Below are 144,179 nucleotides of genomic sequence, written 5' to 3' on the forward strand. Positions count from 1 at the left end.
CATCCTGCTACACACGGCTTATGACAAGTATACCTGTCAAATCATATATTTGTTATTTAGTTTTCATAAATGCTCATGATTCCATGTTTCTCAAGGCTTATATAAAAACAATGTTACAAAAGCATCATGCCAGCCACTTAAGCTATTTTCCAAAGCCAGTTTTATACCCACTTTCTTAAAGCTCTTTCTCAAATGTGTCATGATATATAAAAAAAAGGCCTTGGCTGTAACTCTTAGATTCGGCACATTCTATTGTTTTAACTTATAAAGATGTTAAATTGCATTGACCCCAAAAAAATAAACAAATTCACAGGCTCAACCTAGGACCGTAATGGCCAATTTGGGGGAGTGAAGACCGGCACATACCCTGCAAAGTGCTTACCCCCCACAGTCCTCAGACCACCAGTGGAGAGGCACAGGCATGGTGTCAGAGGAACCCACTACAGGTGCAGCAAGAGCAGGTGGACAATAACATATAAAGGGCCCACCACGGGGGGCACAGAAGCTGACTGCATGACCCAAATACTTTGGAGGATGCAGAAAGCATCCTGCATGACCCGAGGCAGGTGCTAGCAAAGCATGTGGTAAAAATCCAGGTAAAGATGGTGTGTGTTAAATATCCTGTTTGAGGATAGTGTCTGTGTTATATGTCCTGTTTGAGGATAGTGTGTGTGATACAGTATATATCCTGTTTGAGGACAACGAGTGTGTATTATATAGCCTGTGTGAGGGCAGTGAGTTATATAGCCTGCGTGAGGACAGTGAGTGTGTGTTTTATAGCCTGTGTGAGGACAGTGAGTGTGTGTTATATAGCCTGAGTGAGAACAGTGAGTGTGTGTTATATAGCCTGCGTGAGGGCAGTGAGTGCGTGTTATATAGTCTGTGTGAGGACAGTGAGTGTGTGCTATATAGTCTGTGTGAGGACAGTGAGTGTGTGTTATATAGCTTGCGTGAGGGCAGTGAGTGTGTTATATAGCCTGTGTGAGGGCAGTGAGTGTGTTATATAGCCTGTGTGAGGGCAGTGAGTATGTTATATAGCCTGTGTGAGGGCAGTGAGTGTGTGTTATATAGCCTGCAAGAGGACAGTGAGTGTGTTATATAGCCTGTGTGAGGACAGCGAGTGTGTTTTATATAGCCTGTGTGAGGGCAGTGAGTGTGTTATATAGTCTGCGTGAGGTCATTGAGTGTGTTATATAGACTGCGTGAGGGCAGTGAGTGTGTGTTATATAGCCTGCGTGAGGACAGTGAGTGTGTGTTATATAGCCTGCGTGAGGACAGTGAGTGTGTGTTATATAGCCTGTGTGAGGACAGTGAGTGTGTGTTATATAGCCTGTGTGAGGGCAGTGAGTGTGTGTTATATAGTCTGCGTGAGGAGAGTGAGTGTGTGTGTGTTGTAAAGTGTCTGAGGACAGTCCAAAGCCTCTGAGAGATGTGAACTGACCTGCGGTTGCCCACTTTCACCGGCTCGCTGAAACACAGAGCTATATAAGGACATGACATGCTCCTTTGGGCTGACGCATGGCTCAGATACACCGTCACACCGTCAGACTGACACTCTATCTGCACTTCCACTCTGCTTTTCCATCTGTTTACATGGTCGCCATAGCAAGAACAGCGCTGACAAGTCTCTACAGCATTCCTGGCCCCGTCGCTCAATAACCCTCCATGGAGAACAAAAACACTCCAGTTTAACTGTTGGTGGCATGGGATTCAGAACGCCTCGTTTAAAACACAGCGACACACCCACGGTCTATTTAGCAAAAATAATAACTGCATTTTCATATTTGTAAGAAAGAGATAACGAAACAGAATTACAAACCTGACATCAGTGTGCTACCTGCAAATATTTAACTGTGAAATACAGCATATAGGGAAAGTCTCTTCCATTTGAACAGGAGCAATATTGGTGACCAGTATGTGACTTATCAGACACAGGACAGACAATATCAGACGACATACACATCAATATGTGTCATATGATACAACGATGTAAGTATGGACTGATTAGCGCATCAGACATGATGCCCTCATCCAGTTGGAGTGCTTCTAGGCACTACATGCCATGGTATGGCAACCACCAGTATGGCTGCAACACAATAACATCACGATCTGGAGTCACAGGAGGACAGATATCTGTGTGTGTGTGTGTGCGTGTGGGGAAGGGGAAGGGGTTAGATTCTAGAATGTTCTTCTAGTCTGTTAGAGCTGTTCTGTGCTGAGCACCCTGCTTTTTAAAACCTGTCCCATCACTTCCAGCACAACGCAGACCAGGGGTTCCCAACCCTGTTCCTGCAGATTTACCATCCTGTAGGTTTTCACTCCCTAACAAAAGTGCGCCTCATTCAGCAGTTAGAGATCTGGTTGAGCTGCTAATCAGTAGAATCAGGTGCGGGAAAAAAAAGGTGCGGTACGTCTGCAGGAACAGGGTTGGTTACCGTGCACCGCTGTAAACGATCACAGGCGCAGAGGCGCTCTGGCTCCCCGTGTGAGCGGCAGTGCAAGGTGCGGTCAGAGGGAGCGGGGCGGCACATGCACGCACGTGTGTGTGTGTGTGTGTGTGTGTGCGAGAAAGAGGAGACGGGAAGCCGCGAGACGGCGATTTCGGCCAAATCCTTGGGACGGTAACCGGAGAGACCGCGCGTCAAGCAGGACAAAGGGCCAGCTGCCGGCCAAAACGTCGTGGGCGAGGCGTCGGTAAAAGGAGCACAGCGCACATGACGAGCAGACACAGGTGCATGGCGCACAGCGCCAGCTACCAATCACACGCAGCGGTGCAGTAAAGCAACGCTTTTACCTGCAGTAATGACCGTCTGCACACAAGCGCCGAGAGGTTACGACCGGCGATACGTCCGAATTACGGTCTAGATGATCGAGGCACCTCAACCGACACCAACATGTAACACCCGCCTGGGTGATGCAAGGCCGGCAGTCTGTGCCATCACGCGCACCACACACCAACTGAACAGGAGAGGCAAGGGGCTATTTAGTTGCTTAAACTGAGCGACAGTTAGCCGGCCAGAACCTATCGAGCCACAGAGGGGAATTCGGCAAAGGGCATCAGGGGAAACGTGCAGCTCTGAGACGCGCCTCCGATTCAAGTTCTCATTAAAAGGACGACGTCTCCTGCAGAGCAGAGTCCACATCGCAGCATTGAGGGTTTTTTTTTTTGACTCCAACGGGCCCGCTACCACTTCTAGCAATTTGGTTTTTCCCAGGAGGCCTTTGATCCAATTACTAAGCAAACCCAGGCCCACGGCGCGCCCGCTATCAGACAGGAGGCAGTCACGGAGGGGAACGGAGGCTGGCAAAAGAGCCGCAGAGATGGAGACATGCAGCCTCTCGAGCCAACAACACCTCGCTCACTCAGAGGTGCTGGTGAACGGGCGTCTGTAGGAGGTTTTCAGCCTTAACTGAATTTCAGGCAGAAACGGTAGGCTGAAACTCTGCATGGTTGTAGAGATTGTAGAGATTGCTGCACGTCCAGCGCGGACTTATGACAGATTCCAATTCCAAATGCATCACACAAACACACATCAGTACTAAGAGATTTCCTTGTATTCATGGGGGTTTTTTTGGGGAGGAGGGGGAGTCCTCTGAGTGGATGGAATAAATCTGGTCACTCAATATCAGGCTGCAAAACATTTATTGTGTATTTTTGGGGGGTTGCGTTTGACCAGGAAATGTAGAAAACCTAACTGCAGATTTTTTAAACATACAGTGTTTGTGAAATACTTATAAAATACTCTATACTTATTTCAAATAAATTGAAATAAAATCCAACCAAACCTTTAAAAAATAATAAAATTCAAACGAAGACACAGTCTATCAGCAACATTTATAAAATACTTAAAAACAACAAAATACAATAACCAGGTTTTAAAAAAAATAACAATAAGGAAGAGCCTTCGGCTCGTGTGCATTAAAGGTGAAAGTAGTCCGTCTGCCTGGAGGAGGATCGGTCTCCGTGGGAACGTCCCTTCTTAATCCGCGCGCCTCCGCTCTCCGACGTGCAAATCACATGACCCTCCCCCAAAATTTCCACCGGGCTCTGGTCACGGTCCTCAGAAGCGCACCGCCTGGCAGCTGTTCTGCTCACGCAGGGCGTCCGGCTGGTGGGCGTACGGGTGCTGTGTGTTTTTTGGGGGTTGGGGGTTGGGGGTGAAGTGTGGGGGGAGGCATTGTGTGCAGCATATCATTTAACCTCCCCTCAGAAAGCCTCAACAAACAAAACAAAACAAAACAAAACAAAAGGAAAAGAGACGTTAGAGGCAGGGCACACTTTGTCCCAGTGCTTAAGACAGGCATCCGATAGCCCTTACATAATGAGACGCTGCCACGCAGCTGGACCAGGCAGGCCACCGGAATCACTGCCCTACTTCCTGTTGGATTAAAGGCGGGCGTGGCTTGCCAAGCCGTTCGATTAGGTCCAGTGCATCACACAGGGTTCAAGGCACCGCATTGGTCAGTAGCACCAATCAATCAGATTGATACTGAATCACATCTGAGAGGAAGTCAGGATGGGGAAATGTTGATTGGCAAGACAGTAGACGGACACAATCCCTCAGCCCAGGCGAAGCCTCGACACCGACGCTACGCGTTTCCATTTGCTGTCCAAAAAAAAACGCGGTTTCTGTTAACCCTTAGAAAACGAGACTCCCGGTCCTGAGTCGGCCTCTCTGCAGTGGAGCGCTGATGGGGAGACCCTCATAGAGAATGACTGGAAAAAGGTGTGAGGCTAGGCTGTGGACTGGATTGAGCAGAGCAGCATGGCTAACAGAGGCATGAGCAGAGCCGGAAGCAGGGCAGTGAACTGGCAAGGAATCTGAGCTGGTAACTGGGCCAGGAAGAGGCTTAGAACCAGGGCTCAAAAGACTGAAGCAGTCAGCCAGCACCCCCTCTCTCTCTCTCAGGCACAAACAAGAGTCAAATAAAACTGCTCCATTAAAACAAATTAGAAAAAGAATACTATTTGGGTTATTTCAAAGAGAGGCCTCCATTTTAAACAGGTAATAAATTAACTGTTCCTTCCGCTAGAGACGTTCCTGAGTTCAGTGCAACAAGTCAGCAACGAGTAGGTTTTAAATCAGAGTGGTGCTTTCCCTGGAGACGCGTCCCCTCCTAAATTCCCTTCTGGATTCTGTGCAGTCACAAGGTGGCAGAACAGTCCACCGGTCCCGGGGACCCTCTGGTCGCCATGGCGCCGGGTCAGTCCATCTCCAGGTCCATGAGTCCGTTGCGGGAGCGGGGCGTGTGCTTGGTGTTTCGGCAGCACCACTGAGCGCAGGCAAAGCCCAGGAGGATGGAGAGGCCTCCCGCCACCAGGGACGCACCCACCCCGTACAGGAGGGGCAGCTTCAGAGTGTCCCACACTGGAAATGCACACACACAAAAACACATAAATACACACATACAGATACATATAAATAAACACACACACACACAAAAACACATAAATACACACATACAGATACATATAAATAAACACACACACACACGCATACACACACACACACACACACAAAAACACATAAATACACACATACAGATACATATAAATAAACACACACACACACACACACACACACACAAAAACACACACACACACACACACCCATAAATACGCACACATATACACACACACACAAAAACACATAAATACACACATACAGATACATATAAATAAACACACACACACACAGACACACACACATACACACACAGACACCCATAAATACGCACACATATACACACACACACATATAAATACACGCATACACATACACATAAATACACACATACACACACGTGCACACACACATATAAATACACGCATACACATACACATAAATACACACATACACACACGTGCACACACACATATAAATACACGCATATACACAAATACACACATATACACACGCATACACATACAACCATTATCCTAACAATTCAAACACATTGCATTAGGCATTCTAAAAGATCACTGCGAAGCAAATGGAAGAGGCAGAATCACTGTACTACTGAAGAGACTACTCTAGCAGAGCACCCAGAGCTAAGGAGTGTTGAATAATTGATGCCAAGCATTCACTGCACATAGATTACAACCAATTAGGCCAATTAAAAACTATATGAAGCTAAAGCACACAATTATCTGCTACCTTTCACCAAATGGTTCACTTAGTTCTGAACTGCTCAATATTAAATGAAGTATGTATTATTCCAACTAAGAGCAACAATGTGCCAGCCCAAATTTGAACCAGCAACCTCTTGGTTATAAACCCAGTTTTTTAATTATCACCCCACTTACCTACAAAATGTATAGCCCTGAACAGCCCTCACAAGTTACACATAAGTTATATAATTTCACTTGAGCTAGAACCACAGTGTGTCCAACAAATATATTTACCACTAAAAGACACACTTGTTTCCTACACAACTCTACAGTTTCCTGTGATTAAAAAAGAATATGTATTAAATATAGCCCTTCAACTACACTTACATTGGCCCAGCATTAACTAGAGTGGCAATATTGTTTTACTTTCACGCTTCTAATTAACGAAGGCGTGGACAAACATTCATGCACATCTGGACTGGTGGAGGAGGTGTGTTTGTAACTTTGGACTTGCTGTGATAAAACATTAACTGCATAAATTCCTATGCTATTTCCGGCAGAACACTATAGTTCTCCTAACCAGACACGCACGCACGCACGCAGACAAAGAAAACAGTGCAGACACTCAGGAAGGAGGAGAGTGTATAGCGCGCGCGCGCGCGCACACACACACACACACATACACTCATCCCGCAGGCTTTGGGGACGGCGGCGCTGCTGCTTCTCGGGAGCGTTCGCAGCTGGGTACTCACGCGTGAAGGTGACGGAGAGGAAGACCCGGGCGGAGGTGAGCTCGCGGGCGCTGGTCCAGGTGCCGGCGGGCGCGCGCAGCCAGGGCGTGACGGCGCACTGGTACTCGCCGGCGTCGGCGTCGCGAGCGCCGTGGACGCGCAGGGCGAAGGTCCGCTCGTCCGTCTGCTCCAGGCTGCAGTCGCTGCTGCTGCCGTTGAGCGGGCCCCGCCGCACCACGCCCCAGCGGTCCACGCTCACCAGCGGGGCGGGCCGGTCCAAGCTCAGCACGCGGCTCTGGAGCCACCGCACCTCGTACGCCACGTCGCCTGGGAGGGCCGGGGAGAGGAAGAGCGAGACGCCGTACGTTAGGAAGCCGCAGAAACCAACACTAACCGTGGAGTCCCAACGAGGCGGCCCATAATCAGATCTGCGTCTGAGTCCACTGCCGTGAACACGCTCAACGGACAAGCTTTTCTCTTATGTTAAATATCAATGGCTGTTCTCATTTCTTACCCATTGCTTAATTGTATTTTATTCATTTATTTTTCGCTCATCATACTGTTGTGACATATTAGGCTGAAAGTACACCGGCAGTATTGCCAATTTTTTTCATATGGAAGTAGCTAATGAATTAACTAAATCAATCAATACAAATAAAAAATTTGCTGTTAAAACTGGAGACAAACAAAACTAAGTACTTCTCCCAGGGGTGTGGTGTGGCGTAGGGCTCATAGATCTCACCAATTGTTTTTAATATTTATATAAATGAATTGGCAACCATACTCGAAAGAACTGCAGCACCTGGCCTCACCCAGTAGGTTTAAATTTAAATGATGCAGATGACCTGGTTCTGCTCTCACCAACAGACGAGGGTCTACAGCAGTAGCTGGATCTGGCCAGGTAATCAGCCTTGACAACATACAGACTCAGTGAGCGCAGCCTGGCCATCGAAAAAAGGCACACAGGCAGACCTGGCTGCCCAGAGAGGGCAGTCTGTGCTCACAGTGCAGTCAGGGTGTGGTGGAGATGGAGCTACACTTCCTCACAACATGTAAAAATCACCACAACATAAGGGGCTACCTGCCACAGCCTAAGGGACAGCTGTGACCATTAAAGAAATTATAATGAACTGTAATTTGTTGTTTTATTAATGTTGTTCTTAAGTTCATGTTTTTGCATGTACTGTGTTATTTTATTTTCCTTAATTATAATTAATGACGTTACACTGTACATTAAGTACATTGTAATGTGTTTTGCAAAGCTTTGGTAACACTTACACCGAAGTATGTCATGCCAATAAAGCATTTTGAATTGAACTGAGAGCGAGAGAATGGGAGAGACACGTGCACACGCACCCACACCCAGCCCGTAAGACAGAGACATGCCCGAACATGCAACCCCAGTCACTATGTGAGGAATCTACAGAAAGGCCAAGAGGTTAGCTTGAGCCGATTTACCACTAAACGACGGCAAAAAAAAAACCTTATTACCACCACGCCTGCCACACACCTACAGTCAGCTTTTCATCGCCCACCACACACCTACAGAGTCAGCTTTTCATCGAGTTCATCATTCAGAAACATCCGACTCGTACACAAGAAAGTACACCGAGGACAATAAGCCATTCAGCCTGTTAGCTCATCACTCAGACACAATCTAATTCTGCTATTATCACGTCAAGCTCGGTCTTGAAGGATCCCCAAGCTAATGTACAGTACTACAAAATCCCCGAGATTCAGACCAGTGCCTATAAAACACCCTGAGATAAGAGGATAAGTTTTAACTTGTTTCCACGAGTACCTCCTGGTTTCCTTTAATGGTTTTATTTAATGAATGAGTCCAAGGCTATTATGTTTATCACTTTTTTTGCAAAAATTTTTTATATAGTTCAGGGATAAAGATACTCTGAGAAAATTCTTTTTTTAATTATTAAAGCTATATTAAAGATTAAATGAACATATCAGGTGCTTTGAGTACAAATCTCTTCAGATAGGGACAGTATACAACACAGTATCCTCTATGGTACTCTCACTCTATCCAAGCATAGCTAAATAAGTATCTATCCATTGGCTTACATTCTCCTGGACAGTTTCTGCATCTCTCTCCAGTTCATTACAATGCTGATGCAAAGCCCAGTGTTTTCGCCGGTGAAGACGATGATGATGATGATGATGAGGAACGACTGGACCACGGCATTTACAGAGCCCCTGGGGATCATTTATGGGGACAGGCCCTGCTCATTTCTGCAGATACGAACGCACACGCTCAGAAGCGAGGCGACGTGTCTCAACGCGCACTTGGGGCGATACGACAAAGCGCCGCTCAATTCAATCTCGCCCAATTGAATATCCCCATTTAAAGCGGTTAGTCAGAGAATCTTTTCAGCAAGGCTGAGCATAAAACTTGGGACTTTATTCTTTTACCATCTTAAGACAGAGTAAAATACACAGGAAGCAGACATGAGGAGAGAAAAGAAAAAAAAGAAGAGCCTTTATCCTGCAGTAATATTCTAGACAAGCTTTCGTGACAAGTTTTTTTTCTACCATTCAAATGAACCTGAATTTCTACAGTCTATTTGCTTAAACAGACAGTTTATTCCAAAGGTTATATTTGAGTACTGCATGAATTACAGAGAAGTATCTGAATTAAAGGGACTACAGCCACATGCTTCGTAGCATATATCAGCATAGCCATCATGTGTACAACCCATACCCATAACTCCTAACCTACTTTCCCTGTAAAATAAGAAGAGCCAGATTCAGAATAACACAATGGCTAATGTGTCTTTCCCTCCCCTCCCCAACACGACTCACACACACACACACACACACAGACAATCACAAACACACGCATGCGCACGCATGCACGCACACACGCACACACACAAAAGGCTGCCATTATGAGAGTCAAGCCAGCTGTTCAAGAGTTGTGACACATATTAGGGTCAACTATTAATTCATAGATAGCATACTAGCAAGGCTCCATCAGGACCAAGTCATGATAAATTATAATTTTGATATAAAGGAAACAAAAAAGTTCAATGAAAAGAAACGCACGCAAACATAAACACACACATACACACACACACACGCATGCAGACAGACAGACAGACAGACACACACACACACACATACACACACGCAGACAGACAGCCATACACACACGCACACAGACGCAGACACATACACCCACCCACACACACACACCCCCCTCCTCTCTCATTCCCTGAGTAATTTCCTCTGTTGCGACACCCCTGGCTCTTTCACCCTCGCAGTCACGGGGAGCTGAGTGGCGCTCCTGTTCAGGCCTGCCCCGACAGCACACGCCTCCCCGAGGATCCCAGCAGTGATGAGCGAGGAACATCGCCCCTGTTACTCAGACCCAGGCCAGCCGCACGCTCACACACACACACCCACACACACACACACCGCTCTATGATGCGCCGCTCGACAACGCCGCACCTTCCCCGCAAGGAAACGGGCGAATGCAAATCACATGTAACGACGGCACGCAGCTCGCAGTTTCAAAGTGAGATGAGCCGCACTGAGTTTCGCTGCTGAGAAAACCACTTCCCTCTGTCTGGAACAGCAACGCAGACGTCATCACGGCGGTCATATCCTTGTGACCAGCTACCTTACTGAAAGTGCTGTGCCCTAAATACCACAAGCTGGGCTGGGGGAAACGTGACCAAGAAAACAGAGGCCCTCTACAGAGCTCTGCCAACAGCCGTCACAATGGAGAGAACTGTGTGGATATGACACAATTTATAGGTCTATTTATATAACTTTACAGGCGATTGAATAGGTCTCATCTTCTCCACACAAGTGACAAGATGGAGAGTCAAACCAGTACACTTGATTGCCAGGTTCAAACAAACGGTATGATGTTTTATGAATGAAAAACAGAGTAGAATATGTGGAATTTTGCTTACAAAAGCAAACATCAGTTTTTTTAAAAACACCACGCTTCCCTTTGTTAAACAATAAAAAATACATAAAACTGCACGCTACAAATTAGACCTCTTTTCAAATTCACCATTGAAAGACTTGGTGTCAGGTGGAATGGGCGGTGGAGGTTTTAAATCTGAACATGAGTAACTTAACTGACGTTTAAGTTCAGATCAACACCTGAATTAAATTCACAGGTCTAAACCAGCCTCATGCTACGAATAAGAAATGTTTGATTTGGCACAGCAGGTTGTGTGTGTATTACATATTTCGTACTAAAAGGAATGCCCTGGGCCTGACTAGGGCTACACATTCCTAAGTGACGGACGGTGCACAGATTCAGCTAATTCTGCTTCATCAGTCCACTTCATTCACATGCCTCCCCCTCACCATCGCACAAAGCTGTGATCTCACCAGACTCAACACAGAGTGAGGGCAACAGCTGCCATCTGAGACAGCGTTCATGCTTTCTCTCATGTTTAATCTCAATCACTCTCACTTTCTGTCACCCGGACACACACACACACACGCGCACACATGCAGGAACACGCAAGCGCGCGCACACACACACACACCCGCATACACACCCAGGCACACAAACGCACATACATGCACACACCTGCACGCACGCACGTGCACACACACACGTACACTCGCACGCACGCACACCCGCACACACACGCATACACATGCACACACCCGCACGCACGCACACGCATACACACATGCACACACCTGCACGCATGCACGTGCACACACACACACGCGCACGCACGCACGCACACAACTGCATGCACATGCAAACGCGTGCATCCTGTGCATCCACGTAAGCACAAGTGCATCCATGGACAGTGACACATTAGAGCATGTCCATATGTGACAAGCCTAATCAGGCTCTGGCCTACTCCTGTCATTAAACATTATTGCATTCCGAATTGTTACCGCGAGGGTTTTCCTGAGGGTTCTGCACCTCATCAACACTCCTGCGAGTAAACCGCGACAGCGAGCTGTTAACATGCGCATAAACACGAACGAAGAACGGCTGGATAAACACATCTACATTACGGCGACGATAGCGCTTTCTTTGGCATGGAAAATCTAATCCTAGCGGGAGTGTGGTAATACAAAGCTCTGACCGGCCGAACAGCGGGAGAGCCAAGAACATAGCCAGCGAGGGGGAGGCAGCAGCAGCATTTAATATTATTAATACGAGCGAAGAGGAATTAGACCCAGGAAACAAGAAGCAATTAAAACCTGCAGTGGATGGGGCTCCACCAAACCACAGGAAATCACAACGCCCACAGAATTCATTAATAGCAGTTTCCCCAAAACAGCCGTAACACTATCATGTCCTCTAGCCCTCCGATCCCGAGCCCAGTTACCGCTAGGTATATTTAAACAGCGATACGACCTACTGTAGGTAACCATAATAAGACGCTGACACCAGTGACTGCAAGGCTTCACTAAATTAGGCCTGCAGGGTACACAGGGTGAGAAGAGAAACCCTTCAAGAAGCAGCGGAGAGAAATGACTAAACGAGAAGCCTCGCTCCTCAGCATACCACTGCAGTGAGATCTTCTCTCCCGCTCTGAAGCACAAGTGCAAAGGCATTTAACCCTTTCAGGAGCAGGTTTTTTGGAAAACCTTTCGAAATTCTCTGTCACTGTTCTAGAACTCCATTGCTTTCAGTCACCAGTAGTGATCGTTAAATCAGCATTAGAATGTTCAGTCAAAAACATTGTAATCGGTTATGTGTGCTCTTGCACCTTAAAGTTATTAAAGAATACCATCCACAGGCGGTAAATACTACTATTTTCTGGAATAGTTTTTCCCACTACAGAATTCCTTGTTATTTACAGACATGGATGAATGACCAACCATGAAATGTGGCACAGCCCAAATTTCACAACATGGATGTAGACCCCTGGGCTTAAATTCACAAAGCATTGCCAAGGAGTGCAAATCTAGGATCAGGTTCTCTGTATCCACAGAGTAACAGTATGCATCACATCCTAAAATGATAAGCTAGCTCTAGATCAGCCCTCCTTCTTTGAAAGCCCGTATACCGTATGTCTCAAATATTACATTGGTAATGTTTCCCCAGATTACACCACAATGCATTCAGGGTGGAAAGAGTGGGAAACCCGGTTTCTGAAAGATATCTGAGGGACAATTGCTGGGTTTAAAAAAATATTATGTCAGTTTAAGTGTATATGCTTTAGATTGGCCCACACACTTTTTTTTTTTTTTTTTGCAACAAAGGATATAATTAATACTTCACAAAGTTTCTGGCAACCCACTTTACAATGGTGACTATTGTGCATTCGGGCATCATGGGTTAAAGTGAGAAACACATCCCAAGTAACGCCAAAGAGCAGCAGCAGTGCAGCGATGTCATGTGTCCAGAGCTACTTCTTTCCTTCTCAGTTACAGAGCGACACAAGGTCTTCAATCCCAAGATGTACTGTAAGGGGATGTACTGTAGGAAGCCAAGCCACAATGGCCAGTCCAAGCCAAAGTCTGCAAGCATCACAGGAAAGAGTTCCAACCAAAAATACGACCAAATATTATTTTTTAAAAATAATGTACACACACAACCTCTGGAGACATAAACGTCACTGTAGAAGTGGCTTTGGACTCGTGTATTATGTTGATGTAGACAAACCCCAAATTCCCCCATACTGTTACTGTACAGCTGGCAGGTCGTTAGAAATGCCTGCAAAATATCATAACATGAAATGATATCAAAGAGCCACATCACTTAACTGTGACTGGGGTACCTGTGACTGAGGGGGCGTGTTTGGCGCATTTACCTGCTTTGGGTGACACCCCAAGGGCAGACACCACGCATTCGATCTTGGCGGTCTCGCCCGGAAGGACGCTGGTGACGGCGGGCTGAATCGACACATTGAAAGCCGGACCTGTGTAGAAAGAAACAAACATTCAATTCATTTCCATTTGATTTGACGCAATTCAATTTTATTTCTCTAGCACATTACATGAACTATCACAAAGACGCTTTACAGGAGAAAATGGGGAAATACCAGGCCTGAACCCCACCCCCCCTCCCTAAATAAAACGAGGTGAGGAGGAAAAAAAACCACAACAATCAAATAGTAGTGGGGAAAAAACCCTTTGGTGGGTGAAAATAAATCTCAGGAGGAACTCGACTATAGAAGGGGAAACAATTCTTTGCCGGCCGGCCCAGCATCAATAGTTAAAGACAGGCCAAATGGTCATTTGGAGGTACTAGGCAATTTATTGGTGCAATTAAATGTTGTAGATGGGTGGGTATTGTGGGTATTAATCTAGCTGGTAAAATAAACAGTCCAAGCAAAGCCATTTAAATTCACATGTGGTTCACAGGGGCAGGCTGAAGAATCTCATGGTGTGGGCTTGAACCAGGAGAGGGTCAGGACTAGAGCAGGGTGGGGTATGAATTCAGGGTGGGGTAAAAGGGGCAGGAACTCCAGGGAGGACACAGAGGTCGTATCTGAGGGCTGAACACTTTCTCTGCAATGCACCCTGGCACAAAGTCTTTCATGAACGGGACAGACTAGTGTTTCCCCTCGGTGGGGTGACAGGGATACTCTCAGTGCAGAAATTCCTCAGTCTGATCACAACAACCTCTCAGGCACAGCTGAGCCAAACACGTTCATCAGGGCTCTCCAGGGCAGAGATTTTTAATTGGTGGATCGGTCCGTCAGCACCCTGAATGGACGTTCAGATGAAGGCAAGGCCTATTCAGACAGTGTCAAAGAGTAAAAATGTGGGCGGGGCAGTCCCAAGGTCTCTTTTCGTGTTGGAGCTGGAGAACACTGCCCTCGGGCAGTATTCGCCGTATGAGAGGGAAGGAGAGAGCGAGCGCGTGAGAAAGAAAAAGTGACATAGCATTCCTGAGTTGCACTGCGGTAGGAGCCGGCTCGCTCAAAGAAACGGCAGAGGTCTATCAGGAGATGCTCAGCTGACCATGGTGTACGATTAGATAAGTACGCGAATGTGTGTGCCAGTGTGTGCGTGTGCCTACGCCCGCGTGCGTGTGTGCATGCATGCACACTGACAAGGGTGACATTTTAAGAATTTGGGTCCCTTAGTTTCGTGTAGGCTGAAATAAAGAGCTGGTCCAGTGATAATGTTGGTGCTGCCAAGCAGGCACCTGCTCCCCTCACCCCCTCCCCCACACACACACGGATCGCCGCTAACGCTAAAGCAGCTAATCCTACAGGATGGACACAAGGGCGCCTGAGGGAGTGGGGACTGCATCCAAAAACGTGTGCACAAACACAAAGCACATGCACTGCCGCACAGATGCACACACACACACACACGCACAAACGCGCACGGGTCACTGCGGACGCCAGCGAGGCTAGAGGTTTTAACGAGGACACGGCGTCGTACATCGAGGAGTTTTAGATGCGCGCGCGCGCAGACAACTGACAGACAAACACGTCCGCCAAACCCAGATGCAGCACGGTGCACACGGTGTACCGCACAGGCTACCGAGCTGGAGCTAACTGAAGCTAAACAGGGGAGGTGGAATGTGGGCTTTGTCTAGCGGGTATATATATACCTGTGTCAGCGAAGCTGATCTGAACCTTATTGGACACGGCGCTGACGGCTTTGGTCCAGGTGTTCCCGGCTCCGGGCGCCCAGGCGGTGACCTCACAGGAGTAGGAGCCGCGGTCGGACACCTGGGCGCCGTACAGCCGGAAGCGGAAGGCCGCCGGCCCGGTCTTCTCCAGCACCACGCTGTCCAGCCGGCCCAGCTCGTCCCACTCCTCCAGCTTCAGGACCGAGTCGCGGCTCAGCGACAGGATCTTCCGGGCCTTTCCGCCGGCCGCCTCCTCCACCCGGATCAGGACGGAGTAGCCCGGGTCCAGGAGGTTCTCCGCCGTCGCCTGGCAGCCCATCTCGAACGTCGAGCCGCCCGAGGACGCCTCTCTCAACGGCTGAGCCGACACGCTGAGCGACGGGTCTGGAGGGGGACAGACGGACGGACAGACAGACAGAGAGAGACAGAGAGAGAGGGGGTCAGACAAACAGACAGACAGACGGACAGATACGGTCAGTACTGAGGAAAGAAGCACTGGGCACAGAAACACTACATGGAAACACGGCTGAGACAAACCGCCAACGTTCAGCGAAAGTGACAATACTACCGACTCTGTTCTTTTTCTTACACAATTAAATTCCAGACTTTGCTCGTTCTGTTGAGGAAAACAGGAAACACTGCCGTTTTTCTGTCCTTAATGCCGACACTGAACCCCCTCACCCCAACGATGTAACACAAGTATGAATAATTTAATTAGCTGCAGAAGGAACACAGAATGTGTAGCTGAGCAGCAAGTATTTCTGGGTTTTTCAGTTTAACGCATCATTTCCCATGGCAACTTTCTCACAAAAGGGGCCTCTGTGAATCTCACGAGTCCAGTGTGGGGGATCTTCGACTGAATAAGGAAATTAATCTAAGCTGATTCTAAGAAATGGGCAAGCCAGAAGATTCGCGCTTCATCCTGCTTTGATATCGGCCCCTGAATGAGCAGCCGGCCCAGGGTTCAAAGCTCTGGTCAGCAGGGCTGGGGGCTCTATTCCCGCGGACCCCCAAACAAAGACCCACATGTTCTGGGCTCCCTGGCGACGGCAGTGGCCGGCCACAAAGCGACCCACACATCCCTAACCCAGACGCATGATGTCACAGCTGAAGCACACGGGGGAAAACCCATAGCCATCGGTTACAATAGCAAGCTGCACAAGGCATTGATCCTCATACCTATTTATATATGTATATATGCCAAACAAATCTACGCTCACAATCTCCAGCATAGCCCCAAACCCCTCCACCCCCTGAGGTAGGGTACATACCTTTGTGGATCCAGGAGATGCTGATGGGGTTGGACTGGACCTCCTTGCCCTTCGCCCAGCCCCCGTCCCGCTGGCGGGTCCAGACGGAGACCGCGCAGGAGTACTGGCCCACGTCGGAATCCTGCGTGTGGAGGAGGCGCAGTCTGAAGGTGTCGGGCTTGACGCGGGACAGGGCGAGGAGCCCTTTCTCCGCGCGCTGCCGGTACTCGTCCCCCGGCTGCAGGTTCCCCTGCTCGTCCACCGCGGCGATGGCGCGCGCGCTCGTGGGCTGGTCGGCGGGCGTGGTCTCGGTGTACCGCCAGGACACGCCCAGGCGCCCGTCCTGCAGCCGCAGGGCGTCCGTCACCCGACACTCCAGCTCCGTGGGGTCCCCGGAGGCCTGGGGGGTCACCACACTGCGGAGGGTCACCTTGAACTCTGGCTCTACAGGGAGAGGACAAAGACAAGAGGCCGTAAGCATTTAGCTCACAACCATGGTCACTTTACTACAGCTACGGTGTAATACGCTGAACCAATGGGTTAGAACTGGCATTTGTATAAATCGGCAAATAAGGTGTAGAAATTCTTTAATTATCTGTTGCGTTTACATAGCACTTATCTCACCAGCCGGAGACTCAAAGCGCTTTACAGTGATGAGGGAAACTCGGCTCAGCCACCACCAGTGTGTAGCACCCACCGGGGTGCGGCACGGAAGCCATTTTGCGCCAGAACGCTCACCACACATCAGATCGTTTAAAAAGGGAGGGAACAATTTCCTAGCCAATTAAATGTCTGCGTCCCAACATAACTGTTCAGAATGACAGTTCAGGCTTGGAGTATTGATGTCTGCTTGCCCTTGGACTTAAGAATCCGTTTGTTCCGTTGTGTGCCATTGGCCTATCGAGACAAACCGGGGTATTACTGCTGAGACCCTGGCTGTGTCTGGGGTGGAGGAGTAGATGGTTTATCTGGGCCAATTTACCAGACTGCACCAGTGGAGGTGGAGCCAGTCTTTCCCAGCTTGGCTTTTCATGCTCCACTGGCCAGTTCAGCAGAACCATGGATACATGGAACTTCATGTCCACAGACACAAGCACACACACACACACAAGCACACACATGCTTATCACAGTCGGCGTCGGAGCAGCCAGATAAAGATCAGTCAGGAAATGAGCCGACAAGAGATTGTACAGCAATATTACATTACAGGCATTTAGCAATATCTATAGCAACAAATGCAAAATAAATAAAAAATCCACCACAAAACCTCCAGCACCTGACCAGCTAATTTTCCCTTCTCAAAAAGCTGACAGATATTACTTCCTTAACATTCATTCTCGCCTTATGTCTAATCTTTTAAACTGTCAACAAATGGCTGCAGAATACACTTCTTGTTCACGTTCAAGATCTGAAGCAGCAGTCTTACAAAGCTCATCTTAAGCAGCAGATCCACATGCCTGACCTGCAGAAACAAGCGCGGGGGGGCGGGGGGGGGGGCTCTGGATTCAGTCCACATGTGAATCTACGCTTTATCATTGAGAACCTCACGCCAGTATGGCCGTACGCTCTCACCGACATGCATATAACTGCCCCCACCATCTGCTGCCCGCCAAGAGAGCCACACCCCATTTCCCCTGTTCCAGGAAAAGAGTGCCCGCTTCCCGCGTGTCCGTAGACTCACACAAACTGCGTTGCCAAGGAGCTGCCTTGGTTACCGCGAGTCACTCCAGTTAACCATTAACGCGGCACCACTTTCAGTCTCATTCGTCTGAACACACAAACGGTCGTTTGGCCATAAATCGCCCGCGACTCCGCAGAGTTCACGGGCAGAGTTCACGGGCAGGGCCCGCGTGGGTCCTGTGCTGGTGTGTGCGTGTACGAGCGCCAGCACTCCCTGCCCTCCACTTGAAATCGTCCGTTACGTTCGCATGCTTGATCTCGCGCCAGCGCGATCCGGAGCTCTGCCTGCTGAGCGTAGAGAAACGGGGGGGGGGGGGCCCAGCCGGCCAAACCCTCCCCCGGGTACTCTCGCCGGGGGAGACAAGACCAGAGTACTGCTGCAGCTCCCCCTTACGTCACACGTTTATACGTGAGCAGGCTGGCAAATTCTCTCAGCCTGAAATGCAGTGCTTATAGCTAGATGTTATACCTTTACACAGAGGCGCGTCTATATAGTGCACTGGCTCCCAAACCACAGGCTGTGAGAGGTACTGAGGTGGGAAACACACTATATCACATAAAACTGTTATGTGTGTACTCAGCTAGCTCCTGTGTACAAGAAGCAATTTTGGCATGTATTATAAGAATTGTGCAATTTTCGCTTACAAATGGTTCCAAAAAAATGTATTGAAGTGAGCCATGGACTGTGCTTCATTGGGAACCAATGGAGGAAAAAAAAAGAGGTAAAGCAGGTTGCCTTGACACCAACACATCTCCGGACCATAAAACAGTACTCCAGACATCAATGCACACCTCAAACACTAATGAAATACAGACATAATGGCACAGAGAACGGGTACGGAATCCCTGGGTAGAACATTCTGGAGCTGCATCGAGGCCATAAAACTCAGCGCACAGTAATCCGTGTGAATGTGGGTGGGTGGGTGGGGGGGGGTTTCTTATTAACCGGCACAGGAACAGTGGGTGATAAGTACACGGCTGCCGCTACAGAACGACTAATTGTCTGAAAAACAAAGCAGGAATGTGAAGGGCTGGGAGGAAAGGGCTTATCAGCGGCCGTTTACCTGGGCTATTGTGATCTGAGAAGGACTGCCCTGGGAACACGCTGGAGAGGGGAGCGCTAACTGTCATGCGTTTAGCTGAGCCCCAGAGCCCAGAAACACTACCCACCCACTCCGCCCCCCCCCCACACCTCCCTCCCTGCTTATCAGGGGAGAGAATGCTACGCCTGTCAGCAGCTGTTCAACACACAACCCCCCCCCCCCCACCCACCCACACCCCACACCCCCAACCCACCCCCAGAAAGTCAGCTGCTGTTGCTGATAGACGCAACGCACTGAGAGGGGACGGAGGTTTAGCTGCAGGAGATTACTGAGATCAATTAAGGCAATTTATCATTCTGTGAGAAAATGTGAAAAAAATAACAAATAAGAAAAAAAAATACAAGAGAGCCTCCATTATTTCATGACAAAAGCAAACCCATTTCAGAAAGATGTCGCTATGGGTCCAGTGAATGCTAATGACAGAAAATATCGCTAAGCCTTCAAAAAAACATTTTCACTGTGTGTGTGTGTGTGTGTGTGTGTAGGTGCGTGCGTGCGTGCGTGCGTGTAGGTGCGTGTACATTTTTCTCTCTCCTAAAGTCTTCTGAATGCCACTGTAAGTTTAGGGTTGTATGCCATTAAGCATGCACCAGAAGTTTCAGCAGAAACACGAATTTGGATAACGCAGTTCATGTGGAATTGTCACCATTTCATCAGAAACAGCATTTGAATATGGGTAATAATTTCTCTCATCAGCCAATAGACATGCAGCAGATGTTGCTTGTCTTCATGAATAATATTTCTGGTCATTCTGGAATTATGAGGAAAATTGTTACTCATATGCAAATGCCATTACAGTCGAAACTCTCAAAATTCTTATTTCTGCTGGAATGTCCATTATTCATAAATCAAGTGATAAACATCTCATCGAAATACCATGTGGAGAAGGTTTACAAAACAGTTCCCCAGTAACTTACTGTGGGCGGCTTACAATTGTCCCAGTCCCTGTACTTACAACCAAATCTGGGATCTACGGTGCGGAATTGCGCATTGGAAACCACAGACTAATGAAACCCAAACAGAGACGCGCACTCAGGCAGAAGAATAACCAATAAGGGAGGCGATGCTCACGCAGCAGGGGGTTGTGGGATAGAGGAGGCGCGAGAATAATAGCCCATTAGTGTGGGTCTATGACACTGTGTGGGGAACGCTGGCGGGAACTGACACTGTACAATTACTACAGTCTCATTCCAAACGTCTGGCTCTGATCTGAATAGCTAACCAGTGGGCCCAAACTCTCAGCAGCGTCTGTTATAGAAAGGAAATTACACTATCAGCCACGTATAATTATGTGAACAAAGATTCCATTCAATCCCATCAATAAGGCTGTTGCCTCTAGCATGCACTTAAAAGCCCAGCGTGGGAACAGTTGATCATTTGCTACAGTAGAGCTAATCAAGCTATTATACAGGCAGAGCTAACATGCCCCCGTGACACTGAAAGAGAGAGAGAGAGACGTCTGTGTTAATGACACTGACTGGATGTCAGGCATGATGCCTCAGGTAAGGCCGGTCAGGAACAGTGGAACTGATGAAGAAGACAAGAACATGACGGGCCACTTTAAACAGACAGTGCTTTGTCCTTGATGAATACAATTCACTAACCATCTCATCAACACTTAATTCTACTTAACGTTTTGGGCACAGCGTGTCTCAAACTCAGCCCATGGACTTGGTACAAACAAGATCTTAAACAGGTAACCAATAGCAAAACCCATCAGCCTTTGAGCTCACTGCATCATTGGTCAAAGTGTGTTTTATTTTGATTATTGGTTTCTCTGTGTTAATATTTCTAGGTATGGAGAACTTTATCTCCAGACTGTAATGCACTGCAATGGTGATTAACCATTATGTTCTACATCCCCTTTATTAGAGAAAAAAACATTACTGTGGCTTTTCTGGCAAAGTGTCTCGCCCAAATGTACAATAACTACACCAGTGGAAGTTTCCCACAGTGAGCAGGCCTAGAAATCTATGGCCTAAGCCAACGCTCCATGCTGCCACCCTGGATCCAGACAGGCTGTTGTAACAAGACACGAAGCGCGAAAAAGGCATAACTGAGCACTTAGACACACCACACAGAGTTAACCCCCACTTGAATATCAGCTTTCAGTAATGCAGGAATGTTCCCCCATCTTCACAACGCTCTATAGACAAACTTAACTGCACCGTTAATGCAGCAAACATTGTGATGAAGCGGATTAGTTTTTGGGTTCAGTCAGAAGTTGTCCAGGCTCAGGGCAGTAACTGAACTACCAAACTAAAATATAGCATCAGACTGCAGCACAGAGCTGCTTCTACTGACACCGTCACTCTGGGAGGTAATACAATGACTTAACTAACAGACTGACAAGGCCCAGATAAGCTACAGCAAGTGTGTTGTGGGTACTGAAGCTTGTAGTATACACCTATTAGAGTGACCAGGCACAGGTTAGCGTCACAGTACAACACGCCTCGTGCTGCTAGGCAATAAAGATGTTAATACTCACCTAGCATTGTAACGAGCACAGTGGCCGGGTTGGAGGTCTTCTCGGCTGCCTGGTACCATTCCCCGCCGCTCTGGCGGATCCAGGCGGAGACCCTGCAGGAGTACTGGCCCGAGTCGGACTTGCTCACGCCGCGGATGACCAGCGTGAAGACGCCCGCGCCCACCCGACGGACCCCAACCAGATCCGACGCGCCGGTCACCACCCCGTCCCGGCTCACGCGGGCCAGGACCCGCGAGTCCGTGGGACCGCCCCCGGGGGCGGAGCCGACCAGCCAGGTGACCTCCAGGCCGAGGGCAGCCAGCCCGTCGGCAGCAACGGAGCAGGTGAGGTTGAGCGTGTCGTCCACGCTGAGGGTGCGGTTAGCTCCCACGGCAACCGTGAGTGACTGAGCTGGAACCAGGAAGAAACCCGTTCTGGTTAAAAAAAGACCCGGAGACACTGAGATCCCCCAAATAATTACAGTCTTAATTTTAACACGTATATCTTTAGTCACAGGCTGGATACAGACAGTTAAGCAACTGGAATTTAAGGCTAACATATGAGACAGTGCATGGGAAAAGTATGGAAACGTACATTGTATATTGTATAAATGAAATGATAAAGAACAGTAACTATGGCTCCAAGAGAAGAGAGTTTCAGATGGGACTTGATTTAAAATGGGCAAAAACTGCAAATCATAATGCAAATCAAATGAAAAACTTTGACTTTGTGACTTAGTTACATGTAATAATCAACAAACCTTTTATTTTTCTGTTCACATAACCCACTCCTAGATATTAGAGCAATAAAGCTTATGGCTGTGAACTACATTCATGGTTATATTTGTCATATGGGAGAATAAGGGGAAAATATATTATAAGTTAACAAATGAGTAAAATGAAATTGAAAAATGTCATGATAATGAAAGATACATGGAACTTAATTATCTGACAAGCTTCAATTTTTACTCAGATGTAAACAGAATCCTCCGGTATCTGTGCAGCCAAGCGGACATATCTGAATGATTTCATGGAAAGACATCACTCCAGGAAACGTTAAAACAGAATCTAAGCTGATAATTTACTTATTTTACAGCTATTAACAGATTAAACAAAAAAAAAAAATAAATAAAAGCAGGTGGCAAAAAAATCCTAACTCTACCAAGTTCCATTTGTTCCAGTTAAAAGAAAATGCAGGGGTTTGGGCTCAAACTAAAAAGGTGCACAGAAACTGAACAATAATGGTATGTCAAATTAGAGTATAATCACCCAGAGGGTTACAAAGCTGTTTTTAAAATATTCAGTAAAAATGCAAGTTAGCTGATCAGATGGGAACAATACAGCTCACACCGAGGTTTTCCCAATATTTACAGGAGCGCCGAAGACGTTTGCTTAGCGTGCTCGCTAAGTGACTAAACTCAGGGAACACTGCTTTCACCTGCATTTTTCCTACCTTTGACCACATTTCAGGTGTGGTTTCCAGCATTCTTTACACATTCTTTGAGGGCGTGCAAAAATAGATGTGCTGGGTGTATACTGTCCAGCAGAGAGCAACTGAACCTTGTCCAGTTTCAAGCAGTTATTATTGTGGTATGCCAGCTAAGCTCTATAAATCATTAATTCAGTTACCCTTTCATACATTATTTATATACACACACATTTGCTTCTTTTCTGTAAAGTGTTTGATATCATGCTCTCTCCCATTTTTGACTTAGTACTTTTGGCTAAAACAACCAAACCTGTCCACTTTAGATTGCAGAGGGAACGTGCATTTCAGCAACATTTATGTAAATAAGGTAGGTTAAAAAAATTAATTTATTTGCTCACCTGTTTCATTATTATATTCCAAGTAATCAAACAGCATATTTCCTGATACTTGTGATACACTACATGGCCAAAAGTATGTGGACACCTGACATTCAACATCTCATCCAAAATTATGGGCATTAATATGGAGGTGGTCCACACTTTGCTGCTATAACAACTCTTCTGGGAAGGCTTTATACTAAATGTTGGAGCACTGCTGCAGGGATTTGCTTGCATTCAGGCAGAAGAGCATTAGTGAGGTCGGGTACTGATTGGGTGATTAGGCATGGCACACAGTTGGCATTCCAATTGATCCCAAAGGTGTTGGATGGGGTTGAGGTCAGGGCTCTGTGAGGGCCAGTTAAGTTCTTCCACACTGTCCTTGATATAATAATTTCTCCATAGACCTGGCTGTGTGTCTGGGGGCACTGTCATACTGAAACGGGCAAGGGACTTCTCCAAACTAGAATGTGATCGTATGCTGTAGCATTAAGATCTGCCTTCACCTGAACTAAGGGGCCTAGCCCAAAAAAACCCTTAGATACTTTTGGTCATAGAGTGTATTTAAAAAATCGAAACAAGCAGTGGCTTACTTTTGTTTAGAGTCTGTGAGAACAAAATATATTTTCACCAAAACCAAAAACAGACTACCCAGTTTCCTCCCCCCAGTAATATGAGCTGAGTGCTTTCATGCATCAGGAACATTATATTTGTCATTCTCTCTACCGTACTCATGCTCGACACCAAAAATTTAAATATATATAATTTGTTAGCTGTCGAAGTTGAGTGGTATCCCTCTTAAGAACAGAAGCAAAGTGTTTTTTTATCATTTACAAAGCTAAAATCAAAGCTAGTTCTCTCATTCCATTTCCACTGCAGTTGCTTTGCCTGTATTCAGCAGTTTCTAAATATGACAGACTTCTCATTAATTCACAGGATCCATGTCCCCTGAGGTCTGTGAATAATTCAGTGTTATTCACAAGACATTAGGCTCAGTTGAAAAACAGGGTTCAAAACAAAAATAAACGAATAACCAAATAAATAAAGCAGACTTTAAAAAATGAAGCAACCCAATCCCTTGGAATAATTTTTCTGCAATGGCAATTTTGGGACCAACAATGGATGTCATGGATATATAGTAGATCTCTGTATCCAATATCCACGTTTAACACAAGAGAGATCTAGCAGGACGATGAAACAGACCAGTCCTTTTGGGAGACAGTGACTTCTTCTTCTAATGGATTTTTTCACTGAAATTATTATTTGGACGAGTTGTATTCTAGAGTTGTTTGGACTCTATGTTGGTTAAGGAACACACACCAAGTACAGGCCGAGTCCTATGGCCTGGACACCAGCGGTTTGCATGAGGGCTATGTCACATGCTGACTATGACTTGGAGGCTGCAGGGGCAAGACTCGACCGACATCATCCTTATGAGGTAGGGTTGGCTTAAATTAGTCAGGGTTTACTGGGACTTTCATGGAGTTGGGCCCACTCCAAATGACTCAGTTTGTACACACTGTGACCTATGCTGTGAAATATGTCCACTCAGTTTGGAGTCCGCATACTCAATACTTCCGGCGTGAGTCTGCATACTCAATACGTCTACCGTCGAGTTGAGCAGGGTGTGACTATTTGCCAATTTCAAAGTCATAGTGGAAAATATGATGGTCAAACAATGTACAGTAGGCCATCCCTGGAGGGCAGGAGTTCCCAATCTCATTTCTCAGTGTACAGTTTAGAAAGGCCAGGGGCCTCTTACTGCTAAATCAGTGACAAATAAAGCTCCAAACAGCAGCAACAAGAGCCAAAATGAGTCCCAACACAGAAAAATAATTAAGCTAGAGATTATGCAAATATGGCAGCCATTTTAAATCAAATAAATATATACCCAAATATGCTTTTATAAAATGTCTTTTTGATACATAACGATGATAATATAGTACTCATGACCTTAGAAGAAATTGTTTGCCTATCTAGAATAAACAACTTCTTAACGATTCAGATCTTCCACAATGATTACTGTGGTGGGGTGGGCGTGGTTTGAGCGTTGGCTGCAGAGAGAGAGAGAGTGAGAGGAGCGGTTCTCGGATCCTTCGTCACAACTGTCAGGTGGAGGTAATCAGCGCCGCTCCTCTCACTCTCTCTCTCTCTCTCTCTCTCTCTGCAGCCGACGCTCAAACCACGCCCACCCCACCACAATTACATTTTTTAACGTAAGAGGTTTGCAGAACAATCTAAATTGCAGAAAATCCAACACGAGACCAGTCTTTAAAAAGACAACCAGCTGGGCGTACACCCGGCACACCTTGCTATGTCTGAGATTTAACAGAATCTACAGAAAAGGTGAACGATGGAAATAAATCAAGGCAAAATCCAGCTATCTCAGAAAATTCAAATGAAAGCGGTGGATTTTTATCAATATGGAAAGAAGCCTCAGAGGTCAACGTTAAAGCTGAAAACTTTCAGAATTATTGAGTTGTCCTTCATGCTGCTGCTAGACTGCTTTATCATCCAGAGGTGAGATTTAGTCAAAAGGTCCTAACCTCCTTTAACACAGTGTTAAAGGAGTTTTCCCCGTGGTGCTCCTTCCCTTCACTCCTCAAGTTTTCACTGTTGAGTTGAGTGATGGAAATAATTTCCGCAGGAGCTCGGTAGGTGTATCCTAAGCAACCGGAATTCGAACACAGCTATGCTTTGCTGCACGGGCCGACAGGAGGCCCAACCTTAAAGACGTGCTCAGCGCAGCTTCCTTAACCCTTCAAGGTGTGAGATCACAATTAAGTGCTCAGAATGTACTGTACTGAGCATTCTAATGCTGAGGTACAGTGCCATGAAAAAGTATTTGCCCCATTCCTGATTTCCTCTATTATTGTACATTAGACACACAGAGTGATTTCAGATCTTTAGACAAAATGTAATATTAAACAAAGGGAAGCTGAGTAGACACAAAGCACATTTTTAATACACACCAGACCTCCAGGGCCAGAATTGCCCACCCCTGACCTAGATAATCCCCAACAACCCGGGGGCACTGTTATGACTAACAGTGTTCATTGAATACTGTTTAAAAGCATTATGAATTTAAATTACATTAATGGCACAGAGTATACAAGTAAATCTCCACCAGGCACACACACGCACATGCATATATGTATATACACACGCGCGCACGCATGCACGCACACTTTTCATCTGGTCAAGACATGCTGTTGCGATAAACCAAGAGAGGGGGCATTCACGCTGTGCTGCAGTATAATTGTTTACGGCATAATTAAATGTTTTGGCTGCGCCACATTGACGAGTCAAATTCATTCAATGCTTCCTGAAGCAGTTTAATTCCCTGAGCCAGTTCAGTTCAATCTACATGAGAAACCGGAAAAGTCTACTGAGATCTCAGGATACTTCTAACAAAACGATGTGAAGGCCGACTCGTCTGAATGCTTTCATGCAACTAGAAACATCACTAGAAACATTGCTTCATACAGTTAAAAGTACTAGGCTACATCTAACCGCGATTCCTTGGCCCATATCCTGCACGACCGCCTATAAAATATTCCTTTTTAAGTAGGGGTGTACTAAAGTTCAACCTGTGCCCAGCATACATTTCAAAATACAACAGGCCTGTTGACTCATAGAAAACACGTTTTTCTGTTAAGCATTTGTTTCTGTGCCGTTGTTGATGTTACCTTGAATTAAAACGCCTTTCAGTGACACGTCAACATTAACAATTATAAAGGAGGGGAAGCCTGAACAATCTCCACCCACACAAAAGACAGTTTCCCACAAAGGTATGCGGTCCTGTGCTAAGCTGTATTTCATTATGTGAGCAGATGTGTAGGATATATTCACAGGATGTGATTTAAAAAAGGAACAGTTTTCTTTTTTGAGGCTTTAGAAAATAAAATAATTTGTTGACTGTTGAAAATACAGATAATTTATTTACATGTCTCCCGGACTGTACCACGTAGCTACATGTGTAAAAGTTAACTGCGGGGTAAGGTCAAATTCAATATCCAAAAAAAAGGTCCATTGGTAACCCATTTCATTGGTGCACAGAATATATTTGTGCATCTGACGTTTGACTTTACAATCCCCAGAAAGCCATCGCACTGACCTGGCCAGTGGAAGGCAGACGAAATGAAATGAAATGAAACTGTGTATGGTTTGCGAAAATCAATTCACAAATCATTAAACATTTAAGGAAGAAAGCAGAAAACCGATTTTAGAAAAGAGGAAGCTTAGCCACACGGAACTCACATGTGGGCGTGACTCGAACCTCTCCCATGTCAACGCTCCGCTGCAGAATCTCCTGCCAGACTCCGCCCTGCTCCGGGACCGACTGTTTGGCGGTGCACACGTACACGCCCTGGTCAGCCGGCAGAGCCTCAGTCAGCACCAGGTCGTAGGCTCCGCCCCCTGGAAGGCCCAGGCGCAGCCCGCCGTCGGCGTAGCGCTTGCGGTAGCCGGTGCCCGTGGTCACGGCCCGCTCGGGGCCGAAAGTCAGGATGGCCTCCAGGGACGTGCCCTTCCTGACGGACCAGGCGACGGACAGGGAGGTGTGTTCCGCAGAGTCCACAGTGGCGGTGCAGCGGAGACTGATGCGCCCCCCCTCGGGGACCACGGCCGGGGGTGCCACCGGTGAGACTTTCAGGCTGTCCGCGATCACTGCAGATGACAAAAAGGAGCACCGTCACACATCAAACGAGACCAAGCACGACCCAAATCCTCCACCTCCAAAGGAGTGGTTTTACCCAACGGGCATCTTTCACTTCAGAGATGAGTGCTACCAACATGGATAAATGTCAACGCATTGCAAATTGTACACAGGCACCCTTTTACACTATTACACGGTTTGTGCATTAGCATATTGCTTTTGTTTTTTTTGTTTCTTTCTTTTTTACTGTGTTTCAGTCAAATCACCTGACATATTGTATCGTTCATTATGGCAATGTGAGCACATCTGCTGTAATGCAGTTTTTTTTAACAACGTAACTGCCTGCAAAAAAAAAAAAGAAAAACGGAGCAAAAGTAAGTTGCACGGTTTACAGCTTCATATTTCATACACAAGGCACAGAGCTACAAACAAGCCAACATAGTGGAACACATGAACTAGCAAGACCTCAACTGAGCTGGAGGACCTGCCCTGTTAAACTTCAGAACAATACTGTGCATTTCCGTTTCCATCACTATTACCCCCATTAGCCAGATAAGCACTCATAAAAGGATGTTAACTACACTGTTGCCGCAATTAGAGCTCAAGGGCACGCTGGCCATTCCCAAAACAAAGTTAATGTTCTTCTTTGACTACACAGATGGTGGGAGGTCGAAAATAAAACCCATCGGAGCGAAAGGAGCATGTGTGCAAAAAAAACAAAAAAAAACACAACGCCACAAACAGAGGACTTCAACAGACTGGGTTGAACCATAATCTGCATGGCACACAAAGCATGTTCAAATGTTTCTGGCACCTTAAGTGTGCATACCGGTCCTCTGTCATGATTCAGAGCTCCAACACAAAACCTGTAGAGAGACCTGTAGAAACAGAGTGTACCTGAGCCTCGTGGTCAACCTTATTTCTCACTAGACTGACACTGAACGCAGGCAGCTCTGTCCAGTTGTCTGACAGCTACATTTTTCCACATCAAACTGACTGCATCCCCAAAAAGAAAGGAAATACAGACAAATAGGGCTTTATTTATCTGTATCTGGTCACCCAACAGTGACTTGTTAATGTCTGGTCTCTTCAGATTTCTTGGAAGTCATTATTATTGCGCCTGCTGTTATTAGTCTAGTTTAAACTTCACACCTCAAAGCCATTCCACATACTCTCAAAACTCAGTTGGTTACGTTCCAGCAAAAAACCTGCTTTGGAAAATACCTCCATGACACACACTAGATTTCTCAGTAAAGCCCCAGCGCCTGGCGAGGCTAACGTGACGCAGACGCTGTGCGTCAAGCAAGCAAGCACGCGCGCTTACGCACGAACGAACGAAAGAACGAACACGCAAACACACGCGCCCAAACGGGGAGAACACCTCGCGGCGCTTCCTCGGGAAAACACACGAGCTTCAGACGAGCAAAGCCAAGCTTCGTGGAGAGACAGCTGCACACATTCGCCTGGGAAGAGCGTCTTGTGAGGAAGTTGAATCGAGGGTTAAATGAATTACTGCATGGATTCCTGCGCCGCCTTCCACCAGAAACGGGGGGGGGAAGGGGAGGTGAATATGACTTGTGCAGCAGATTTCAAGTGCACATAATACAGAAATCTGCATCTAGATTATTTTTCAGGGAGATGCTGCCATCCCTGTTCTCCACTTAAGCTCGTAATGAGTGCTGTGGGCACAGTTAGGTGTAGTTACCAATATGAAGTCTGGCTGTAAGGAAATTACACTCGCTCTCTCCTCCTCTAGGTAGGAGTAACAGAGGGATAGTATCACATCTCCCAAAATCTGTTCATGTTTAAAATAGTGGTACCCCACTTCCCCTCTCTTTCAGAGAGGAACCCATTTAAATGTTCAGGAAAAAGCCGGTATTATGAAATTATAACAAGTGGAAAACACCTTCCTTCACAAGAATGAAAATTACAGTAAATACACTCACAATAATTTCTAACACATCCACAGCAGATACCCATTTGCTAATGGGGCATGGGCAAATGCAATAGGGTGCTCACACCTTTATACTAACGCCTACAGCATCTTGAGATATAAACAAATTGACAATCTTGAGCTCAGTTAGACAAAGAGCCATCTGTGGTCCTTTCCTTGGTTCTAAACCCTGGTCTTCTTCGAGGAAAATACTCCCTGCTTGAGCACAATAGTTGTAATTCTGTAATTCCCAATCTAAAAAAGAACCTGTGTCGTATTCTAGGTCATGTTCACCTTCATGAGCGTTCCGTTTTCTTTAACAACAATTCAAATAACTGATGACTGGCATGCTACAACCGTCAAATTATCCAGTGTTTGTTCCAAGTAATCCAAAATACTGGTTTTTCCACAAAGTTAACAAAGGCGTTAAGTAAAAAGCACTTACTAATGAGTTTCTTTGTTAGGCAACCTGAATGAATTACTGGTTCCACTCTTACATACAATATTCCAGTTAACAGAGGTCTCTACAAATAATGAAGTCGGCTCATTCTGGACTGTTCGGCAGCAGTGTATCATTGTGGTTATAAAATAAATACAAATCGGGGCTGTGAGGCAGCAGTGTGGAATGAAAATAAACACATTCTGGAATATTGAATATTGCTCACAGGAAAAGCCACGTAATGGGCTTACCCGTATTTAGTTCAGCATTAAAACTGTTGTGTGAAACTGGGTGTGTGCATGTGCGTCCGTGTAGCAAGACCTACCTTTTAGCTGCACCTCGTCTTCGTAGTTCCCGCGTATGACGGAGTCGGTGCTGGGGGTACTGCAGCGGTAGATGGCGCTGTCCGTAGCCTTCAGGTTCCGGATTCTGAGCTCCACGGTGTTGTCGTTGATCCTCTCCATGGAGATGTCGCCGCTGTCCACGCGGCCTTGCAGGCTGCGGTCCGAATAGGCGGGGTCAAAGGTCGAGATGACCTGCAGGGAGTCGGCGCCCCGCAGCACCGTCCAATCAAAGTCCTGCTCTCTCGGACCCTCGTAATCCGACACAGTGCACCGGATGGACACCCGCTGCCCCACCACACTGACCAGAGGACCATTAGGAACCCTGACCAGTCTCCCTTGGGCCCACCCTGGAAAACGCACACCAACACAAATCAGGCCGACTGAGAAATGCTGTCATTGGGAGAAATATCAATGAGCAGAAATGAGTCGTGACATTTCCATTCACAATCAAAGGAGTAGTCATAATGTAAAAAAAAAAAAAAAAGTGCTCTATAGAGTCGGGCTGCTTGAAAACCTTCGTGCATCCAGCTTAAAGACTTTCCCCAAGTTTCAATTATAAATGTATGAACATTTCTTCAGGAGTTCAAGAGTTCATTTAATGCTATTAAATCAGGTCTAAATGTACATGACCAATGTACTGCCAGTCCTCTCAGATAATTAGCGATAAGATGATCTGGCTAAAGTACGAACGTGTCCAAGAATATAAACCAAGATTTCAGAATAAGAATGGTTTCCCAGTGAACTGCCATTGTTTGCATAGCTCATTCAGCACGTGTCTGCAGCTGCTAACTCCACCCGTTACCTGCCCAGCAGGCTTCACTCTCTTAATCACAGAGCTCCTGGGCCCACCACTGCCTGTGTCCACAGTTAAACAAGTGTCACATAGCTCCAGCATACCACGATCCACTGATGTGTGTATTTACTTTAGATAGATAGCGATAACTACCCCTTAAAAATAGGGGGGGGGGGGGGGGGGAGTGCTTGTGGGCATGTTTAAACTTGGTCGAAATTCTTCAGTTACAGCGATTTGTCAATTGGATGTTTATAAAAGTAATAGCCTACTGTTTAGTGCATTAGAACAGGCCACAAACTGTGAAAGTGAAAATGTTGGGGATAGTGTGAATATGGATATTGTCCTGCTAGGTATGATAATTATCTCTCACGGGGGAACTGGGGGGGGGGAAAAAAGTCACTACCGTATTCATCTGCGTCTAGGCTTGTAAAACAGAGGAAGACATTGTAATGCTGGTCATGTTTTTTAAAGAATAAAACTAGGGTCAATGAAGGGCTATGAGAAAGCGAGCTTGAGGTCAGGAAATGGTTGTGGAGCCCAAAGGAATGTTCCGGTACCTCAGGCGGGCACATTACTATAATATTCCAAGAGTGTTTGTCCTGCATCCTGAACTCAGTGTGGTATAATTATTTGAAGTGGTGCTAGGAATACTGTCACAAACATAGCTGCGAAAGCGTAGGATTTCAACATCGCATGCTTTCGCAGACTAAGGATGAAAATGGTTAGGGCACTCCTTCCTGGGGGTGGGGAGTGTGGCTTGTCTGAACAGATATAGAGAGCAAAGCACACAGGGAGACAGGGAGTTTGAAAATCACAATACCCGACCAGCGTAGCAGTGAGAGGAATGTCTGTGAAGAGCAAGCCTACGCTGTCCAACTGTTTCAACACCACAGTATACTGATACTCTACACTCTATACTGAACACCCGACTGCACGCAAGGACTAGTGTTCCCACTCAGTAGAGCGTCTGTACCGTTCAGCCAATATAATCAAATACCTAATTTTCAGCGGTCACATTTCAGAACAGACAGAAAAATGAGAAAATCTGAAGACATGACCAGGCTAGAAATAAAATACATTTTATTTCTATTTTTATTTTATCTTAATACCTGTGGTACTGATTTCTATTGTTTCTCTTGTAAAGCACTTTGAGCTGCATTTATGATATGAAAGGTGCTATAAAAATAAAGTTTATTATTATTATTATTATTATTATGATTACACCCAGCTAGAACTGTCAACTGGCTAAAACCCCGTTACTCAAATTATGGCCCCCAAGGTCCAAGAACTGCTTGTTTTCTACCCTCCCTTTACCGGGGAGTCAGGGGTGAATACGATCTGGCCAATCAGTAGCACAATAGCACTAATTCAGCCTATTACTAATTTAGTAAATGGGGGGGGGGGGGGGGGAACCAGGGCCGGCTTTCAATTCGAGGTCCAGATTTGAGTATTCATGGTCTAAGATAATCCAGAACCAGGTCAAGTGGGGTCTGAAACCCACTCAGGCTCGGTAGTTCTAACACAAGCCCTGGTAGGCCATTTCATCAAGAACTCTCTGTGCTGTTTTTTTTATTTCCTACAGCCTGTTGTTTTGTTGACAAAACAGCTTCCATAGTTAACTTTGTTGTTCCCCTATAAAACACAACACATTAACATTATAAAACCTCCAAAAATCATAATCCAATCAGATACTTTCCCCGTTTTCAATTAACATGCATAAAAATGCATGTAAGAGTTTTATAAGGCTACGTGATCATATTTCTCTGGACGTATACCATCTGGGCATGTTTCCTTATTCATCTTAGGCATTTGTAAATATAGTTCATCATAGCCCGCTACCACAACATGCTTCTAAAAGGAGCCCCAGTACCCCAATAATTCTAAGCCTCCATCTCCTTGATCAGGATTAAAGCTATGTGGTAAAATCTCCCTCGAACATCTTGCATCTCTCTGCAGGCACAGGGTACCGGCAAAATTCCAGAGGACACCACCGTGCAGGTTCTGCTACTAATTCTTCTTGCCAGATCAACAAATTTGTCCTGCAGAACCAAAAAAAAAAAAAGCTAAAAGCTCACATAAATTTGCTGTTATTTCCAACCCAAACCACGGCCACTGGATCCGATCCTGGCCTGGCCTGGCCTGGCCTAAGCTCTCAATACACATGCTCCAGGGTATCCTCAACCTAAGCACCCAACAGGCAGCATCATGCAATGCCCCTTTCACGAGTACACACAATATCACCAAAACCCCTATTAATGGAGTCTCCCGCTGTGGCTGACTCCCTTCACCTGGAAGATGTGCCCCCCTGGGTGCTCCTCACATAGCGGGGGCATATTTTAACACCCTACCAGCCGCACCTCAGGCTGTCTGCAGTACTGCAGAGACAGAGATAAGGTCAAAATCTATCCTAGGTGGCTCCAATGACACAGGCTGAACAGGACAAGAATTAGACAGCCGTCAGTACACTGAAGAATCGTGTTAGTAATTCAACTCTGTTCTATACTCTATAAAACAGCCCTTGAAAAAAAAGAACAATATTAGCCTAAGAACCAGGAGAAGTGACATATAATCTTTGAAGACAAAAAAAAGCTAAGGTTTAAATGAGAAAACAGATTTGTGCAATGTGAATACGCTTCTGCAGTTAGACATCACTTACGCAACACCAGTCTCTAGTAACAGGTGACATGAAGGCAAAGCCGTATTTCAGGAGGTGGGGAATGACAAGAAGGTTTGGAATCACATGATGTGAACGAAGTTTTACATTCAACAAAGTACCTGTATTACATTCCAAAACTATTAAAAGCAGATAGTGTGCAAAATATGAAGGGAAATTTCAAACTTTAGGAACACAGTTTGGGACATTATATCACACAATGCAGAAAGAGCAATTTAAGTATATTTAAAAAGCCTCCACCGCTGGGTGATACTTATACCATGACTGAACTTATTTTATGAGTTTAAATAAATAGGTAATAAGGAAGTAAATAGACATCCTGCAGCTAACTACATTATTGGTGAATAAAATTAACTAAGCAGTGTTTTTACACTGTAATGACCAGTAAAACTCCTAGTACAATCAGGGCGCGCCTACACGGGGCCCACTGACACAAATGTAATAATAGAGGTCACCTGACCCACCCTCTGCCCCCATGTGCTACCTGTCAACAAAAAAAAAAACAAGTGTGTCCTTTTTGTACTGTTTGCAGTCCTCTGAGTGCAAGCAAATCTGTAAATTCTAAGCACACAAGGCAGCAGAATGAGACAATGACAATGTTACTACAGCCAGCACGCCACTTTCACTTTCTCCTGCGAAAAAGCAACTGTGACTGCGCCATTGTTTTGTTGTTGTAACGTTTATCAGCAGAAAGTGAAAAGCGCTTTCTGAGCTGGCATTGGTGTGAAAGGCATGCGCAGATGGAAAACATCCTCATTTGTCATTCTGCAATCTCACTGTAAACAAGCCTAGTTCCGTTGGGCCCACTTTGGCCACCTCCAGTTATAATGTCAGGAAGAGATCAGCAAGATAAGAATCCAATTTTACTGAGTCATACCTGAAGCCATGTGAAAACCCAAGCAATGGAATCCTTTTTGCTATAATCATACCTCAGTGAAGGTGACCACAATTTATAAAATATTCTACGCCAACCAAAACCATTCACCCCAAACAAAAAACTATAACCACACAAAAAAACAAGTGTTTTTCACAGGAATGCTCCGCAAACTCGGAGATAAACAGCCCTACCGCTCAGCAAAACCTATTTGACTTCACAGGAAATTCCCTCTCTCTCCCTTTGCTCTGAGTTCAACCAGCAAATTTTTTCAATGTTGCTGTATGTGCTGCTGTACTGTATAATCAACTGACCTGGTGACTGAGCAGCTGAGCGACAGGAATATTTTATTATTACCACCACCAAGCAGACTGACAGTGTTTCAGAGAGGAGTCAGGCCCGTCCCCAGCTCCAGTGTGCCAAGGCTCATAGAGGCGAACAGACTGCAGACTGGATATAAAGCCTGCAGGCTTGTTCACAAAATGTGGGCTTAATGTCCTGTGACCTTCTAGGGGATGAGGAGAATGTGGAAGGGTGGTTTCATACCTCCACCAGTACAAATGGTTAATTTCTTCATGAACAGTCCCTGGATCTTTTCTTTCAAATTTGAACCCACCGCCCTCCCAACAACCTTGTAAAATGAGAAGGACCCCCCCCCCCCCCTCCACACACACACACGCCTCCAATAAATCCATGGATGGGTCTTCTAGCTCAGGCACTTGATCATGCCACCCTGTCCTAATTTAAACCCGGGGAAGGAGGAAGGAGGAGGCTCAAAAAAGTCCCTGCGTACAGCACTGTGCTTCCCACCACAAAGCTCCACACACTGATAGACACACAGAAACATACCCTGTAGATAAGCCAATGGAGTAAGCTACACCACTACATCGAAGATCTATACACACATGCAAGAATATGCAGAAGCATGCAAACTATTTCACATGAAATAAAACATGAGCAGATGAGCAACATCTCAAACCATGTCAATGCACGTGTATGTGCGCGTGTGTGTGTGTGTGTGTGTGTGTGTGTGCGCGTGAGAACTGTTTTTTGCAAACAGTTACCAGGCTGAGGAAAACCACACGTTTCCACAACACTGACAAAAATCATTTCTAATTTATGCCATTTCAACTCAAAGACTAGTATGAGAACTCAGTTTTTACTCTGACGGTTCACAGGTCAAGTGCTGTAGAATACAAGGAATTTATTGGTACTGTTTTGTAAATAAAGACATCCAATATATCCCGACATAAAATATTTTTCATTGAAATATTCTATTTTTGAACAGATTTTTTGTTTTTTTTTGTTAAACATTGTAAGTAGGGATCATTCCTGTAAATGAATCATAACGAACATTAAGTTGCAGGATCCCATTTGCAGGCTAATATCCTGATATTTTAATTACCATAGCCTCTTGGAAAACTAATTGGATTTAAGTGCTGATGTGAACTTTCAGTTGAACCCCCCTTTTTTCTTAATTCCTTTCAAAAGTATTGAATGTGGGCAGTTTCACTTAATCGCCTGAATTAAAATGTTCCGCCCTCTTCACCTGAACGGTCCAGTAGGCCTACCTGGGACGAAGGAGTCGGCTATTCACTTATTGAAAAAGAGCCCCTGGAATGCTGTTTCTTTCCTACGGACTAGAAGACTGGGATTTGACATAGCCTATACCTTTAATAACGATAAACGATAGAACAAGTATCCCGAGTAAACAGAGCAATTTTGCATACGCCGGGGCAAATTAAACGAAAAACGAACAGAACATAAATTCCACTGGCTGTATAGCCCACGCACACGAATCGATTTGAACTGCCACGCACTATAGGCTAATAACTCGATTTTACCATGGTTCCTTTTATATCCAGAAAGAACAACGTACACCGAATGATACAAGTCTCTCAAATGCACGCATACTTCATTTTTAAAAGACATACTGCCAATTAATATTATAAATTCAGGGTGTAAGTACCCAAACGCATAACAAAGATTTATGGCAAAATGGTGACAACAACGCTTAAATTAAAGTTGGTAAAATAAAAAAATAAATAACTTACCAAACGTTAAAAACAAAATGAAGTATGTGAAGAAAGCGTTTTCCATCTCGCCGCCGCTTTTTTGCTCGCAAGATTTCTTTGTCAACCAAAACCAATAACAGGATTTAAATGAAAAATCCGCGTGTACTTTCCGTGTAAATCACCACCACCGGTTAAGAAAATATATCAAAAACTTTCCCTGAGTTGTGCGGGGAGCAGGAATGGTGTAAAGCCGCTGAATGCATGTACGTGTTGTGCCTGCCCCGAAGAAATCGGGACCGCTCGCATGATTCACTTTGAATACCTAATCAGAGTTTGGAACAGGGCAAGGGGGGTTGCACCATTCGCGACGCGCCCGGAAGTTCTTTTTTTCCTTTTACGATAGAGGTGGAGACACGAACTCTCTGATCTGTACAGGTAGGACAATCGAAACCATGTGGCGGTCAGAGAGTGGCAGCACGTAACTACAACAGGCCGACCAGAATATAAGATCATTTTAAATATTTAATAGAATGCATAACATACAGATTCTCTTTTACGCTATGCAGGCTGTAACACTGCTACCCCCAATAGGCTAACTGTGAGCCTGATCTCTGCGCTGGTACCTGGATCCGTTCACAGCAACACGACACATTTTTGTATAACCTAAGCATCACGAAGTGGAAATCAGTTTGACCAATCTGTAGCCTGCGACTAGCTGAAATAGCAACCTAACCTTAGCTATACTCTGAACAAGTCAAGTAACCAGAACAGGGAAGGGTGCCAAATCCAGCCAGTAACACAAGCCCCTACTTCAGCCATCACCCCGCAGTCCTGAAATAAATCTTGACAGTGGAATAAGGCCTAGTTGCAAAAAACAAATGGCCTTACATCTAAGGAATATAATTCCAATATATGACAGGAAAACCAGCGTCAGGTGAAAGGTAAGGCAGCGCCAGATTAGAGTTACTCTGATGCATATGAGGAATTGCCTCCTTGGGAGTGTGCCTGGGGACAGCCTCGGTGTGACTGAGCAGCTCACATAAACACAAATGTTCCCCACGGAAGGCATGCATGGGGATCTGCGTGAACTACGAGACACCTGCCCATTGAGTTCTGGCAGAAGAAGAAGCCACGGGTAACAACTGGCATCTCTTTGGTATGTCACTGGCAACCTCAAAGTACGCTACGTGGGAATCTCTTTGTTCCTTCCAGTGGCGCCCCCAGAACAGTAAAGCGCCTTTCAGAATCTGCGGTATTGTCTGTCTTCAATAGGGATCTGCAGGTTACGCAGGATTCAAGCACAGGAGGGAAGGCACCGCAACGTGTTCCATGATGTGAGGGTCACCACTGGATTCTAAATCAAGTGGTCCTTATGGGCAACTGAACTGACAGCCATCCCTGTGACAGGACTGACCGTGCCGCTCTTGTCAAGAGGAAGGATGTTCCATACCTCGTTTTACCATGTTGTAACAAAACACTCACTCGCTCACACCAACATTTATCCACAGTATCAATGACAGCTAGGCAACTGTTTCCTGTTTACTATCACTTACTATCACCTTTTTTCTTCAAAAACAAACTGAGAAAGAAATTAATAAAATAAAGAATAAAGCTAAGTCCTTTTTTGAAAGTTAACAATGGATAAAAGTTGGCTGTTTCATCTTTGCAGACCTTTCTAGTAGAAGTATCCTGTTTGTTGCATCACAGAGGTAAACATTTTCACTGCTGTATATCCAAAAGTTTTACATTGATCGATCCCCAAGCCAGTGACCAATGACCCAGCTTCAGGTTTTTTTTTCTCCCTCCACATAATGGTTGAATAAAGATTAGGCTTGGATTCACCAACCTGTATTGATTGTTGTGGGTAGACAGTGTCACGAATATACCACAGCAGGAAGGGCAAAGGGCTGTGGCAGAAAGTGCTACGCCTGGGACAGCGCTGAAGGAGAGGTCAGGGGACTAACGTAGGTCCTGGGGCAAGCTTTCCATTTTTAATCTGAAGGTAGCTGGCAGGAGCCTGCACCTGTGGTGCTTCAGTAGCCCTCAGCCCTCCACCTGCCTGTTTTTAACCCTTTGAAGAGTAGGTTTTTTTTTTTCAAAATACTCAGTTGGTGTTCTAGAACTCCATTGCATTCAGTTACCAGTAGTGATTGTGACATCAGTATTAGAATGTTCAGTTAAAATTCTAATCACATATTTGTGATCTCACACCTTAAGGGGTTAACAGTTTTAAGTCCGTTTCCCCCTGCCACCCGAGAGAGGTGCTTAGAAGAGCTCAGCTCAGCACCACCTCATTTTCAGCGATGGCCTCGGGCCAAAATGGCTGCAGACCTACCTTCATTATAGTGGTGCCAATGACTCAAATAATATTACTAATGCCTATCATACTAGGGTGCTGCAGACATTTTGGGAGAGAGGGTGCAGTGGAGTCCAAACCCGTGAGTTTGTACCTTTTGCGTTGTCCCTGGAGAAGCAGTGAGAGCATAATTAGTTCCCTTGGCTGGGGACTTAGGTCTTAACTGGGCAGACTAATCATATCTCTTGTTCTGCAGGGGTGGTGGGTGAAGGCTGCAGTTTTAAATTCAGACCTGCACCCATTACATAATCACTGCAGTCTCCAATGGGGGGACTGAAAATTTGCAGGAAGGTTAAACACATCAGAATACAAGCATAATCGTCAGGAAGGGGAAACAAGGCACATCGCCCGAACTTGAAGCATGAATATGAAGTTTATTCCAGGAATGGGAGCTCACATCTCATACCAGGTGCGGTAGTGAAAATGGCAGAGAAATACACAACTCGCAGCCTGGATTTAGCAGCTAGTCTGAGTGACGTCTCTCCACAAGGTCACATTTCAAGCCCATTCAGGTGATTGGAATAACAGCAGGCCAATTGCTGTCTCCCAGTCACTATTCAGTAGTTAGCAGTGGTTGTTACCTGGGCGTCTGCTGTCCTTTTAAATGTGGATGGTCCATTTTATAATTAAATATTTGAGACAAGAGGGTGGATTGTCAAACAGATGGTATGTCCACTGCTAGGTCCTACACTTCATTATTACCTAGGCGCCTAATTTCTTTTTTTTTAATACCAGGTACCAGGTTTGTGACAATAATTGGAAATGTTCCAAATATATAGGTAATTAAACAATCATTCACATTTTCCAGCAACAATATCGCCTTCAATGTATGTGGTGTGAGTCAGTGCATGTTTTCACCCACCATCCCCTCCCTCGGTAAGAGTGAATTGCTTAAATCAGGGCTGTGCACTTCTGGTTCGAGACTGTCAGTGTGCATGCAGGTTTTTGTTTCCATCAAGAACCCTGACTGAAATGAGCTATCTTGCTGTATGCACGTACACTGGTTTGCTGGTTCGATTAGATCATTGTGCGACATTTCAAGCAAGGGCACAAGAACAGTGTTCGGCTGTCATTTACGCGCTGATCAAGCTGAGATGTCAGATGGCATAAATGTTAGGGATAATTTTGTGATTAAGGCCAGAAGACGGCATGAGAACCAAAACAGACATGGTGCTCGTTGCCCACCTCTGGTTTAAACTGCCAGCAGTGTCGTCTGTGTCTAATGCACCAGATATATTCCCTGATCATTTGGCCCTGTCTGTTTTGGCATTGAGGTGTTGGTGACTGAATTAGTCCTGAATGACTGTGCAGCCACACTCTTAAATCTTCCCAGCCTGCAAGCCAAACCCATGTTAACCTAGTGTAGTGCGTCTCTGGTTATGCTGGTTTTCCTCTCATTGAAACCAACTGGAAACTAATTCATCCAAAAAGTTGTTTGGGACGCTAAGTGCAATATATAACATTTTTTCTGAGCCCTCTTGCAAAAAAGAAATACAGCAGGACTGTCCCTGCATTTAGACAGTAAACCTGAGTAACTTAATACTTCTGATTAATGATTTTTTTTTTTTTTAAGTCACCTATTTAACAATGATGCCATAAATACAATTTTATGAACAACTGCAGCCAGGCAGTCTCAATCATTCATATTGAAATCCAATGTGATTTACGAGTTCATGGCAGATAGCTTCACTCAAACAGCTCAACAAAAAAGTTCAGTAAAAAGGGCTTGCAGCACCACCTACTGTTTTGTTTATGTATTAACCTTTATTTATGTAAAGTTAATATGTATGTAAGGTAGATTGCCTGAGCATGCATGCTCTTGTACAGCAACACCCTTGTTAACGCACCCCCTATTAACCTAGGCTGTATATCTTTGGGAGGAAACCGGAGTTCCCTGGAGAACGCCCACACGGACACAGGGAGAACATGCAAACTCCACACAGAAAGGCCCTAGCTGGGATTCAAACCCAAAACCTCCTTGCAGTGAGGCGACAGTGCTATCCACTGCACCAACATACCTTACTGTAAAGAGTAATCTTTGCCAACAGGTCAAGTCTGTGAATCTATCCATCCATTTTCTCCATTCACTAATGGTCAGGGCTTGAGCCTATCCCAGCGGACGGGCATTGGGTGAGGGATATGCAATGTCATCACAAGCGGGGTGGAGGTGGTTATAATTCTAGAGGTGGAGAGTTTGAATCTTAGGTGATGGCCCCCCAAATGCGAGATCTGTTCATGCAGCCCAGAATCACTGTCGGCACCCCTGCCTGGAGGGACAGGTCACCAATCCGTCACAGGACCCCCACACAATTTGCACACTCAAATTAACCTATTTCTTTGGACTATGGGAGAAAACCAGAGTAGGCAGAGGATACCCATGTGAAGAACATAAGAACAAAGAGGAATCTGTCCATCATTCAAATCTTCTACACATGAAGTTGTATATAGTAAAACGACCATTATTATTATTGTTATTATTTGTACCTGTAGGCTACATCTGTAGATCCATAAACGTAGGTCTGTAATGGTTGGGGGGAGTTTAGAACTGCGTAGAGCAGTCTGAAATTGTGTCATTATCTGTTTTGGTTATTGTTTGCCTGCGCGTCACAAGCAAGGCAAATCGAAACCGAATTCCCGCAAAGACATGGCAGGCAAACACTACATTATCACAGCGTTCTCTTTTCTTATAGCTAAATTCACATTTGGTAAGTGTTGGTGAACTTCGCGATTGCTCCTGGACTGTAATAATAACGTATGCAGTGTGATTATGATCCAATACTAAAGTTAGTTACTCGAAGCTAGGGGAAATGTTGCGTGCTTTACGGTGGCTAGACTAGCCTATGTTCTAGGTCATTAGGGTCTTTTTTTGGAATTACGAATTATTTTAAAATTTATTCAATTTAGTCAGTTGTATTTTAATTCGCGTTTCCGTCGCTATTAGGTTACATTACCGCCGTATTATTAGGGTGGTTCGCGCGAATCGCGTTTGTGTTTCATGCAGGGGTATTCGCACGGGATAAACGTATTTCACTCGAATTTACTGGAAATTACTGAAAATGTCAAGGCTCTGCTCTGCGTAACAGTAAAATACGACCCCAAATCACCGAGATGACGATTCACACGGGACTAATATTATTACATGAACTCTGTGTTTGGCGAAATATGGTAGGTAATTTGCGTTATTACAAGTTACTAGAGGTACCCAGGTAATACCAGTCCCGTGCGAATAGGGCTATAGGCTGGATCTTTGGAATAAACATTATATTTCACTTGGAGCTGGCCACACTAGCCTATTTAATGAATGTAGCCAAACGGGAACAATCGTGTCTATTTATGAAGGTAGTCCGAAGTAGCCTCTACAGCTCAGAGAATCGTCCTGTTCAGTAAAAATAGTTCTTTTTCTGAGTCAAATGACCATGTTGACAGGAAATAGGACTATAGGAAAAATGGCGGATAGCTGGCACACCCCACAGCCTGGATGACATCCACGTAGCCTAGTCTATAGCCCAATCGAAAAATGAAACGTAAATAAAAAACCTTATTTTTTAATGGAATAAAAAAATCAGTTCAAACATATTGTGTATTTATTTACTACTCGATATTTCTTCTGAAGTCGCATTCCATCTGCCATTTTTTTATTTCCATTGCCAATTTACTTTTGTAACCCATTGCCTCTGGGCCTGACCAAATAATATTAGGCTACTCTAAATGTGCATGTAATTGCCCGTACAAAAAGTAGTAGCCTACATAAAAGTGTTTTTTAAGTATACCTATGTTTATTTTAAAGTATATTTTAAGTACTTTATAAGTATACTTAAAAGTATTTCCAGAAACTATACTTCAACTAGGTTATACCTTTTATGAGCTACTTCTAAACCTTGCATTTTGCTGTTGAAACAACCCTCTTCATGTCATTGCAGGTGAAGTCACAAGTATTAATTATGGACTTCCAAATGGGAGCATCACACTAAAAGCTAATGTCAGTGGCATTATTGAAGAAATCCTCTGGAAATGGAATGGCCATAAAGTGTTTGAACTTGACCAGATTTCAAGAGATGAGTACGGGCAGTTCATAGGACGAATCGACTTCGACAGCACTACAGGTGACCTGACAATCTCAGGCCTCACAGAAAGTGACAGTGGAATTTACAGAGCTGAAGCACACGTTCAGGGAAAGCTGCAATACTCGCAACATTCTGTGGAAATCATTGGTGGGTATTTGTGGGTGCACTAACATGCCTGGCTGAGTTTGAGAGTGATCTGTGGCCTTTGCTTTTGGAATGCTCTGTAGTAATACGCGGTTTCTATTTCCCAATAAGGAGTGTTTTACTGCATTTTGTGTCGTTTTTACATTTAGCTAGTGATAGTGACCAGGTTTTGTAAAGACGGTGACATACAAATGAACAAAATAAATAAATGAAAATAGGCAAACGTGATTGTTGCACTCTCTCCTTAATATTGAAATTATGGTTCAAAATTCTTTTGAATAGACTTTATATAATGGGTTAGGAATTTATAGCCTATATTGAATTGAAGAATTTAAACCACTGCTTCTTACAACCAAAATTCCTTAACTATTATGCTGCTGCTAGTGCATGTGTTCCCGGGCAGTTAACAAACAGGATGAAGTAAAATAAAGGAAAGTTATCCTCCTGTTCATGCATCAGAATTTGTAGGCCTCACTTCGAAACAGAAGATTCCTCTCTCTTCATGGACTGTGATCGTAATTTTTTCCTCATGCAGATCCTGTGACAGATCCAATAGTAACCTGCCAAAAGAGCGGCAGCATGCTAACGCTGATCTGTGCTTCGGACTTGAGCCCACTGACCGTGTACAGCTGGGAAGGACCCAAAGGGCCGATGTTGTCCTCGGGGTCCGAGCTTCATCTCGAGAGTGCTGAAAATGGGGATTCGGTCTACACCTGCGTGGTGAAGAACCCAGCGAGCGAGAGCAGAGAGGCCTTTGCTCTTCATCGCTGCTTCTCTGCGCAAGGTGATGCCTCCACGTTTCACGGCAATGAGTGGTGTCAGGAAGAGGAAAAAAAAAACGTTGACCATGTTGTGTGGGCTTACTTATGGGCATGTCATCTATAATACCTTTGCTGCCCAACGACCACCCAGCTGGCACAGAACAGTAATGGTTCTAATAGCCCCTTGAAGAGTAGGTTTTTTGTAACATGTTTTCAAAATTCTATGTCAGTGTTCTAGAACTCCACTGCTTTCAATTACCAGTAGTGATTGTTACATCAGCATTCTAATGTTCAGTTAAGAACATTCCAATGACATATTTGTGATCTTACACCTTAAAGGACAAATGTTGATGTGAAGTTCAGGTAATGAGACAGTGTTGCGATAGCATTTTAGGGGCACTGTGAAATCTGTGTGCATTCAGCATGCACTTCATTTGTAAGCAACATTGAAAACTTCATAACTGACATGTGGACCCATTTAATGGGCAACCATTAATATTGAAGCTGTGGTTTTATCATTCTTAAATCTGCTTTGCATCATCACTTAAGGGCCACTACCCATGCACGAAGAGTACATTTAAGGGAAAGATCTGGGGGAATGCCCAGAATACACTTTCATGGTTCTGTGAGCAAATAAAACCAGAAAGTGATTGGCTGGATGGACCAACCACTGGCTTGTATTCAACAATGACTATGTGTCCAACTAGGCACTTAACCTGTGATCATTTTCAATGCTTAATCTCAGGCTCCAGTTTATTACTTATAAAATAGTAAACTAAGAGAAAACTCAGGTCATTATTTCCCCAACAGCCAGAAAATTATTTTCTGATTCCTACCCTCCTCAGATTGGACCATGTGTCTGTCGGTCAAATCTTCATGTTCCCTTTCACGTAGCAGTCCCAGGTGCATACAAACATGCGGTGTTTGTGGTATTTTGTCTATAAAACAGGAGCACTGGGGAGCACATAAGAAACAGAATTCTACATTATGCAGTCCTGCATTTAAAGTGTCCATTAAGCCACAAGATAAATGACAATTGTTTTGTTTTTTCCCCGCTGACTGGCTAGACTGTAAATGCCATGTGCAATAAACATGTTCTCCAAAGGACCAAAACCAAATCTTTCTGTATTGGACCGCAAAGAATGTTTTCAGGATTTATAAAAATGTCGATGTGAATTGTAATTTACTATACACCCAGCTTAACATCAAAGTATTTTTCTTTGTCTCTTTGGGGATGATGATTTAGGTAATACTGTTTTGTTGTTTTTCAGGTTCTATTGTCATTAACCTGGCCATATCTTTTGGTGTTATTTCTGTTGTTTTGGGAGTCCTTATTGGAATTTTGGTCTACTGCAAGAAACGTGATAGAGGTAAGCCAAAGCCTTTGCGTCACAAGTCAGACCACGGGTATAATGGATCAAACACCCTGTGGTCCTTCTGGTGGAATTCAGAGTTGACCGTGGGAATCGTTACTCTTGTTAGAAGTTTATGAGGCAGATTCTCTTGGTTACATTTCTGTCCTCTTTTCATGTTAAATGAAGGAACACAAAGATGTCGTGGGATGTCTTGAGAGTTACAGAAATGTTTTATTATTGATTGGTATGTTTCTTATCAGGTTTAAATGTGCTTTCTTGCATTGCCACAGCGAGTCAACGATTGGTAACGATACATAAGGAAAAGGAGGACACCACAAATGGTAAAAAAAAAAAAATAATAATAATTTAAAGTTTCAAATGTTTACTTGTTTGGCACGGACAATTTGTTGTCAGTTAAAATCACTGTAAATGTGTGACTCCTTACAAATCCATTTTCAATTCATTATGTTCTTTTGTAGAAACACCAGCAGAAATCGATCCCTTTATCGTGGAGGAGAAAGCAGGTTCGTAGGCATTATTTGTATCTGTGAGTGAAACCATGGCCTGGTAAACCTACAACCAGGCGGTAAAGGCAGTGATGCTTTTAAGATGGGGGGAAAAAAGGACCAAGATCCCCGGACATGCTTATTATGCGTTAACCTTTGCTCCTACAGCGGTCTTAAAGAATGTTTCTAACAAAGTAAATACGTTTATCACGCAAAACAATTATCCATACAATGTAAATACAGAATTACATCTTGGTACTGTAAACTTTTATTTTTAAAAAGACAAGACCTTTATCACTATTTTAAAAGTCCACAAAAGAAAAACTCTACATCTGCGTAACTACATACATTGATTATGTAGTTATGTAGATGCAGAAGTATGTGTGAAGCTAGGATTAGTGACTGCTAAACAGTAGGTCTGTAATGGATAATTTTAACAGAAAGCGTTAGTAGCTAAAGAGATATGTGATTGGCAAGGTTATTTCTTCAGAATATATACAGCCATATAAATGAACAATTTAGCAAAACAAAAAAAGCTATGTATGTAGCCTTGGATATGGGTGTATAAAAGGCAAACAAATCATTTTATGTGGACCGAGCATCAACAGATAGTGGTACTCTGAGGAGTTACTCATTGCAAGCCCAGACAACTCAAGCTTCACAGGTCATTTACATCTGATTGCCTCTCATTGTTTTTTTTTTTTTTCTCTCTATACCAGAGCTAGACCATGAGAAAAACAATCTTGAGGAAGGAAATCTGAGGGAACAGGAGGACACTTCAAATTCTGTTCGTACACTTGTATCTCTTCCGGGGCATGGAGGTGACAGTATTGAGCAGGGGGGTGTCAGTAATGAGCAGGGAGTCCTGAACAATGAGGACAATGACCCCCAGGAGGAACCAGCCAGTGGGACAGGGAATGAAGAGGACCCATCTCACACCAGACAGGAATCCCCCAACATAGCAGGAGCACAAGTGGAGGAAATAGTTGAAGATCCGGTGGCCAAATGCCAAGAGGAGAATCTGCCAAATCCCCTATCAGAACCCCCTGGCACCTTTGATGATGCAGAGCCCCTCCCAGGACCCCAGGTATAAGGAGAGGAGAGACCAGAAGGGTGAAAAGTGCACAGGGAGGGAGCGAAGGACTATCTGATGTAGTGTCAGATCATATAAGTGCTTCACACGCAAGCTTGGGGAGTGAGGCAGACAATGTGGAGGACAACCTGAAGGGAGATGCGCAAAATGAATAAGAAACCTCCAAAACTGCCCGTCAAGATTCAGCCTAAAAGCACTAACAATATAATGTGCCATAGCCCCGTCTTAGCCTGGGGTGTCTGTGTGTGTGTGTGTGTGTGTGTGTGAGAGAGAGAGAGAGAGAGAGAGAGGCTTCAGGCAAGGTGAAACACTAAAACACTAGGTTAGTGTTTGAATTAACTTGGACCCCCCCAAAAGAGGTACAAACAACAGGTTGGGGGAGTCGAAACATTTATATATCCTTCTTACCTGTAATCGTAAATATTACAATATATGTCCCATCAGTGGCGTCACTAGGGTTAGTGTCTAGTGACGCCACTGATGGGAAATCCCCGCCGTAATTCGAACAGTGCACTAGGTCAAACACTAGTGACCTCACTATGTTCTGAAAAAGCATAACTAATCACACAGAGTTCCTCCAAGTTGCAGTGTTGACAGTTTATAAGGAGAACATGTCAGAGGCACTACAGGAAACAACCTTCTGCAACACCATGACAGCAATGACGGTACCGAAAATAAAACCGTGGCCGAAGAAGCTATGGAAAGCACCGCTGATGGTGAAGGCACTACCGAAAATAACACTATGACCAAAGCTCCGAAAGGAACACTGCGACAGGAATACACACTAAAGGCAGAAAGTCTTTAAGAAAACCATACAGACAGAAATATTGGGATGTAAAAATGCACTAAATATTCAAAGGGGCAATTCATAAATGCCACGATATTGTTTATAATTATTATTTTATATTGTATTTATTTAGCAGATTCTCTAATCGCAAGTGGCTTAGAGGCGTACCAAGGTGCAATATGCAAGTGCACATACACTGTGTTCTGTGGCACTAGGTGATGACACTATCCTCTTTGGGGGGTCTCAATCACACTGACAAACAGAATCACCTGTATTATATTTGTGGGCCAATACAGAGTTTAATAAAAATGAAAATTATGGTAAAATGACCTTCTCTTCCTTACCGTTCTAAAGCAAGCATGGATGTAACCGCATTTTAAAAAAATATTCTGAGCCTGTGAAAGTGTTTGTGCTTCATCCTGATGTAAATGCAGTCAGTATGTTATAGCATGCGTTCGCATTTTTGGAGGGAAAAAAAAACCCTAATGTGCACAAGACAATGTCCTTGGAGTCGGGACGAGGTATTATGGTTTGTGTGACCTTTCTGTTTCGGTACATTTTGTCAAAACATGATTACAAAAATCTCAATGTTGTGTTTTTCTCAAGGAAGTAAATTACTGTATTGGAGAACTGAAACTTTCTTTGATGTTCCGTTGTATGCTTTGATATATCATGGGAGCATATTATATATATACAAACAGGCAATCAGTGCTTCACTATGAATATTTCTGCCATTAATCAGAAAAACGGGAAAAAGGCAACTGGGACAATTTGGGAAGTCTTTTTAAATAATAATAAAAAAATTGCACCCTAGAAAGAATTTCTGCAAATTTCTGTACATTTATGCAAATCAGGAATTGTATGCAAATAATCTGTTGACCGGCATTTTTTACAAAGCTGGTACATAACCACGTCTCACTACAGGTGGGTTCTTGTGACACTGCCATAATCATTTGAAGCACCTTTCTAATTTAAATGCAACTACACAATGCATGTATTTTTGAAGGCACAACGCTTGTCTGTCCTTTCCAGAGGTATCACACCTGTCAGTCGAGGCATACAGCACGTGAATAGTGGGTTTATGTTCCGTGGTTTATGTTTATGAATAAACTCAGCCAAGGTTGTTCGAGAGCTATAGGCTAGCCGCTAAAGCATAAACATGCACATTAGAGACACGAAAGCACACCCTCATCCAACCTAAGTGGTGAAGTCCTGGAAGTAGGTTTGTACTGCGCATGTCTGCAATGCGAGTGCAAAACATTTGAGTTCCATCTTATACGGTCTATGAGTTCCACATTGACTTGTGAACGCAAAATAAAACTTATTTTGAAATCCATTGATGACAGGATTCATAACGCTGACTGTGAAAATATGCTTAATTTTCTCTGAAAATTACATCAAATCTACATTAAATAAATAATTAGATTATCGTTTACCCCATATAAGGTATAAAGCCACACCAATATTCATTTTTTTAAAATTGTATTTTGGTTATAGCCCCAGGCTTTCTGCGACAGTATTTCAGACTAGCTTAAGATCAAGGCGATGAGGAACATATTACTAGGGAAAATGTATATTATTGAGTGAAGGACACGCATGTATTTTTTAATAGACTAATCAGATTCTGATTATGGCAACACTTTTTATACATGGAGCTAAATATGTACAAATTCAACCATCCTTCTCTTTATTTAAAAGATAACGGCGTATTTATGGTAATATGATCAAAAGAAATAATACGAAAAAACTTCAATCTAATGGTAGCCTACGCTGTGAAATATTTTAAGAGTAGTGATGAGGCCCTCTCCCTCAACCCCCTTTTTTCTTTAAACGTGTTTATGTTGTTTAACATTTATTACGATAATGATACTAGCTAGCTAAATTGTTATAGGCCTACTCGTTCACTCGTTCCGCTGAGGCTATTATGTTCTAAAGCTGTTGCTGAACTGCAAATGAGCCTTGCTTCCTACTTTGGCGTTACAGGACTTGCACCTCCATCTAACACGCATGTCTACGACCCATGAACTTTGGAAATAGCGGCTACGAATTGTGCTTTATGTACTTTTATTTACATGGGAAAATAACTGCAACTTTTACAATTTGTCGTTTTAAGTGTGTTTTATTTTTACGATATCGCTAACTCCCATTTACATTACCTTTTGTTCCACAATTAGACTAACAAAGCAGTAGACGTCGACAAAAAGTAGTTTCAGTTTCGTTTTTGAGAAGAAATTGGGAGGACAAGCAGTTGCTACGGCTAGCGACTTGGATTATTTTATCGATAACAACATCAGTATACAGTATGGACAGAACAGCGATGCTTACCAGTAAACTTAAAGTCGTTTTCTTGTTAAATGTTTTGGCATCATCGATTCTAGCAGCAGGTGAGTTGTACTATAAATGTACAGGAGTCAGCTACGGAAATCAACGGTCACATACTGCTGAGGATAATGTTCAGTGTTCGGCCCTGTTCTTGAAAATATCTAGGCCTAAACAACCACTAGCGACAAATGGCACGTGTACGTTACGAGGCTCAGAAATTTGGTTGTATTTGTAGGCTATTATATCTTACCCGACTGTGGCATAACAGTTTGCTGTGTACACGAAAGAATTAATACCTTTGACAAGTGATTGATCTTTCATTAATGAAAAGTGCTAGCCTACATCTGTTTGTCATATTTCAGCATACCAATGTGTCTGGCCCCCTGTGTATGAAAGGGAGTATGGCTTGTGATACAGAACAAAATATGACAACAAAATGTAAACTAATCTCATCTAAAATAGAGTTGTATATACATGTTTATCCTCTTGATTGTTGATACAATTAGCCAGTGACTTCAGCACACGTCACCATTGTGTGTGTTTTGATTGTAAAATTATAATTACTTGAGGCAATTCCCACACATTTATTGGAATCTTGATAGTTGGCCTATTAATTAATCTCTGTGCTTAAGTGAATTAGTTTGTGGATGTGTATGCAACGACAATTCTGCGCACACAATGAGGAAAAGTGTTGTAATGGCATCCTGTGTGTTAAGATTTGCCACGTAAAGTTTGATGCTGCTTGTTTCCATCCTTGCTGTTTAAGTGAGGCGCTTCACCTTTAAATACAAGAAAGTGCTACAAATGTACATTGTCCTGTAACAGAAATGCTTTTGCATGACGTGTACACAACCCCTTCCTTAGGTGATGAAGTATATGGAAAGGATGGAGGAGAAATCACATTAACCCCAGGCCCATTCACTGGCTCACTCAACCGCATCGTTTGGAAACATGGGGGTGACAAAGCAATCGAGTGGGAGGGCGGGCAAACTGATGCTTATCGTGAGTTCAAAGGTTCCACATCTCTGGACACAAAAACAGGAGAAATGACGATCACAAAATTAGATCCAAGGTTTAATGGAGTTTATTCATCCGATGTAAATGGCAATCGAGCTACAAAAAAATGGAAGCTGACGGTACTCGGTAAGTAAACCTGTCTCTTCTGTACCCCTGTATCGTCATCGTAATCATATTTAACATAAACTCATTGAATCAAGTATTCAGACAGACGAGTATTTCTTTCCATTGATGAATGCAGTAGTCATACACTGAATATTCACATGCTCAGATCGGCAGCCTTCTACAGATTAGCGCTATGAAAGGTAATGGAGTGTAGACAGTCGCTTAGATTATCTATGATACAGCTGTTCTTTGCTTGATCAACAGATCCTGTTTCCAAACCAATCATTGTTGAGAACTGCAATGAATCCATGTGCGTATTGTCCTGTGAGAATAAGGCCACCGTTAAAGTTCAGTATGCTTGGAGAAAGGGTGAAGAAGAATTGCAGAAGTACGATAGAACCTTGGTACTTGAGAAGTCTGATGACACGGTTGGAAAAGCTTACATATGTAACTGCAGAAACCCTGTGAGCTTTGCTGTGAGTGACCCAGTCGTCCCATTTCCCCGAGGTAAGCAGATGGAGTAAAGTGCTATTTTCCCAACATTTTACCTTTAGAGAGTTATGCTGTGCAGTAATACATATGTGCAGCCATAAAGGTGGTGCAGGGCAATGGGATTTGTTTATATGCATTTATACAGATTAATATAATTTGTTTTGTTGATATAAATCATTGTGATTAAGCAATCATTTACAGTTAATGAGAATTGTATCCATAACACTGTTTAAAACTCAGAGTTGTATTCATAAAATGAATTGTTGCGTATAATTTCTATTGCCTTTAGAAACTCCAGATGGACTATAGGTATAAGGAGAGGAGAGACCAGAAGGGTGGAAAGTGCACAGGGAGGGAGCGATGGACTATCTGATGTAGTGTCAGATCATATAAGTGCTTCACACGCAAGCTTGGGGAGTGAGGCAGACAATATGGAGGACTAAACAACCACTAACGACAAATGGCACGTGTACGTTATGTGTGTGCGGATTTGCACGTTATTGTAGAATTTAAAACTATATACGGCCGAATTTAAAGTAATGCGGTTAGCTATAACTATGTAGCTAGCAAGGCTAGCTAACTTAGACCGACGATAGCTTTGACTACAAAGGGGCAAACTCCCTTTTGTCATGACAACAAGGCAGCATATGTGGAAATATAGCAGTAACTGGGCAAATGGAAGCTATGAATATTGTTGTCTCATTTAACGAATTATCATTAAAGGTTAAGGTCTAGCCTACATAAATCTTCGCACGCCTTAACTTCTGAGCTACAACGTAGTACGGTCATCTTACTGGCTTGGAGAAAGAGGCTCAGAAATTTGGTTGTATTTGTAGGCTATTATATCTTACCCGACTGTGGCATAACAGTTTGCTGTGTACACGAAAGAATTAATACCTTTGACAAGTGATTGATCTTTCATTAATGAAAAGTGCTAGCCTACATCTGTTTGTCATATTTCAGCATACCAATGTGTCTGTCCCCCTGTGTATGAAAGGGAGTATGGCTTGTGATACAGAACAAAATTCAGAGAAATATGACAATAAAATGTAAACTAATCTCATCTAAAATAGAGTTGTATATACATGTTTATCCTCTGGATTGTTGATACAATTAGCCAGTGACTTCAGCACACGTCACCATTGTGTGTGTTTTGATTGTAAAATTATAATTACTTGAGGCAATTCCCACACATCATTTATTGGAATCTTGATAGTTGGCCTATTAATGAATCTCTGTGCTTAAGTGAGTTAGTTTGTGGATGTGTATGCAACGACAATTCTGCGCACACAATGAGGAAAAGTGTTGTAATGGCATCCTGTGTGTTAAGATTTGACACGTAAAGTTTGATGCTGCTTGTTCCCATCCTTGCTGTTTAAGTGAGGCGCTTCACCTTTAAATACAAGAAAGTGCTACAAACGTACACATATATGTCCTGTAACAGAAATGCTTTTGCATGACATGTACACAACCCCTTCTTTAGGTGATGAAGTATATGGAAAGCATGGAGGAGAAATCACATTAACCCCAGGCCCATTCACTGGCTCACTCAAACGCATCGTTTGGAAACATGGGGATGACAAAGCAATCGAGTGGGAGGGCGGGCAAACTGACGCTTATCGCCAGTTCAAAGGTTCCACATCTCTGAACGAAACAACAGGAGAAATGAGGATCACAAATTTAGATTCAAGGTTTAATGGAGTTTATTCATCCGATGTAAATGGCATTCAAGCTACAAAAAAATGGAAGCTGACGGTACTCGGTAAGTAAAGCTGTCTCTTCTGTACCCCTGTATCGTCATCGTAATCATATTTAACATAAACTCATTGAATCAAAAGTGCTAGCCTACATCTGTTTGTCATATTTCAGCATACCAATGTGTCTGTCCCCCTGTGTATGAAAGGGAGTATGGATTGTGATACAGAACAAAATTCAGAGAAATATGACAATAAAATGTAAACTAATCTCATCTAAAATAGAGTTGTATATACATGTTTATCCTCTGGATTGTTGATACAATTAGCCAGTGACTTCTGCACACGTCACCATTGTGTGTTTTGATTGTAAAAATATAATTACTTGAGGCAATTCCCACACATCATTTATTGGAATCTTGATAGTTGGCCTATTAATGAATCTCTGTGCTTAAGTGAGTTAGTTTGTGGATGTGTATGCAACGACAATTCTGCGCACACAATGAGGAAAAGTGTTGTAATGGCATCCTGTGTGTTAAGATTTGCCATGTAAAGTTTGATGCTGCTTGTTTCCATCCTTGCTGCTTAAGTGAGGCGCTTCACCTTTAAATACAAGAAAGTGCTACAAACGTACACACACGTCCTGTAACAGAAATGCTTTTGCATGACGTGTACACAACCCCTTCCTTAGGTGATGAAGTATATGGAAAGCATGGAGGAGAAATCACATTAACCCCAGACCCATTCTCTGGCCCACTCGAACGCATCGTTTGGAAACGTGGGGGTGACAAAGCAATCGAGTGGGAGGGCGGGCTACCTGAAGCTTATCGCCAGTTCAAAGGTTCCACATTTCTGGACACAGAAACAGGAGAAATGACGATCACAAAATTAGATTCAACATTTAATGGAGTTTATTCATCCGATGTAAATGGCATTCAAGCTACAAAAAAATGGAAGCTGACGGTACTCGGTAAGTAAACCTGTCTCTTCTGTACCCCTGTATCGTCATCGTAATCATATTTAACGTAAACTCATTGAATCAAGTATTCAGACAGACTAGTATTTCTTTCCATTGATGAATGCAGTAGTCATACACTGAATATTCACATGCTCAGATCGGCAGCCTTCTACAGATTAGCTCTATGAAAGGTAATGGAGTGTAGACAGTCGCTTAGATTATCTATGATACAGCTGCTCTTTGCTTGATCTAATTCTGATTTTGGCAACATATTTTATACATGGAGCTAAATATGTACAAATTCAACCATCCTTCTCTTTATTTAAAATATAACAGTGTATTTATGGTAATATGATCAAAAGAAATAATACAGGAAAACTTTAATCTAATGGTACGCTGTGAAATATTTTAAGAGTAGTGATGAGGCCCTCTCCCTCAACCCCCTTTTTTTCTTTAAACGTGTTTATGTTGTTTAACATTTATTACGATAATGATACTAGCTAGCTAAATTGTTATAGGCCTACTCGTTCACTCGTTCCGCTGAGGCTATTATGTTCTAAAGCTGTTGCTGAACTGCAAATGAGCCTTGCTTCCTACTTTGGCGTTACAGGACTTGCACCTCCATCTAACACGCATGTCTACGACCCATGAACTTTGGAAACAGCGGCTACGAATTGTGCTTTATGTACTTTTATTTACATGGGAAAATAACTGAAACTTTTACAATTTGTCGTTTTAAGTGTGTTTTATTTTTATATTTTATTTTTCAAAATAAATAATAGGCTATAACAAATTTAATACCTTTGACAAAGTGATTGATCTTTCATTAATGAAAAGTGCTAGCCTACATCTGTTTGTCATTTCAGCATACCAATGTGTCTGCCCCCCTGTGTATGAAAGGGAGTATGGCTTGTGATACAGAACAAAATTCAGAGAAATCTGACAAGAAAATGTAAACTAATCTCATCTAAAATAGAGTTGTATATACATGTTTATCCTCTGGATTGTTGATACAATTAGCCAGTGACTTCTGCACACGTCACCATTGTGTGTTTTGATTGTAAAAATATAATTACTTGAGGCAATTCCTACACATCATTTATTGGAATCTTGATAGTTGGCCTATTAATGAATCTCTGTGCTTAAGTGAATTAGTTTGTGGATGTGTATGCAATAACAATTCTGCTCACACAATGAGGAAAAGTTTTGTAATGGCATCCTGTGTGTTAAGATTTGAAACGTAAAGTTTGATGTTGCTTGTTTCCATCCTTGCTGTTTAAGTGAGGCGCTTCACCTTTAAATACAAGAAAGTGCTACAAACGTACACACACGTCCTGTAACAGAAATGCTTTTGCATGACGTGTACACAACCCCTTCCTTAGGTGATGAAGTAGGCCTATATGGAAAGCATGGAGGAGAAATCACATTAACCCCAGGCCCATTCACTGGCTCACTCAAACGCATCGTTTGGAAACATGGGGATGACAAAGCAATCGAGTGGGAGGGCGGGCAAACTGACGCTTATCACCAGTTCAAAGGTTCCACATCTCTGAACGAAACAACAGGAGAAATGAGGATCACAAATTTAGATTCAAGGTTTAATGGAGTTTATTCATCCGATGTAAATGGCGTTCAAGCTACAATAAAATGGAAGCTGACGGTACTCGGTAAGTAAACCTGTCTCTTCTGTACCCCTGTATCGTCATCGTAATCATATTTAACAAACTCATTGAATCAAGCATTCAGACAGACAAGTATTTCTTTCCATTGATGAATGCAGTAGTCATACACTGAATATTCACATGCTCAGATCGGCAGCCTTCTACAGATTAGCTCTATGAAAGGTAATGGAGTGTAGACAGTCGCTTAGATTATCTATGATACAGCTGCTCTTTGCTTGATCAACAGATCCTGTTTCCAAACCAAGCATTGTTGAGAACTGCAATGAATCCATGTGCGTATTGTCCTGTGAGAATACTGCCACCGTTGAAGTTCAATGTGCTTGGAGAAATGATGAAGAAGAATTGCGGCAGTCCGATGGAACCTTGAAACTTGAGAAGACTGATGACACGGTTGGAAAAGCTTACATATGTAACTGCAGCAACCCTGTGAGCTCTGCTGTGAGTGACCCATTCGTCCCATTTCGCCCAGGTAAGCAGATGGAGTAAAGTGCTATTTTCCCAACATTTTACCTTCATGCTGTGCAGTAATACATATGTGCAGCCATAAAGGTGGTGCAGGACAATGGGATTTGTTTATATGCATTTATACAGATTAATATAATTTGTTTTGTTGATATAAATCATTATGATTAAGCAATCATTTACAGTTAATGAGAATTGTATCCATAACACTGTTTAAAACTCAGAGTTGTATTCATAAAATTAATTGTTGCGTATAATTTATTTTGCCTTTAGAAACTCCAGTTGGAATATAGGTATAAGGAGAGGAGAGACCAGAAGGGTGGAAAGTGCACAGGGAGGGAGCTATGGACTATCTGATGTAGTGTCAGATCATATAAGTGCTTCACACGCAAGCTTGGGGAGTGAGGCAGACAATATGGAGGACAACCTGAAGAGAGATGCAAATGGCAACGATGCACAAAATGAATAAGAAACCATTCTCCAAAGATTCACCACGTCAAGATTCAGCCTAAAAGCACTAACAGTATAATGTGCCATAGCCCCCTCTTAGCCCAGGGGGGGGGGGTGTGCGTGCGTGCGTGCGTGCGTGCGTGCGAGCGAGCGAGTGAGACTTGACTTTGACTTTTAAGTTCCCTTTATTATAAATAAAAAGAGGACAAATCCCTCAAATCCCCACTATTTACAAAAAAGAAAAGAAAGGGATAGAGGTAAAATTATGGTTAAAAAGACAGAAACAAGCACATAAAACAAAAAACAAAATACAAATAAAAATAAGAAAACAAATACCAGTAAAATATTACAAAAACAGTGTTCCATTCCACCTCAAACCATTAGTTCAAAACTTTCACCTTCGTCAGGTTTACAAATACACCCATCTATCCCCAAATTGCAAAAAAATTTCCAGCTTCCCCAATTAGTACATTGTATGCATGTTCCAACAAAAGTCTTCCCATTACTAGACCTCTCACCATTTGAACGGGATCTTGTCCCCCACTGCCTTGAACCTTGTTACGCCGTGTCAACCATATTGACATTTTTGCTTTTCCTATTAAAAAGTTCAGCAATACCACCTTTTCTCTTTTTTTAACAGTGTACCTTGGCCCAAAAACAAAAAGTGCGTTTGAATATTGGAAACCTAAAGCTAGACACCAAACCTTTGACCGAATGTATAATTGTTTGCAACCGTGAACACCCTAAGAAGATATGAAAAATTGTTTCTGATTCCCTGCAAAAAGGACATCCCTGCCCCCCTCAGACGGATCCAGGTGTGCCTTGTATCTGTTCGTAGCTATCGCTCCATGCACAATACGCCACTGAAGGTCTCCTGTCCTTCTTTCGAGGGGCCTTTTGTACAGAGACTGCCAGCTACCCTTCGGGGAAGAACCTGACCCAAGAAAAGCAGTCCATTTTGTTTCATGCAGGTCACATAAATTTTGGAGATACAGCACCTTTATGCAGATAATGTACAATGCCTTTTTGTTGATTCTGCTAAAATGACCGAGTTCAGGTGTTTTAAAAGAAAGGATCATTCCCTCCTTTTCCTGCCAATCCCCCAAACCAGGTGCCACAGTTATTTCGGGGAACGTCAGGTCATTGGCATCGGAAATTCTCCCAGTTAGGTCACTCAAGTAATCCTGCATGGGTCTGGGAAGTGAGGTGCAGAGTTCTTCCAGCATCCTCTGACAGATACGGATAGACTTGAAACCCGCCAGGGCTGCCACCTGTTCCGCTGCCAGCCACCCGTCAGCTGTCCGCAGATGACGGATCTTGGAAATGCCGGCCTCCACCAGGCCAGATCGCACTGTTGGTGAGTCAAGTGTCCCAATATGTAGTAGTGGATTAAAAAACACAGGCTCCTCAAGGGTCCAAAAACCAGGGGTAGCGGTATCGTCCCTTGAAACAGCAAAAATCTGCCACACCTGTAGGACTGCTCCGTAAAAAGGGGTGAGTTTTGCCAAGTCCATTCTGCTCAATGTCATTAAAAACAAATGCCTATCCAGGCCCATCCGACCCACCTTGTTTAACAGGGCACAGGCAACATCCATCCAGTAGTGGTGCTTGTGGTACAGCAGGCGTTGGACAGCCTGCAAGCGGAAAGCTGCCACTCTGCATTTGAGGTCAATCAGTCCTTGGCCTCCTTCACTGATTGGCAGATAGAGAACTGCTGCCCTTAGCCAATGGTGCCCAGACCAGAAAAAATTAAGCAGTGTCTTCTGTGTCTCTTCAACTAGGCCCACTGGAGGTTCCAGTACAGTAAATCTGTGCCATAAATTGGCAGCAACCAGATTATTAATGATCAGGACTCTTCCCCTATATGATAGCTGGGGTAGCAACCATTTCGATTTAGATAACTTGGCACACACTGTCTCCACTATACCCTCCCAGTTTTTCTTTTTGTACTCTTCTGTGCCTAAATGAACCCCCAAATATTTAAAACCTGACCTCCCCCATTGAATATTACCAGGGAGGAGTGGCAAAGCAAAATTGTCCCCCTGATGAAATGTTCCACACCATAAGGCTTCAGTCTTCTCCCAGTTCACTCTCGCAGATGAGGCTTGCTTATAAACACTGAGTACCTGTTGTACAGCTTGCATATCTTGTGGATTTTTTATAATGACCGCAATGTCATCTGCATAGGCTGACAACTTAATTGCCTCCTTAGTGGGTTTCCCGTGAACATGTTAGTTTACTCCGCAACATGCAGAGTAGAGGTTCTATTGCCAAGGTGTACAACTGGCCGGATAGGGGGCATCCCTGTCTAATCCCCCTCTGTACCTTAACTGGAACACTCAATCTACCCCCTGTTTTTACCATACATGTGGCACCTTCATATAATAACTTTAACCAAGACATGTATAACTCCCCAAAACCAAACATTTTTAGTACTTTAATTAAATATTGATGATCCACCCTGTCAAATGCCTTTTCTTAGTCCAGGGAAAGAAAACCAAACTCTGTCCCATAAACTTGGGCAAAATCCCACAAATCACACATTAAAAACAGATGATGATAAATGGATCTATCTGGTACACAATATGATTGGTCATTGTGGATAAGCTTTCCTAAAACAGTTTTCAGTTTGTTGGCAAGACATCTGGACAAGATCTTATAGTCTGAACAAAGGACAGCAACAGGCCGCCAGTTCTTCAGCAGCCCCAGGTCCCCCTTTTTTGGGAGTAGGGACAACAGCACGATGACAACTTTTTGGAAGAGTCTTTTTTTCAAAACTGCTTCTTAAAACGTTAAAAAAATCTTGTCCAATGACTCCCCAAAACTCTTTGTAGAACTCTGCAGGTAGTCCATCTATTCCAGGTGCGCGACCGGTGGAAAGCTGTTGCACCGCCTCAGTCACTTCCTCAAATAGCAGATCACTGTCCAAAGATGTCTGCTCTTGCTGCTCCAAAGAGGGAAGAAGCTGAAATAATTCTCCAGTACAATGCCCATCTGTGCCTTCTGCCTTGAACAGCTCAGAATAAAAATGAACAGCTATTCTACGCATTTCCATTGGGTCAGATGTCTCTGTCCCATCAGGACAGCGGAGGCAATACATAGCTTTTTCCTGGGCTGTGCCCCTCTCCAGGTTAAAAAAGAAAGAGGTGGGAGCATCTATATCACGAACATGAGTGTACCGAGATCTTATTGGTGCCTCTTTAGCTTTTCTTTGCAGTATGTCCCCCAATTCCTTCCTTTTTTCTGTTAAACTAGTGTGTGAGTCTGTGTTATACTGTTGTACCATTTGTGACTGAATCCTGAAGATATCTTGTTCTAGTTTGTGCGTGGCTTGTTTTAGTTTAAACGTAGAGTGTGAGGTATACTGTTGACAAAAAACTCTAATCTGAGTTTTACCCACATCCCACCATTGTAATAGATTCACATTCTCCCTTCTGCTCACTCCAATTTTTCCAGAAGAGTTTAAATTTCTCACAAAAAACCGTGTCCTGTAAAAGTCGAGTATTAAACCTCCAAATACAATTTTGCAGAGCAGTATGCAGGACTGTTAGGTTTACCATGATAAAACGGTGATCTGAGAAACTGGTTGGGAAAAGATGGGCAGCTAAAACGCTATTGCACACTGCCTTACTCACGTATGTTCTGTCTAACCGTGCTGCTCGCACCCTGTGATGGCTGCAGAGCGAGTCACACAGACAGGTCGCTGCGCTAAGCCCAATTCACCCCATTTATCATACATTTCCAAGTACATTTATACATATCATTTAAAATAACTCGCCACACGGTTTCTGTTTTTCACAATCCTTTATTTACTTTCGTTTTATTAAGTGAGTGCATGCACTTAGTTTAACGTTAGGTTTACCATAATGTAATTGTACCGTATTATTTGTATTACCTGTGTTTAAGTTTCATTCCTGCAGACGGGTCCGCCGCAAAAGGGGTTGCGGGCGGAAACAAGGAACATTTATTTGGTTCCTAGTGGGAGGGCTGATCAGTCCACTGCATCCATGGCCCGAGGGGACCACAAGACCCATGGTCATCTTAAAATTATTATTAAAATGTATGCATTTTTTTCTTTTAAAATTATTAGTCAACAAATGCAATACCAATATTAACTATTATATGTATATTTTGTTGTCATTCCTCAAATACCTGTTATAGCTATTATACATATTTATGTCACTTTTTTTCTGTATTTTGGTGCTGGCCACCATTATATAAATGAGTATTTTGGCCCCCTTGGTCTGTCTTGTTTTGGGGCGCCATGGTGTGAGTCTGTTAAGCTAAAAGGTTCCATAATTGCTAATCTGCTGTATTTTAGATCTCTGTATTTTAAGAGGCAAGAGCAGATCTAGAGACATTTTGTTATTTGAGCATTTCATACTTCTTTTTTTTTCTTTCTAATTTTTTATGTACATGTTGGTTTTTTTCCCTTGTTGGTTTGAGACATTTTTTTGTGGTCAACCTGTGATGGGAACAATAAACTCCTAACTTTTGCACCGCTACTTCTGTCTCTGCGCCCTTCTCTGGTATGTCCATTACACACCCTTTCATCTAATACCTTGGTCCAGGTATAGAGCTTCACACCTGGGTGTCTCTCCCTCCACACATCAGCCGTGTTTCCACCGCAGGAACTTTACCCCAGAACTAGGAACCTTTTAAGGAACTCAGTGCGTTTCGACCACAGGAACTAGGGTCTAAATTTAGTTCCGGGGGCTTTATTTTACCCCCAGAAAAGTTCCTGCTCGGGGGGTAGTACTTTCCAAAAGTACCGGAACCTTTGGGGTGGGGCGCAAGCGCTGAAAATTTCTGATTGGTCGACTACTTGCAGTGTTTTATTCAACCGCCATGTTTAAAAATCTGCAGCCGCAAACCGATTTATTTTCATAATAACTTCAAATCAAACTTGTATGTTATGCGGCACAGTAGCCTAGTTTTGGTTATAGCCTGCCAATGTCTTGGAATTATAACGTGTGCTTTTCTGTTCTTTTCTTGCTTTAGTATTCGTTTTATAAAATGCTAAGCATTCGTGCTGGGACAGCATATTACGTACCAAAACATTCAAACGGTTTAATTCGGTTGCTGAATATTTTCTTCCGGATTTTCTTTGTTAGCCCATTGTAATTGACTCAAAACGTTTGATACAGTTATGTGAGGTATGCGGTAGTTGCGTAATTTACATTGGTGATACAGTAAAAGTAAATCGGAAATCACCTTCTGCACTTTTTTGTCAGGGTAAAATAACAGGTTAATTCTAGTAATCGTCCCTTTTGCTTTTTCAGACTGCCGTAATTTTACTCTGCCATTCTTCAATTCCACAAAAAGACCAGGAAGACTATGGACTAATTTATGGTGCATGGTTCGCATCTGGAGGGCACACTTCGCTACTCGGATAGCAGTAATTTTGAAGGAAAGCAAACGGTGGTTGTACCACTGCTAATTTAAATTTTCACGCAAGTCCGAGTTTTCGTTCTATTCTTCTCATTTTGCGATTAGCCTATATGGAATTGACGATGAGAAAGTAATCAATTCAACAGCAAATTGTTTACAACGTGTGCATGTTTTCTGCTGTTGTTGCCAGTTATTTGTGGAAAGTGAATGCATTCTGTCGCCTCGGATGTCAAGACATGAAAGTGAATGTTCGCATAAAAACATAATGAATGTGTTTGAGAGGAAATATAAAACAGTTACAATCTGACTGTTTGGCCTGTTATATCCTATTTGTTGCATAACAACGGTCCAAGTTCAACTACCAACGACAGTTTTGCTTGACAACGGTAAAATATGCCCAAATGGCTGCAGAAGAATATTTCAATTTCAGGTGATGAAATCGATAAAAATCAATAAATACAAAAGTAACCATATATAGCCATTGTTGGTAACCTGTTGTATATAAGTGGAATAAACCCCTCCGGGCTGTCCCGGTTATTAGAAAATAATGTAGGCTACTTCGGTGGTAGTATGGGGTTACAGAAGAAATCATAGGACAGATGAACCGAGGACAACGTGGCTTTTTCATACGTCAATGGGCTAATTTGCCTAACCTTTGCGGGACTTTAGACCGCGGTGGAAACAAAGAAATCCGGAAGAAAATATTCAGCAACCGAATTAATCCGTTTGAATGTTTTGGTAGCCTACGTAATATGCTGTCCCAGCACGAATGCTTAGCATTTTATAAAACGAATACTAAAGCAAGAAAAGAACAGAAGAGCACACGTTATAATTCCAAGACGTTGACAGGCTATAACCAAAAGTAGGCTACTGCGCCGCATAACATACAAGTTTGATTTGAAGTTATTATGAAAATAAATTGGTTTGCCGCTGCATATTTTCAAACATGGCGGGTAATGGCGGAAAATAAATACAACACAAATGCTACGAGTACTCGACCAATCAGAAATGTTCAGCGCTGCAAGCTCCACCCAAAAGGTTCCTGTACTTTCGGAAAGTACTACCCCCCGAGCAGGAACGTTTTGGGGGGTAAAACAAAGCCCCCAGAACTAAATTTGGACCCTAGTTCCTGCGGTGGAAACGCACCGAGTTCCTCAAAAGGTTCCTAGTTCCGGGGTATAGTTCCTGCGGTGGAAACGCGGCTTTTGTTTCAGTATGCCAGCTCACCTAAATTAGATTACATTACAGGCATTTAGCAGACGCTCTTATCCAGAGCGACTTACACAACTTTTACGTAGCATTTACATGACCATTTATACAGCTGGATATATACTGAAGCAATACAGGTTAAGTACCTTGCTCAAGGGTACAACCTTACCCATTATACTACACTGCTGCCCTCTGATGTCACTGGCTTAATGTATCTGTCACTATTGAGAGAGGTAACTACAGGTATTTTCAGAAATCACTAGTCATTGGGAGTGGCAGAAATATTATTCTGTTTTCAGTTCCAGTTATTTTGGCTAACTGTGAAAAGTATCTTACTATGTGACAAATGTGGCATTGTACATAACAATACACTAGTGTGCAATATACCCTTGGGTGATTTGGATAAGTGAATGGGAATAAGATCCAGGATACAAGGTTATTTAACCTGTTCATTTCCGAAGCTGGTGAACATCAAGAAAGAATTAATAAACACCTGCATATGTGGCAACCAACATACAGTAGATTTGCTTAAAAATGATGTTCATTTTTTACGGGTGAAATAATGTACACCTGATCTCGAACAAGCTTCTATTCCCACAGTTCATTTACCTTTTACCAAAAGATGAATGAATCTTAAGGGCTTCAGAAAGGGGCCAAAATATCCCCACTCGGCTTCATTGTTTTTATCGCTATGCGTCTCTTATAAAAAAGTTAAATGCGTTTGTTTCATTTCAATATACTCGAATAACAATGCCTGTTTCTCTTTATCTCTAGCTCCGTTTACATTTAAAGATCCTATCCTTAAAACCTCCATAGACTTATAAGGAGTAGAGAAAGAACAGACAAACAAAGGGAAAAGAAAACGTAAAGAAACTAGCCACAAACCCATGTGTATTTAAGTTTTTTAAACGATTTAACCCTTAGTAGCCAGTAGCGTTAACACTTTTCCCCTTCCGAATAGTTGTTAAGTGTTTCTTCAAGCGAAAACGTTTCTGCCTATCAAGGACATTGTAACCAACGCTCTTCTGTGCCTTTATAGCCGAAAGAACGAACTTGTCGAGATCGGGGAAGAATCCTCTAATTCTACCGTCTTTCCCTTAGTTTTATCCAGGAACGCGTTAATTTGGTCGACCGAGTACAAACTCCCTTCGTTTGTCTGACTACAAGAAGTATCAGAACCCTCTGACCACCTATCCTCTTCTTCCATTGTTTCATCCGCAACCTCTACCGTTTCCTGCATTCTGTCTGAACTTTGTTGTACCCCCCGCTTACCCTGTGTATCACAATTGTCCTGCCCACCACTACTACTCTGCCCTTCCACGATTAACACGTTATTTCCCTCCCTCTCATTGTCAACTTGTTTTAAATGCTCCAAGCCCAGTAAATCTTTACTTACCTCCTGTGCTGAGGAGGGACCCTCGCCTGGGTCTATGTTCGCCTCCTGTACCGAGCAGGGACTCTCGCCCGGGTCAGTGCTCTCCTCCTGTACCGAGCAGGGACCCTCGCCCGGGTCAGTGCTCTCCTCCTGTACTGACAGTACTTCGCCCGGGTCTGTATTCACCTCCTGTGCAGAGGAAGGTCCCTCTCCCGGGTCTACGGACTCAACGGAGTCTCCAGAAAATGGTTTCTCTGTAACTACCGTGGGCCTACTCCCTGTAGCCGACCCATTATCACTCCGTGTTTGTTCTCCCGTCGATCGACCCTTCTCTCCCTCTTTTTCCTTATGCAGACAAGCAAATCTTTTATGGCCTATATTGCCACACTCAAAACAGCGTAAGCTGTCAGTGCTTGCATATACCATATATGATGTTTCTCCATGACTTACACGGAACGAAACATCTAATGTTTTTGTGGGCGAGCTTAAAAACATAAATACTTGTCTGCGAAAAGACAGAACATGTTTTAGCGCAGAATTTTTACACTCGAGTGGAATCATTTTTAATATTTCAAACTTACCAGATCTATTTAGTTCCTTCTCAATCGCCCCGTTCTTACTAAAAGGTGGAACATTTGAAATGGTTACTTTTGTGGCCGGTGCTGACAGCGGCGTTATTTGCACGAACGTCTCCTTCACCCAGAGACCATTTTCAATCATCTGACTGAAGAGATTTTCGGTTTTTAGAAACACAACTACAGCCTTATTCATTCTCGATGCCGAGTCGATACTATCATGCCCTACTTGTTCTCCCACTGCCATGAGTATCTCTTCGATAGTTACGCCCGCCTCAGGGACGCATTGAAAACCATTGCGAAGGGAAAGGGGTTGCGTTCCCCCGTCAGGGCGGGACTCCATTCCCCAACCCTGTACTGCCGCGCTGGGCAGTTCCTACCTTTCGATTTACTGTATTGAAACAACAATAAAAGCAGTGCAATGAGGGAGAAAAGGAAAGAAAGAACTATAGCAAAGAGGAAGAGAAAAGAAAGAAGATGAAAACACTACTCTCTCAACAGAGCCACCCTCACACGCACACACTCACTCAGAGAGAGAGAGAGGCTTCAGGCAAGGTGAAACACTAAAACACTAGGTTAGTGTTCGAATTACAGCGAGGGTTCAGGGGGTCTGACCCCCCTAATTAAAACATGGACCCCCCCCCCAAAAGAGGTACAAACAACAGGTTGGGGGAGTCGAAACATTTATATATCCTTCTTACCTGTAATCGTAAATATTACAATATATTTCCCATCAGTGGGAAATATAGGGTTGGTGTCTAGTGACGCCACTGATGGGAAATCCCCGCCGTAATTCGAACACTGCACTAGGTCAAACACTAGTGACCTCACTATGTTCTGAAAAAGCATAACTAATCACACAGAGTTCCTCCAAGTTGCAGTGTTGACAGTTTATAAGGAGAACATGTCAGAGGCACTACAGGAAACAACCTTCTGCAACACCATGACAGCAATGACGGTACCGAAAATAAAACCGTGGCCGAAGAAGCTATGGAAAGCACCGCTCATGGTGAAGGCACTACCGAAAATAACACTATGACCAAAGCTCCGAAAAGCAACACTGCGACAGGAATACACACTACAGACAGAAAGTCTTTAAGAAAACCATACAGTCAGGAAATATTGGGATGTAAAAATGCACTAAATATTCAAAGGGGCAATTCATAAATGCCACGATATTGTTTATAATTATTATTTTATATTGTATTTATTTAGCAGATTCTCTAATCGCAAGTGGCTTAGAGGCGTACCTAGGTGCAATATGCAAGTACACATACACTATGTTCTGTGGCACTAGGTGATGACACTATCCTCTTTGGGGGGGTCTCAATCACACTGACAAACAGAATCACCTATTGAGAGTGGTTCCACTTTTATATTTGTAGGCCAATACAGAGTTAAAAATAAAAAATGAAAATTATGGTAAAATGACCTTCTCTTCCTTACCGTTCTAAAGCAAGCATGGATGTAACCGCATTTAAAAAAATATTCTGAGCCTGTGAAAGTGTTTGTGCTTCATCCTGATGTAAATGCAGTCAGTATGTTATAGCATGCGTTCGCATTTTTGGAGGAAAAAAAAAAAACCCTAATGTGCACAAGGCAATGTCCTTGGAGTCGGGATGAGGTATTATGATTTGTGTGATCTCCTTTCTGTTTCAGTACATTTTGTCAAAACATGATTACAAAAAAAGTGAAAAAAAAGGTTTTATTTTTTTTCTCAAGGAAGTAAGTTGCTATATTGGAGAACTGAAGCTTTCTTCGATGTTCCGTTGTATGCTTTGATATATCATGGGAGCATATTATCATGATTACTAGTCTTGTCCTCATTTTCTTTGTTACAAGACTTTGGCAATAGTTTAAATGTTTTTATTTATTATTAATTGTCCAAACTGCTGCTGCTTGCTGTTGCTGTTTGCTTGCTGTCTTGTTCACGTTAGCTTTTGTACCACCATTTTTGGCTGGACCACAACAGCGGGGCCAGCCCTACAAACAGGAATGCCTGTGACTGAGTGAGTGACTGAGTGATGAAGTTACACCATTGGTCAGCCGAGTTATGAAGTTACACCATTGGTCAGCCGGATCACGTCTGTTAGGTCCAGCCATATACTAGGTGTTGACCTGGTCTTGTTTATGCCACTGTTATGTTTATTATTCCTTGGGCAACTGATACTGTGAGCTTTGACTACCGCATAAATGGAATTCAGGTCAATAAAGGACTGCAGCTGAAATGTGAACTTGACAAGATGTTAATTTCACACAAAGTAAAGGTGGTAAGAGAAGAGCCTTGTAAATGACCAGTTGGCGTGCTTCGATAGAACAAATTAAGCTCTGTGGATGTTCTTGAGTAACCGTGGCTTTATGTTTGGAAAGACATGTTGCTGTGGAATTTTTTAAATGTACATTTTTTGTGCATTGTGTTCCGCACAAATATGGATATGTTCAGGTCCGTTGTATCAGGGTGAGCTGCAGCGGATATCTAGAAAACCCGTCACATCTCAGCAAAACTATCTGAATGGATAGATAGTACTCTGGGTTGGTGGAAACAAACCTTAATTTCATTTTTGTGTGAACTGCCCCTTAAAGTCAATACTTGTGTTCAGCCTCAGCTAGGAGCCATGCATTACCTCCTACTGATAACAATAGGAATAAGTGTACTCCAGTATAAGCCCCTGCAGTAATACATGGTGGTCAGTGATGGCTCATAGTAGTGTACTCTTCTGTAATAAAGACATTGAATAAACACAAAAGAATTCTCCAATGCACAGTAAAAAGCCATGTTTTACTAGTACCAATCACACCTGAGATGGGTCGTGGATAGAGCACTGAATCAGGCCCTTGTGGTGGAAGAGGACCCTCCCTTTCAGTTAATGGCTGTCATTGTCACGTAGACTTTGGAGAGTTTGGGTGGTTGCTTGACTTCTTCGTCCAAGTGGGCAAACTTCTAGAAATCTGATGGAACTAAAAACAGGGACCACAAACCATCTGGCCATAACGCCCGAGCACATTGTGAAAATAACTCAAAATAAATATTTAAACTAGAGTCGTGTTAGATTTGAACACACTGCAAAATCTAAACCTGTGTCTAAATTTTTTATTTTTTATTTTTACTCATATTTCTGCTGGCAAACCCCCCTAATGTGTTCCATGTATTGATTCCAGTGTCAGGCACAGGTCACTTTATGGTAGATAAGATTTGCATCAGATCTACATAGATAATCCATTTCACTGGTGTGATCCGCATCAGATGAAGATCAGAAGGTTTGTTATGACCAGACTTAGAGCAGACAGATTATTTAGTAAATTACAAGAATGCAGCCAAAATCTGGTTTCGGCCATGAAGACAGTTTCCAGGAGGGTACAGTACTACACTGTGGCAGTACCCTGATTTTATTTAATCATTTTATTCATATAACTGCAAAAAGTCATGATTCCATTTACTCTGGAGTTTACACAGGCTGAATTTGTAGCTTGTCAATGTACTGTGCCAATCAGAGCAAGTTAGGGATGCTGGGTATCAAGCAGTCAGTCTTAGCTTTGTATAGTGCCATTTACAAACAGGCTATCAGTGCTTCACTATGAATATTTCTGCCATTAATCAGAAAAACGAGAAAAAGGCAACTGGGACAATTTGGGAAGTCTTTTTTAATAATAATAAAAAGATGGCACCCTAGAAAGGATTTCTGCACATTTCTGTACATTTATGCAAATCAGGAATTGTATGCAAATAATCTGTCGACCTGCATTTTTTACAAAGCTGGTACATAACCACGTGTCACTACAGGTGGGTTCTTGTGACACTGCCATAATCATTTGAAGCACCTTTCTAATTTAAATGCAACTACACAATGCATGGATTTTTGAAGGCACAGCACTTGTCCGTCCTTTCCAGAGGTATCACACCTGTCAGTCGAGGCATACAGCACGTGAATAGTGGGTTTATGTTCTGTGGTTTATGTTTATGAATAAACTCAGCCAAGGTTGTTCGAGAGCTATAGGCTAGCCGCTAAAGCAGAAACATGCACATTAGAGACACGAAAGCACACCCCCATCCAACCAAAGCTGTGAAGTCCTGGAAGTAGGTTTGTACTGCTCATGTCTGCAGTGCGAGTGCAAAACATTGGAGTTACACGGTCTATGAGTTCCACATTGACTTCTGAACGCAAAATAAAACTTATTTTGAAATCCATTGATGACAAGATTCATAACGCTGACTGTGAAAATATGCTTAATTTTCTTTAGACAAATCTACATTAAATAAATAATTAGATTACCGTTTCCCCAATATAAGGTACAAAGCGACATTAACACCAAAATTCATTTTTTTAAATTGTATTTTGGTTATAGCCCCAGGCTTTCTGCGACAGTATTTCAGACTAGCTTAAGATCAAGGCGATGAGGAACATATTACTAGGGAAAATGTATATTTTGGAGTGAAGGACACGAATGTATTTTTTAATAGACTAATCAAATTCTGATTATGGCAACACATTTTATACATGGAGCTAAATATGTACAAATTCAACCATCCCTCTCTTTATTTAAAAGATAACGGCGTATTTATGGTAATATGATCAAAAGAAATAATACAAAAAAACTTCAATCTAATGGTACGCTCTGAAATATTTTAAGAGTAGTGATGAGGCCCTCTCCCTCAACCCCCTTTTTTTCTTTAAACGTGATTATGTTGTTTAACATTTATTACGATAATGATACTAGCTAGCTAAATTACGTCATAGGCCTACTCGTTCACTCGTTCCGCTGAGGCTATTAATGTTCTAAAGCTGTTGCTGAAATGCAAATGAGCCTTGCTTCCTACTTCGGCGTTACAGGACTTGCACCGCCATCTAACACGCATGTCTACGACCCATGAACTTTGGAAATAGCGGCTACGAATTGTGCTTTATGTACTTTTATTTACATGGGAAAATAACGGCAACTTTTACAATTTGTCGTTTTAAGCGTGTTTTATTTTTACGATATCGCTAACCCCCATTTACATTACCTTTTGTTTCACAATTAGACTAACAAAGCAGTAGACGTCGACGAAAAGTTTCAGTTTCGTTTTTGAGAAGAAATTGGTTGGGAGGACAAGCAGTTGCTACGGCTAGCGACTTGGATTAGTTTATCGATAAGAACATCAGTAGACAGTACGGACAGAACAGCGATGCTTACCAGGGAAGTTAAAGTCGTTTACTTGTTATATGTTTTGCCATCATCGATTCTACTTCTAGCAGCAGGTGAGTTGTACTATAAATGTACAGGAGTCAGCTACGGAAATCAACGGTCACATAAGGATAATGTTCAGTGTTCGGGCCTGTTCTTGAAAATATCTAGGCCAACCTAGACAACCACTAGCGACAAATGGCACGTGTATGTTATGTGTGTGCGGGATCGCACGTTATTGTAGAATTTAAAACTATATACGGCCGAATTTAAAGTAATGCGGTTAGCTATAACCATGTAGCTAGCAAGGCTAGCTAACGTAGACCGACGATAGCTTTGACTACAAAGGGGCAACTCCCTTTTGTCACTACAAGGCAGCATATGCGGAAATATAGCAGTAACTGGGCAAATGGAAGGCTATGAAAATTGTTGTCCCATTTAACGAATTATCATTAAAGGTTAAGGTCTAGCCTACATAAATCTTCGCATGCCTTAACTTCTGAGCTACAACGTAGTACGGTCATCTTATTGGCTTGGAGAAAGAGGCTCAGAAAGTTGGTTGTATTTGTAGGCTATTATATCTTACCCGACTGTGGCATAACAGTTTGCTATGTAAACGAAAGAAATAATAGGCTATAACAGATTTAATACCTTTGACAAAGTGATTGATCTTTCATTAATGAAAAGTGCTAGCCTACATCTGTTTGTCATTTCAGCATACCAATGTGTCTGGCCCCCTGTGTATGAAAGGGAGTATGGCTTGTGATACAGAACAAAATTCAGAGAAATTTGACAATAAAATGTAAACTAATCTCATCTAAAATAGAGTTGTATATACATGTTTATCCTCTGGATTGTTGATACAATTAGCCAGTGACTTCAGCACACGTCACCATTGTGTGTTTTGATTGTAAAAATATAATTACTTGAGGCAATTCCCACACATCATTTATTGGAATCTTGATAGTTGGCCTATTAATTAATCTCTGTGCTTAAGTGAATTAGTTTGTGGATGTGTATGCAATGACAATTCTGCGCACACAATGAGGAAAAGTGTTGTAATGGCATCCTGTGTGTTAAGATTTGCCACGTAAAGTTTGACGCTGCTTGTTTCCATCCTTGCTGTTTAAGTGAGGTGCTTCACCTTTAAATACAAGAAAGTGCTACAAACGTACGCATATATGTCCTGTAACAGAAATGCTTTTGCATGACGTGTACACAACCCCTTCCTTAGGTGATGAACTGTATGGAAAGAAAGGAGGAGAAATCACATTATCCCCCGGCTCGTTGTCTGCCTCACTCACCCGCATCGTTTGGAAACATGGGGATGACAAAGCAATCGAGTGGGAGGGCGGGCAAACTGACGCTTATCGCCAGTTCAGAAATTCCACAACTGTGAACGAAAAAACAGGAGAAATGAGGATCACAAAATTAAATTCAACGTTTAATGGAGTTTATTCATCCGATGTAAATGGCATTCAAGCTACAAAAAGATGGACGCTGACGGTACTCGGTAAGTAAAGCTGTCTCTTCTGTACCCCTGTATCGTCATCGTAATCATATTTAACATAAACTCATTGAATCAAGTATTCAGACAGACGAGTATTTCTTTCCATTGATGAATGCAGTAGTCATACACTGAATATTCACATGCTCAGATCGGCAGCCTTCTACAGATTAGCGCTATGAAAGGTAATGGAGTGTAGACAGTTGCTTAGATTATCTATGATACAGCTGTTCTTTGCTTGATCAACAGATCCTGTTTCCAAACCAAGAATTGTTGAGAACTGCAATGAATCCACGTGCGTATTGTCCTGTAAGAATGATGCCACCGTTAAAGTTCAGTGTGCTTGGAGAAAGGGTGAAGAAGAATTGCTGCAGTCCGATGGAACCTTGAAACTTGAGAAGACTGATGACAAGGTTGGAAAAGCTTACATATGTAACTGCAGCAACCCTGTGAGCTTTGCTCTGAGTGACCCAGTCGTTCCATTTCGCCCAGGTAAGCAGATGGAGTAAAGTGCTATTTTCCCAACATTTTACCTTTAGAGAGTTATGCTGTGCAGTAATACATATGTGCAGCCATAAAGGTGGTGCAGGACAATGGGATTTGTTTATATGCATTTATACAGATTAATATAATTTGTTTTGTTAATATCAATCGTTGTGATTAAGCAATCATTTACAGTTAATGAGAATTGTATCCATAACACTGTTTACAACTCAGAGTTGTATTCATAAAATTAATTGTGGCGTATAATTTCTTTTGTCTTTAGTACCTCCAGTTGGACTTATTCTTGGTTTGCTATTTCTCATCATCATCATCATCGCCATCGGGGTAATTGCATTCAAGAAAAGAAAACAACTGATGAGTAAGTATTTTCTCCCCAAAAAACAAACATATACAGTGGAGGTAATATGTATTGTCAGAAGATATATTAGAATGTCTGATCCAGGTGTTCTTTTGCTGACTATTGGGCAATCACAAGATTCTCTTATCGCTGGCGCGATGTGACAATAGACTGACATTTCGCCAAGACTGTTTTCTTTCATGGTCTCTTTTTCTTTGAAACAATGAATTAGTTACGACTATTATATTTTTATTATATTAATCAGGCATTCAGTATTGACAAACTGATGAAGAAGCAAGATCGCAAAGTGTACTTACTCTGGAGAGAGACCTTGTACACAGTGCTGCTTAGTTCTTAAGTCTCTCTTTGCGTTGATTTTTATGTTTTGGAACATTGTTCACTCTACAGCAGCAAAATGTGTTGTTCATAAGATGAAGATGCTCCACGTATTTCATAAAGGGCCTTTTCAAAATGCATTTGAAAATGATGCAATATCCTGCTAGTTTGAAACACTGGCCTGGTAGGTCCATTGTGCCCTGTGACTATTGTATGCTGGGCACAAACTCATTTTCTGTGGGGAAAGAAAGAGATTGTGAGGCATTTTTATCTTTCTTGCAGACATTTCATATATACTGTAAAAAAACATTTGGGTCACGAGCATACATTTTATAAAATGATCGCGCAGAAATTTTGTCTTGTAATTAACTTTATTGTTTTTCTGCAGAATCCGTGAGGACTCGCTGTGGGACAAGAGGTAATGCTCAACAGACAATGCTGTGACTGGGTGATGCATCCTAGATTCATGTACTGATAAACAGAATATAGAATTTAAAAGAAGAATAATATAAAGCTGTGGAAACACATCAGGGGCACATTCACTAAAGGATGGTTTCCTTTGCCACTAATTCTGATGGAATTTTATGGGTTTCCTAAGATGTCATATGTACAAAGCATATTTTTTTTATTTTATAGAATGACAAAAAAATGTGGAGTGGTGAGCTGTATTTTCTAAAAATGACTTTTACTTTATTAAAAACTGCATGTGACTGTATGTTGAGTTTACCCCAACATGGCAAAAAAGGACAGAAGAACTGTGAATTGGCAGTTACTAGCGTACTAGTTGCACCTTTCATGCTAGTCGTTTTCTCATGACCCATTTACTATTTAGGAAATGCTGCTGCTAAAGAAGGTGGAGCTAATGATACATCACAAAGTAAGTCCTGTTTTTACTCATATATTTAGAACGAGGAACCACAGTGTCATCCTGCTCTATTCAAGTAGTAAATGACTGACATTGTTAGCCTGTAGCGGTAGCAAGTAAAAAGAATTGTCTGAATGCTGTTCATTTCACCATACATAGACTTCCCTTTCAAGATAACTTGCACCTCAAACACTATTATCTGTTTGTTACTTTTCTACCTGTCAAAGGATTAGTTAATATTAAACCTTTTTGAAACCATTTTGATATTCCACATCGATCGCAAGGCTAGTTCTACTCTACATGCACTATGCGTATCAGAAAGGACCAGCCAGGCTGCAGGACTCAACACTTACTGTACGACAGGGCAGCCTGTACACATCATGTGTGTTGCTTTTGTCAGATGAAGTGATGGTGCATCTCCTGCTGCCTTCGCCCCAGAAGCTTTGGCTTTTTCATGTGCTCATAAATGGCTCTCCCGTAAATCACAATGACACGTTTAAGAACTGGACTTATCGCAAGGGGAAAAATTGCCATGAACAAATTCATTTTTTGGATGGAATAAAAATGAACAAATCTGGGGTGGTGGTCTGTATATTCTGAAAATGACTGTTTCTAACAAATATGGTTTTACTGTTCCTGAAACCCTGGATAATACCATTGATGACAAAGCTGAGCCAATCTATGGTAAGTCCTGTATTTAATCGTATATTTCCAATAGAGATGAAAGGTTGTGAAGAACTTGGTGTGTTCCACAAGAACAGATTGCCACTGATAAATGTTGACATTTAGTTTATGGAATGGAACAGTATAAATTCAAAAAAGAATGTAATTTAAAAAATGAATGTAAATTAAAAAATGATCAAATATTTCAAAACATTTTTTATACTGTTCATGCTGAGTTTGCATTAAAATGGCAAGACAGAACTACTATGAATTGGCAGTTATTAGTGTACTAGTTAGTGTACCTTTCATGCTGTTTCTATTTAGAAAATGCTGCTGGTAATCAAGATGGAGCTAATGAGACATCACAAGGTAAATCCTCTTCTACTCATATTTCAAACGAGGAACCACAGTGTCATCCTGCTCTATTCAAGTAGTAAATGACTGACATCGTTAGCCTGTGGCGGTAGCAAGTAAAAACAATTCTGTCTGAATGCTGTTTATTTCACCATACATAGACTTCCCTTTCCAGATAACTTGCACCTCAAACACCGTATTATTTGTTTGTTACTTTTCTACCTGTCAAAGGATTAGCTAATATTAAACCTTTTCAAACTATATATCAAACAATCTGTGCATGTGCCACAGATTGCCACTGATAAATGTTGACATTTAGTTTACAGTATAATTTCAAAAAAGAATGTAATTTAAAAATGATCAAATATTTCAAAACATTTTTTATACTGTTCATGTGGAGTTTGCATCAAAATGGCAAGACAGAACTACTATTAATTGGTAGTTATTAGTGTAATAGTTGTACTTTTTCATGCTAGTTTTTCAGGTTTCAGAAGGGAAATGGCAAAGTGGTTTTTAGAATTGTCTTGTCCCTTTTTACTCTTTAGCAGTTCCTACTAATGGTGACAAGCCTGCCAACAGCACGTAACGGATGTAAATCCTCATTTTACCTCATATACTGCAGCGAACAAGTTTGTGTCATCCAGCACTACTGAAATAGTAAACGACTGAAATTGTTAGTATGCAGTGGTAGTAAGAATAATTTCAAGCCTGAAGCGTGAATGCTGTTTATTTCACCAGACATACAGTAATTATTGTACCCTTCCCAAATAACTTAGGTTATGCATCACCCATCAAACACTGCATTTATTACTTCCTTTCCCCTGCAGTACAACTTCTCATCTCCCATCTGAGGAACACATTCTTAGTGCTTGTGCTCAATGTTTGCAAAGACCAAATTAGTGTTTTATTGCTGCATTTCAAAAATAAGTTGTGTGTAATGACTATAAAAAGTTGTTCTTCCCCAGCAGGAGCCACTGGAAAGCTGTTGAAGGCCACAAATATCGCCAGATATGCTTCAGTCCAGCTGCTCGACTGGAGCTCAACAGCCTTCACCTAAGATTAAAGACTCTCAGGATGTCGTCATGGATTAAAATGTCTGTCTACTCGTGTTGTGTTAAATGTGCTAAATAGATCAAGCTATGTATTCTCGCTCTCCTCGTTCGTTGCACATTTTTAATTTTTTAATTTTTAAAGACACCTGGGTAAAGATTCCTTCTGTACCGGAATGTACCAGTGTTCCCTGGAATGGGCGCCAGTCTGTTACTCGTTTCAGTTTTATCGTGTTGGTTGAAACCTGCAGAATATGCGACACGGCAGGATGAAGGAAAGGTGGGGTAGAAGGACCGCACGCGCTCACGGTCAAACAAAACGGCAGCTCTGAGCAGTGGCACAGGCTCTCTCCTGCCGACCTCTCCTGTCTGTGAAGGCATAAATAGGTATTGTTAAACCAAGACACCGATCACAGGTCTTTTCTGAATGTAACTGCGGAGTACCTTACCGTAGATCCGTGTTTTAAACAAAGGGCCTGGAATACGAGTGCAATACACTTCTGTTTAGGATGTACGCTGATTTGAGGTTTTGCAGTCCAATTCAGCACTCTTTAAAAGAGTGCATGGAAATAAGATGCTGTGATTGGCAGTCTCTAAGTAATTTGTACATAACTTGTCAATCATTAGACTAGGGTATATACAGTAAGGCTTCCATCGGCACATAACAGCATTCCACTGATGGTGTGCCAGCCAGCTGGTGCTTCTGTGTATTTTCACTTTATTCAGAAGGGGAAAAAGCAGAGAGCGCTCTACTAGAACTGGAAACACAATGTAGGAAGTGGCAGAGCACTGGAAATCAAGGCTCTGGCAGTATGGGTGGAGGGTAGAGAGCCAGCTGCCCTGCTCAGAGCACCACACAGGCTTTTAGCTTCAACTGTTGCTAAAAATGTTGAGCGTGGTTCTTTCCTGAATGTGGCACCTTCATACGTGTCCAAAATGACACCTATTTTTGCTTTTTTTTTTTTTTTTTTTAAAGTTTGAAGATGCATATTCACTGGCATGTCAACTATGCTCAAATGCATATTTCCACTGCTTCTGTCAACATTTGGTGTTAAAATAATTCCTCTGTCAAGTCGCATAAAACTACACAGTGGCTTACCTTTTGCAGTTGTTGAAGTCTGTACATTGTTCAGTATGTAAGTAGCTTTACCCAGAAATTGCTTTTTTTTTTTTGTTCGCACTGATTGGAAATGTGGAGAGGAAGCCACTCATTATTTATGAACTCCTGTCATCTGTCAGGATTACTTGAGTGACATTTTTATGATTTTTTTTCCTACAGCTTTGGAGATAGGCAGGCACAGATTGTCGTACTATAGTAATATTTGAGGTGCTGTGCAAAATATTTAAAGAAATGCTAAGCGCTGTATTTTATGGAGTAATCTTATTACTGCCTGGACTTGTTCTTTCATTTTATGGAATAGTTTCCGTATTCATTTATATTTTAGCCATTTTCTACAATCATTTAAGGGATCTTCAGTGGGGCACGTTTCCATGGACGCCATGAACATGCAGAATGTTCAGGCAATACTTGCAGTTCTATCTTTTTAACCACAGAATTAGATTTGGGACACTCACTGTTGTTTTCTGTATGTAGGATGCATGCTTTGGTAGTGTACTGTTCAAATCATCTATATTGGATTGTGTCATAACATTTTAGTGAGTTTGTTTTAAACCACACGGTATTCAATAAAATGCTAATTTTATTAAAATGTGTATATGTAGTTGTGGTGTGGGGATGGCTGGTTTAAGCAGCCACACCTGCCCTGGGTCAAGCTAATTAGACCTGGCCAATTGGATAATTGGTTAAGAATTAGATAATTGGCCAGGCTAATTGGACCCAGGAACAGGAGTGGCTGCACCTGTGCGTAGTGAGGTAATCACTGCGCACAGGTTAAATCTGCCATCCCCACCCACACCAGGGAGCTTTGGTCATGACTGGGTTACATCTGCTCACTTTGGCTGTAACATCTTGCCAAACCCTCGTTAATAAAATCTGGACTGTTTGAACATCATCTCCCTGTGTCTCTGTGCTGGAGGGCCCCAAGGAAAGCCACTTCGGTGGCCTGTGGCAGGCGTGTTTGCCACAGTAGTATTGTGTACAGGTGTTTGTGAAATTATCGCTTCAGGGCTTCTTTGGTCCCTATGTATTTTATAAAACGGGGAAAGACCAGTTACACATTTCAGTAATACAGTGCGAATATCCAAAATCACCGTATTATTTGTTACTTTTATACCTATCAAAGTGTTATCAAGGAAAACAAGGCAAATTCTACCCATCATGCATCATTGTTGGATGTGTAATAAAACCGGGTGCATCAATGCATCGCAAGGCAAACGTCACAATGCAACTGCATCATTGTGATATGTATAATTTGTATCGCAAACCTTGTTTAGGCAGATTGAGGCACTGAAGTTAAAGGCACTTAACATTGAAATGTATACTATTATTACAGTGATTTCTTGAGAGTTGGTGGGGTGGGGGGGAATCTGTCAAATCTAATGTTCACATTCACATCGCAGCTAATGACATCGTATTGTGATTAGTCATTAATTGTATCATACTGTTATAAATTCAGAGAAATTGTATTGTTTTTCAGAGTACCACTATGGTATTGTCATCAAGTTGTATAGTTACGCCCCTAGGTTATCAGGAACGACCACCCAGGAAAGATGTGGTGATGGCGCCATCTGCTGTCTTCCCAAAAATAAATCTAATAAATGAAAATGAAACGTAGGCTTTTTTTTGTTGAATTCTTTTGTATTTTTGACTTTAAACAAGAATCTTATTAACCAGTACATTCGAGAAATTATAAAATGTTATGTCATGGCTGAAGTGAAAAGATTTACCAAATTAGAGGCAGGAATACACCCTGGTCAGGACATCAATCTGTCACAGGGCACACCCCATTCAATCACCATTCACTCACACACTCATACCTACGGGCAATTCAGAGTCTCCAATTAGCCTACCTCCACGTCTTTGGACCGTGGGAGAAAACCGGAACTCCACACAGAAAGGCCCAGCCTGGATTTGAACCCTGGACATTCTTGCGGTGAGGCAACCACTGTGCCTCCCTGTGAAGTAAACAGAGAGTTGGAAATAAACATCATTGACTGTATGCTACTTTTTTAAACAAGTCTTTTTAATTTTAGGGAACACTGGGGGAAATAACCCTTTGAAACAGTTTTTCAATATTGTGAGGCTAAAAAATAGGAGTTCCAGCTATTTAGCGGTCCACCCATGTGTCTGTGCATGTGTGCTTGCGGTACACTTGCATTGTGGCTCCGCCTCATTCAAGAAAGAGCTGCAGCCAGGCCCTTTTTCAGACATGGTCGTGGAACGTCCCAGTCCTGAAAACGCTAATCGAGAACCCTCTGGTTTTACAGACTCCAGAAACACCACCTCATCTGTGGGAATGGCATAAGCTTCCCTTGAACAAAGGACTTGAGCCCTTTCACACACAGGGAGAGTGCAGAGAGTAGTGCTACACCATATTTGAGCTCTCCACTGTCACTCATTCTAAATGCTTAGGTCTCGTGTACATTTCAGCTGTTTTTTTTTTCTTCCTTCCACATAAAGGTATAAAGGGGTTATATCCCAATTGACTGTTCTCATATGTTTATCTTGTAAGTGTGTGTTACTCTTACTCTGTGCTTTTCCCACATGCAAAGAAATGCACACAGTTGCAAGTGTAAGTGCGCACAAGCACACATACACATGCACACACACATATTCCCACGCTCTGTGACTGAAGGACTATTTGCAGGACGGCACTGACAGGACAGGGGGCCACCCACTTCCTCCAGTGTGCACACCAAGAGGCTGCATATAGAGTATGACTCAACTTCACACACAGAGAGAAACGGGGTCTACCGGTTTCACCAGAGAGCATGTGTGGTTGTGGTCTTTTTGTGAGAGCGGACGGTATCGTTTCCCCCACACACAGTGGTTCAGTGCACACGGTTTCAGTGTGGATGTTCCTTCTTTATAAATGATGACCGTATCAGTGTCACAAATGCAAAGTATCTTATTTTGCTTCAATTCGGCACAATAAAGTGTGCTCGGGTTTTAGAGGACACATTTTGTTCACTTGGGAAAATTATATTTTTCACTAATGAAGGATGTGTATTGATGCTGAAGAAAACGGCATTATGTTTGTTCAACAATGCTCAGTCAGTCAGCAGCGAACACTGGCACTGTGATTATTGCATTGAACTGGGCCACCAGTTGTGCGTTGGAAACTGCCTTTGTCATTGGTTGCAAACAGCCATCATATCTTTGATGTTTTTGCATTCTTGTGATGAATAACAAAAGCTAAAGCTTTATTTTACATGTCAGTACATTTGACGCTTCATGAAAAATGCTTTTTAGTTTTTAAATAAAAAAATACCTTGAAGAGAGAGTGTTCACCTGACCACTGAAATTCTTCTAGGGACACTTTCAGATAACACTGCTAAAAAGCTCTCATGGAAAGAAGTTACAATGTTTCAAACTTCAGGCAGGACCTTCCAGACAGTTTGGCAAGTTTTTGGGATTAAAATTTTTTTTTTTTGCTGCTCAAAAAGTCCCAGCAGCTTCAATAATGTATACATTTTGATTCAAGTCACATCCATCTAATCGCAGCCTTTTACAAACAAACATAAATAAATGTGCTGCACATACACACAGCCTCTGCACTGTATTCATTGGATCAAATCATCACACCCAAGAAAGTCCCTCAGCTGAGACTCCCTCTTACATGAACGCACTCCTCCCACCTCTTTCCTACAGGAGGAAGTCTGTCAGGATGCTGAGTCACATGCCTGCATGCTTCCGTTCATCCTAATCCACAAAGCACAGACTGTTCCATTACACCATCTGCAGGGTTAATACTGTTACTGTACTCTCTGCAATACTCACTGTTCCATTACACCATCTGCAGGGTTAATACTGTTACTGCACTCTCTGCAATACTCACTGTTCCATAACACCACCAGCAGGGTTAATACTGTTACTCTGTTACTGCACTCTCTGCAATACTCATTGTTCCATAACACCATCAGCAGGGTTAATACTAATTCTGTTACTCGGACCTCTATAATACTTACTATTGTATTGTACCCTGAAAGGGGTTAGTGCTGATAATGTAATGTTTTTTGGTAATGAATTCCATATTTACACGAAGATACAACATGTGAAAATATTCAACAATACACCAGTACAAACACTAAATCTAATTGCTACTAATCTGTGATTTTTTTTTTTTTTTAGACTGAAGCTACACTCCTACAGGTTGCTCTGGTAAGAGAAACACGGGCTCTCATGTTCATGTGGACCTGCTGTGTCACTCAAACAGGGTCATATCCACCCTTGTGCAGACAGAGCAATGCAATTGCTGTGGAGACAAACGTACTGAACAAGGGCAAATCAGAAACCTGAAATACTAGCCTATTTGACAGCAGTCATCAGTCCCTCAATCATTTTCATGAATTAATTAATTTATTTATTTTACTGGGATAACTGCAATCAGAAACGTTTCAAACGTAAACGGCCTTTATTAAAAAAGCGACGAAATTTGCCATCCATTAAAGGAATGTTTGGCGGTAAAATTGAAAAATCCTATTTAATCAGTTCTAGTGAGAGACATAAGCAAACTGTAACATTGAAACATCTGGAAATATTGTACTGCCCATGTTACATTTTCTGAAAACAAAGAACCATTGGCTTAGTAAGTTAAAACACAACAAATAAGACTGTAGCCTACATGAGTTTCAATCAATAAAACATGGCTAACGTTTCAACTCCCAAGGCTAGTAATTACAGTAAGAACTAAATAAAATCAATTTGCAGTTTATTTCATGACAATGGAATTTAGTCGGTTGGCTGGTAAATTGCAAATTTGTTTGGTTGTTGTATGTCCAACATGCTTTCTGAACAGCACATTTCACACACCTGTTTTCCTCCTTCGCCCCTTCCTGGCGGACTCTCATTTTCACTGCACAACCAACTCTATGCCATGGGCTGACAAATCAACCACGTCAGGCCTACTCACCGTTTCTCTTCCAGCGGTTGCCACTGACTTCAAAACCACTCACTCCCACAACATCAGGACATGTTTTGAAATAGTTTCGTAATTGCTCATTGTATGCTAATTTTCGTTGTTAAATTGAGTAGCCGACTTCTGCATCTTCCTCAAGTGCCATGAGAAAATCACGTGAATGCGGTATCCGGAAACAGTTTGTTGAGGTGGGGTTTGATTGGGCCGTTTTTCTTGTGATCAAGTGCGATTGTTGGTCTAAATTGCTAACACACCGGTGGATTGATTTTGCGGTGGAAAGCGTAACTTATGTAAATATTGCTGTTTGTTTGTCCTTCTAGCTGGCTATAACTGGTCTGTGGCTGGTATAAACTGGTTAAGCTGGTAACCTATGCTCGTCAAACTGGTGGACTAGGTAACTATATAGGCTGGTCAGCTGGTTAACCATCTAAAAGTGTTGAAAACATCTTGAAACAATCTTGACCAGTTTAGGTTGGTTTAAGATGGAATCTTTAGCAGGGATTTTTTAATTTTTATTTTTAAAGGTCCTTACCACAGGTGCCCCTTTTTTACTTTACTATTGTTGCACATGTGCCCCCCAAAAAGTCTGTGTATGGTTGTTTTAACAGCACAGGTACTTTGGCTTTGAAGTGCTGTGCTTTCGCCAGCTGAGTAAAATCTCCATAAAAACTGGTTAAAGAATCCACAGCCTGGGAGTCTTAGTTCAGCAGAGGATTACTCATTAAACCCCATATCCATTCATGCACTCACCACTTCAGGGTGCAGGCCAGGGCTGGCTCAAGCTGACACGATTGCCTAACAGAGGAATTCAGGAGAGCCTTCCCATTGTTCATAGCCATGTGAGGAGGGGTCAGAGGTCAGCAGTGCTGACATGCAAACACATTGGGGGAGAGAGGGTAGGACAAAGCATGAGAGTTTCTAAGTAACCAAAGCTCTTCATAAAGCTCTTAACTCTCTGCTAGATTTTAACCTAAAATAGAATTTCACCCTTATTTAATAGCCTACTGCTCACAGCTCTTAAACTAAGTGTACACTAAAAAGAGAGATTTGCTACTGGCTTGCGTAGATTATCATCACTGTGCAAAATTGTCTGACTTACCCGTGAAACTTACGTCACACCTGCCTTTAGTCTGCCAAAACTCACAGCACAATGAAACAAATGTCACAGGGTCTGCACATCAGTTATGCCTGTGTAAGCATGTGAAACAACTTGCCACTTGTGTGCCTTAAATCAATGGCTCTGGTTGACTGAGGTTACCCAGCATCATTCATCAGCCACAATGTGCTACACTTTGTACTTTTGCTCTCAGCTCTGTAATATGGAAAAGACTGATCACGGTCCCAGCAAAGATACTTTACCCGTACTTTGCCCTAAAGTGAGTTTTTATAATCTTTGAGGTTGCAGACTCCTCTTCCATGTCTGTCTCCAGTATTGTGGAATTCTTTCTGATGTAACCATCTTCATCACAAGTGAGTGTCACTGCAATACCTCCCTTGTTCCTCACAGTGTTAGAGAACAGTTCCACACATTATCCACACATTGCGGACGGAGTGTAGCACAGTGGGTAACGAACTAGACTTGTAACTGAAAGGTCGCAGGTTCGATTCCCGGGTAAGGACACTGTCGTTGTACCCTTGAGCAAGGTACTTAACCGGAATTGCTTCAGTATATATCCAGCTGTATAAATGGATACAATGTAAAATGCTATGTAAAAGTTGTGTAAGTCGCTCTGGATAAGAGCATCTGCTAAATGCCTGTAATGTAATTATCTTCCACAGGCATCCAGAGGCTATCTGTTGTCATCAGAGAGTGATATTCATCCCCGCCAATCGCCACTAAATCGCTCCTGTGGCTGTAGTATTATGCGGACTGTAGGATATGAGATTGTGAAGTGCATGAGACTGTCAGAGGGTTGCATGGCCTTCAGTGGAAGTGCTCCTGGTGTGTATAGTACCACAAAAGGCACTATATGTAAAGCCAAACAGAAAGGGGGGAAAAAAACATAAAAAGTCACAAAGTTAATTAGAATATAATTTCAATGACAAAAATATAGACAAAATGACCAAGTTTGTGGCAGAGCTTGAGATTCTCTGCTTTTGAGCTTTCAGCAGTGGAGGCCTATACTCTCACTGAGTTTGGTAAACTTCGTATATGAATGTACACATCTTCTGCATTTAATTTCCTAACATGAAACCCTTAAGTAAGCAGATTAATTGGTTTCCATTTGTGTCCTGTAATGTAGGTGTCTCACCAGTTTAGTAATGTAATTCAGTTCAGTAGTGAATGCAGCAAGACCTGCAGTCTGCAATAGTCTACTCTTTCAAAACAGGTTTAAGACAACTTTGTTTCAGTATGCCAGCTCACCTAAATTAGATTACATTACAGGCATTTAGCAGTCGCTCTTATCCAGAGCGACTTACACAACTTTTACGTAGCATTTACATTACCATTTATACAGCTGGATATATACTGAAGCAATGCAGGTTAAGTACCTTGCTTGAGGGTACAACCTTACCCATTATACTACACTGCCGCCCTCTGATGTCACTGGTTTAATGTATCTGTCACTATTGAGAGAGGTAACTACAGGTATTTTCAGAAATCACTAGTCATTGGGAGTGGCAGAAATATTATTCTGTTTTCAGTTCCTGTTATTTTGGCTAACTGTGAAAAGTATCTTATTATGTGACAAATGTGGCATTGTACATAACAATACACTAGTGTGCAATATAACCTTGGGTGATTTGGATAAGTGAATGGGAATAAGGATACAAGGTTATTTAACCTGTTAATTTCCAAAGCTGGTGAACATCAAGAAAGAATGAATAAAAACCTGCATATGTGGCAACCAACATACAGTAGATTTGCTTAAAAATGATGTTCATTTTTTACGGGTGAAATTATGTACACCTAATCTCGAACAAGCTTCTATTCCCACAGTTCATTTACGTTTTACCAAAAGATGAATCTTAAGGGCTTCGGAAAGGGGCCAAAATATATTTTAAGCAATAGTGCATGATAAGCAGAAAAATAAAGACTAAATGCACATTTATCGCTCTTTCTGCCTACATAGTGTAGAGTGAATATATGCCTCTCCTTTTTTACTCTGCGTTTGTTCATTTTTCCCACATCCTCCCTGCATGAGGAGGATGCATGACCACATCCGTCCCTCAGACTGCCTACACGAAGGGCCCCTGCACTCAAGAAGGGCCCCTATGGAACAGTTCCCACTCATGTTGCCATAGCGTTGCTCTGACGAGGCGTGGTGCGGGAGTAACTGTGGGAGGTTTTCATGAGCTCCATATCTGAATGCTGGCCTGTGCCTCTCATGTGCAGATATATGGTTTTAATATTTATTTATCTGGCAAATACTTACCATCCATTATGATTTACAAGGCCATCAGGATACCATAACAAGCAGTCACACCATGATTTAAAGCATAATATAGGTACTGACAACATACCTGCATCATGCCGATACGCACATAGAGCCTAATAATGGCATATGGGTGCAGGACATTGGATTCATACAGCTTCTGTGAACCTGAACAGGTAGTTCTTATGCAAGAATCAGAAGGTAGGCAATTTGGTTGTCTTGTGGGTGCAGTTACCAAATTCCACCACCGGGGGGCCAGAGAGGCGATAAAGACAGCTTTGGATATGAGGCCACAGAAGAGAGAAATAACCAGCCAACCTTATATATTGATGAGAAGCGAGAAACGAATCCCACACACAGATGTCGAACAATCGCTCTTAGTCACAGGTCTTTTAACTAAAACATGGACTATTTTTTCAGCACACAATTTTATTATAAAAAACACTACATTTGAACAGCACGCAGCTTTTATATTTTAAACTTACATCTTATGGCTGGTTGTTCCAGTAGTGTGATTATATGCTTGCATATTTATTATCTTGTCAATATATTATTCCTGGACCACAGCAGCTTGGCACTGAAAAAATAATCTTTGTGTAAACCAGTGTAAACCAGACTGTCCTGTCTGTTGCTAAAATTATTTTCTTTTTTTGTTGCTTTTAGGGACGAGTGATACTGTCACTGTCAGTTATCTGCCTTGTGGACAAGTATGTGATGCACAAAATCAAGAAGCCAGTATGTTCCTGCTTCCTTATGGATTCTGAGCTTTTTCCAGCTCACCTCCTTGGACTCTAAGCTCCTTGAGCAACTTGAGTTTTTGGAAACACTCTAAAACAATGTATTTTGTATATTGCTATCAACGCATAATATGTAAAGCATTACAATATTTTAGTTTACTGCCATGTGTTTGTTATTGTAGACTTTGTCGGGTTTTTTATGTTCAGTTCTAGGATTTTGATTGGTGTCTTGGACTGCTTAAATGTTGAATAATTGCACACTTATGAAAAGTGCTTAATCGTTAAATTATTGTCATCACAGGTTTTCTTTTTTGTCTGTTTGTAAGAACATATGAAAGCCTATGAGATCCAGCCATGGGCATTCCTCTGCAGTGGCTCTGACTAACAGTTAAAACCCTAATTTACACACAGCCATGGATAATTAAAATAAATAAGACATGAATGAAAACATACAAAAAACAGAATGAAACGGCGGCTTCACTGATGATAATTACACCTGTAGTAAATTTCTTCTTGAAGCCCACCCACATCGACATGTAGCATTGTAACCTAAGACACACACACACACTGCTGGAACAGGCCCCATCAAATAATGATTATTGTAACAAAGATGATGACGTGTAAGTTAGTCTAGCTTCATAGGAAGGGAATCCCTCTCAGATCCCTCTCATGTCTGCACTGTAGTGTATGATTCCACAGGAATATGGGGAACAGTTCTAGCATGCACCGCAGCCTACCCTGGGAAAGGCATTATAAAGAAAAAAGAAAAGAAAAAACACATAGGCTACCACTCTCTAAAAAATTAACCAATTTCACAACCTTGTTACGCTGCCCCAGATATTGGCACTGGGATGATGTTCAGACTGTAGCAGATGGTGCACGCACACGGTAATCACTGAATACCCTCCGAGAGGAAATTCTCAGAAGCATTGAAACGGAGCGTCTTGAGATTTGCCACATATGTCAGTTTTGTTCCCTTTATTTCACACCCCATTCTCACCAGCCCGCGTCACTAATACAGCGCATTTATTCTGAGTCTGCTGGCGGACGCGGGACGCGCTGGACCACCGGAGAACAATCAGATATTTTGTAATGATGGTCACACTTCGTTCCTCCTCCCCATGTCCCACGGCTGCAGTGCTGCCACTGATGCAGATGAGGACTTCTCTCCCTTTGAACTTAATGAGGAACCCCCTACTGGCACATAGTAGTTTATAGCATTATTACCAGAACACGCAGTGTTGCCCTGAATTAAAGGACACCTGCCACCACCAGGGGATAAGTGCTATGAAAAAGTGAGAAATAAACTTGTGAAATGTGAACAGAAAGCCGGAGCTTAGCGTTAGCTGTGCACTGATAAAATGACATTCAAGTACTGAATTATACATTCCGAATATGAGCTGTGTTCAGTATGTTTCCATGAGAGTGACTAATTGAATGATCGTACTGTTGCTGCCAGTAATTCGATCATCATTCGTTAATCATTCCTTTGACTGCGAAGAAAAAGGATGGCAGTCTGGTATTGTGCGGCCAAACATTAATTCATATGACAGCCCACTGATCCCTCGCCACGGTGCTATTATGAGGTCACAGATGAATGAAGTAACCCAGAGTGAGACATCGGAGAGTGCAGCATGCCTACTCTGTTCTATAGCTTCCTTCATGCAATCTCACTGACAGCTGATGAGTCTATTCTCGCTGCGTCAGTGATTGAGCCAATGGGCAGAGGTGCTATTTCCCTGCAGGCGCAACAGCGCAGGCATCACTGGGGTCTAGTGAGGTGCACACGACACCCTTTCGGGCACACAGCCAGGGGAGGGAGGGTGCCCATCTGTGGGCAAGCCGTGGCCAGGACGAGATTGACGTGGACACACGTGTCACAGATCCACCTTGTCTTGGAGCTGTATAAGTGATGCACTTCTAACACACGGTGTAAAATTATTTGATTCTGTGCCATTAAGACGTAGTGTGCGGAAACACTTTGCTTTAAGATTTCCCTTGGCAGATGTCTGGGATGCTCACGGCCAAGCATAGGCTAGAATGGATATTTGAAAAATATAGCTGTACATGAAAGGGCAGACACATAACTCGTTAGAAAAATTAGAAAAAAAAAACATCTAATGGAATCATCACTGGTGAGTGACTACATTTCAGCTAATGTATGAGTAAAGTCAGATATCTGGTTGTAAAAAAGATTGTTTACTTTCATTTTGGGTCTATAGTTTGTTTTTCAATTTTTAAATTCAAATTTTGAAATATATTTTTTATTTTAACAGAAGCATGACACTATGGCTCCTTGAGATCAGTTTCTATATATATTTTTTATTATTATCATCGATTCATTTTTATACTTGTTGAATCATAATGAACTTAAATGCCTTCTGGGATATGCTGTTGTCGAAATGTGGCCTGAACAACAACAATATACTGGAATAAACTCTTTAAGCATGAGCCAAAAATGTCCCAGTTCAGAATGTTACTATTGTTGCAATTACTGCTGCAGTAACATTTAGATTACACTGTGTGTTAAGAGTTAAGCAGCTGTAGGTAGCTTAATTCAGTGCGTAATAAATGTCACTCTTTTGACATGTTTAACACGTTTTATATGTATTGTCTGCCTGCTATAGAGAAAAAGCTCTCGCTTCTTTTCTCCCTTTTTCTCAGTCTACACAGCTGGCACCTCTGCCTTGCTCCAGCTGTTGTTGATGACCAGTCACTCCCTTTGAACCCATCCTGCGGGGAGGGGAGCATTCAGCCAAGCCAGGCGCAGTAGGGGAGGGGAGGGGGGGGGGGCAAGTGTGACCAGGTGTCTCTCAGGACGCTATATATAAACTCTCTCATTAACCCACGGGCGGGCGCTACGTCGCCATGGCAACAGGCCGCGCGAACAGACGAGCGCCCGCCGCGGGCGCCGCTCGGGGTGCGGGAGGTGAGGTCAGCTCGTTAGGCCGCCTCGTTACCGCTCCCCTCCCCTCCCCACGCAGCGTATGCGCGCTGCCTCCCGCGGCCCCCAAACGCCCCCCCCCCCCCACCCCCCGTGAGGAAAATATTTTTAGTTTCAGCTTCAAAGCGGCTGCCGACAACACTGAACCATGTAGAAGATGAATGAGTCTGAATGGGTGCGTGGGGGGGGGGGGGGGGGGGGCGGTGGGCTGGGGTGCTCCCTTTGCCTGGCAAAAACACCTGTGATTCAGCTCAAGATGCTTTTATTCAGAAATGAAGAATGATGCCGCATGAAGATGAAAGGATCGATAACAACAGAAATGAGAGCGGGGAGAAGAGGGAGAGATTAAAGCCCTGCTGATAGGAATATGCCAACGCCACTCTTTCACCGAGGGATAACAGAATGACATTTATAATGGGAACTACTTGTCCCATAAAACAGCTCGCGGGTACAAATCTCCTTAATTAGATTAAAGACATTAATTAAGTTATGACTTAATGACTAATTACAGCCGATCTGTGCACTGAAAAAGAAAGGGAGAGGATCTCAATTAGAATTTAAATATATGCCCTTGATGCTGTTTGTGCCGTGGTGAAATTAAGATGTCATTCCTGTTATCAGAATCATAACATTCGGTTTTTTTTTTTTTCCTTTTAGTTTTGGAAACCTGACCTTATTTAAGTTTTCATGTACACTTTGCTCGTAAGTCCCAACAACAGCTCGTTGCTCATGTTTTTGACCCTGTAGCCTCTGGCAATGTCTAGAAATAGCCATCAAATCACATTGTATTCCCCCTGGTGTAACAAGTAAGCCTCTGCAGACGCTAAGAAACAACATTGTGTGAAACAAAGAAGAATATTAAAGATGAAGAAATAAAGTTTAACGTGCATTTACATTTCCGCAGGGTTTCATTACCGAATACATTTCCGCTTAATAAAATCTCTGTAGCCTCCATATCACCTCAGCATTTGTTGTCTCGTTTTATTGTGATAATTTGCCACGGGCCCCAACAAACTCTAACACTTTAAACACTGTTATTCTTCCCAAAGAGATGATGCTAGATCCTTTAAATACAGCCAGGCAAAGCTCCAGGAGACAGGGTGAGAGAGTCGTACAGAGAGCTGTACCTGTGGGAAAGACAGGCCTGCTCACTGTCTCCGCAGTGCTGCATTGTGGGACAGGCAGCAGTTGTTTTTCCTGCAAACCTATGAAAGTGCACCTCCGGTAATCTTTTTCTTTGTCACTCTGTTTACACCACGGCTCTGAGCAGCACTGTCATTAAGACACACCTTCAGCACAACAGTGCAGGAAAATTACAGTCCAGGGGAAGGAAAACGTTTTAAATATAAGGCTTATTGTTTTAATAATGTCAAAATATTTATATTTTGAACATACAAACAATGTTTTATAAACATACAAACTATCATCATATCTCATACACATAGTATTATGTATACTGTTTCTGTAAAATAATGCTAAATATACAATATATTCTTTGTACTCATACAATTACATTTTGAAATGTGACAACAACAGGGACATTTTCTGTGTAAAACGTATTATAACATTGATTAAATAATTTTATGTTCCTTATATTTTTATATATACTTTTATTATACGTATTAGTATACTATTTTATTATACTTTTACTATACTTATTTTTTTATTTTTTTATTTCAGTATTACTTTTTTGTAAACAAGGAACTGGGATTGGTATGTGTCTCGGGAAAAGAGTCAACTACCTCCACTTCTGAAAGGGTAAACTACCTGTGTGTGTAAACCCAAGTTTCAAAATGTTTATATCCCTTATCAGCTTGAATTGCACCTGTTACATTGAATGAAACGTGGAACCATAAAAGGAGGACAAAGGTGCAGACGAGGGTGTTCTCCATGTCTTTCTGAACAGTTTGCACTGGAGCCTTTTGTTCAGAGCTGATTTTCAGTCTCTATTCGTGAAAGCATGCACCCTGATCCACCTCCTGCTCCTTCATCTAGGCCACTGCTTCTCTTTTAGAATCCTTTGGCTAGCGCTGTTCTAGCAGGGCTTGCCAAGGCGCACTCTGTAGAAACAATAAACTTCCCCAGGACAGGGAAACGGGGGCTTTAGCTGCGCTTCACTTCATAATCTAATGAAGGCGGAACCGGAGGGCTTGGGCAAGGCTTCGGAAAGAAAAAAAACACGAGCCAAAAAACTGGACTCCTGTTCGGCGACAGCCTCTCTGACGCAGCTCAAGTCCTCATCTGTGAATGTAAAATAGATCGTTTCAGTCACGGGAAGAAAACAATTAATTGTGAGGGAGTGCTATCGCAGATGACTCTAATTTTCCTGGCTCTTGTCTTAATTAGGAAATAAGGATTCACATTAATTCCTTTCTTATTCTTATTAGGCGATGACTGTCTCTCAAAATTCAGTCCCTCTAGACAGAAGATGTGTGAGATGATCACTGCTCTCCTTAGGGACAAAACAGCCTTTGTTTCTTTTCTCTTCCTCTCACTTCCTTCCTTTATGCTTGTAGACTATACAAGTGTTTCTCCTCAGTGCTTAAAGCACCTCACGAGTTAACGTGTGCAAGCAAAGATTAAATGCTTGGTCACAGTGTAATTAACATTGATTAATAATGTATAGATTTTAAAGAGAATATCTGAAAATTGAGCAGATGATACTCCACCTGTTCAATTGCCAAGACATCTCAAGGTCAAACAAGCCCACAAGATTTGATTTTCAATATTTAATTCCATTTGCTAAAGAGGATCATAAATTACCTATGCATTTATACCTTTTCAATTTATTTTGATGAGTGACACTTTCCTCATTTCTTGACTACTATGGACTGCTCTGCAGTGGATTTCTGCAAATAGCCTGGATTTCCTGGCTCAGCTGGGTGAATTATGCTTGCCTTTGAATTCCAGGAGGTTTTTCAGTATGAGCAGATGGGGCACATTCGCTCCACAAAGCTAACCAATTTAAATGAATTGTGACATGTAAATATACAAATAATCAAAAAGGAGGACATATATCCATTAAAAAAACTGTTAGACTTGGAGAAAAATAGCTGGAATGGGCTAAAATATAGCCTTGTTTTTCCGTGAGTAGATATAGTTATTGGAGATTTTCAATATATGAAAGTGAAATTATAATGGAATGTGTGGTGAGTGAGGAAAAAGTGTGTGCGTGTGTGTCTGTGTGCATGTGTGTATGTGGTGTGTGTGTCTGCCTGTGTGTGTGTGTGTGTGTGTGTGCGTGTGTGCATGTGTGTGTGTGTGTGTGTGTGTGTGTCTGTCTGTCTGTCTGTCTGTCTGTCTGTCTTTCACCATTATGTACTGCCTGATTAATGTAGAGAACTGAGGCTGGTACTGAGCAGTTCCCAGCTGCTGCACAAAAACACAAACACATGCTTCTGTTGCTGAGGTATTTCACTGTAATCGTAATTCACCCAACTAGATGACCGAAGCGGTTAGTGGGAATGAAAGACTGTCTCCTTTCATTAGGTCTGAACTCCTCGAAAACGCTTGAAAATAATTTGATGAATTACTTTCAAATAATAAAACGCTGAAGCCCAGAAGTGCAAGGATTTTAAATATAGCTATATATAATCCTCGCATTGCAGTGAACCCTCGGTGCAGTGAATTATCTTGTACGTACAAATTACTTCAAATGTACAGAGTATTATTTTGCACTTACAAAATGATCATGTTGAGAGACCAGTATGTGCAAAGCACACTGTATAACAGGACTCATGCTAACTACTTTAGTTACACACACAGTATCAGTATTTATCAATTTGTAAGCTTGCTAAGTGTGACGCTTTCAAAATTGTAGTGAACTCAAACTTCACATTCAGCTTTCAGGTTTGGTTCTTTTTTCTTTTTCTTTTTTTAGTTATAACTAAAACACCTAGGGCAAGTAGAAATAAAAAAAAGATTTGGTATAAAATCAATAGAAAATACTTGAATGAATTTTACTGTGATCCGAGTGAGCCCTTTTCTCCTCTTGTGAAAAGCTCTCAGCATTTTAGTTTATTGTACATTTTAAATACCCGTGCACTTTGTGAGAGACATTACATTTATACATTTTATTTTACATCTCTTTTACATTTTACAAGCAAAACAAAACAAAAACAAAAGAATGAATTACAGATGGAAAAATCGATTTTAAATTTTAGAAATGTATAAATGCCCCCCCCCCAACCCCCCACCCACACACGCAGATTTGTGCCTGTTAAACTTACACCCATCACCCATCATACTTCTGCGAAGTGAATGCCTATGGGGATGGCAGCCAACCAGTTCACAAGTTTTACTGTAGCTACTGTATATTACAACAGCCTGTGTTTTTTTAACATTAATATTTTTTCTCAGAGTAATAACACCAAGATTGATTTGCAAAGCCCATTTCAAACCAGTACACAACAGTTCATTTTTGGTTAAGTTGTAATATGAAGTCCGTAAAAGACAGCTTCGTTTTAGAATGCACTTAATCCACAAGCCGTTTCAAGGCTGCTCTGCCTCCAGCGACAGCAATCAATGTGTGAGCATGGAAGACACTGTAAGCAACTTCAGCAGCCCTGATTCGGGTAGTTTTGCTTCTTTCTAAACAAACAAATGTCCGTTATTCCTCCAACACAGCAATGAGAACTGGGTAGAGACTACAGCCAACCACATTCCTCCCTTGCAAGGAATGTGTGTGCTGCTCAGTGACACCCTGAAACACCCAGACGAGGTAGGCTCACTCCCTCACACATCCCTGCTGGAGGGTGGAGCACAACCACAAATTAACTTTCCAATCTGGCTGATCCTACCTCATTCCTGCTTTGGCTTCAAGTCACTAGTGTACAGTACCTGCTTGCAGGCAGTCAATCTGTCGAGGCCTGCAGACATATATATATATAATCATTAGGCCTTGAAGATGATTCTCAGTGGCTTCAGAAATTAAAAGTCTGGTTAGTTTAATTATGACATTATTTAATTTGATGTTCCATAAATCAACTCCCTCTGGCTATGAAAATCGCTGAGCTAAAAGCATTAATATTTCAGGGGTAAAGCAACGCAGCCTGGATGTTAAAAAAAATCCTTGGTTTTCTATGTTCAGAAGTAAGGACTACATTGTTCTGAATGAACAGTGCACATAAGGTCTCTCAGTAACTTCATTAAGAGTAACCGAAAGCAGAACACCATAAGTTCACATTAGGTGTTCTGTCAATGAAAACAAGTAGTTCCAAGAAACTGGACTATATCACTGCCAGTATGACTGTCTTGGCATTAACCTGTGGGCATACGGTATAAATACGGGGGCGACATAGCTCAGGAGGTAAGAGCGGTTGTCTGGCAGTCGGAGGGTTGCCGGTTCGATCCCCGCCTTGGGCGTGTCAAAGTGTCCCTGAGCAAGACACCTGACCCCTAACTGCTCTGGTGAATGAGAGGCATCAATTGTAAAACGCTTTGGATAAAAGCACTATATAAATGCAGTCCATTTATAAATATCCTCAGGCAGCCATGTTAACAAGATCATACATCACCTCTAGCTAACAGGCCCATGCTTTTGTGGAAGTAGCTTTAGTGCATGCAAGTGGTTGCGCCTGGATACCACCAAGAAAAAGAGAAAAAAAAGAGATCTTGGGCCTCAGGGTGGAGTGTGCAGATGAAGTGTGAGGCCTTGGTGTGATGTCACACAGAGCAGTCTGTAATCACGTCCTGACTGCACCCCTGACCGAACGTGGCGAGGAGTCTCGCAGCGTGCCGTATAATTACCCACGTCGCTGCCCGGAGACAGAAGATTCCGGTGCTCAGGCCTTCCTGTGCCTTACGCTGCATTGGCAGCTCCTGCAGTTGCCTGGGCCGCCTCAGGTCTGCCTGTACAAAGTAATGAATGTCCCCGGGTCACCGCAGCCCTACATATTTACTGGACTTGCGATACCATGGACTATATCTGCCATACCATGGACTGTATCTGCCATACCATGGACTGTATCTGCCATACCATGGACTATATCTGCCATACCATGGACTGTATCTGCCATACCATGGACTGTATCTGCCATACCATGGACTGTATCTGCCATACCATGGACTGTATCTGCCATACCATGGACTGTATCTGCCATACCATGGACTGTATCTGCCATACCATGGACTATATCTGCCATACCATGGACTGTATCTGTCATACCATGGACGGGCTGTATCTGCCATACCATGTACTGTATCTGCCATACCATGGACTGTATCTGCTATACCATGGACTGTATCTGCTATACCATGGACTATATCTGCCATACCATGGACTGTATCTGCCATACCATGGACTATATCTGCCATACCATGGACTGTATCTGCCATACCATGTACTGTATCTGCCATACCATGGTCTGAATCTGATGTGCAGTCAGTCATTTATAGTAATTGTATTTTCATGGTATTTCCAAAGCCCACAGGTCTCTTTTAAAAATACCTGTCATTTGTCTTTCCTGACATTATGGAATGGAGGAACTCTACTTCATTTCGCTGATGTGAAGCTTCAGATCATTCCCATTAAACAGGTCTGTTTGTAAAGGTGAAGAGGGTCCCCTGGGCACACTAAAGTGAAAAATTAACCCTTACAAGGGTCTCTTATTGGCCCTCTTTTCTTTAAATATGTTTTTTTTCCTTAGGAGCGATATGGAAGCATGGTATCTGCTTGTGTCTTCAGGGAAGCTTGACTGAGCTGAACCACTTGACAAAATGTCCAAGAATTAATACATTTTCCTTTTAACCAAATAAAATACGCTTTTTGTTGCCGTGTTTCCCTGGAATTGCAGATTGTCAGAAATACCGGCATAGATGCAAAAGCAGAGGCTTGGATATCTATCTTGGATAATTGCCTTGCCATTTGAAATGTTTATTTTTCAATTTTCTCTAAATTGGTCGCATCATGAACAAATATCATGTTTATATATAATGGAGGTGAATCAACAATCATTTCCCTGTATTAAGTCAAGCATAGGTCACACATTACTGCTTCTGCTACCATCAGTGTGATGTTTCATCTTTTCCTAATATTTGTACTCCTCTGTCAGAGATATATCAAACCACTGGTATATCTTGAAAAGTGATTGCAAACTTAAAGATATTTTTCAAGATCCTCCCCTTTTTGTTTATTAAAGAGGTCAGAACCACAATGATAAATTGGTTCGTGAAGACACATGCAGGGACTACTGATCATGCTACAAGCAACGCTTCTGTCCTGCGCTTCGTGCCCCAGTAAGGAACCCGCCAGCAAAGTTACTTAGATCTTTTCCTCTCGCCATCCTGATCCAAAACTGAGGTCAACCAGGCCTACTCAGCATTTTTATAGATGGCACAGAGAGTGATAGGATGATAATTGCTTAATTATATCATGCAGTACACCTGTATGGAAGCCTCTGCATTTGTCGTTTCTCCACTCATTTATTCAGGTTTTCTTTTTAAGTGTATGCCTGTGTGTGTGTGTGTGTCTATATATATATATGTATAATTTATTTTTGGTTTCTCTCTGCTTCATCTTGACCATGTCTTATTCCACAGCACGTGTATACATTTGTCAGTAATTTTGTCCTCTTCTTAAAGTAATTACCAATTAACTAATTGTCGATTTTATACTTGGCCATTCATGATAGTGTGCCTATCTCCAATTACCTTGTCTCCTATAATCAATTTTCAATAATATTACATATTTGTTCATCGTTTAATGTCTACTTGTAAGGTGATTGTTTACTGGCTTGAGACTACAAATCCCAGCTGATTTCTTTAAGAGCTTGTGACGGTTGCCCTTTTTTCAGCACTGATGAAGATCTGAGTGAGACCTTTGATTTTTTTCCTTTTGCACTCATTTGTATTGGCAGTATGTGAGCTAAATAAATCAGTGTCTTTATGGGTCAGACAGCAGCCTATTTTTGCAGTCTGGATGGCATTCTCTCCCTTCTTACTCCTTTTTTTTTTGTGAAGTGCACTAAAATGGACCTTAAGAGCACTACATCCCATATCAGACTGATTAATACAAATACTACAGAGACTAGTTATATGGAAATCTCTGTGAGCAAGGGAAAGCTTGTTTCTCCATTCCAGGAAGGGAAGCAGAGAACTCTTGAACGCTCAGTGTTCACATCAGCTCAGTGCACAGGATTGAGAATTTCAAACTTGGTTTTGAAAGTAAAATGGCAACATTTAGTAGACTTTCCTGTTCAACAGCTGAAGCACAGAATAAAAGCAAACGTGGTTCTGCTAGGGATGACCTGTTTAAACAGCTTTTTTTTTTTATCATTCTGCAGGTTTTCATTTCAACCCTAATTTGGCACACCTGACTCTACTAATTAGGAGGTCAACAAGAACTCTAGTTGGAGAATGAGCTGTGCTTTGTTAGGGTTGGAGGGAAAACCTACAGGATGACAGATTTCCAGGAACAGGGTTGGTTCCAGAACCACTCCACTAGACCAAGGCTGCCCAACCCTGTTCCTGGAGATCTGCCATCCTGTATGTACTTCTAATTTGGCTCACCTGGTTCTACCAATTACGAGCTCTGCAAAATCTCTAGCTGTTGAGTGATGTGCGCATTGTCGGGCTTGGAGTGACAGCTGACTCCCAGGAACAGGACTGGGCAGCCCTGCACTAGAGGTTCTGCAACTGACTGCAAACCATTTAAAACATGCATTTTACAGTTGTGTTCAGATCTAATCAAGAACACGATGGCCAGGAATATCACATTCCACACATCTTAACGCCTAGAGTAGCACCCAGTGTTCTACCCACATTTGCTGTGGGCACACGTGCAATAGCTTTGCAGTGGGTTACTGAGTAAGTACAACACAGCGTATAATTGCTGAACTTAAGGCTACAAGAAAAAAGTATTTTGCTGTTGAACACGCAGAGTTGGAAAATATGACAAGCCAGGATGTCACTCAGAAACATCCTGTTCTGTACCCACTATAAAAGTATGCATGTTCCACAAACAAAAACATTCTGGGTATCGTAACATTTCACAAATGGAACCACTGGCTGGACTAGCCAACTTTCCACATTATTTAGTTTTAATGAAATTCTGATTTTAACATTTACCTAGTTTTTTTTTTAACCCGAAAACTGATCACTGCTCAGATGCAACATGGAAAATTCCATCAAATTCTGAATCAACAAGACATTCCCTTTTAACATAAATGATGACATACTGACATCCTTATTTTTCAAAATAGTCAGTTCTATTTTCAGCGTAAAGGAAAGAAAACAAGATGAGACTCCAGTAAGACCTGACTGAATGTTTATTTTATATTACACTGTTAAAAACATGTATAAAATTTGTCCTTCTCCAGAACAAAGGCACACAATGTCTCAGTTCACGATCTCAGGTTGTGTCAAGCATTCTCTATACAAAACATCCAAAAGTTACTTGAGGTTAAAATTCAGAGCAGCAAGACTACCATGCAAGAGAACTGTGTGACGTGGATGGGATGCACTAGTAGTACGTCTCTCTTTCCACCCAACCTGAAAAAGAAAAAGAGGTTTTAGCATGTTGAGCCTGAGTTTGTACTCAAAAATACCCACCCCGTTAGCAAGGTACTAATCTTAGAATACGGTTTCTAATGCTCTACAGTGCTGCCATTTTAGGAGCAATTTGCTCCTGAAAATTGATGCTGCTCAATTTGTCAAGTTAGGGGCTCATGTGCTCCTTGTAAAAAATGTAAACGTACAGCCCTGGCATGTATCACAGACACACTGAAACTGCCATGTGGCTTCATCATACACATAAGACCTTAGGGAAAAGGCACAGGGCACTAGCAGTCATTTCCGTGAGGTGAAAAGTAACGAGTGTTTGAATCTGACCTCCTGGGCTGCGTCGGATGATGAGTTTTCGGATTTCATCGTAAATGAAGATGAGGAGTGAATAGGGGAAGGCGCAGAACCACCAGTTGGGCCTGAGGACGAACAGATGCAAAGCAGAAAAATGCAAAAGAACGTAAGCAAAGTTTCAAATGCAGGCCAGATCCAGAGAACGCAAGTGGCAGGACAGGTGAATGTAGACCACACGGGCATGGAGACCCTGAACATGCAGGTGGCTGCAGAACTCACTTCAGAGGGTACATTCTGAGGGCGATGTCCATTCCTGGGCAGTAGGACAGGAAGGCAGCCAGAGCTGTTTCTTCAAACAATCCGAAGATGAGGATTTTGTTCCTAAGATGGACAAAGAGCACATTTTTTTTTTGGTTAGTTTAGTTCACGCCGTTCTTCTGGCCCTGCAGATATGGGCTCACTGCTTTCCACAGCCTTACTTCATTCCCTGCTGGAAGACGGAGTTCCTCCTGGTCTTGCAGATGATCAGATCAGCCCACTGCACGACCACAATGCTGGTGAAGAAGGCGGTGTGGCAGGTGAACTCCACGATCTTCCTCTGCTCGTAGGTCTGAGGTCCGGGGGAAAAGAAGGAGAAACCCAAAATGAGTGTTCCAACACGACTCTACATTCCTCAATGACAGATCCATTCCAACCACTCTTTTAGCCCTCATCCCAACCCCCGTTTCCCACGTTACAGGCGTGAGGTACTGACCCACTGCTGGCCGTAGCTGTCCTCCAGGTCGTTCATGTATTTGTCGTCCCAGTTCACGCGGATACCGACCAGGTCCGCGGGGAGGAATCCGTTCTCGGCAAGGATGACAAAGTAGGTGAAGAAACCAGCGAGAGCCTGGATCATACCTGCCAATAAAACACAGGATTAAGCAAAAGCTGTCAACATCCATGACCCCATGGTAAACACCATGCCACCTTTCTAGTTAACCCCATGTATTCAACATGTTTAAGCCAGGAATGTACAACATCTTCTTCTGATAGGGCAGTCTGAGGCATTTAGAATCCACAATTAGTAATTTTATGACGAGGGCGGGCAACAGCGAACAGGAAACAGTTATCCAGTAGTAATATCTACAGTATGAAAACATTTTTTAGATGCATATACATTTGTAAATGCAGTAATATCTACACCCTCCTCTAACTCTTTCGCCCCCACAAACTGTGACTAAGCAACTTGTACTCTGTAGTATTCCAGAAGACCCAGAACACAGGTTTCCCTGGACAGAACAAGCTCTTACCGATCTGTCCATAGGCTATGCTGATGAGCCTCTCGTTCACCAGCTTGTCTGTTTTGGGGTTTCTGGGCTGTCTCTTCATGATGTCGCTCTCAGCTGCTTCGTAGGCCAGTGAAATGGCGGGAACCTTAGCCGTGGAAAAAAGAGGAACTGCGTATGAGTCAACAAAAGTCACCAAGAGACGCCACTGATGAAATCAAACCTCAAAATGTATGTATCCTCACCATGTCAGTGCCCAGGTCGATACAGAGGATGGTGACGGTGCCCAGGGGCAGGGGGATATTTGCAATGATGAAGAGGAGGAAGGGTGTGATCTCAGGAATGTTGCTAGTGAGAGTGTAGGCGATGGACTTCTTCAAGTTGTCAAAGATCAGACGGCCTGAGGACAAAAGAAACGCGTGTTAGAAACAGAGCTTGCCACCTTCTGAAATCTGCAGTAAAGGGAGAGGTTTTTTTAATTTATTTTAGATACCTTCTTCCACCCCAGTCACAATTGAAGCAAAGTTGTCATCCAGCAGAATCATGTCAGCAGCCTGTTTGGAGACGTCTGAGCCAGCAATGCCCATAGCAACGCCAATGTCCGCCTTCTTCAGAGCGGGAGAGTCGTTGACACCATCGCCTGTCACAGCCACAATGGCACCCTGGGAAGGGGGGGGGGGGGGAAAGAGAGCCAGGCCAGTTAAAAGGCTGAAAACGTCTCATTGAATACACAACAAAAAATGTCTCCATCTGGCTGCCTTTCAGACCAGAACAGACCAGAACAGACACTGGTTTACAGCTGTGAGAACGGCTTTCACGAAGTGCGGTTCAGTACCTGTCTCTGGCAGCCTTCCACGATGATGAGCTTCTGCTGTGGAGAGGTTCTCGCAAACACAATCTCGGTGTGGTGTTTAAGGATGTCATCCAGCTGCTCAGGGGACAGATCCTTCAGGTCTCCTCCGTGGACCACACAGGCCTTAGCATCTCTGGACAGAGGAGGGAAAAGACGACGCCATTTTAGAACTGCAGCCCGACGCACTTCCGAACGAGAATCCTCCCCAGTTTGTGTGCCCTGACCCACCCAACTGCGTGCAGAATTGCTACGTGAATTACCTGGGATTGACTTCGTGAACTGGAATGTTCAGACGCGCAGCGATGTCTTCAACCGTCTCGTTGCCTTCAGAGATGATGCCTACACCTTTAGCAATGGCCTTTGCAGTGATTGGATGATCACCGGTTACCATGATAACCTGAGGAGAGAGAAGACGAAGAGTTTAAAGCCTCAAATGCAAATCCAGCACGTTCTCCATCAGAGGACCGAGGGAATTCTCTGACTGGTGTACCTTGATTCCGGCGCTTCTGCACTTGCCCACAGCGTCGGGCACGGCGGCACGGGGGGGGTCAATCATGGACATGAGGCCGACGAAGCAGAGATTCTCCGTGGGGAAGTTCACCTCATCGGTGTCAAACTGGAAGCCTTCAGGAAACTGGTCATCGGGCAGAGAAAAATGGCAGAACCCTGTAGAGCAGAAACGGTTTAAAATAAAAAAAAATATATATTCTCCACCTTCAATGGTTTATACAAACATAAGACCTTTCTTGGTTTGTTGTTGTGATCATGTTTCGTGTTTAAATTCAAGTTTAATGACAAGCTGAAGCAAGCAGACTTTGAGCATTCTTTACACCAATGGCAACAACTCCTGGACCCTAAACATCAACAGAGACTGGAATGTGGGAGCGGGGGAGATTTTCTTACCCAGCACTCTCTCTCCCAGGCCTCCCAGTTCCAGGTATGCGTTCTGGAAGGCGTCCTTCATCTCCTCATCTAAGGGCTGCTCTTTGCCCTGGATCAAGATGGTGGCACAGCGATCCAGAATCCTCTCCGGGGCTCCCTTCATCACCAGCAGGTGCTTGGACTCAGAGGCATTGGTGTTCTTGTGGATGGAAAGCTGCGAGAGAAGAAAACCCCACGTCAGTGTTCTGGAACTCCATTGCTTTAAATGACTAGTACTGATTGTTCCATCAACATCAGAATGTTCAGTTACGAAACATTCTAATCACATATTTGTCCTCTTACTCCTTAAAGGGTCAAATGTGATTCAAACCGCACTTAAAGTAATATGACAGGGTATGGAGGGTGTACCTGGTACTTGTTGGTGGAGTTGAAGGGGATTTCTGAGATCTTGTTGTACTGCTCTCTCATTTCCTTCACAGACCCACAGCACAGCTCAATGCACTTCAGCAGGGCCGATTCAGAGGCGTCACCAGCCACATCTCTCTGCGACAAAGGAAACCAAAACAGCACAATGAGTCAACTGGCTAGTGTAAAGCCTCCATCATTATCTTCAACTGGTGATGAAACTGGATAGGACGACTGCAGGCTGCCAATTTAATCTTGGTAAAGGTCACATAAGGCTGCAGACGTACGGAGTTGGACTATAAGCACAGCTCGTGTCAGTGGGAACTGCCTGAAGGCCAAGACTTGGCCATCCTAACAGTGGGGGGGGGGGGGATAATTCGCAGCGAGATCAGGAGGGATACATCACGTTAAAACCGGTCCTTCGCGAGGCGGGACTCGGCAGAAACGCAGCTCCAATTACAGGTCGCGACAGTTTACTCCAGCACACGCTCAAAACGGCTCCTTCGCCTTGTGGCGCGAGACAAAGACGAGGCTCGGGCTATGAGCTATATTCATCCTCAGCGGGAAGAGCACAACCAAAAACAGATCTGTTAACTGGAATTTATTAAGCAGCAGAAGACACTGCTGAACTCCAGACTCATCTTACTGCATTTTGTTCTCAGCTACAAGCTGTAATTACACAAAAACTTCCAGCCTCCTGTGGCGTTTGGTTTTTTTTTGGGGAGAGAATGGTGTGACATTATCAAATTACGCAATTCTTACCTACCATTAAACATCTGAAAGTAGCAGTTATACAATTTAGTAGCTATAAACAACTGACAGGCAGGCGGCTGGTGAAACTGAACTCACATTTAGGATGGGGGTGTTTATGGGCATGTGAAACTGAACTCACCTTCAGGATGGGCACCTTTATTCGCATGTGAACTGAACTCACCTTCAGGATGGGCACGTTGGCCTGCTCGGCCAGGAAGACGGCGCGGTTGCACAAGCCGGCGATGCGCGCCAGGGCGGCCCAGGTGGCGGAGCTGCGGTCGAAGGAGGTGCCGCTCTGGTTCTCGGTGGTGTCGGCCTCGTGGATCTGGTTGTCGAACCACATGTGGGCCACGGTCATGCGGTTCTGGGTCAGCGTACCGGTCTTGTCGGAGCAGATGGTGGAGGTGGAGCCCAGGGTCTCCACGGCCTCCAGGTTCTTCACCAGGCAGTTCTTCTTGGCCATGCGCTTGGCAGTCAGAGTCAGACACACCTGGGAGGGAGGGAGAGGCCGGGGCCGGTGTTCATAAAGAGGCTCGGAGGGGGGCTGGAGGGAGTCTCAGAGGATCAGTTCTTCATTTTGGCTCATAAAAGAGAGCTAGGAGATGGACAAGGAAAACCTGACCCTAGATCAGCACGCCTACCATTTATGAACATGGACTTCATAAACAGAGAGAGTTGGCTTGATTACTCAAATTTTAAAACACACGCACAGCCACTGAATAAAGACTCTTGAGAACCCTTTGTGGGGTCTAATCAAAATACATGTCCATGCATGAATTTCAATCCACTTATAATTTCTTGGAATGCACTTCTCAATCTGGCGACATTGTTGCACAAATTAAGCTTTTATTTTTTGGCTACAGTATCAAACAGATTCAGGGATTTAAGCATTTCAGGTATTTCAATAAGACCTCTTCCAAAATGCAGAACAAAGGAGACTTATATGGACACAGTGCGCCTGCACTCTGAAGTCCTGTATAAGCTCTGATCCCTTCCTGCTTTTGAGATATATTTGAAGTAAGGAATTCTGGGAAACTTCTCCACTCACGGTGACAGTGGCCAGCAGACCCTCGGGCACGTTGGCGACAATGATCCCGATGAGGAAGATGACAGCTTCAAGCCAGGTGTACCCCAGAATGATGGACAGGATGAAGAAGGACATCCCCAGGAACACGGCCACACCCGTGATGATGTGGATGAAGTGCTCAATTTCAATGGAGATGGGAGTGCGTCCCACTTCCAGGCCAGATGCCAGGGTGGCAATGCGTCCCATCACCGTGCGATCTCCAGTGCTGATTACAATCCCGCGGGCCGTCCCTGGGGGGGGCGGGGAACAAACATCATGGGTCAGTGACAATTCCTTTTTCATTTGCGGAAAATTTCCCAGTTGTACAAACCAAAGATGCACAATTTCAGCAACCAATGCCCACAGAGGTAAATTAGAGATCAATAAGAGATGAATTTGCATATTATGTGAAATGCAGCCCTCAGCAAAACAAGATGGAGAAGCTTTGTGGCGGTGCGGCAGTTGGAAGGTACCTTCAACGCAGTTGGTGGAGAAGAAGGCAATGTTCCTGGTCTCCAGAGGGTTGTCATTGGAGAAGTCAGGGGAGCGGGTCTGAGGCTCAGATTCGCCAGTGAGGGAGGAGTTGTCCACCTGAGGATGATCACATGAGACCAGATCAGACCTGACCAGATCATGCCAGATCACCACACCAGACCAGGTCACACCAGATAAAGGAGGACCCGGAGACGGAGGGAGCTGAGGTCGGCTCCAGGGACCCACCTTGCAGCCGTGAGCGGAGATGATGCGCAGGTCAGCGGGGATCCTGTCTCCACCCTTCACCTCCACCAGATCTCCAATCACAACCTCCTCTGCATTGATGCTGTTCTTCTCACCATCACGGATGACCAGGGCTTGCTGCCAGATAGGACAGAAAGACTTAATTTCTCAGGCAAAACACAACCCGTTTATCCTTTAGGGTTGAGGTTTGCTTAAACTTGCCAAGTCAGACAAGTTAGTAAGAAACCGACTTGCTTAAGCTAAATATGTGCTTGTCCTGATATGGTGAGTTTACTTGCAATGTGAAGTGCATTTCTCATTTTTAAATAAATACACAAACAAACAAGTAAAAAAACTGGATGAGACCACCTTAAAAGAAACATGCAACTCTGTTCTAGTTTAGCAACACCAAACACAGATTTGAATGAACACAATCGTGAATCATCCCTGAAGTGGCCGAGCAGCTTTACTTGCCAGACGCATGGTTTTACTTGCCCAGGGCAAGTGTTAATGTGGAACGCTGTAATTATCACAGGAAAATTCAAGACTTCATACCTGAGGAACCAAGTTCTTGAAGGAGTCCATGATCTTGGAGCTTTTGGCTTCTTGGTAGTATGAGAAGCAGCCAGTGATGATGACGACAGCAGACAACACAACACCCAAGTACAACTGTGCAGAGCAAGAGACAAAATGTCACAAACAAGATCACAGCAAAAAAAAATTTTTTTTTTTTTTAAATTCTCATTTCCAAAATGGCGTCCATCATGTCCTCACGTTATCATTGGCTGGCTCCTCCTCCATGGCGGCCTGAATTCCGTAAGCGAGGAAGCAGAGGACGGCTCCGGTCCACAGCAGCATGGAGAAGCCACCGAACATCTGCTTGCAGAACTTTACCCATTCTGGTGTGGTGGGGGGCGGGGTCAGGGCGTTCGGCCCATCGCGGGCCAGGATTTCTGCCGCACGGGCACCTGTAAGCCCCTGAGAGGCGGGACAACACGGATTACAAAACAGCAGGCGTGTGTTCTACAGTGACTGAAAGGAAAATAAACCCATTTCAGGCCTGCTGCAACTGAAATGGGAAAAAAATTAAATAAACATATCACCATCTAGGAACTACTAAAAAAAACTCAGAAATGTCTTTCAATGAGCAAATGTCAGGAAAAAAGCCATTTTACCAATACTAATTCATACTGTCCATGCAAATGAACAGTTCTTATTTTTGGTTAAAGTTTTTTAGACTTAGCAACAAAAAACAGCAAAAGATTATGAAAAACATGATCACTGAGTGATCACTGAGCCAAAAACATCCTATGTCCCTTGTGGTTGCTAAGTAACAAGCTGTTGCAGTGAAAAGTGTTGCATCTTCATATGAAAGTGGAGCTCATATCCCTCTGTAAAATCTCTAGAGAACTACTCAGGAAGAGACACTACTCATTATGTTGTGATTAAAACAAGGAAAAAAAAACAACTGCCATTCCATTATACACATGGATATGAAGGATAAAACTCCAAATGGGAGTCAAACGTTGCCCCTCGCAATCGACAATGTCATTCAACGGCAGCACAACCGCTTTGCCCGCTGGTTCTCAGGAAGACACCCGCACTCCTATCAGAGCGTGTAGTGCTCAGGTGTGCACCAATTCAGTGACACCCTGCTGAGATCTGTACTCTCTCAGCATCACTCGGCTTCATAAGTACTGGGACTCACCCTGCTCAAGTCTGTGCTATACTTGCGGTGAAGCTCATCCAGGGTCAATTTGTGATCGTCCTACGGGAGGGAAAGAGAGAGCATGTAACAAGTCCTCAGTAATTTAAACTAACAATCACCAATACGTCGGCTATTGAAAACAAGGGAAGCCACATTTCGAGCGCAGGACTTTTACTTCGGCCTGAAGTACACTAAAAATAGAGTGACCCTCACCAAATCCACTTCCTTCTTCAGCTCGTCCATGTCCTTCTCCTTCTTCTTGGCCTTGGCCTTCTTCTTCCCGCCCGGCTCGGAGGTCGCCGCCAACTCATACTGGTCCCTTCCTTCCTGCGACAGAGCAAGCAGGGAGCAGGCGTTAGCCAGCAGAAATGCACAGGGCTCGCAGGTGCGTGTTCACCTGCATGAGCTGCTGGTACAAAGAAAAACTCACAAACGCCAAAAACGCCTGAAATCAAAGGGGGAAGTCGAGGCCAAAGTGCCACTTAACAGACCATTACCTCTCAGCTGAGTTCTACTTTCAGCTCTACAGTCAAGTCAGCACCTCATTTCCTACCAGCCAGTAGAAATTGCAGGCTATACAGTATACTTGAAAATGAAGGAAAGGAATAAGTCATTACTCCTTATAATTTGTTTTGGTTTTACTGTACAAGCAAAATCTGCCAAAATGCTTCCCTCAACAGCCATTTCCTGCATAGAAATTTTTAAGGCGGCTTCCCGGCCAATTTCCCAGTCCACCTTAAGAGAGCGACAGAGCGGGGGGGGGCGGGCAAATTTGGTGAACAAACGACCAGAGTGCGTCCAAAATGGCAGACCAACAGAACTGGCACAGTAGATAAAGCCAGCTTGGCAGAGGTAGTGCAGAGGTAGAGCAGCACAGAAGCATATTAACCACACGCGCACGGTCATACTCTCTGACCGGACTCTATGACCGCTAAAATCATTCAGGCTGCAAATTTGGCAGATAATTGTGTCTACTGATTGTTACAGATTGACCATGCAATGAAGTAATACAGCAGCTATTTTAGGAAGAGAAGGAGAGATGACTCGGATGAGGAAAGGTGATGGCGTAGACTAACATTAGCCAACTACAGGTAATTGGCCAATTTACAGACAATTTAATTAATTTAGCTTCGGCTAATGTCGGTAAGATTGTACTGTTAACACCCCCTCCCCCTTACAACCAATGGACCATATAAAGACAAACCACAAAGAGATGGTCACAACATTTAAAAGTGTGAAATAAAAATAATAAAAACATATTTAAAAAAGGCAAATGCAAGGTGTGATGTCTGGGCCTCAACGCTTTTACTTGGGAGAAGATTCCCTTACGCTGTTATGGTTCTTTTCTCATCAAAAGCAGTCCAGACATGGGTACCAAGAAAAGCCCAAAAATGCCCCGAGTGTCCACTGATCCAGGCCAAACTGCCACCATAGCCCATTTCTGAACCAGAACAGGGCATGGATGTGCCTAAGCATTTGAGACCCGATTAATGATGCCAGAAGCCCAATATTGAAGAGCATTTACTTTTATTTTTGTAGAACTTCAAAACACACACTAAAAAATGTAATAACAGTTTTGAAAAGCTGATAAAGAAAGATGACAAAAATATGCTTCCTTAGATTTAGCAACCTACCAGAGTTGTACACACCAAGCAGCCTAACTGGGGCTTTCAGACCACAGCCATTTTGTTTTACTGGTCACCATTTTATTCATGACTACTTTTGTTTCGAAGTTTTTGAAGCCTCTGTGAAATTCAAAATAGTTTACATGAAAATGAAAGTAAACAAAATGGTATAAGATCTCTTTCACCACATTCCTACCAGACTGAATATCAACATCAGTAGCCAGTGCCACTCAATCTGCTGAACACCCAGCTAGATGAGGACACAACAGCATTATCCACAAGCGTTAGAAGTGAGTCCAGTAGAGCAACACATAGGCCCAACTTTCTAGGCTGAATTTTCACTTCTTTTACTTCAAGCCTTGGAAAATCATCACTTCTCCCGGCTATTCTATAACATTCAGAATTAAAATCTCAAATCCAATGAGTGTCTTGAAGAACGGAGTGAAATCGGTTTGCTTGGCCATAGCATTAGCTCACTTAAGGCGTACTGAAGCTGGTTTCAGAAGATTTCAGCAAACTGCCATTAACATGCCACCAACGTGCATCCAAACTCTAAAATCTGATTCAGAAATGTGCATACGATGCACTGTATACAGAGGTTTTTCTCTTCCCAAAACTGACCAATGATATTTGGACAAGATTAAGTAAGCATCAAATGAAACCAAAATAATTTGTTATGCACAATACAACCCGTAATTCACTTCTCGACACATTTTTATGTGCTTTGCTTACAGTTCATTCAGTGGCAAGAAAGTTGCTTGTTGAACCTTCAGCACCAGACATGTAGTGTGTGCTGAAATCTAACTCACAAGTGTGAAAGTGAGCTCTGTTCTCCGAGACCCAGCTCTTTTTTGTGTTAAATATCTAGTTTTGTTTTCTTAATATAGGCTATAATACCAGAACTCAGGTTGGACAATATTACTCTTACAGTCTACATTGTTAGCTCCCTCTCTCACATTGCCATGGGCAACACATTCACAGCCCTGACTATGTCACTGGAAGAGTCACATGCTCATATCTGGTTTTAAAAAAAAATTTAAAAAAAACCTTTTGCTTTTTCTTTCAAACGCAGACTTAAGCTTACATGACTGGTACTTGCAAGCATTCTTATAAAACCTGGCAAGACAGCACTCTTATTATGACTTAGCAAAATTAAACAATGTTCAATTGTTGGTAAAGCTCATTTCAGCTATGCGGTAGATTCCAGAGTTACCTATCTGACACAAAGACAAACAAGTTTATTTTTGGAAAACTATTACTTAATCTCTGCAACATTCTGAATGTGAAAGCATCCAAGTAACTATAGTAACACAAACTCATCTGGTTACAGAATATTTTAAATTCTGCATGCATTAAAAGCACCACACTTAATGGTGCGGCAACCAAAGCAAACAAAAGGGTGTCTTTCCCTGCAAGGAAGCCCGGCTGGTGTGGAACCCCCCCCCCCCCCCCTCATGTAAAGGTCACATGACCATTACATTCCAACTGCTCCCAAACATGGCTGCTATTGACAAAACATGCAATAGCCTTTAGGCGGCGTACTCGAACCATATGCAAATATTACCTTACAACACATTTTATTTGGTTGATGCTTTTTTTCCCCCACAGCGGCATACAGCAAGTGCATACCGAAGGACTTCGGAAACAAATACAAATAGAGATCAGATATAAAACAGCTCTACCATAAAGCAGCAGCTATCCATAGCCGTGAACATCGAGTCTAGCTCACAAAGTAAAGCAATGGACAAGTCTTAAATTAAAAGAGAGGCATGATCACAGATGGAGGCACCTTCTAACCAGTCACCCCTTCCTTGCCTGCTATCCTCTCTGCTTTCTCCCTGTCTGAATGAAGCAAAAAATAAATTAAAAATAAAAAGGAGGGCGGCCTGTCTGTTCTCCTTTAATAAAAAGAAAAAAGCATACATTTTACTTAACAAGTTTCTAGCAAATTGTTACAGATGTTTGAATTTTTTTTATACCTTCATGCTACTGACAACACTGTTCAACCAAAAACAATATTGGTTAATAAAAGCGGCACAAGATAGCCCTATGGTATGAACCACTGCAAACTTGCTTTCCAAAGGAGGTGACAAGATTTCTCAAGAACAATTGTGAAGTGTCAGCCCTGTTCTGCTGTAGTCTGATTCTCAATCATACTGTATGTGTTATTAACAGGTCTATGTTTATCACAGAACCAGGAGTCTGAATGACGAAATGCAGTAGAAGCCTCAATGTTACCTTTTATGGCAAAAAACTCAATGACCAAAGCCTTTGCTGCACTAGAAAACAAAGAGGACCACACGGGGTTCGGCAATGGAAGCTTCCCTGCGTTCAGAGCAGAAGCTAAAAGCAAAGGGTTCAGAATGTGTGTGCGATGAGGCATGATGGGTTCCTTCCCAAGGCCTCCTCCATTTAAGAAGGGTTAAAATCTCAGCCCGATTAAATATTTTGGAAACCACGCAGGGGTCGAGAGACGGAAAAGTCAGTTTTCATTTTTGTGACAGAGGGGATCATGAGTGTCAAAAGGCTTTCCCTAATACACAATGGCTGTCGAGCAGAAAGAATGTTAAATCCTCAGGAGGAGAGAGACGGCTGGGGGCCGGGAAGGGGGCGGGGCATACCCTCCGCCTCACTTCCCTGGAGATTCGAATGACCAGCTGCTGCGGACGCCAGACACTAACTTCAGAGCACAGCTAGGCGAAAAACAGGGAAAGTGATTCTTAGGAGTAGCCTACTTTATTCTGGATTGTGCAATACAAAACCGGGGGATTATGTAATAAAGCCGGCAAATGAAACTTGGGCGAACACTGAAAACGCTTCCATTGCTGTGCAGAGCCACGTATTACAATAACACGGCATTGTGTTGAGATAAAAACATTGCTTATTTAAAATGGAAACATCAAGGGATACGCATTGCTGTAGATAGCCGTTCCAATTTCTTACTATAATTATTTGCCGTGGCTCTGAAAAGCAGAAATTAAGTAGTTATGGTTGTTAACAATCACTGGATCATACCCCCAGGTGTGTTCAACTGTACTTACTCTGGCTGGCTGTTTCAATGCATAGTCTCCTACATACAGTTGTGTAAACAGTTTTTTTATTTTTTTAAATGAGAGCTACACAACCAATATACATTATTAGCATCATCATGGGCTGCTCGTAATGTGCAAGACACAACCCATGAGCTGGAATGCTGGAAAGACACGCCGCGATCTTACACTTTCCGCATCAATATCGCGGGACGCAAAGCAGTAAGACACCTAGCCTAACCTGCTTGGGAACAAAGCACAAGCCTACACCACGCAACATAATAAAATCGGAGATGCTTTAAAGATGTTTTAAGTGAATTCTCGAGTATGTCGTGTATATATAAACTGTTTTAAGTGTACAGTGGAAATATTTGAAAAGTTGCTAGTGTTCGATGTTAAAACCCACAGGATAACACTAGTCGAATAGTACATTTTTGTTACATCAATGACCGGTACAAAGCGGTTGGACTATTATAGCATAATTTCGCAGCACAGTAAAAACAACCTCCATCCTGGGACAATGCGCCTTTCATCCCGTGACCATTACAGTTAGCCTCTACTCCATTATACCTGTGCATTTTCTTGGGTTTCCCATATTTGTTATTTGCCCCAATAAACCAGTGATCCATACGGAAAATATATTCCTATAAATTTGCGACAAAAATTATGAAGACATCAGCAATGGATGTGCCGAAAGCTGATCTATGAGACCCTTCAAGAACCAACGTTAACGAAGCCAGTGCTAGCCAAGTTACCGTTACCCAACTTCAATTTCAACTGCATGCCCGTGAGTCAACGTTACTTTAAGTTAATTAATGTTAACAAATAAAGTATGCCCTTCTGTTAAAATAGTTGACCTCTGATTAAACTTGCCTAACGGTGAGTTTGCCTTATTGTGAGGTATTGTTCATCAAATCAAATTTGTTCTAAAAACTCCGTGAATGTAAGTTCGCAATACTAGCTTACATAGCAGCAAATAACGTTAGTCTAACTTTGCCCAAGTCACAAGATCACTGTCCTTCCACGAGAAGCGAAAGCATCGAAGTTAAGCAATGTAGCTGGCTAGCCACAAAGATAGACTAGCCGACTTCGAGGAGTTACCGTAGAGAAGTTGGCTAGCTACTAGCAAGACAAATACGGATATTCTCCGATCAGGGAATGCCATTTGCTTGTTAGGGAACTCACTAGCTAACGGTAGCTAAACAACATAAGTTAACATGGTAATTCAAATTAAGGCGTCTTAATACCACCAACATATCCGAGTGTCACCGAAGTAACAAGTTGTTTCGTCAAACTAGAGTACCGTAACGCTGAAATGCTTTTCATGTAGATGTAACAACTTTTGTGGACTTCAAATCTCAAAGGAAGTTAAGCAATCTCACCAAATCAATCACACGCAGGCCTTTTTCGAGGATAAGATGCCCAACGTTAGCCAGCCAGAGTGCATCTTAGCCAGCCATTGAAACGATCGAACGACACAACAGGGGACACGGTTTTGGAACAAAGTTGAATTGTTTACCATTTAAGAACCACCTGCTTTTGTTTATACACTTAAGTTTAACAATAACATAAGCACAACGGACAACCTGTTCAATTAGAAAACTTTCGAGCAAATTCAGAAAGGAGAGCATTTCTGGCAATGAAAAGAGAGGAAAAGACAGCACAGGAAGAAAATGATAGTGCTACTTACTCCAAGTCCCATTTTTTCTGTGTTTATATAACAATCTTCTTAAATTCTCCAAACCCAAGGTTTTTTTTTAAAATAAATAAATATTTTCTTTAAAATTGTATTTTGCTACCCCCGTACCCCGTCCACGCGTGTCACTTCTCCCGGACACGCATCTAACCGCCCTGGTAGACCGGAGCTGAAGTACTTTTATACTGTGTTCCTTGGCTCGTGACGTCTGCTCCTTTTTCCATGGTAACGATGAATAGAAGGGAGGGTCTTCACCGTCGAATGGGTTTCACCATCTTCTACTCTTTCTGTTGTGCGCTAGCCAGTGTATTTTGGTAAGGAAGTTGAAATAAACCTATTTTCCACGGCTACTAAGACACGAATTGTAAAAATCTTTCTTACCTTTCCCACCTGCTTTGTTGAATAAGATAATTTAGAATAACTACTTCAGGGAATCGCACTCGGCTCACATGTTATCAAACGTGACTAAAAATCCAGTTAACCTCTGGAGAAAAAAAAATACATTTTTTGTGCAACTTCAGCATTTTTGACCTTGACCAAATGAATGATGGGTCACAAGACAAGATAGTTTTAGATTAGTAGTTTCTAACCAGCAGGATATTGAAAGAATATCATTTAGATGGTCTTCATCATTGCCTCATTCAAATTACTAATATGAAAAGGAAAATCTATATATTTTGTGTGTCTGAGTGTTTACTGCTGTGTTATTCATTTAAGTTGGAATAAAGGTTGCTTTACATTCTGTTTGTTTTAAACACACCTGCATGATGCATAGAGAAAATGTATGTGAAAGATGCATAATAAATATGCATTATCAATTTTGATCTTTGAGCTTACATTATAGATGCTTAAACCAAATGAAATTATATTGAGATAACATGTTGAGACAAATGAAATAAGCTGATCAATATTTATTTTTCATGTACGGTTAACACACAACTAACCAGAAAATGGATGGTCTTATTTTTGAGTTTTATCATATTAACTTTCTAATTAAAATTCACATTCCCTCCTATAAATGTGTATCCATGGAAACAGGTATAACCCCCCAAGGTGCAAAGGACTATTGTTTTATATTTTTATTATGATTATTATGATACCAGTTATTGCCCTGTCATCAGTATATATTCAGGCTACATGGGCTAAATCCAGGTAATTAGAATTTGTTATCTAAATCAGCACCATGTCGTCCACTGAAGTGAAATCGACGGGAATACTTAATCAGTTTTAGCAATGGATCAATTGAGTTCATCTTCTTTAGACAAAATTCTTTTCACAGACATGAGCAGTCTCTCTCCAGGAGCTCTGCTCTTGCAAACAATTTTATCCCCAGGAATATTACATCAAAATCCATTACCTACCAAGGTTACAACTGCAGCCATTGAATTAACTTTTTCAAATGAAATTAGTGTGCTCTCGGTAGTCAGAAAATAAATATATTTCTGTATAGTAAATAAGATCAAGTAAAAATAGAACTTGCATACAAAGGGGGTGACATAAATGCAATATCCCCTGACAATTATAATTAAACATGGCAAGAATTATATTATTGTCTTGCAACAGATAAAGTTAATATAAGTATGTATGTATGTTCATTATGACATGTAAACGTGTCCCAACACATGCCGGAATAACTGAAAAAATGAGAATGTCTGATGTGTAATTGTAATAAAATATGTACATTAAATGCTTTGAGTAATAAATTTCAGGCCCCCTCTAATTGACTTTGCATTTAACCTAGAACACAGTGGACAATTTTAGCGAATCATAAACAAGTACACTGTGAGTTTACCTGCCGCACAAAATAGATGGGTTTATTACTGTGGAAAAGGTGGAGTTGGGGCTGATGTAACACCATAACCAGGCACCAGAGTTGTCCATGCATCTTGTATTATTTAGCATAACAGACCAAAGCCAAACAAAGCCACGGCCACTGGCCCCACACTTATCATGCAAAATGAGAGGCAAAGCCATTCATATGCTCCCACATTACCATCTGAGTATAATGTTTAGCTATTGGTCAGCCAGTATGGGCTGTACCATGGTTCATAAAAATTCATATGTAGCTCTGTTACCAAACAATGAGACAGACCATGCATACTGGGCATTTATACCATTTCAAATACACACGAAAGGCAGAAACTCTCTGCACTGAAGGAACATACACTTAAAAATGCACTATTAATGACTATACTTTTAATAACTATAATTTAAGCATTAGAGTGGCTGCACAGCTCAGTATTGTACATCTAGCAGTATTCAGTGGAAATAACTGCTCCTGAAATAACTGATAACAGGCATATTGTGGGTATAGCAGAGACATAGTAACCAGTCAGGGGGAGTGGTGACAATATATCACTTCTGGTGAACTATTAGCTTCTATCTTATTGGGCTCTCTTCAGTAGGTTTCCTAACTAGCAAGCTGAAAGAACCACATGCCCTTATGCAAAGTTTGGTCTTTTAATCGAATGGGTATCAGTCCTGGTCCATCAATTGAGTAGCCTATGGCAGCTGCCACACCTCAGCAAACAGCTGGCCCGTTAGTGTATAGCTACTGCAAGTGAAACCAACCGATGCCCCCCCCCCCCCTCCCCCCTCACACACAGACCCCACTGTGAGCCATATCCACAATTTGCCATCCCTTCGTTTTACACCACATAAACTCTGAATATGTCTATAAGAGACTGTTAATTAATGTATGAATTAATAGTAGTAATTAACACCATATGTTAACAGGGAATCAATACATAACAATGGTAACAATTAATGATCATTCATATATGACCCCGGTGGCTGCTTCATTAGTTTTTGATGTGTTAAACATTAGTTTGTTCCTTCATTCATTATGATTTACACATTGCACAAGTTCAAGTATTAGTTAATACTTATTTGTGTCCAGTATTGCAAAGTGTTACTGCACACTGCTCATTAATTGGCAGTTTAATACTAGTCACTGTTGCTTTGATAGAAGTACACAAGAATATAAATGCTATCCAATAATGATATGCCATCCTCTTTTAAATATTATCATGCAGAGGTGGCCTTAAGGTTTTTCTGGCCTTAAACAAGAAAGTTGTTGTGGCCCCAAAGTGTTCCAAAACAAAAAAAAAAACAACTTGAATTGTTTGGCCCAGAGATGATTGCGGCCCTAAATGACTACGCAGTGTTTATGCCAGCGACTGGCTCCATTATCATGTATTAACAGCTATTCTGGCCCATCTTCTCAGAATCTATTGTTATCTTCCCCCTTTTCTCATTCTCTATTCCAATGGTTGAGGGAGAGTGAAAAGGTCATTCGCTCTAGCGCAAACATACTTCAGATAAAACACAAATGGATGGTCAGTGCTTCCTCAGAGCAGGCTTTTGCAAAACAGAATGCACTTGTGTGACACAAGCAGAGAGATGCGTCACTGTCACCATCAGTAACAGTGAGGAGGAGCCACTGCTCTGGTCACACCTAAAAGATAGAGAGAACTGTTAAACAAGCAGCTCACAGTCTCCAAGATAAGGGAGCACTTCGCCTTCTAAAAATATTAGACAGCAGCATGTAACATACGCAAGCTGAAAGGCTGTGTGTATGTGTGCGCGTGTTTGTAGATAATATATAGTTTCCATGAAGGTCAAGTCTCGTGGGAATGAATAATTCTGTGTTTTAAAACTTGAAAACTATAATATTCAACAATCTTTGCTAGTGAGCATCGTAGTTGCTTTTTATATCATTTCACAGCAATTGCAACAATTAAAATACACCTCATTTTAATTGTGGAATGTGTGATGTGGTGTTCACTGAGCACTTTATATTGTCTTTTCAAAGCATATATGCACAGTTATCATTGTGTTAATCATTAAGTATGTCCTTGAGGGGGGTTAGGGTGGGCTGCTGGCATGAGATTACAGATAAAGCACTCAGGGTAGTGACATACCCTAAAACCCGACTCTAATCCTGACATTATCAGCTCCAGCTGTGACTGATGGCCTTGCAGGCTGGCACGTAATCGACCGCAGCATTGCTCAGGAAGAGAGAGCGTGTTTCAGCTGGAAGGGGCATTTCAGCCGAAACTCATCTAAGGAGACCAACTCCTCCGGTCAGCTGGCCACCTGTCACCTGGGTCTGCCGGCGCCAGCTGGGTGCGGGACGGCGTCTTCCGCTCCCCGCGGCCGCGCGGCCCAGCTGGTGGACTGGCGGAGTGAAAGGAGCCGCGAGCTGGCAGCACGTTCCCCGGAGGATGTGCATGAGAATCCGCACACTCCCAATCAAAGCGCGGGCAATGGGACCAGCCTGTTAATACGATTGGCCATTCAGATTTGAATGGGGGGGAAAAAGGGCGTAAATAAGCTTCTAAAGATAGTCCGTAATGACTGACCGATTAATAAACTGCTTCCCCAACCCTTGAAATCGTTATTAACTCTAGAACCCAAAGTGATGATGCATGGCATGATATTTCAATATTCATGATGTCCTTTAAAAGTTTTTACAGCACATATTGTATGTATCCGGTGATGTGAACACATCAGTTTTCAGTTTTCATGTTTCTAGAGGCTACACATATGAGCCGATGAATTTTGAAGCATTTATTCACAATTAACAACAGACAAAAATCTGCTCAAAATATCATACTGATATTTAATCTCAGTTTTCAAGCAGCACGTGCTCTTTAATTCCACGGACTGCAGTAGTAATGTGGATACAGGAAGCCAAGCCACAATTTCCTTGAGTGCAGCTTGCACTGCCATAATAGTTCCAACCGAACGTATGATTGAACATAATGTTCCAAATTTATCCTTCAATGCTCATGAAAGCTGTCAATCGAAAACATAAAGTAGAACCAAAAGAAACTAGAACTCCAGAGAGTGAAATATGAATTTAAACCACAGAAAATAAACAGGTTACCCCCTTCAGCAAAATAGAAATTTGTAGATTCTTAATACTGAAAATAATAGACAAATTGGGTCTGTTATAACATGCAAAACACCTATAAACCCTTGTTTACTTAGTCCCATGAAGGTCATCATGTGGAAACAGATCATCTTGAGGAAATCTGAACATTTCTGTCTCTATCCATCCCTTGGAAGGGCTGGCTTACATTTATCACTCTTGTCAACAACATTAAAAGAGAACCCATCTATTAAAGCCAACTCCAGTAGGATTCCGGTATTAATTATTACAGGCAACTCTTCCCAAACAACTCCAATTTATTTTGCTTACCGTGCCTAATGCTAATGAAGAAATTTGTCTGTATATATCACAAAATAGGGCACATATTCAAAAAAAGAAATCAACAATATATGGTGCAAATTCAACAACATTGTTGGTGAATCAAAAAATTAATTATGAAACAAATGTCTGCTTTAATATAGCTTTGCATGTCAGAAATAGTATGGCATATCTTGAGAGTTTGTGGGCCTGTCACTCAAAGCAACATTGCTTCAGGCTAATGTTTTTAGGCAATAAACACCCTCTGAAAGGGACTGCATTGTATACCAAACAGAGCAAATAAAACAAATAAACAAGTCTACTCACAAATTTAAAGGAGATGTTAATGTTACCCTTCTTACAAAATACACAATGTTTACCAAGCTACTTTAAAAATACAAATAGGCACACACACAAACACACACACACACACACACTCGTTTCTGGGAGTAGTGTCCAACTGTGTGTATTTTGGGTGGATAGAATGAGGCGTGATGGAGTAATCCGTGTGTGTTGGCAGACACACTTCTCCGGAACAGATAAGCTCGTGGCTGGGCCTGTGAATTGTGAGTGAAAAGCAGTTTTGACTGGTCTTATCTGAGAGAGCGCACTACAAACAACCAATACAGGCCGTCTCCACAGGGCTTTCAGACACAGTAAACAGACCACTACCTCTTACGCACATTTGGCACATTCATTTGTACTGTGTCACGAAGGTCATTCCAAAACACATCATAAAGGTAAAGTCTTGACTGTTGTCCACCAGAACAAAGGTGGGCAGCGGCCAGAAAAACAGAAAGGCTGTGCTTGTACTGCACGTAGGGAAGGACAGATCAATTTAATCTACTTTCAGATAAAGAATATACCACATCTGGCATCTATTCCACTGAACAGCCAGCACACTGAGTCGCATTGAAATGTGTCAATTTTTGGAGCTGCGTGAGTGAGCCTGAGAAGTTTACGGAAGTACATCCAGAAAAGATTTATCCTTAATTTTTTTAGAAATAAAGGAATGGCTATAATTGTATACTAAAACATCCCAGGACACTGTCTCTTAGTCAGTGAAACAGTACCATTTTTCTCTAAGCCGTTTGGATGTTTGGCTTAGGTACAAATGTTTACGACACCATTTCATTGATAAAAGCAGAATACAAAAATGTCTGGAGGTGATCTATTATAAGTGTATTTGGTGAAATTAATTTAGAAGTAGTTAATAAAATAATTATTTGAAATAAGAGGTCAATCCAATTGTATGTAATCATAAGTGATCTCCATCTGTGTGCATGTGACTAAGCCTGTGAAGCAAGTTCGAATATTTTACGGTTATGCAGAGAGGAAAGTAAGCTTGAGTACTTAAAAATCAAACTGAGCACCTTCTTACCGGTTAATGTTTCTGAGGTTCAAAAGATATAAACTGTTAAGAATAATGACAGTCAATGTTGACTGCACTACCCAATACTAAGACGCATGTACATCTTAACTACAGTATGTCACAAGCGTACCACACATAACTTTCAGCTAGAAGTGCCAGTCTTAGGCAAATGATAGATCACACTTCTACCACTGACCTCACAGGATGACAGCGTCATCCGTAACTGATTTATGTGAGAGAACTGAATGACAGATGTCTCAGAGACGAATCGTGATCTGTTATATAACAGTGCAGGGCACAGGCTGGTGTACTGAAGGAAGGGCTTAGCATTCTGCTGGAGGGAAACGTTGGACAGGAAAGTGCTGTGTTCTCTCATGGGCTCATTCAAGCATCCAGAAGGGCTCTCTCTCTCACACTGAGGGGAGCAGATGCTAATTACTCTCCCAGTAAAGGGACTATTTCTATTTCTGTCACACAGGGATGAAAAACATTGGTTCAGTCGTCCCATATAACTCACTCCCAGTCATTGTGATTCCTATTATGCTCATTCACCTTCTGTATCTCCCCGCCGTTCTCCCTGAACTCTTTGTCATTCACTGTCCGTCGTATCGCTTTCTCATTCTCCGTGAACTTCTCCCGCCTTCCATTCACTAATAACGTCTTACTCCTCCCCAGCTGACTTCCACTGTAACTCACTCCCATTCACAGCTCACTCTAAACTCCTCCCTGTCCTCCATGAACTGTAGCTACCAGCCAGCCTCTCTTGAACACTAATAAGATGCGACTCACAAAAGAGACTATACAACCAGACATCAGAAAATACATACCCACTGCTTTACATAATTTGTAAAAAATAAAAATAAAAAGAAAACGTGATTTTTGGTTTTAATGAGTGTGCTTGGGGTTGGAACTATCCTAAACCACACTGAGTGATTGTGATGTCGGGAAATATTGCAACTGCATCTGTTTTATTTTGGGTTTAATTAACCAGTCTGGGGGCAGTAGAGTGCCAGCCCCTGCCCCCCCCCCCCCTCCAGTGGCCCCCTCCAGACATGGGCCCGCATTGATGTGTGTGGGAACAGGGGAAAGGGCCCAGTGAACGGGCCGATTGTGAGCAGACTCACATTGGACTCATTGTGCTGCTGATCCAGTGCAGGATGAGAGCGGCCATTGTTCCTTTTCAGAGTCAGAATTAGACCCTTCCCTAAACGCCGTCCAAGAAATTGTTCCTTGAAGGGCTCAGGTTACCAGGCAGTCCCTCTCCTTTCCTCCACTCTATCGTTCCGCGTTCTTTTTCTTCTCTTCTTCCCTATTCCTGTTCTCTCCTCCACTGGTAATCCTCACCAGACCGCAATGGCGGCTTTGTGTCATACTGGAAAGAGCAGTGATGTTACTGTTAATGCACAGAAAAGAGAGAAAGAGAGATCAGGAAAGAGGAACAGTAAAGATAAGGAGAATCTAAAAGCGAAAAAGTGTTTTGTACTTCCTTTCCCATTCTACAAATGCGTACAGAGCAAATCAGAAGCATTTTATTAAAGTTAATTCCACCTTGTAAATCCATTCTCCCTTGAGCCCTACAGTGCAGTTCCATTGCCATAAATGTACTAGAAGTGCACACGCCAGGGGTGATGCAGCAGTGGAGACAGCCTCCTTGGTGTGTTGCACCGCCTCGTACAACCTCCCCGCCCCCACCTGCCCAAAAAAGAAAAAAGATTTCAGCAGGTGGCCCAAAGCTAATGTACCGTACACTGTACAATACTTAACTGTATTCGGTATGTGTTCACAAAACTGTTGGCAGGGTTAATGGATTTGACTGGTTTATTCGTATTTATTCCTCTTGCTCTGGCAAAACACATTGTGCTCCGGTCCACACAATGTGGACCGGACCGCACTGTCACAGCCTGTTAGGGAACGTAGCTCAGTTCCCAGGGACAAAAAGCAGCGACGGTGGGAGAAAGAGAGAGGGTGACTTACACAGAGAAAATGGCAGAATGTGAATGAAAGGAACGATAGAGCAAGTGAGCAGGAGAATGAGACGCAGAATTCTAGAGAGCTGTGAAAATAAAGGAAGAGAGGGGAAGGAGAGAAGAAAGAAAGAGAGAGAGAGAGAGAGAGAGAGGGAGTGAGGGGGTAGTAAAGGGAGAAAGGAAGAGAGAGAGAGTGAAAAGAAAGGCAGAGGGAGGCAGTTTCTTTTCGTTGCCTTGTCCCAGAGGGACCGTTGAGGCCTGGCATTCGACACAAAGAAGCCCTGTTCGCCCTGCCCCTGACCGGGCGGCACAGCCAGGACCTGTGGCCAACCAAAAACTGTGCAGCAGCTCAGGAATAGGCACTTAAACTCAACTAGCACGCCATGAAATATTTACCAAATGATTTTATAATATAGAGCAGATAGACGGCAATGCTATGCTTTCAGAATATGTGTGCAAAGGCCTTTACTGACACATTCTCCATTTGGATGTTTCAAATAAGGGTCACACTTTAAACTAAGTGTATCTCATAAAGGCTTTATACAGCATAAATAATGCCTTCATAAACATGACATAATGGCTTCATAGATCATAGATAAGCAAATGTCATGCTTCATAAAGAGTGAAATAACAACTTCTTATGTAATAGATATGCTTGTATTAGCTAGCATGATATAAATGATATCAAGTGGCAACATGAGTTATGCTGCAGTTAGCCTGGCATCCAGCATAAGCATGCTTTATGTCACCCTTTATAATGTTTAGCCATAAGTCAGGTGACATTGTTGGATATGTCACATTTGACATAACATTGCACAAGAAGTTATGTTACCCTTTATGAAGCATCACATTTGCTTATGCGTGATTTATGAAGCATTTACTGTACGTCATGTTCAGACCTCCTTGTAAAATGTGTTTAATCAGTTTAAACACTGATTATAATATAATTATTATAATATTTCAGTAAAGAAACAGAAGATAATTAATGACATGTCCATAAAAAGGGTATTTAAATGCTCTACACTGAATCACTGATCCCTGTCACTGTGAGATCCAGAGAAATATCCATACTCAAGCCATACACACCTGTCAGAAACAGGTTTTTCTGGGAATTAATTTTACTGGAAACATTCTCATGGATTCACAGGCAGAGTGTCATTATTTTTAATTTCCATGAGAAACTACTGAATTGATGTGCTTTAATTCATAAAGGAACTGAGTGCTTCAGAGAGCAGCGATGCAAATCGTAGAGCTGTCTGAAAGTGCATTCAGGTGAGTATATTTGATGTATGGTGATATACAGTTATGGTGGGTGTTACTGAATTCGTGAATGAACCGGTTTGAATTTGTCAAAGAGCCGTGTGCACACACTGTTGCTAAATCTTCCTGCCCCCTGTGTTTGGCTTTCTGCCAGACTGCCATCCCAATCTGTGCTCAAACACTGGATGCACAAATACATGAGAATGGTGGAGCTGACCTGTTCTGACAGTGTCAAAGGAAACAAGGGAAGTGACAGTCAATTCCACAGGCTTTCGCTCTTCAGTCAACACCATGAGAAACTCACAATTTTCCTTGTTCAGCTGAATGAATGAAAAGAAGTTATGTGTTCCCATGAAATGGTACAATTACAACATTAAATTTTAAATTGTACGCACAAGACCATAATAATTTTTTTTTTAATTCATGAAGCTTTTATGCAACCACAGTGAATACAGACAGGTTTTTATACTATGCTTGATTGTTATCTGTTCAGTGCGCAATGGAAGAGAAATGTTTTTCTTGTGGCGGGGGTTGCCTTGTGGGAAATGGACTTGTTTGTGTTGGAGGGACGGGGCTGGTGGCAAGTGAGTGATGTCACGGCTCTCCCTCCAGGTGCCCAGGGGTGGGGCCACTCCCAGCACTGTTGGTAGACAAACAGGCGAACAGATATACAAATAAAAGAAATACATTCACTCCACATTTTGCCGTTTTTCCCCAAACACTGCACAATGAATACGCTCCATCTTCGTACACATGCAGTGATGGCCCTAAGCCTTCAGGGATGATGTTAAAACATGTTTTCTCTGAATACAAAGCACGTCGACCATCATTACAACACTGGATGGAAACCAGCTTCCCCCCCAGGTTCCTTCCAGCTACATCTTGTACTGGTGTACTGTACTGTACAGCGAACACCGCCAGCCCACTCACCCAACCCCCACGGAACACTAGGTTGCAAATCCAGCCGGTCCACCACACAGCTGAGCTCAGTGAGGTGGGTCACATGTACGGCCATGCACACAGTACTGCAGTCACGTACCATATTGCTAAGCAGCGGTCTGGTCTAAACCGCTCACATCCAGATGCTAGCTTAATCCGGTACCATTTGTGTTCCGCCTCGCATGCGCTGCGGTAGCAGAAGGGTACTTGGAGATCGCATGCAAGGTGCAAGGCTTTCAAACATGACGGCCGGCGACTTTTAGACACGGCCAAAAGCACATCTCAAGGCAACAGATGTTTGCACCGGGATAAATATTTATTGAATGCGTGATATCACACAATGAACATCTGAAAGAAAAAAAAAGCAGGATGAATGAATAATATTTAAAATATGCATGTAAAAATATTTATTTGAATTATGTTGGATGGTGTTCCATCTTTTCCTCTGTGGAGCCAGGCTGCCTGGACTGGAGACAAAGCTGACTCATCTGATATGATGCCATTACAGCCCCACTTTATTTTATACAAATGACTGTTGCCTATTGTGTCACACATCGCACATTTTGAAGGCCATGCTTCATAATGGCCAATCCATCTGAATTCATGAACCATTCTGTCTTGAGTATTTTTTTTCTTTTTTTGGTTTCATGAAATTTGGAATGCCCAATTTACGTGAGGGTTCCTGCTTTTTGCTGGAACCCTGCTCATGCAGGGAATTGAGGATAGCAGATGCGATGTCTTCTTTTCTCTCTGCAGCACGCCCCGCTCTGGGGCGTGTCGAAGTGTCCCTGAGCAAGACACCTAACCCCTAATTGCTCCCAACGAGCTGATTGGTACCTTGCATGGCAGCCTTTCACCGTTGTTGTGTGAGTGTGTGTGTGTGTGTGTGAATGGGTGAATGAGAGGCATCAATTGTAAAGTGCTTTGGATGAAAAGCGCTATATAAATGCAGTCCATTTACCATTTACCATTGATTTAGTCTAAGGAGGAGATACATTATGTGTATCTTGTGCAGGCACACTGTAGGCCCCATGATTGACAGCATGACTCCCTGATTGACATGATGGGATCCTGATTGACACCATGGGTCCCAGACTGACACCATGGGGCCCTGATTAACCATAGGGGATTATTAGCATGCAATGAGACACAGACATCCTGCTGACTGGAACCTCTCCCACACTGGATCATGCTACAGCCACATACACAGCCCTCCCTGCTGGGTTGCCTTCCACTGCTGATGCTGACACAGGTCAGATTTGATTCCCAACCACTGGGCACATCTGTGAATTAAAACAGTGACTTAATAGGTTCAGCCACCCAGCATCCACCTGGCAGCTCTGATTCTTTGAGTTTTTAAGCAGAAAGAACTACAACGGTCATCAAAGACAGACTGTTCATTTGTTATGTCTGCGTTTTTTGAAGCGACAGAATAAATTTGCACATCTTGCCAGCTCTGGCCACTGATCATTCAATGCTATGAGCAATACAAGCATCGGGATGAAAGCTGCATTAGAAAGACCAAAGTTGCTTTTGACGGTTAGATTTTGTTCTCCTGCAGAGACGAGCAGGATGCCCTCATAAATTAGAAAATATGAGATGAATGGGCAAGCCTGAGAAAATATTCACATTAAAAACATACAGCCATTTTGGAGATGTAGGGCACAAAACATGCATATCTACACACTTTGAGACCAATGTACGTGAGAACTGAGAGTAATCAGACATTCTGCTCTGAAAACGTAAGACCCCAGTTTGTCCAGATATACTATCCACAGCTGTGGTCTCTTCCACACGTTCAGTCGCAGTTCAGTTCTAATCCATTCTCATGCAAAATGAATAAACAGATACATTCAGTTGAAACACAATTCAAATCCTATTCCAAACCAGCAGAGTGTAACAGTCGTTTTGTCACCAGGGCTGGGTCTGAGGATTGAGCTCCCAGCAGGAAACACATATTATATTCTTTAATGTAGCTCCCTACCTCAGTGCCCTCCATAAATATCCAGCCGTCGATATGAATGGTAATTGTGTCAAATGGCAGCCTAGCGGGTTGCCCTAGAAAAGGGCACACGCTGAGAAAAAGGATTAGTTTCTGAAGTAACTTATGAATACAAATCTATAACAACCTTACAAGAGCTGCAGGCTGTGGTTTCATTCGTCTCATTTTTATTCAAATTTATCAAGGCCCAGCATATTTTCAAAATTCATTTTTTAAAAATCTAACTTTAAACAAAACTGAGGGAATGACATGTTTTATTCATAACTTTGCAGCATATTTATGGTCCGTATCATGCGGCCCTTGGAGCGAGTACATCGGAAGCAATGGCAATGCGTTTGCATTGTCTGAACGTTCAGGGAGTATGACAGATTGTATGAAGGAGCACATGATGATGTCATGCACTGCATGGTGTAGCAGGGTGCATTGTGGGTCATAGATTGAGACTGGAGTCCTCCAGTGATGTGTTTGCGTGTGTGTGTGTGTGTATGTGTGCTCATGTAACTGCATGTATAGTCACAGTGACTAAATGAGCACTGATTACTCCCGGGTCGCTTCACTCAGGGAGCTGCGTGTGCGGAGGTGAGGCTGGCGCCTGACATCGCTACATTCGGCGTGAGGCGCGGAGCCGCAAACCACTGGAGTGCCAGTTCCAGCTGCCCCCTCCCCCCAGCGCTCGCTGTTGCTAGGCAACCTCAGCCATGTGCCGCAGACCCCTGCTTTAAAGATTAAAGCTAGGAATTCACGGGGCTTGAAGCTGGAAATGTCTTTTAAATTGAATCACAAACATATTGATAAAAGATGATAATGTAAGAAATCTCATTGTTCCGTCTTCGGAGGAGAGAATATGACAGCGGGCAGAAAAGCAAACTGAATAACGGAAGGAAAATCATTCAGTGAAAAGTAGCAGCCAGAAGGAAACATGCTCCACACGTAGTTGTACTTTATATACACCTGCATCATGCACACTTGCCATTTATACAAACAATATTTGCAAAAAAATTATACCAGAATATTCATCTACTAAGAGCCAATAAGTCTATATATATATAATTTTGAAAAGGTGTGGAAACACCACACTCTTCATGAATCTCCATCAGTGGCCCTTCCAGTACCAGAAAGAATCATCTGAAATGGACAGTGGCTCGGGGGACACACTGGGGCATTGCTATACCCTGTGCTTGCTGCTTGGGTCCAGATGTTCAGTAATCTTCAGCAAAGCTCAGAAAATCCTTCAATTAAATGAAGAGATGCCCGCATTACCCTTCCTGTTATGGGAGCTGAGGCAAGGAGACCCACAGAGAGGACTTAACCTGTTCATACCAGGTCAGGAACACCTGCCTCACAGGCCAGTCAACAGGGAGTTTGCACATGTGGTATTTTACCTTGCATGCTCCAGTGCAAATGAAGCACATGTCAGTGCTCCTGTAATGCAGATAAATAATGGAATGTGTGGTACGCGTGTGTGCTTTAGGTAGTCCTGCCCTTCTGTTGACGTGTCCAATGAGAGGCATTTGTGCTATTTTTACTCGGAGGGTTTACCCATGAATGAAATCAGCAGAAGCCACGAAGCAACTTCCTGCCAGCCCCTTTAACATTGCATGAGTAACACCTTTATATTTGCCCATGACTTTGTCAGGTTCTCTTTGGGAAATGCCTGTGTGTTCTGACAGAAAGACGCCAGGAATTCTAAAAATGGCCCGCTCTTTTTTTCTGTGTGTGTGTGTGTGTGCACGCGTGTGTGTGCGTGCGTGAACGTTCACATCTGTGTGTGCATGCATCTGTGCGTGTGCGTTTGTTGGTGTGCATTAGCGACTTAATAAAAAAAGAATATTTCTTATGTAAAACATAGAGCCCACACTACTGAATTTGAATGTCCTCCCCAGACATTTCTATTTCTGTATTTCTGCAGCCTTGAAGCAATATGTTATCACATTCTTACAATAAAAGAACTGAGATTAAACCTGTTAACCGGGGGGAGGAAATGATGTTGGGAAAAACTTACAGCATCAAGCTTTTCCACAGCTCATAAAGGGATAGAATTGACATTTTAAATAATGCAGATGCACTGGTCATTCAGGAGGAGGTTATTTTCTTAAATATTGGCACATAACTTTGAGGGTTTAATATTTCCTGAATCGAAACGATTAAAAATGAAACCCCTAGCGGACCACATTCTGTCTCTCAAATTTATATTTTTGGTCCCAACAGCTGAACAAGCAGTTGTTCATTATTGATATCAGTTCTGACATTGCATTCCTGAGCAGGGGGCCAGGGGCCCCTGTGTTCCTGGGGAACTGATTCGGCATTAGCAGGGTAAGGATTAAGTGCTCTGTTTCACCTGATGTCTCTGTTATCCTTTTTATCCACAACATTCTCATTTGACTACTGGCTATTCTGCAATAATATATCTGCCTGGATGTTTTTTTTTAATGAGGGATGTTGACATTCTTTATGGCTCGTCTTTATTGTCTATAGTGTGTGAGGAGCCCAGCTAACAATTTGTGGTTCACAGAAAATTAGAATGAATGAGTATACTCATCTGGTTTCCCCGAAGTCTCTCGAACACTAATTTAATTCATAACCCTCGCGAATGAGCTGTCCGAACAGAAAGATTAACTGCGCTCAATGAGAGATGAGGAAATAAAAATAGAGAGAAATACAATAGAGAGAGTTCAGAGGAGAAAGGAAGAGAGAGAGAGAAGGAAGGAGGAAAAAGGAGAAGTATGGTAATAAATTGTGCCAGTAAAACTTGCCAGAGGTTCCTGTGCCAAATATTATTTTGAGGATCATGATTTCCCTGCGGCCTGTGGTTGAAATGGGCTGAATTGTCGCTTCAATAACAACATTTTGTTTTGTTTGCTTCTTCAATAATACCAGTGCTCCCTGTAACAAAATCCAAACAATATTCTCATAAGCTAAAGCAAACACTTTAAATCCACAGCAACGCCCCCCACTGACATGCCTAGCGGTTAGCACGTTTCCGCCTGCTAAGCACTCGCATATGCTACAATACCGTTTAAGGCTAGCCGTGATTTGAAGGGTGCGGTCATTACAATGTGCAATGGCACCGCTATTTGAATTTATTTTGTCAAGCCCTTAGCGTTGTAAATAAAGCACAAGCTGTGTAATCAATTCTTTGTGTGTTGTGCACAAAACACCTCTGTGTATCATGTACACAATGCACATTCTGTTGTCTTTCTCCTATTGCTTATTTCTTTTACACTTGTGCTAAAGGTAACGAGCTTGAAGACTGACCCACCGCCTCATCTCCATCTTCTCCATGAGATGTGTCAGAATGTCTTTAGGGGAGCGGCTGATTGTGCTTCCATTAGTCGTTTATTGTTGTGGTGCCAAGCGGTAGGCCTGGTACAGCTATGAATAATGCATGCATTTTGGACCCCTGGGAACTGCACTGGCACTGTTCTCTCTTTATGGAAGAGAGTTCTGTAGATTCTCTCTCTCTCTCTCTCTCTCTCTCTCAATTCAATTTGCTTTACCGGCATGACAGAACACTACATTTTGTGTTGCCAAAGCATACAGTATTAAAGAAAACATATATCTAACACAGAATAATACTAATGACTACAAACAAATCTCTCTCTCCCAGTCTCTCCTTCTCTCTCTCTCTCTCTCTCTCTCTCTCCTCGTCTCACTCTCCCTCTCCCTCTCTTTCTCTCTCTGGGTGAATCAGTGTCCATCACCGTCTCCTTTTTCATTTCTCCTCCCTTTCCTCGTGGGGCCCAGCTCGAAGGAGTTTTGATGAAACTGGCAGGCCTCTCGGCCCTTTATTAGGCAGCCTTGTTTGTGGGCTCTGCTGTCGACGCCATGTCCACCTTGATCTTGACCCAAGGGCATTTCCATGGCAACACATACCAGAGAGTCCACAGGCTGCAAAACAAATACGCTTCTCATCCATGTGAGAACGATCTTATTCGGACACAACGAGGGCAGGACGGGACACCGTCTTTCACGGTTAAGTAAGGACGTGATTTTAAACACCGTGCTTTATGAACTTGAATTTCAGCGTGGACTTTGTGATGGCAGAGTAGGCCCTGCAAACATGAGTCGAGCGGGCAGGGGGGTGGGGGGTAATGATAGTACTGTGGTTCAGGCTGCGTGAGAATGTTTAGGGTAGGAATGTCATGTAGAGGAGTTTTAAAACATCCCTCCCTCATTAGATACCATTCCCTTGTCTGAATCCATGTCTGTCATACCAATCTTTCTCCAGCTGACATAAACAGACTTTGCCATGAATCACTGACTGTGACTATTCCATTATGTGATATATATTTCTGTAAGAATTTAGAAAATCATGGATTCTACAAAAAGAAAAACAAAAACAGTGAAATTTAACCTTGTGAATTTGACTTACAGTAAAGTGCACAGCATCAGCCTAAATGGCCTTGTGCAGCCTAGCTAATGAAAATTACATATAGAGAGAAAAAATCGGATAATAATAAACAAGGCCCTAATAATAAACTGGGCCCTAAAAGCCCTTCAGTGTGGTTTTTAGAAGTCAAAGCCAGCCAATAGAAGATGTTTTGTGTGTATATTTAAGTTTATTTGGGCCACTAAAACTAAGCAGAGCCAGACATAATGACACATTCCGGTAAATAACCGTTAAAGTCTCACAACAATCTTCCAAGAAGGCCTTATGACAGGGCATTTGCTCGATGGGATTAGCCTCTCTGTAAACTAATCCTGATACATTGAGCACATTAATCTGCAGACACATGTCTGAGCTGGGAGCACACAAACAGTATTTGTGCTGTAGAAATGGCTTATCTCCACCAGCAACTAAACAAATCAACAATTCAGATCAACAAATTCTACCCATTTTCCCCTGTTGGGTAGCACTGAACTACACCAGGGGTTTTCAAACTTTCTGGATCCATTAAAAAAATGAAATAAAATACCCAAACTTGTATATAGTCATTGCATATCTGGCCAGGGACCCCACTACTGTACCCTTGTTTAAAACCTGGGGGGGGGGGGAGTTGATCACAGGGTGTAATGCAGGAGGAATGATGATTGCACTGGACTCTGGACTAGAGGTTCATGTGATCAAACACTTGTTTGGACACTGTTGGGGAACAGCTATTAGCATACGGTGCCTATAATGACATCTGCTCAGGGCTCATTTCCTGTATTCATGTTACATTAATTATTATGAATCTGCATTTTGGCTATTTTGATATACATCTATTAAACTTATCTTAGATATTTCATAGTTTCAGAACACAAACACAGTGCTCTTATTTATTATATCTTATCTTTGCCCTCAATAATATGGCATGACGCATTGGTCTAGATGCTGGTTGTGTCTCTCAATGGAGCATTTGTTATTCGTTTTGGTTTACATTTTGAAGCCATCGCAGTCAATAGAGGTGTTCTGTTACACCTCTCGCCTGTTGGAGAGATAGAAACAGGCAATGCCTGTTCCTCAAGCACTGTGACCAGTGCCTCTCGTCAATGAGCACACTGCACTTTTCAACAAACAAATGGAAGGCAGCTGCCTCTTCTTCCAGCCCAACAGCACAGTGCAAATGTTTTTCCTGCCAATGAGCAGGTGTTGAAAAATCCTCCTCTGTTTGTCAAACAATTTTTTTTTGCCCTAGTTCCTCAAATCAACAGCACCCTCCAAAAATGTTTCCCACCTTCAGTAAAGACAAACAACAAATACTCTATAATATCATACACGTATGTTTTGAGAGGGAAATACTACGTTGTACAAAATATTTACCTCTGAGAAATTGTAACAGGTGTGTGAATCATTTTGGCAGCCACTGAAAATATATACTTACCACAGTTGTAACAGTTTGTAGTGACTAAGCCTACATTTAAATATTCCTAAATAAAATTACTTGCATAAATAATTGCAGTTACTCATTTGCATATGCTCATGTTCCCCACCCTGCCCTCTTACACACAAAGAAATTCACACCCTTGTGTAAACCTGCACCCTTATCCCACTACCCCCACTTAACACCTTCACACAAAGGAATCAAGGGGGGTGGACATTGAGAAATAGATACCTCTTTTGTAACATCGCCATTGACCAAACAGCTTATCAGTTTCAACCTTAAAACCATCTAGCTTTCTCTGCTAGGAATAGTTTAGTTTGCTTGGAAATGTGGAATTTGAAACCCCTCCCCCACCTCTCTCTCTCTCTCTCTCTCTCTCTCTCTCTCACTCTCTCACACACACACACTTTTCTCATCTGTGATTCACTGTAACCACATTCCATAACCAGAAGTGCAGCAACCCTCTCATTTGCACGGCCCTCATTTTGAGAGGGCAGGCGGCGTGAGAATGACGCCCCTCAGTCATTAAAATTATTATGAAAGCTGCAAAGGAACAGAACAGGGCTGGCAGACATAATAATCACCATTGTCTGTTTCTGCCTGCGGTTTCTTCCAGCGATGACCCTCGTTACCTGAGGACATGCTTGAGATTCTCATCAGATTTCACCAAAAAAGCCTTTCCTGAGACGCTTCCTTCACTGAAAAGGGACTGAAACTGTTGCTTTAATGACTGCTCATTTGAGCAAGTTTGCACAGGGAATGGATTACAGTGTGACAGAATCACAGTGTGGCACAAAAGCCGTAAAACAGTGAAAGGGAATTGTGGGATAGACACACTATGATATGACTGGGTCACAGTGTATCTGGTTAGCAATGTCTATATTTTACAATCGTTGGATTATTGTAGGACTGGATAAACTTTTCTGAAAATTTATGTGGGTCTGGATTTCAAAATAGAACCGTAGGGGAGTGTTTAAACAACAGTATTTCTGGAGTGCAGTACTGCTGGATTATAGTGCGAGTAAAGCAGTGTGAATGGGTGACCATATTGCTGGATTATAGTGTCACTGTCAATTTCAGCCACGCAGCGGTTTGTTAATGGTAAGGCTTTATGGTATGACAGCAGCATCTAGTGGCTCCTTTTCTCATGGCTTCTGATTAAAGTTTTCCCATCGCCAGCAACACTGAGGGCCAGTCAACTGCTCGAACGTCTGAGTTACAGGAATTAAAGGCTCACGTACCACCTCAACTGAAATTTAATTAATGATGTTCGTATTTAAGTCACGTTCTGGGCCATAAAAAGCTGTTTATCAGTGGGACGCAAAACTGCTTATGCAGGAAGAGAATGTTGGCAAAGTACATAAATAATATCATATAAATAAGAAAACACCCCCCCACCCCCCCCGCACCCCAACGTTCAATTTCCCACAGAGCGACCAGACATTCTGCGGCCTGGATTGGGGTGTGTGACTTCAGCTGAAACGCAGCTGAAGTGTAACGTTTCCGCAACGTTGCGGCAACGCTTCGGCCAGGTCACCCCGCGGCTGCGGTGCCGAGACCTCCCCCCGGCAGGGCTCCGTTTCGGGACCAGTTTACATTCCTCTCCCTCCTGCTCACCGCTGCCCCCTGCTGGGCTCAGGGCCGTCACGCTGAGCAGCAGATGTGCTTTTATTTCAAAACAAGGCCGGGATGGAAGGGCCGACTGCAGCCGAATGAGCAAAGTCACTCATGTTCTTGTCCACACCTGAGTTTTTAGCATGATGTACAGTGAATTTTATGGGATTGGCCTCAGATGTGTACCATCGTGATCCAGATGCAATAAATAAATAAAAAATGTAACCAAAAGATCTAAAGCGGAGTTTGGGACCAGACAGTCTCATGATGACCCCGAGGTCAGCCATTCGGAAAGTGGCAGAGCGCCCAGAAGATCTCTTTTTAGCTGTGAAATTTTAGGAAAATGATATGGATAAAACAAATAAATATTAATAAGCTACGCTATATAGTAAACCCTATCACAAAACATAAGAAAATGCAAATATTGCAACTGACACATTACACTGCAAAAAAGATATCAGGCAACTTAATCTTCATCTGCAAAAGAAAAAAAGAAAAAATAATATTAAGCTGGTATGCATTTTACTGACTGGCTGCACTGTACTGAAGTGCCCTTTCCCAAACACTGGTATGGCCTTTGGATTCAGGCCGAGGCAGCAGTGTCCTTGGTTTCTCTCATGATAAATGACACCTTTGTATTCAACTGATCTAAGTTCTCGTTTCAAAGCCTCCTACATTCACAGCTGCGGTGTGAGGAATTCAGTCAGTTTGCACTGAGGACAGAAGCAAACTGAGCTGCAAACTCCACGTCAGCTGCGTTATAAGTACCCTCATTGAGAAAGACTTGAAACCATCTTGAGTCTCTCTTTTTCTCTCTCTCTCTCGCACACACACACACACACACACACACACACGGATAACGATCATTACATGTGTAATTTCAACTTCTGGGAAATATGAATATCAGGTCACACGTATGCACAGAGCAATCACTGCTACGTTCATCCTTCTTTCTGCATTTATTTACTTAATTTATCAGATACCGTGCACAATGTTTAACATGAATTTTATCATTTGATGTACATTATCATATTCAATAAAAGGTCATTTGCAGCTACACACATTGACACAACGTATTTGGAACTCCTATAATCCCTAAAAATGAAGCATATACATTTTCTTTTTACAGTATTAAGTTGTGTTGTGTTTCATAAGGAACGCTTCAGAGGCCAAAACCTTCCAGTAAACTGAGAAATGCACATGGATTTCCGGTCTTGCTTTTTTCTGTACGATGAGAGAAGTAACGGCTGCGTGTTGAGTTAAATCAGGAGCAGCACTGCTGGTCAGAATAAGTCACAGCACACCGCAGGGGGCTCTTACAGAACAGCTGTGTGCATGACTACCCTGAGCTTAAGCCACAAGCGACCACATGCCCACAAACATGTAATCAACATATAGGGGACAGGGGTTCAGACAGAATCTCACTAATTAAAGGAGATTTCAATTAAATGCATTGCAACACAAGGGCTGGAATGGAACAGCTGTGTGCGTGATTGCTATTAGCAAACCCTTTCCCTGACAGGCAACCTCACACAGATGATTATAGCTACAGCACAGGGAGACAGAGGTTAGATGTGTCATCACTAAGGAAAAATTCTTAAAAGCAGACAGATGAAGGATAGCATTGTCTGTCCATGAGAAATCATAGTCCACAGCAACAGCCATTTGGACGTGGATTAGTACATACTTTCCCTTTTTTAGGCATTGCTCCTGTACAGTAAATGTAGCTTGGTTTTCACCTCAACACTAGGACAATGTTTCACTGACTTTTCACCACAAAAATGTTCACAGGGTATTGTGGAGTTGGTGGTTTGGATCCATGTCTGTGGACAATGGAGAGTATGTTAAGAGTTGGGGGCTGACTATTGAATGCAGGTAATGGTGTCATTATACTGTACATATCTCCTGAGTAGACAGAGAGAGGAGGCTCAGTGGAAGCCATGTATCTGTGCATAAACAGCAGTAGTGTAGAAGGCTGAGTGCTCAGCAAATGTAGCATTTCTCCAGTTTGAAGTTTGGGTGTCAGAGGGATGTAAATGTCATGTGCTGGTATGTGTTGATGGCGGGTGCACTGGAGATCAGGTGCTCAGTGGATGTAAATGCCTGGGTTGTTGAGGAAATCACAGATCTTTTTGGTCATGTCATCCAGCTCGTTGGTGTTGGTGTACTTGAGCAGGTTGTAGCCGCGGACAAAGTAGTGGCGGAGGTAGCGCTGGCTCACACACTTGTGGAGCTTCTTGGCCAGGCGCAGTACGCTCTCCCTCAGGTTCCGCCAGTGCTTGGTGCTGGGGTACTTCTCACAGGTCCAGAACAGCAGAGTCTGTGTGTGTGTGAGAGAGAGAGAGAGAGAGACTTCTGTTGTGTCTGACTTAGCTTGCACCACATTCAATGTGCAAGGGGGCTAATAGTTAACTGGCTCATTCAATACAGACTAATAGTTAACTGATTCATTTAATGAAGCCACTTATTTCATAACGCAAGTGATAGTAATGGTGAAACCAACATTATACCTTTTTTTCTTTCTAAAGATTTGGGTTTTTTTGGGGGGGGATTTTTGTAAGTACAAATTGTGTCTTTGTTCACACTCAATGCAGCAAGAAACAATGCAGCTACAGAATGTGAAGAATCTGAGGAACCCTGGCCAACTGGTGGGACAAATACACACGCATCCTGCCACAGGAGACAGCCAATAGCAGAGCAGGGGTGTCTATCTGTGATGCTTCATCTTGGCTGGAACCGGGCCGGTGCTTGAGCTGAACACTTTCACTCAGAGGTGCCACTAGGGATTTTGGGCCCCATGGGAAAATCTTACAATGGGCCCCCCCGCCCCAGGCCACTCCATCCTTGCACAATTACAGGCGGCCCCCCATGGCGGCCATTCTTTTACTGACAAGGCTACTCAGAAGCCCGTGTGAAACAGATGTTGTGAGGGCTTGTGGGTAATCTGTGATGACATTAGGTGAACCCGACCTGTAGATGGTAAGCAGTGATGGCAGGCTTGGGGCCCGGACACCACTCCTCCTCTTTCAGTTGACGAATCACGCGATAGCACTTCCTGCGGCATCCCCCGTCCTCATCGATGCCTCCCAGCAGCACCTGTTCTGCCCGTGAGAAGGACAGCAACCAGTGATAGTTGGAGGTGGCCATCAGGTTGAATCCAAAAGACTGCGTAGAGATAGAATCGTTTCACACATGACACCGGTGCGCGCCACGGTCAGGCCTGTTCTTTCTCAGTGGTAAAGCTGACTGTATGCTACTGGACAGTCACTGGACAGTTATAAACTTAACATGTTGTAATGACTGTGGAAAATCTCTGAGGCAGATCGCACAGTAGACTTAACATATTTTAAAGTCAGAGGAAAATCGCTGAGGCTGATTAAGCAATAGACTGAGCATGTTGTAATATCTGTAGAAAATCACTGAGGCTGATTAAACAATAGACTGAGCATGTTGTAATATCTGTGGAAAATCACTGAGGCTGATTAAACAGTAGACTGAGCGTGTTGTAATATCTGTGGAAAATCACTGAGGCTGATTAAACAGTAGACTGAGCGTGTTGTAATATCTGTGGAAAATCACTGAGGCTGATTAAACAGTAGACTGAGCATGTTGTAATATCTGTGGAAAATCACTGAGGCTGATTAAAGAGTAGACTGAGCATGTTGTAATATCTGTGGAAAATCACTGAGGCTGATAATAACAGCTTAATTCAGAAATCATGAGGCTGAAACAGTGACGACTGTTGTAATATCTGTGGAAAATCACTGAGGCTGATTGAAAAATAGACAGCGTGTTGTAATGTCTGTGGAGAAATCTCTTTATCGCCCACCTTGACGCAGCGCGCTCGCTCCGCAGTGGGCCACCGTTTCAGCAGTTTGGGCCAGCGAGCTTTTTTGGGCCAGCAGTTCATCATCTCCACTGTTGGAACCAGCTCCACCTCTATCTGACCCTCTGATGTCTCCACGGCAACACGGACTACAGACCCCCCTGTCTCCAGTATGCAGACTTTACCTTGGACGGTAGAAACAAGATTCCTCCTTTAATTCTAAATATCTTCATGTGAAGCACTCACAGCACTATAAAGCATAAAGAATATTCATGCATAAAACAAAAAAAAAAAACCAAAACAAGACCTTTCAAAATAAGCTGTATTTCCTACAAATAAATATTCAACAATATATGTATTATCGAGAACACAAATGAAAAGACATGCATGTGTGTTTTACCACAGAAAAAAGGGGAAAAAATGCTGAAATGAGAGAAAACAATTTCTTTCAGCATAGGGAAACAGCACCCCCCTTGTCACTACAAATGTATCATGGGAAATTGGTCACCTGATCTTCTCAGAACTCTGCTCTGTGTTATTCTTAAGTCACTGACTACCCTAGTTCCTTTCACAGCTGTTCTGTATTCATGGGGGAATATGTACTTGGCATAACTCCATATCTTGGCCCTGTCTTCACCTAAATGTGTTTATGTGGAAGTCTACAGCCCCATGCACGGTTGATAAATGATCATATGTTAAATACCTTGCGTGTAGACATTTTACATTTTCCCATTGTATGTATATCGAATAAATTGTTTCCAAGTCATTCCTGAGCCTGGTGGCCAAGGAAGATTTTACAGGATTGAATCCCAGGTGAGCCACTGCTGTTGTATCCAAGAGGAAAGTACATTTATTCCTATAATAAAGCATGCAACTGAATAAACAGAACACTTTTTACGTAACATTATCTATGCTACGCGTGAATTAACCTGGACAAGGACATTAGCTCAGCAAATACATAATAATGTAATGTAACTGGACTGCGTGTGGGCTGTCTGTTCTGGCATGTTATGTAATGGTAAAGCAGAGAGGTATGGACGTTTAATTGACACCAACATCTGCTGGATCCATGTGTTAGTGAAACCAGCATTAGCCTCTCTCTGACCCGCACGCACGGCAAATATATGGATTGCGCATAGCGTTAAGCAGCCTAACAAAGCTCATTAACACTGTTCAGAGGAGCGCACACGGCAGGTCCGCGCTGTGGTGAGAAGTACTTTCGGAGACCATAAAGGGAGGAAATAAACGAGACGGGCTGCAGTTTGCTATACTGAGCATGCCCAGTGAACCTGTACGTACCAGTAAAGAGAGGCTGGATACGCTTTCTGACTCAGACATTTATTCAGCAGGGTCCGTTTCCATTAGGCTGCTATAGGTCTGCACGGCATTCACGCTCCATTTCCCCCTGGCAGGCAGTAATGGGTTGGGACTAATTAAACCAGCATACAAGTGGAATTAATCCCAGATTGGCCTTCTTCACCTACAGCGTGTGCTTTCCCAGTGCTCTGACTGCCTTTTAAATCAGGTGCCGTTCACCTAACAGGGGAAACCTGGCCCGAACTGTGTGGACTTTCAAACCAAATGAATGGACAAACACCCCTGTTCATCATCTTCCTCTGCAAATTCGTGCCCGGACATCTGGCTCCTCAGAGACTGCTGCACTGGTTGCATTGAGAATCTGATGGACTGCGTCAGTCTCACAGCAGCTAGTATTGTGTAACTTGCATATTTTGGGAGACATACTCTCCTTTATTACAATTTAGTCATTTAGCACGCCCTTTTACACAAATCGACTGTGCATTTTACATGATATGCTTTTCGCAAGACCTTTAAACTTTAACAAAGTCTAAAACGCCGTAAAATAAAATTGCAGAGAGCAAGTGGTTAGTATTTGATTAAAGAGCTGTCCTTCCAGCCAGCAGCACCTCCACACCAGCACACTCTGAATGACCCAAAGAGGCCAGGCTGGACAGGACATAATTGGGCAGGGGTTCTGCTGCCTGTTCTTAGGAAGCAGCTGTGACTCCCATATTCAGGAATCGCAGCGTTCGGTCAGGATCTACTGACGGTGCTGTTTTTCCTCACAGCCTTAACGTCAACACAGCCTCCGCTGCAGCAGCTGAACGCTCGCTCGGAGCTCCATCTGTCTAGCGCTGGATATTAAAGTCCTGAAAGCTCTTCTGGCTCAAAATGGGATCACACATACCTCAGTCCCACTAGATTTACAGAGCCCATGTTTATTGCCCACATGATGGACCGTTGCAGGCGATTCACAGCAAGAAACCATGTTTAAACTGAACATAAATTCTCATGGCATTTTGTTCAGGTATTATTTACAGACCCAGCTAATTGCATAACATGTGGATAACGTGTTTATGTTATCTATAATACAGTATGTGCCACATGAAATTCATTCAAAATGTGCTCCTGTAGAACTAAACAATTTTTAGTTGCAGTGATTTATGCTGTCACTGTGTAGAGTTGTTTTCTGAGTGTGTAGGGCTGTTTTGGTGAACGTGTAGGGCTGTTTTGGTGAGGGTGTTGGGCTGCTGTGGTGAGGGTGTAGGGCTGTTGTGGTGAGGGTGTAGGGCTGTTTTGGTGAGGGTGTAGGGCTGTTGTGGTGAGGGTGTAGGGCTGCTGTGGTGAGGGTGTAGGGCTGCTGTGGTGAGGGTGTTGGGCTGTTTTGGTGAGGGCGTAGGGCTGTTTTGGTGAGGGCGTAGGGCTGTTTTGGTGAGGGCGTAGGGGTGTTGCGTGACTCACTCGCCAAGGCACAGGCCTTGATGGCCGCCTTCAGCTGCTCCCGGAAGACGTTGACCACCTTGGCGGGCACGATGTCGCCCTCCATGGCGACGCTGCCGTCGTGCCACTCCTGGGCGGGGTTGTGGAAGCTCTCCAGCTCCAGCCACTGGTGCAGCTTCTCGGGCTCGCGGACCGGCGAGAGCAGCCGCGAGCCGCTCAGCGTGTAGTAGCGCCACTGCCGTGTCCGCCGCTCCTTGTACCCCGTCAGCCCCCGGACGGGCACGGAGATCAGGATGAAAGTCGGCGTGAGGACCTGGTGGAGATGGCCAATTAAAAGATTTGGTACTTGCTTTGGTAACTAGGGTACACATTAAAATGTGTCCCCGTTGGACTCACATTTACTCCGTTAGAGTTGAATTAACACTGGACATTGTTATTCTTGTTTTGACCGGCCTACAATTTATACCATAGACCTCACACATTATACATCACGTTTATATCGAGTTGCATTGCATAAAAGAAAAATAAATAAAAAATAATTAAAAAAATTAAAAAAACACAACCCTGATAAAATTCCTTGTCCTCAGGTGTACAGTAAGTGTCAAACATGGGCACTGGAACCTGGAAACATCCTGGTCACAAGACTAGCTGGTTAGGCAATACCTGACAGCTCTGACTCAAGCTCACCTGGATAGCTGGGTTGATCGCACATTTGCCCCTCAGTAGGGTTGCCAACTTGGCCACTAAGGCCGGCTGATCCTGAAGACGGTAAGACAAATAAATAGATTTTACTGTGTTTTGCATTCGCGAACTAGCATTATTATGGCATCAATGTGATCTAGCGCATGACGTCTAAGGAAGAGACATTTGGAAAAGTAATATTTGTGAAGGCGCGTATTCAGGAGGCATCCTACTTTGACGTTGTCGCTGTGTATGCCTGAGTTGGTGATGGGCTGGAAGCGGCCATCCTTGATGCTGATCTCAGTGGTCAGGTCTTTAATGATCTTCTGCACTTCCTCTACTGTTTTCAAAACCTGCCGGTGTCTGAGATCCACCTGTGCAGAACATACCATGGGATAACCACAGAACAGGCCATTTTCAACCATACTCTAATAATGCATTATTATATATTATTATATTATGATGATGATGGATCCACCAATCACACTCCACCGGCACTGAGCCTACACAGTAATGAGAAAACAGAAAAAAATAAAATTCTACTTGACTTGACTTGACTTGAACAGAGGAATCACCCTGTCATACCTATATATCATTATCAAATCGCTGTATTCCAGTATGATCTCTGGAGGTAGACAAGCAGTAAAGAAGATATTCAGAAGATAAGACCAGCAGCAGAAGTGAGCATTAAAACAGCAGAGGAAAAAAATGGGAATTTGTTGCTCACAATAAAACAGGCTTTGTAGGCCTTATGTATTTTGCAAGTCATTGACAGTGCCGGAGCAACAGATATGCCCCCTGTTTGACTGTTCATCTGAATGCCCCCACCTCCTCCCACACCCTCCACCTTGTGCCTTGGGCATTACATACGCTATTATTGTTTCACACGAATGTGCTGTATTGATTATTGAGAATCCTTTACCTGGTTCTGTAGATAGTTGTCCAGGTCCTCTTCAGTGAAGTCAGCCATTTCACTCTTACTCTTCTCCTTCACCCCACTAGACTTTTAAATGACTTTGTGTCCGTGTCTTTCTGCTGCAACGAGCGACTTCCTTCCGATAAAAAGTATTTGTGTATGTGTCCTCTTATTTTTATTTTTAGTTGGTCGGCAGAACCCTCTTCACAGACCGTGTTCCCGTCCACTCTGCTGCGATACTTCATGTGACACAGATTAACATGAACTGAGGGAAATGTCCCGCACACAGCCATTGATTTCACCCCATCGATTTTGGATGCTCAAAAAGGCCAGTTGTCCTCCAGCCCTATGGATTCAAATGGGGAATTCACAGTTAAATCCCTGTACGTGTGCATGTACACATACACATGTATGTGCACATGTGCAACCGCAATGGATTTGGGACACAACTTGCATTGCATGAGCCCTGATTATTATAGTATAAAAGTATAAAAGTAACATTTTGTTCATAAGCCGAGTGAGCATATAGCAGGATCAACAAAATACATGAGAACTAGCACGTGTCATCATTGTGAGCACTATGATGAGGAATGGAGAGGAAGTGCCTTTTGGACACTGACCTCATTTTGTTTCATGCTGTCCGTCACATTCAGCCAGCCTATCGAGTGAGCCGTTTTTAAGTGATGGGGGCGGCGCTGACACGCCCACTTTTCCATCGGTACTGTAAACACCCCGAGGCGTTTACACAGAAGCGTGCCGTTGTGTCAAGGCAAACAGACCCAGGATCTTACTGACCGTAAACAGCTCTGATGGCTTCATCACTGTGGAGCCTCCATGTAATGTAGCTTTTTCAGCCATTTCAGATGTTTGCAGGGTCAAAGTCGGGGTGTGGGGGGGTACCTGGGTACACTGTCCCGGACCCTGGGGGAGGAGGGGGAACCCAGTGGTCTCTGGTAAATATTATTGTCCGGGACCCAGGAATAATATAATAGTATAATTTTGTCCCTGCTTTGTGGGAGGACCCGGGAAAAATATAATTATATAATTTTGTCCTGGGCCAGAACAACCGGCAGCCCTGGGTGTTCTATTTCTTGAATGCCTGGCATGGTTTCAAAACTAAGAGGAGGTATTGTTGCCAGCAAAATTGGTATTGATTGGTATGCTCATAACATTTGATATTGATAGGAGTCACCAGCCACCAACATCAGTGTAGCCATTGTCTTGGCCATGACTTAATGCTAATGGTGGACAAAACCCTGATGAGATACCAGCCATTGTGACACACAAGTGGCATGTAAACTGAAATGTTTATGTAAACTGAAATGCTGAAACATGAATGCTGTTAAAATGACAGATTTACTTGGTTGTTGTTGTTGTTGTTGAATGCTTCCATTGCATAAACGTTGCCAGCATTGGAAATCGACACACTCTATTTGTAATATAATGATTTCTCAGGCTTACTAGTCAAAGTGTAACACTGCTTCGCTACAGTTAAACGAACACATCTTTTTTAACTCCCAACTGTAAAACAAGCATTCCATTGTTTTATTTATAGCTGAGATTATCATATTGTGTAACTAAGATATTGTCGAAGCATTACAATGTGTATCTGTGTGATTGTGTGGGTGTGTGTGGGGGTGGTATGTGCCTGTGTTTTCCTACAGTCCCTTCTTTAGCAAATCATGAGAGTACAAGTAACACACTACCTCCAACTTGGGGAGGTAACATACATATTCAAAAGCAAGATAAAGACAGTAAAAATCAGTAATCCCATGCCAAAAGGACTTTCAATTAAAATATCAAATTAACTGAAATGAACAAACAACACACGGATCAAATTGATTTCATTTTTTCACTTTTGGGAATTGGTAATCCATAAAGTTTGTTCTATATGAATTTAAGCTGAAACCTACAATTTTTTTTCAGGATAATGCAGTCAAATCTCACTGGTGTAATCTTGCACTTGTTTTTCTTTTTTCA

General features: G+C 42.8%; 5 protein-coding genes and 3 long non-coding RNA genes across 13 annotated transcripts; 3 read left to right on the forward strand and 5 right to left on the reverse strand.

The window, feature by feature from the left end:
* Positions 1-3,626: 3,626 nt before the first annotated feature.
* On the reverse strand, positions 3,627-37,811 carry LOC135240532 (prostaglandin F2 receptor negative regulator-like). The gene is made up of 9 exons (XM_064310102.1): positions 37,456-37,811; positions 31,042-31,407; positions 27,948-28,355; positions 21,904-22,293; positions 16,654-17,076; positions 15,362-15,766; positions 13,605-13,712; positions 6,865-7,170; positions 3,627-5,369 (listed from the first exon to the last, which is right to left on the reverse strand). Exons 1-9 carry the CDS (start codon positions 37,499-37,501, stop codon positions 5,206-5,208), a joined length of 2,616 nt encoding a protein of 871 aa, XP_064166172.1. The 5' UTR covers positions 37,502-37,811; the 3' UTR covers positions 3,627-5,205.
* Positions 37,812-42,336: 4,525 nt separating this feature from the next.
* Positions 42,337-68,448, forward strand: LOC135240900 (lymphocyte function-associated antigen 3-like). 3 transcript variants are annotated; one of them, XR_010325824.1, is made up of 8 exons: positions 42,337-42,477; positions 43,693-43,983; positions 44,516-44,764; positions 46,013-46,111; positions 46,357-46,437; positions 46,576-46,620; positions 47,322-47,997; positions 66,770-68,448. XR_010325824.1 is itself a non-coding variant. In XM_064310934.1 (7 exons), exons 1-7 carry the CDS (start codon positions 42,417-42,419, stop codon positions 47,693-47,695), a joined length of 1,200 nt encoding a protein of 399 aa, XP_064167004.1. In that variant the 5' UTR covers positions 42,337-42,416; the 3' UTR covers positions 47,696-49,302. The 3 variants fall into 3 exon arrangements, 2 of the variants coding, with proteins under 2 accessions (XP_064167004.1, XP_064167005.1); XM_064310934.1 differs by lacking the exon at positions 66,770-68,448 and having other exon boundaries at positions 47,322-49,302; XM_064310935.1 differs by lacking the exon at positions 66,770-68,448 and having other exon boundaries at positions 46,387-46,437; positions 47,322-49,302.
* Positions 50,405-77,945, forward strand: LOC135240899 (uncharacterized). 2 transcript variants are annotated; one of them, XM_064310932.1, is made up of 13 exons: positions 50,405-50,866; positions 51,669-51,947; positions 52,191-52,433; positions 53,902-54,180; positions 54,804-55,082; positions 56,453-56,737; positions 72,612-72,890; positions 73,134-73,376; positions 73,651-73,746; positions 74,450-74,479; positions 74,894-74,938; positions 75,596-75,610; positions 75,914-77,945. In XM_064310932.1, the coding sequence occupies exons 1-13, from the start codon at positions 50,785-50,787 to the stop codon at positions 76,021-76,023; spliced, it is 2,265 nt and encodes a 754-aa protein (XP_064167002.1). In that variant the 5' UTR covers positions 50,405-50,784; the 3' UTR covers positions 76,024-77,945. The 2 variants fall into 2 exon arrangements, 1 of the variants encoding a protein (XP_064167002.1); XR_010325823.1 differs by having other exon boundaries at positions 50,408-50,866; positions 74,894-75,610; positions 76,492-77,945.
* Positions 57,780-61,596, reverse strand: LOC135240902 (uncharacterized). The gene is made up of 2 exons (XR_010325827.1): positions 61,288-61,596; positions 57,780-60,705 (listed from the first exon to the last, which is right to left on the reverse strand). It is a non-coding gene; the product is annotated as an uncharacterized LOC135240902 (long non-coding RNA).
* LOC135240901 (uncharacterized) lies at positions 72,809-83,240 on the reverse strand. 2 transcript variants are annotated; one of them, XR_010325826.1, is made up of 3 exons: positions 83,025-83,240; positions 79,963-80,067; positions 72,809-74,296 (listed from the first exon to the last, which is right to left on the reverse strand). It is a non-coding gene; the product is annotated as an uncharacterized LOC135240901 (long non-coding RNA). The 2 variants fall into 2 exon arrangements; XR_010325825.1 differs by lacking the exon at positions 72,809-74,296 and adding an exon at positions 79,082-79,703.
* Positions 83,241-83,348: 108 nt separating this feature from the next.
* Positions 83,349-87,599, forward strand: LOC135240903 (uncharacterized). The gene is made up of 3 exons (XR_010325828.1): positions 83,349-83,424; positions 84,436-84,500; positions 86,206-87,599. It is a non-coding gene; the product is annotated as an uncharacterized LOC135240903 (long non-coding RNA).
* An 11,737-nt stretch (positions 87,600-99,336) lies between these two features.
* LOC135240438 (sodium/potassium-transporting ATPase subunit alpha-1) lies at positions 99,337-114,049 on the reverse strand. Of its 2 annotated transcripts, XM_064309872.1 has the most exons (22): positions 113,880-114,049; positions 107,749-107,862; positions 107,536-107,595; positions 106,602-106,805; positions 106,383-106,496; positions 105,831-105,965; positions 105,584-105,701; positions 105,093-105,361; positions 104,226-104,534; positions 103,295-103,429; positions 102,908-103,100; positions 102,495-102,670; positions 102,265-102,401; positions 101,987-102,137; positions 101,645-101,813; positions 101,397-101,551; positions 101,176-101,299; positions 100,638-100,783; positions 100,363-100,493; positions 100,163-100,264; positions 99,917-100,008; positions 99,337-99,577 (listed from the first exon to the last, which is right to left on the reverse strand). In XM_064309872.1, exons 1-22 carry the CDS (start codon positions 113,889-113,891, stop codon positions 99,549-99,551), a joined length of 3,075 nt encoding a protein of 1,024 aa, XP_064165942.1. In that variant the 5' UTR covers positions 113,892-114,049; the 3' UTR covers positions 99,337-99,548. The 2 variants fall into 2 exon arrangements, with proteins under 2 accessions (XP_064165942.1, XP_064165943.1); XM_064309873.1 differs by lacking the exons at positions 104,226-104,534; positions 105,093-105,361; positions 105,584-105,701; ... (4 more) ...; positions 107,749-107,862; positions 113,880-114,049 and adding an exon at positions 104,184-104,195.
* Positions 114,050-134,987: 20,938 nt separating this feature from the next.
* Positions 134,988-142,994, reverse strand: mab21l3 (mab-21-like 3). The gene is made up of 7 exons (XM_064311925.1): positions 142,206-142,994; positions 141,517-141,657; positions 141,290-141,361; positions 140,624-140,915; positions 137,867-138,048; positions 137,008-137,202; positions 134,988-136,357 (listed from the first exon to the last, which is right to left on the reverse strand). The coding sequence occupies exons 1-7, from the start codon at positions 142,251-142,253 to the stop codon at positions 136,124-136,126; spliced, it is 1,164 nt and encodes a 387-aa protein (XP_064167995.1). The 5' UTR covers positions 142,254-142,994; the 3' UTR covers positions 134,988-136,123.
* Between the last annotated feature and the right edge of the window lie 1,185 nt (positions 142,995-144,179).

The sequence above is a fragment of the Anguilla rostrata genome, chromosome 15, assembly GCF_018555375.3.
Source record: "Anguilla rostrata isolate EN2019 chromosome 15, ASM1855537v3, whole genome shotgun sequence".
Taxonomy (NCBI): Eukaryota; Metazoa; Chordata; class Actinopteri; order Anguilliformes; family Anguillidae; genus Anguilla; species Anguilla rostrata.

Excerpts from the sequence above, each read along its gene's own strand:
- LOC135240532 (XM_064310102.1), bottom strand. The coding sequence starts at position 37,501 with ATGGAAAACGCTTTCTTCACATACTTCATTTTGTTTTTAACGTTTG. Across the intron at positions 15,767-16,653 it reads CATCTCCTGGATCCACAAAG|ACCCGTCGCTCAGCGTGTCG; the intron begins GTATGTACCCTA and ends GTCCCCCTCCAG. Across the intron at positions 5,370-6,864 it reads CCTCTCCGTCACCTTCACGC|TGTGGGACACTCTGAAGCTG; the intron begins GTGAGTACCCAG and ends GTGCATTTCCAG.
- LOC135240900 (XM_064310934.1), top strand. The coding sequence starts at position 42,417 with ATGGCAGGCAAACACTACATTATCACAGCGTTCTCTTTTCTTATAGCT. Across the intron at positions 44,765-46,012 it reads TCGCTGCTTCTCTGCGCAAG|GTTCTATTGTCATTAACCTG; the intron begins GTGATGCCTCCA and ends GTTGTTTTTCAG. Across the intron at positions 46,621-47,321 it reads TATCGTGGAGGAGAAAGCAG|AGCTAGACCATGAGAAAAAC; the intron begins GTTCGTAGGCAT and ends TCTCTATACCAG.
- LOC135240899 (XM_064310932.1), top strand. The coding sequence starts at position 50,785 with ATGGACAGAACAGCGATGCTTACCAGTAAACTTAAAGTCGTTTTCTTG. Across the intron at positions 54,181-54,803 it reads ATGGAAGCTGACGGTACTCG|GTGATGAAGTATATGGAAAG; the intron begins GTAAGTAAAGCT and ends CCCCTTCCTTAG. Across the intron at positions 55,083-56,452 it reads ATGGAAGCTGACGGTACTCG|GTGATGAAGTAGGCCTATAT; the intron begins GTAAGTAAACCT and ends CCCCTTCCTTAG.
- LOC135240438 (XM_064309872.1), bottom strand. Across the intron at positions 100,784-101,175 it reads CATAGCCTATGGACAGATCG|GTATGATCCAGGCTCTCGCT; the intron begins GTAAGAGCTTGT and ends TTTTATTGGCAG. Across the intron at positions 100,265-100,362 it reads GTCTTCCAGCAGGGAATGAA|GAACAAAATCCTCATCTTCG; the intron begins GTAAGGCTGTGG and ends TGTCCATCTTAG.
- mab21l3 (XM_064311925.1), bottom strand. The coding sequence starts at position 142,253 with ATGGCTGACTTCACTGAAGAGGACCTGGACAACTATCTACAGAACCAG. Across the intron at positions 141,658-142,205 it reads ACAACTATCTACAGAACCAG|GTGGATCTCAGACACCGGCA; the intron begins GTAAAGGATTCT and ends TGTTCTGCACAG. Across the intron at positions 136,358-137,007 it reads TCACTGCTTACCATCTACAG|ACTCTGCTGTTCTGGACCTG; the intron begins GTCGGGTTCACC and ends ACACACACACAG.